The sequence below is a fragment of the Mangifera indica genome, chromosome 7 (genome assembly GCF_011075055.1).
Source record: "Mangifera indica cultivar Alphonso chromosome 7, CATAS_Mindica_2.1, whole genome shotgun sequence".
In the NCBI taxonomy this organism is placed as follows: Eukaryota; Viridiplantae; Streptophyta; class Magnoliopsida; order Sapindales; family Anacardiaceae; genus Mangifera; species Mangifera indica.
In genome coordinates this window covers 18,903,623-19,007,641 of record NC_058143.1, presented here as the reverse complement: position 1 = coordinate 19,007,641, position 104,019 = coordinate 18,903,623, and the positions used below count along the sequence as shown (strand labels likewise).

The 104,019-nt window shown below is 33.6% G+C and overlaps 14 protein-coding genes and 1 pseudogene across 20 annotated transcripts; 10 read left to right on the top strand and 5 right to left on the bottom strand.

Annotated features, from left to right (window-relative positions):
• The first annotated feature begins 1,439 nt into the window (after positions 1-1,439).
• LOC123221703 (monothiol glutaredoxin-S10) lies at positions 1,440-2,037 on the top strand. Its single transcript, XM_044644602.1, has one exon. It carries the CDS (start codon positions 1,501-1,503, stop codon positions 1,807-1,809), a length of 309 nt encoding a protein of 102 aa, XP_044500537.1. The 5' UTR covers positions 1,440-1,500; the 3' UTR covers positions 1,810-2,037.
• Positions 2,038-8,543: 6,506 nt separating this feature from the next.
• On the top strand, positions 8,544-14,583 carry LOC123219944 (serine/threonine-protein kinase PBL27). Of its 2 annotated transcripts, none has more exons than XM_044641917.1 (5): positions 8,544-8,959; positions 9,800-9,996; positions 10,220-10,409; positions 12,872-13,263; positions 13,403-14,583. In XM_044641917.1, exons 1-5 carry the CDS (start codon positions 8,839-8,841, stop codon positions 14,030-14,032), a joined length of 1,530 nt encoding a protein of 509 aa, XP_044497852.1. In that variant the 5' UTR covers positions 8,544-8,838; the 3' UTR covers positions 14,033-14,583. The 2 variants fall into 2 exon arrangements, with proteins under 2 accessions (XP_044497852.1, XP_044497851.1); XM_044641916.1 differs by having other exon boundaries at positions 8,544-8,977.
• A 303-nt stretch (positions 14,584-14,886) lies between these two features.
• Positions 14,887-22,581, bottom strand: LOC123219943 (ISWI chromatin-remodeling complex ATPase CHR11). 2 transcript variants are annotated; one of them, XM_044641914.1, is made up of 25 exons: positions 22,292-22,581; positions 21,591-21,725; positions 21,395-21,501; positions 20,848-20,954; positions 20,325-20,422; positions 19,975-20,154; positions 19,667-19,888; positions 19,300-19,434; positions 18,935-19,217; positions 18,778-18,851; positions 18,380-18,600; positions 18,213-18,300; positions 18,042-18,135; positions 17,754-17,942; positions 17,645-17,676; positions 17,421-17,497; positions 17,240-17,329; positions 17,088-17,157; positions 16,936-16,990; positions 16,789-16,847; positions 16,543-16,708; positions 15,801-15,979; positions 15,487-15,702; positions 15,254-15,358; positions 14,887-15,172 (listed from the first exon to the last, which is right to left on the bottom strand). In XM_044641914.1, the coding sequence occupies exons 1-25, from the start codon at positions 22,487-22,489 to the stop codon at positions 15,155-15,157; spliced, it is 3,198 nt and encodes a 1,065-aa protein (XP_044497849.1). In that variant the 5' UTR covers positions 22,490-22,581; the 3' UTR covers positions 14,887-15,154. The 2 variants fall into 2 exon arrangements, with proteins under 2 accessions (XP_044497849.1, XP_044497850.1); XM_044641915.1 differs by lacking the exons at positions 21,395-21,501; positions 21,591-21,725; positions 22,292-22,581 and having other exon boundaries at positions 20,270-20,422.
• A 1,658-nt stretch (positions 22,582-24,239) lies between these two features.
• On the top strand, positions 24,240-27,975 carry LOC123221943 (lipase-like). Its single transcript, XM_044644933.1, has 11 exons — positions 24,240-24,464; positions 24,559-24,628; positions 25,061-25,140; positions 25,795-25,860; positions 25,950-25,997; positions 26,112-26,179; positions 26,407-26,479; positions 26,618-26,779; positions 26,996-27,190; positions 27,355-27,443; positions 27,521-27,975. The coding sequence occupies exons 2-11, from the start codon at positions 24,562-24,564 to the stop codon at positions 27,702-27,704; spliced, it is 1,032 nt and encodes a 343-aa protein (XP_044500868.1). The 5' UTR covers positions 24,240-24,464; positions 24,559-24,561; the 3' UTR covers positions 27,705-27,975.
• A 475-nt stretch (positions 27,976-28,450) lies between these two features.
• LOC123221944 lies at positions 28,451-29,632 on the bottom strand. 2 transcript variants are annotated; one of them, XM_044644936.1, is made up of 3 exons: positions 28,897-29,632; positions 28,725-28,792; positions 28,451-28,650 (listed from the first exon to the last, which is right to left on the bottom strand). In XM_044644936.1, the coding sequence occupies exons 1-3, from the start codon at positions 29,507-29,509 to the stop codon at positions 28,606-28,608; spliced, it is 726 nt and encodes a 241-aa protein (XP_044500871.1). In that variant the 5' UTR covers positions 29,510-29,632; the 3' UTR covers positions 28,451-28,605. The 2 variants fall into 2 exon arrangements, with proteins under 2 accessions (XP_044500871.1, XP_044500870.1); XM_044644935.1 differs by having other exon boundaries at positions 28,725-28,795; positions 28,897-29,630.
• A 1,930-nt stretch (positions 29,633-31,562) lies between these two features.
• Positions 31,563-33,881, top strand: LOC123221738 (actin-depolymerizing factor). The gene is made up of 3 exons (XM_044644639.1): positions 31,563-31,748; positions 32,275-32,540; positions 33,395-33,881. The coding sequence occupies exons 1-3, from the start codon at positions 31,734-31,736 to the stop codon at positions 33,543-33,545; spliced, it is 432 nt and encodes a 143-aa protein (XP_044500574.1). The 5' UTR covers positions 31,563-31,733; the 3' UTR covers positions 33,546-33,881.
• A 2,116-nt stretch (positions 33,882-35,997) lies between these two features.
• LOC123220743 (cryptochrome-1) lies at positions 35,998-43,620 on the top strand. 2 transcript variants are annotated; one of them, XM_044643312.1, is made up of 6 exons: positions 35,998-36,218; positions 37,015-37,346; positions 38,021-38,242; positions 38,906-39,612; positions 39,924-40,605; positions 43,311-43,620. In XM_044643312.1, the coding sequence occupies exons 1-6, from the start codon at positions 36,166-36,168 to the stop codon at positions 43,319-43,321; spliced, it is 2,007 nt and encodes a 668-aa protein (XP_044499247.1). In that variant the 5' UTR covers positions 35,998-36,165; the 3' UTR covers positions 43,322-43,620. The 2 variants fall into 2 exon arrangements, with proteins under 2 accessions (XP_044499247.1, XP_044499248.1); XM_044643313.1 differs by having other exon boundaries at positions 36,001-36,222.
• Positions 43,621-50,769: 7,149 nt separating this feature from the next.
• On the top strand, positions 50,770-52,012 carry LOC123220586 (phosphoenolpyruvate carboxylase kinase 1-like). The gene is made up of 2 exons (XM_044642849.1): positions 50,770-51,721; positions 51,795-52,012. The coding sequence occupies exons 1-2, from the start codon at positions 50,932-50,934 to the stop codon at positions 51,839-51,841; spliced, it is 837 nt and encodes a 278-aa protein (XP_044498784.1). The 5' UTR covers positions 50,770-50,931; the 3' UTR covers positions 51,842-52,012.
• A 2,995-nt stretch (positions 52,013-55,007) lies between these two features.
• On the top strand, positions 55,008-56,319 carry LOC123221552 (annotated as a pseudogene).
• Positions 56,320-57,472: 1,153 nt separating this feature from the next.
• On the bottom strand, positions 57,473-61,119 carry LOC123220584 (probable inorganic phosphate transporter 1-7). Of its 2 annotated transcripts, none has more exons than XM_044642845.1 (2): positions 60,773-61,119; positions 57,473-59,280 (listed from the first exon to the last, which is right to left on the bottom strand). In XM_044642845.1, the coding sequence occupies exon 2, from the start codon at positions 59,215-59,217 to the stop codon at positions 57,637-57,639; it is 1,581 nt and encodes a 526-aa protein (XP_044498780.1). In that variant the 5' UTR covers positions 59,218-59,280; positions 60,773-61,119; the 3' UTR covers positions 57,473-57,636. The 2 variants fall into 2 exon arrangements, with proteins under 2 accessions (XP_044498780.1, XP_044498782.1); XM_044642847.1 differs by lacking the exon at positions 60,773-61,119 and adding an exon at positions 59,390-59,563.
• Positions 61,120-66,324: 5,205 nt separating this feature from the next.
• LOC123220585 (serine/threonine-protein phosphatase PP1-like) lies at positions 66,325-69,786 on the bottom strand. The gene is made up of 5 exons (XM_044642848.1): positions 69,528-69,786; positions 69,146-69,339; positions 67,239-67,798; positions 66,933-67,151; positions 66,325-66,573 (listed from the first exon to the last, which is right to left on the bottom strand). Exons 2-5 carry the CDS (start codon positions 69,318-69,320, stop codon positions 66,568-66,570), a joined length of 960 nt encoding a protein of 319 aa, XP_044498783.1. The 5' UTR covers positions 69,321-69,339; positions 69,528-69,786; the 3' UTR covers positions 66,325-66,567.
• A 2,001-nt stretch (positions 69,787-71,787) lies between these two features.
• LOC123220776 (early nodulin-75-like) lies at positions 71,788-87,642 on the top strand. 2 transcript variants are annotated; one of them, XM_044643369.1, is made up of 2 exons: positions 71,788-72,268; positions 86,313-87,642. In XM_044643369.1, exons 1-2 carry the CDS (start codon positions 71,812-71,814, stop codon positions 87,377-87,379), a joined length of 1,524 nt encoding a protein of 507 aa, XP_044499304.1. In that variant the 5' UTR covers positions 71,788-71,811; the 3' UTR covers positions 87,380-87,642. The 2 variants fall into 2 exon arrangements, with proteins under 2 accessions (XP_044499304.1, XP_044499303.1); XM_044643368.1 differs by lacking the exon at positions 71,788-72,268 and adding an exon at positions 76,749-77,236 and having other exon boundaries at positions 86,307-87,642.
• LOC123220777 (proline-rich 33 kDa extensin-related protein-like) lies at positions 81,501-81,973 on the top strand. Its single transcript, XM_044643370.1, has one exon. The coding sequence runs from the start codon at positions 81,528-81,530 to the stop codon at positions 81,900-81,902; it is 375 nt and encodes a 124-aa protein (XP_044499305.1). The 5' UTR covers positions 81,501-81,527; the 3' UTR covers positions 81,903-81,973.
• A 7,252-nt stretch (positions 87,643-94,894) lies between the features above and the next one.
• On the top strand, positions 94,895-96,073 carry LOC123219956 (repetitive proline-rich cell wall protein 2-like). Its single transcript, XM_044641931.1, has one exon. It carries the CDS (start codon positions 94,928-94,930, stop codon positions 95,840-95,842), a length of 915 nt encoding a protein of 304 aa, XP_044497866.1. The 5' UTR covers positions 94,895-94,927; the 3' UTR covers positions 95,843-96,073.
• A 6,290-nt stretch (positions 96,074-102,363) lies between these two features.
• On the bottom strand, positions 102,364-103,403 carry LOC123220448 (ethylene-responsive transcription factor 1B-like). The gene has a single exon (XM_044642667.1). It carries the CDS (start codon positions 103,307-103,309, stop codon positions 102,656-102,658), a length of 654 nt encoding a protein of 217 aa, XP_044498602.1. The 5' UTR covers positions 103,310-103,403; the 3' UTR covers positions 102,364-102,655.
• Between the last annotated feature and the right edge of the window lie 616 nt (positions 103,404-104,019).

Below are 104,019 nucleotides of genomic sequence, written 5' to 3'. Positions count from 1 at the left end.
ACTGAATATAGCACATACCCACCACTACGTATCAGATTTGCATGCACGCAGTGTGGATTATCAGAGGCGAATCCCCCTCTCTATATAAATTATATCACACACACACACACATATATCATTTTAATCTTGTTCAATGTTCTTGAAAGTTTTGAATTTTGTGGCATAGATTTTATGATGGATGTAATCTATACGGATATATGGCATACATAGAATTCATTCATGCACATAAAAAATGTTTAACATGAGCACACAATTTTGAAAGAGAAATAGGCAAGAAGATAAGGGGGAAAGTTTACGTGTTCCGAGGACGGATCCTGGCTTCACATATTAAGATTTAGAGTTGATGAGGAACTGGTCCTGTACAAATTGCAGGCTAGCTGAAGCTGATCTCTCTCTCTCTTTTATATTCTCTTTCTCATTTAAAGATAGCTAGAAAACGAAAGGCTGAGGAACACATATTATACTCCGTAGCTTTAATATTGCTTTTCTAGATATATACAAAACACAAGGAATACGTCCAACCCAAATTCTCCAAATTAAAGGAGGAAAAAAAAATTCTCTCTAATTTGTTGGCCTTAAGATAATCATCACTCATCAATGGAGCAATATATACATCTGAATAAAGATAATTATTACTTGATGCCTGCTAGAGTCTATGCTTGATTATAGACACTATGCAATATACGTTATTCGCACAAAATCGATGGAAGGATAGATGTTTCTGCAACTTGAACAATCTGTGAATTGTGTGTAGAATGTAAATTAATTGCAAATTGTTCGCCATTTTGCTGCCACACAAGAAATTGAGACTCAGCCCAGTTCTATGGCTCTTTCATGAACTTACAGTTATCATTCTTCAATACTACTGTGAATCTTACAATCATAACAAAGACGATAATTAACAGTTAAGAGTTTCATATTGTACAAGTTTGTCATTAAATTGGACTTTTGTCAATCTGTAAATATTATTCTTGAAGACTCAAAGCCCATATACGTATCACCTCCTGAGGAACAAGTGATGCAATTTTCCCTGTGTGTCTGGATCTACCGAGTAGTTGACATTCTTCAACCACATTAGCTTAGGAATTTATTTACATATATAATTTGAAAACAGCTTAAGCTATTTTGTCAAGAAAGAAATCACAAACGTTGTTTTCTTGGTAAATCCACTTTCCGACCTTGGCGATATTTGGCTTATCCATATATAGTTTTTCAGATTCTGGGAACAACTTGGTGTGATTTTTGAAGAAAACCACACATGTCAACATCAGACTAAGGGTGTTTTCATGGGAATCAATCCAAATATCTAAAGGAACCTTCACCTTTCCACCACCTTTTAATAAACAATTAACCTAATCTGTCATATCCTAGCCCACGTCATGATGTTGCATCCCATTCCTGTATATATATAACTTCTTCAATGCTCAATTTGCATCAACGGACCAAATCACACAGGGCCTTTTAGCGGGTACCTTTTTTTACTAGCTTGATATTGTTGCAATGGATTGCATTGCAAAATTGGCATCACAGAAGGCAGTGGTGATATTCAGCAAGAGCTCTTGCTGCATGTGCCATGCAATCAAGAGACTGTTTTACGATCAAGGGGTAAGCCCTGCGATTTATGAACTTGATGAGGACAGTCGAGGGAAGGAAATGGAGTGGGCTCTCATGAGGTTAGGGTGCAACCCTTCAGTCCCAGCTGTGTTCATTGGGGGAAAATTTGTAGGCTCCGCTAACACAGTCATGACCCTTCAGCTTAATGGCTCCTTGAAGAAACAGCTCAAAGATGCCGGTGCTTTGTGGCTTTAGTGACAATATTAATTAACTCAGCTACAGCCATAAAATACAGTTAGGTTTTGAATAAGGTTAACCTATTTAGTTGTATTAAATTTCCCATTTGCTCTTTTCTTTTTCCTCTCCCTCTCTTCTTTAAATTTTGTCTCAATGACACCCGGCTGCTTCTAGGTTACAATTGATGTAAACCTTCCTGAAGTGTATCTGTATTAAACTTTTGTATAATAATATTGATGAGGACTATATCTTTCTTTCTTCTGCTATAATTCAGATTTCCATACCTAAATTCAATCAACAGCATGAGTTCTTTGTACACACACACGCACACATGTAGAGACACATAAATGCAAATTCTACTGACAGATAATGTTAATGCATATGGAGCTTATGATTTGTGTCTTCATGAAATAATTCAGTTCCCTTAACCTCTGGAATAAACGTTGAAATGCCCCTGATGGCGTGGCCTACGCTATATATTCTCTTTGTTAGGGTCACAGCCACTCAAAAATAAATAAAATAAGCAAAATTTGGCTAGTGTTGTTCCATCATTCGCCATCTTTCGATGCTTTAAAGGGTTTTTCCTCCAAACAAACAGTTCTTTAATTCATAAAATTTGAATAAATAATTCATGAGTCTCTCTATATATTCTTGTAAAGTTGTAACATCACACACACACACATATAAAATTTCCTTCCTTGCCTCATATGGAATCTAGCTAGATGCTCTAGCTCCTCATTTTTCAACTTGGAATATGTATTTAAATCAAGACAAAGTTCTTGGTCGTGCTTGCATTTATTTTACTTTGCTGCCTGCATACGATTCCTCCATACAAAGAAATGAAGGGCGCTATATATGTATGATTATTTCACATTTTGTGGCTGGCTTATGATAAGAGGATTACATTTAGAGAAATCATCATCCAAAAACTTCACTAAACTAGTAATGAATATCAACTCTAATTAAAGAAAATACGAAAAAGCTAGCAGTGATGGCTATGTTTAAGATCGAATTGATTGGTTTTGATAAATCCACACGGAACAACTTGAAGGAAACCCACGTGGGGTATCACATTTCCATCTCTCTTTAATGGTGATGTAGAGAAGAAGATGGTGAAAACCTGGAAAATGAAGGCCACCGATGCTTAAGAATTCCACCTTTGGTTTACCAGTCCACAAAAGCGACATTAATAAGAAATCCTATCCATCATATCGTTAGGCCAACCATCAGATTCCCTTACGAGAGACATAGACACAGTAGCGACATTAAGCTTTCCAAAAGTTCAAAATACATGCTTGATATATATATATATACACACACACACACACACAAGCACAGAAATACATTGTACGTATAATCACTGTACATAGGACGGCAGAGTTAAAAATATTCCCTTCTTGGCACTGTTCATCACAGAGTTTGGATGAAAACCTAGTTAGTAAATACATATATTATTTGCGTATTAAATATGTTCTAAACAATTTTTAAATCAAAAACATATTAAACTAATATTTTTGCCTTTCACGTATTAAACGAGAATTATATACCGTATTTTTTTATTTTTGACTAAACTTAAAGTATAAAATTGTTCATTTTATTTTTAGTTATTTGCAAAAGTGTCACTTTCATTTAAAAAAACCCAACATTATTTTTTTTTTAATTCTCAACCCTAATTTTACGTTTTTCTCCTCTGTAGTTTATACAAAAATTTACTCTAATCTGAAATCTAAAATTCAAACTAATTAGTTCGTTTGTTTTTTCCAATTGATTGGTACGTTATTTATTGTATAAAGAATTTTGATTATATATTATATTGTATTACATTTAATAGTTAATTAAATACTTTACATTTGAATTATTATATTGATTTTTAATAAATGATTCATGAAAATTACTAACATATTATTGACGATGTGTCGTATTAAACCCGTATAAACGCATTTTATACTTTTTTTGTATGGGAATTTAAAGGACTTTTTTATAAATGTATTTTTTATCATTCATCATATTATATCCATATAATTTGTATATCATTTTTTTTTTATTCATATATTTATTAACTAGGTTTCTAAGTTGGATTGTGCCATTGAGCATGCCCTATTCAATTAAGGGCAACAGAGGCACGAAATTGACCCAGAAAAAGCTCAATCAATAACTACCCTTTAAAAGGGCTTAATAACGGTATTTTGTATGAAATCACAGTGGCATTTCATTTAATTATTAGATGCCCAGCAAAGAAAAAAAAAAGTGACATTATACTCTTAACTTTCAGTGGCACAATATTGTATATATTATTATTCCATTTCATAAAAAGCTAAGTAGATAGATAAGTTAATATTCACCTTGTCTAATTTGTGATGGAATTTATTCCACTTTATCCTTACACAGAAAAAGTTATATTTCATGCTTCCACGATCTGAGATGCATGAATTTTCTCTCGATCGATCTAGTACATTGCATTGTAGTGGCAAAGGAATTCACGTATGCCCTAGCCATTGAAGCTAGAACATAAACATGTGGAATTGTCATTTCTCTCTTTCTCTCTTTTTTCTTTTTTTAATTAATGAATGATAATCTAGCTAAAATCTAAGGGGAAAAGTTTAGAGGGTAATTTGAGTGATAAAGTTGGATATCCAAATAAAAAAATATAATTATCAGATTGATTATTAAATATGATATTTTACCTATTTAGTAAAACTGATTTAATCCCACTAAAATAATTCAATAAAGGGTTCTGATTAAAAAAAAAAAAATCCTTACGAGAGAAAATAATTATATATAGAATAAATTTTAGATGATGAGGTGGAAAAAAGGTATTTAATGAAGTAAGCTTTATATTATATCTAATCAAACAAGGAATTCAACTTAGCTTTAGCTTTATATCATGTCTATCAATCACTAAATTCAACCTATAAATAACGAAAAGAGAGGATATTATTGTAGCAAATGCTCAACTAAATGGTGGACCTTATTTCTTAGACTGTTTCTGGCAAATCACACCCTACATTTCTTCATTTCTTCAAAATCAGACAGACACTAATATTTTCTCACCTGTTTTCTTTAAGCTAAATGACACTTTCATACGTTTGAACCTTAAAAACTACTTCCCTGCCTTTTGTCAAGTTTTCTGAGTAAAATTTATTAATTTTTATGATAAACATATTGAAAAAATGAAAATAATTGTACTGAAATCAGTGTGATTCAATTAAAATTCTACTAGAAGTAATGCGATTCATCTTTAATTATAATTGTAATCGACATGATTATAGGTCTAGGACTGGATAAAGTTAGAGTTGAAGTTTTGATTTTTTTTTTTTTCCAGTTGAAACATGGATCAACTAATACTTTTTTAAATTTTATAAAGGAAAATGTAATTTGGTTATATTGCAGGGATGTAAGTGGTGTTATACCTATCACTTTTTTATATTTCGAAAATTATTAAAATGCTTTCAATCTTTGATTTGAATTTTTACAATAGAGTGGAAAACAGCCTTTGGATCATACCTCAATCATTAACAATTAATTTTTTTTTTTATGTGCTTTCTTTGAAATACCAATTTTGCCTTCCTGGATTGCATTTAATTCCATACCAATGCTTTCTTTGACTGTGGTACGTTTTTTTGTTTTTTCAGGTTGTGAGCCTTGGCTTGGGCCAACCAAAATAGCAATCTCGGCCCATGAATCATGTTCTAGTCTGGCCTCTGTCATTCTCTAAACCGTAACCACCAGCCAGCGATGGGCTGATGGGCGAGCCCTTTATCTAGCCGAATCTTTCTAATTTGTCATTGCACCAATCACACAATACTAAATGATCCATTAGATCACGCAAACCACGTGTCGGTTATCCACAACAGATAAGTTAACCTTAATGATCATTGGCTAATTTTCCATCGGACGGCCTGAACGTGATTAGCAACATGAGAAAGTTCTGGATTAGAATGAAATCATCATCAGTTGGTCAACAATCATTGACCACAGTAAATTCTCCACGTGTCATACAAGAATAGGACAGACGGCGGTCAATGAGCCGTCCACTTTGACCACGTTATTGACCATATTCTAAGGGCACCTCCTACCTATTCTAATTTTTATCCATAAATCTCGGAGTCACAATTTAAAATCTTATAATCACGAAGAATTTGAGGACAAGTGTATGGCTCTTGAGACGCAAGCACATCGAAAGTGATTGACAGAGAAACATCGTATAAGGCTAGGCTCGCTGTAATTTTAGCTGTCATAACTAAAACGTATCCAAAAAGTTCTTCTAGATTTCAGATTTAGACGATTGACTCGCTGGCTGCTGACTCAACTCACTGTAATATGACCGTACTGCACGTCTCCACTATGATCCCATGAAAATCTTAACTTATATTTTGCATTAATAATAAACATTGAATATTTTACAGGTTAATTTATCTTTCTTTTGGCTCAGCATGAATCACGTGAATACATACATACATACATACATATACACTTTTCTATTCATCTGAAAGGCTTGCATGCTTGCATGTTGTTAATTTATTAGAACATTGATATAAATATTTCTTCTTCTGTTTCTTCACTGGGAACATCAGGAACTGACAAACTGACAATAATACTACAGCTATGTTGCTGATGGTCCATGTATTATTTTCCCCTTGTTCTCGAATGATCAGTTGAATGTTCCCATTTCTTAGAAAATGTGGGTTCCTGGTGTAATTGTCTGGTGGCTTTAGGCTGCCAAACAATGGAGGCTAGCTAATTACCAAGTCATCAAATGATTTATAAATAATATATATATATATGTATTGGAAGCTAGCTTGAAATGATTCATTTTCCATCAAGAAGATAATTATGTGCCATTATTATAAGTCAAACCGTTTTAAAGTACCATAAATTAATGATAAATCTATGCGCAACAACCAATTAAATTTCGAAAATGGTGTTTAAGAGGATGAGATTTGTACTTGAGACTTTGCAATCAAGCCTCTGAAACAAAGGGCTGAGCTGATAATTAAATTCTAATTAATTGGAAAGGTTGAAAATTTCGATTGAAGAAAGCTGTCCTTAATAGTGAAAGTGAACCCTAGCTCAAGAGAAGAAGACCTCATTTGAACCTAATCAGTCCTGCGCATTTGACTATTAAGGCGTCCCCGCTGTTTGATTTTGAAAAAACAAAGACACCGAAATATTGTCCCATTGGAATTAACATTGTCAATGTGAACATTTATGATTCATATGGGTAACACAATCAGCCAATGACTAACCCTACTTAGCGGAGTCTGGCTGTCTTTTCAAGGACAGAGTTTGACCGCCAAACTGGTAAAATCCGGAGAGTCTAGCGTAGCAATTCACTGCCACACCTCTATTACAAGATATGCATGTCTGAAGACTACACTTAAATCCATTCATGAGAATAGAGAGTCAATTGGGTTCTCTACTTTTATGCTTGAGATTTTATGTTACTTGAACGCTTTACGTATGATGAATCGTGTCGTAAAAGGGATATAACAAATTATTTACTTAAATCTTACCCCTTTTTTCTTCGTAATAATCATTTATGTTATGTCTTAACTCTTAAGTAAAAGTGCAAAGTGGATAAATTCTAGTAATAATCTTATTCTCAAAATTACTTTTTGGTATACACATTGACAACTACATAGTACAAAGGTAGATTTGAATGTAAACCAATTCGACCCTAAACAATTCTTGGTTTGAATTCGTGATTTATTGGTAACGATGTTGTTTTATTATATATTGAAAAAACAATATCTTTTTTGACAATTATTTCATATTATTCGAATTGACATATAAGTTAAACTCAAACCGATTTAAATCATTTATTTATCTTATGAGTTGGATTGAATCAAACTTTTTTTAATTCGAATATGACTTGATATTATAAATAAGCCAACCCTCCAAGCTTGAGCTTCACTCAAATTCGATTTGAACAATTTAAAACCAAATTGAATTAACTTTCAAATTTAAGTCAAACTCGTTTTGATTCAAAACTTATACATCTTTTCCTACACATAAAGTTTTTCTTTTTTTTACTTTTTAATAATACTATACGTGAATTAATGAATAAGTATATATCTACATCATTAGTATCTATCAATATATATGTGTTAGTAAATGAAGTATTATTCAAAATTTTAGAATCATAATCAGAAAAATAAATAAAGTAATGCTACATAGTTTTATTAAATAAAGAATAGCAAGGTGACAATTTGGTACCGTTCTTTGTTTTAAATTAAAGTTTACAGTGAAGAAACAGTAATAGTACATAACTTTGAAAGATGTTGGTTGGATTGGATCAAAAATCGTGATGTCACGCTTTTTGAAGTTCTACATGATCATTGTCTCATCCGACGGTCGGCATTGCATCATGCAGATAACACAGCAACAACAACAGTAGGGAATCATGTCGCTTCCTTTTTTTTTTTTAAATTTGTTAGAATTAAAGCATGTGTTAAAGAATGTCCATCACAAAGTGTGGAAGCACATCCCTTGGGTGGGACCCACGATCCGACCGCGATGATATTATTATTGCGATAGTGAATTATTAAAATTTACAGGGTTAAAATAGTAAAAATATAATACACAATAAAAAATGGCTACAAGTATTTATTCCATATGATAATAGAAACAAATCATTTAAAGATCATTATTGACGATTTACCTTTTAACCCTTTAATTTTAATTATGGTTTTTTTTGCAATTAAATTAATAATTTATTCGTTTTTTCCCCCTTTTTCTTTTCTTTACCTCCTCTGCTTGCACACCACACCACACCACACCACACAACACCACCACATATTTTTTTCGATTTGTTGATCTGCTTTATTGGTCTCGATCTTTGTCTTTAATGGACACTCGAGATCATAGAAAGATTAGAACTTTGGGGAGAGAGTGATCTGATGGGAAATTTTTGAGATGGGTTTTTAGTTTTTAGTTTTTTTACATAGAGAGGAGATTGAGAAGTGTGAGTTATAGTTGAGAGAGATTTTTGTAGTTATCAAAGTTTTAAACTTTGTTAAAGTTTTGATTGATTTGTTTGGATTTGATATGGGTGGGTGTTTTCCATGTTTTGGATCATCCGATAGCAAGGAAGCTGCTACTGGCCGAGTGAAGGAGCTAAACAAGAAGGATTCAACTAAAGACAGCTCAATTGCTCAGTCTCACCATGGTAATAGAGTTAGTTCAGGTTAATTTTTTGTTACTTTATAGTTTGTTATGGTTGTTTACTGTTTATGGATTTTTATTTTTTGGATTGCTACTGGGCATCTTGAATTTTGTGGTTATCTTGTTTGTTTGAAGTGTTTGGGTCATATTTTGATGGTAGAACTTGTTTTTACTGTGATCTGATGCATATCTTGTGTAGGCTGAATTTAGGGTGTTTAAGATTTTAGTAGTTTGGATTTCAGATAACTTGCTAGTGTGGACTTTATGATCGGTGATATTGTATAGTTTCAAGATAATAGAGTGGTGCTGAGAATTTATTTTGGAGATCTGGTCTTAGTTTTTGGAGTTCAAATTATCTAGTTTTCAAATGATTATCTTATCTTTTCATCTCTAATTGTTCAAGATTAGTGCACAATGAATGCTTTTAAGTGTATATAAAGTTGAAATTTTTAACCTTAAAGCAGTTACTTTGTACACACAAAAGGTGCCAAACATTTCCACTGAGAATGTTTGTTATTTTTTATCAAAAAAGATGTAAAATGCAGTATTTAGTGTTATGCTATGCTTTTAAATTGTTATTTTCACTGAAACTCTGATATTCTTGTCAAATTCATATAAAGAGAGACCGGCTTATTTTATTCTCATATTAGGTAATATGGGATGGTCAGATATGTCACATCATTTTCTGGGTTTTGTATGAAGTATTCCTTGTTATGTGATTAATGTTTATGGATATTTATAACTTCAAATTAATATTGTGCCTTTTGTTAACCAGTCTTATATATTTTATGCGCTTAGCTAAAATTTGGCATGTAATTCTTTCTTACTTCACTTCTTTATGTAGACAAATCAAAATCTCGAAGTGGTTCTGATCCTAAGAAGGAACCAGTAGTCCCTAAGGAACCAACTGCAAATATTGCTGCTCAAACATTTACATTTAGAGAGCTTGCTGCTGCCACTAAGAACTTTAGACCTGAATGTCTATTGGGTGAAGGCGGTTTTGGGCGCGTTTACAAGGGCCGCTTGGAAAGCACAGGACAGGTGACCTTGGATTGGATTTCCTTAATATATAATGTTTGACATGATCTAGTTACCTTGTTGTCATATGAATTTTTTTTTTTCTAGATATACAATGTCCTTGATTATGTTTTCACGTTTTAAATATTTTCCTATCTACTGTGGGTTCTTTTGTCATAAGTGTCCAATTGTAAATGCCATCTTGTCTTTGATAAATTTTAGTTTCATTGAATGACTATTTTCGCAGGTAGTTGCAGTCAAACAGCTTGACCGGAATGGCCTTCAAGGAAATAGAGAATTTCTGGTGGAAGTTCTCATGCTTAGCCTCTTACACCACCCAAACCTTGTCAATTTGATTGGTTATTGTGCTGATGGAGATCAACGCCTCCTTGTTTATGAATTCATGCCCTTGGGATCATTGGAAGATCATTTACACGGTTAGTTATACACATTACAGTAAGAAACATATTGTAGCCGGTGCCTTTATGCTGCCACTTTATATCACAGGCAATTTAATTTCTTGGCATGGAAATATGAACAGTTAACAGCATGTCTGGGGTGGCTAATTAAGTCCTTTAATGATACATTCCCCAATTGGATATGTTGATTTAACAATCTTCACAGATGCTTATAATATCAACATTATCCATTTGTGAGAAAATGAGTTTATCAGTAGCATATTTAAAGTGTCTATAAGTACAGGTGGAAACATTTTTTTTCTAGATGTCTTGTGGTACACTTTCATCTACCATTTACAAATACTGGATTTGTAGAGCTCTAGTCCTGTTAATTGATTCTGAGCAACAAAATCAAAATCACTTGAGATCCCTTTTTTGCTTTAATTACTATAGAAACTAGAAACCATCGAAATGAGCAACCTTGATAACAGTCTTTGAACCATGGTTTTGCAGTTAGCATGTGATGTTATACGTTAATATTTAAATTGATTTAACTCACTAAATTAAGTTTCTTTGGACTCCTCTCATGATTTTAGTGAACACATGGATGACAGAGTTGACACTTTAGGTGAACCAAATGATTGTATCTTTCTGTATGCTGTCTTAGAGAGAGAAGATAGAGAATAAGGAGTGAAAGTTGCAATCTCTTTTTCTTCTCCTGTTCTTTTCCCATATGGGTTTCCAGTTTTATACCTTTACCATTTTCCTTATATATATGTGCGTGTCTTTATCTTTCTCTCTCTCCTGACTCCCAAAACTTCTCTTTTAATCTATCAATATTTTGCTCTTTTTTCTTCAATCATCCATCCTTATACTTTTGTCTCGTTGTCATGATATTCGTGTGTTATTGCTCCTATTATTGTTTTAAGGAATTTTAATATTTGGTTCAAAACTCATGTTGTGTGTTTGAGATAATGCAAATGAGAGCTGAATTCTTCCAGGCAGAGGGTCGAAGATGTGAACCTATGATTTAATGTTGAAGGGAAAAAATTGAGGTCCACTTTTTCCAGCAAGAGAGGAATAATACAATCAAACTGACCTTCTCATTACTCATAATTTTAGAACACCATCAGATGTGTGATTCACTGTCAATGAGTCAAGCTTTATGTTTGTTCAAGTGAATTTGGTCATATTTGATTTTACCTTTTTAAATTACTAAAATTCTTTTAAAATAATTGTTTGAGATTTTGGTCTTTATAACTAACCACATAAGAATGGCTTGTTTTAGGGTAACTGTTTTTTATCTCCTAGTCTTGTAATGAAGGGCTTCTATATGGTTATGGTATAGATAGAGAATCTATTAAAATTTGAGAATATTTAAATACTCTTTGCTCTTGCTCTAGGTTCACTTTCCCTTAATTCCTCCAAGTTTGGCTTGGAGTCAAATCTTGCTGAACGGGCTTGACAAAACTTGTCATGTCTTCTTAGTTTTTATGTCCATTTCTTTCTCATTTGCTCAACTTCCTGAACTTATCATTCTAATCCATTGATATGCCCTCAAACTTTGTCCTAATAACTTCTATTTGTCCCCGGAGATGTGAGCTAGCCTGCTAGTAATTTCTCATAAACAAACATATATTTTGGCTTAGAAGGCAAGTGAACTTGTAATCAATATAAGAAGATACACAAAATGCCGAGTCAACTGTGTACATAAACAAGGACAAGGTCTCCCTTAATGCTGAATCTCATTGTGACTAATATATTTGCCTGGAGAAGTCTACTTGACCTAATTGAGGGTTACTGGTTCTTTTATTCTTTCTTTATCCCAAAGAGGCTGCTCGTCTTCACTGCAAATTTGTAAAAGAATATCTAAGGTTGTAAGAGGGATGTTCTGAACAGAAAATGCACAACTACTCATATGATTCATTAAAGGTTATTATGGTTCATTGTGTTGCAGAGGTCAGCTACTTAAATTTGTATACATCTTAGTAAATCTGGAAATGGTGCAACTGAATGACAAGGATAATCTTCCAATAGCCCTTGTGTTCTTCATCATCATTGAATAAGCATTTAAATGAATTTTGATGTGTTCTGAAACCCTGTACTTATTATGAGAATGGAAATAAAAAATACACATGACCATAAGACCAAGCTTGTTTCTGGATATGGGAGACTGATTTGGAAGAGCTCTATCACAATCTACTTGATAGAAAGCAATTTGGTTGCAACTACTCATGTCTTCTGTATTAAAGTAGTCTCATTTACGAGTCTTTTCAAGTTAAATTGATTGTTCAATTGATATTTCTTTACAAATTCTAACTTCCTAAGTTCTCTTATATATGTTTTGGTACTATCTAATTTTACTTCATTTTAGCAGTACGTTCTTGAATGACTAACATTTAACCTCGATCTCAATTGATTGCTAGTGCAGATCCAAAATTTGGATTACACTTTTGAATTTTTGCTAACCATCTGATTTCTTATTCATAATCTGTTTTCAGATCTACCACCAGATAAAGAGCCGTTGGACTGGAATACACGGATGAAGATTGCGGCTGGTGCAGCTAAGGGGTTGGAATACCTACATGATAAAGCAAACCCTCCTGTTATATATAGGGACTTAAAATCATCAAATATTCTCCTTGATGAGGGCTATCACCCTAAGTTATCTGATTTTGGGCTTGCAAAATTGGGCCCCGTTGGTGACAAAACCCATGTATCCACTCGAGTGATGGGTACATATGGTTATTGTGCACCAGAATATGCTATGACAGGCCAACTCACTTTAAAGTCTGATGTGTACAGTTTTGGAGTTGTGTTTCTTGAGTTAATCACAGGGCGCAAGGCTATTGATAATACACGAGCTCATGGGGAGAATAATCTTGTTGCCTGGGTAAGTATTGTCTTCATTCTTACTTTGATTTTAGTTTAGGAGATGTCTTTCAATATCATGGTTTTATTTCTTTGATGTGTCAACATAATCAAGGTTTCATTTTTTATTCCTTCTTTATTTGCGGGGTATGGACTTGTAGGCACGACCACTCTTCAAGGACCGCAGGAAGTTTCCCAAGATGGCTGACCCTTTACTGCAAGGTCACTATCCAATGCGAGGACTGTACCAAGCTCTTGCAGTTGCAGCCATGTGTTTGCAGGAGCAAGCTGCTACAAGACCTCTTATTGGTGATGTTGTGACTGCACTTACATATTTAGCCTCCCAAACCTATGATCCAAATGCAGCCAGCAATCTGAGTAACAGAGTCGGTCCATCAACTCCTAGAAATAGGGATGACCGAAGGAGCATGGGAGATGGGCTGGATAGCCCTGATGAGCATGGACGTGTTGAGAAGCATGGTTCACCTTCCACCCATAAAAACTCTCCTGATTATAGGAGAAGGAACCACGTTAGGGAATTGAGTAACGGTGTAGACTTGGGAAGAAATGAGACCGGTGGTGGATCTGGGAGAAGATGGGGTGTGGATGAATTAGAGCAACAGGAATCTCAGAGAGATAGCCCTGTAAATACTGGGAGAGCAAGGGAAACTCCAAGAAACCGTGATTTAGATAGAGAGCGTGCTGTGGCAGAGGCAAAAGTATGGGGTGAGAATTGGAGGGAGAAAAAGCGGGCAAACACAGTGGGTAGCTTTGATGGTACAATTGAGTAAGCACAGCAGGATCGCCAATTCAAGTCACTTGGTCTTCTAGGGATGAAATGGAATGTTGTCTCTAATGGTTAATACAAAGAAAGAGAAGAAAACTTGCAGATATACCATCATTTACCGACTTGGTTTCCAGTTCCACCCAGGGAATAAGAGAATTCATGCATGTATCCAACGTTGATTGTTGTTGCTTTTCCTATGTCACTCTAGTAGTTTTGAATGTGAAACTGGATGGTTCAATTACGCTGTTGAAGGAAGGAGACAATTAAAAGAGGGAATTGGGAAATGGGTTACTGTGATTTCATGGAGAATTACGGAGAACCCTGGTGCTGCAGGATGATGTATGCTGCCTGTTAGTCTATGTATTTAGAGCTTTTTTTTCTCAAGTTGATGTTACAGGAGATGTGGGAATTTTCGCCGCATGTATTATTGTCTGTAAGTGGGAAAACTTAGTGGGTTTGGTGTGTATGTCTCAGTTGTTACAACTTGCCCTCATAGTGTATGGATTTCTGAGTCAGTCATATGCCCTCGGCTTATACAGAAAAGATTTCACGTTATATATTTGTATCTACATACTCTCTTTCTTCAAGTAATTACGCCCTTCTAACAGGTGCAAACATGCAAAATCATTAGAGATTTACGGGCAAACGACTCAGATCAATGGAAAACAATACAATTGGAGCTGTGTATGACGGACTCAACAATGGAGACATTTTACACTTTCAATCATACATGTGAGAAAGGTACAAGTTTATCAATCATATTTTACACTTACAAGATGAATTGCCAAATTTTAACCACGTAAAACAAAATGCTCCATAGTAATTTTCTACAAGTCAGATAGATCTAAATCAAGAAAATTTAACCATAATACGCTTTGGATGCCATTACTTAATAATTTTTAATCAATGACATGAAATTAAGTGTTTTTGCTTACAAGGTAATCCCACAACGCATATACTATTTATACAACTATCCATCTATAACATAATCTAATACTAACCCCGAGATTATGAAATTCTGTTGAACCCTAATGCCACTTATCAAAAATTAAGGGTTATACCAGAATACATCATACTGCAATATATGTAAGGTTGACCAAAAAAGCAGTGTTATATCAATCAAATATCACTTCCTCCTCTTCCCCTGCAAAAATTATCATAACAACTTTCAGTATGTAGCAACTTTACATTCATAGTATTTTATAGAAGGTAAGTCAGAACATACCGAGCTCAGGTAGTCATCCGTTGATAACTGCTTCCGCTTCTTTAGGGAACTTGGGCTCTCATTTGGCTGCTGCCTTCCCACAGCTCGCTTTGATGGGGTCATGTTCTAAAATATTAAATGTGAACATTGTAAGAATCACTAAATGAGGTATTGTCTTTAGTTCTTTCAATTTCGAAGGAACGTCGAACGGCAAAAAATTAAACAAGGCATGAAAGACAGATGATGGACAGAACCTTGGCAAGTTTCTTCTCTTTCCGGGCCTGTCTCTCCCTCTCATCATATTCTTGGTTTTCCTTCTCCACCAACCGAATGAGGGTATCACATCTCCTGGCAAGTTCTTGAGTGGTACGAGATTTCACAAACCAGTCAAATCGAAACAATGGTGATGTCCGAAATGCCGCCTTGAGCTCATCCCAGTTTCCATATCCAAGCTTGTGAACCATGCATATCTGTGTTTTAAATAGACAAAAATGTCACTGAAAGATATGGCCCACTCAACATTGTTAAGAATCACTATCAAAACACCAACAATTAACAGATAGCATACCATGAAACGGTCACATTCTTCATTGTATAACTTTCCTTTGTTCTGACCATATTGAATCTTTAATTCTAGCCATGGATTTTTATAGCGATCTAATTTCTTCCCAATGGCTTTCATGATCTCATCTTTCCGAGAAATTCTAGCCTCTCCCCTTTCAATGTTCTTTATGATCCTATCATAATCTGCAACATTATCACAAAACAACAGAGAACTAAGTTATTCTGACAAAACTGCTATATGGCTCTAATGAAGAACTGATATCATCCAGCCTAAACAAGATAAGGGTTACAATCACATTCCATCAGAAATAGGTTCTTATGTGAAACAGAGAAGGAACTCGAACAAGGGAACACAGAAGTCCATAGCAAGCCAAAACCAGCATTATTAAAATTAAAAAAAATGAATTTTTTATGATAGTCAGAATTCCCAAATGAAAAATTGAAACAAGTTATCTGATTTATTAAATGAGAACCAGGTTAAAGTGAAAGTTTAAGGGTTCAGTACCAATAATGCCTTCCTGGTGCAGGGACACAGATCTAATCACCAGGAAGGACTCTAAGGTCTGAACATCTTCAATTCAATTTCTTAGAGGACTCTAGACGAGTTCAAGTAAAATTGGTCAGACTTAACATCTAAGCCTCATCAATAAAATATTGACACAGATGACCAAGTTAGGAGTTCAACCATCAATCTCAATCATGTGATCTCAAGTTTACATTAAAAAAATCATGTGGGATGTCCTCACCATTTAGCTCCTTGTATCGTTCTTTAAAGACTTTAGCATATCTTTCAACTTCTTCCTCAGTTTTGCCTTCCATTTCTAATGCTATACTTTTTATGTCATTTCGTCCATACTTCTCACATGCCCTAATGAAAGTATTGAAATCTCTTCTACTCCAGGAAGAAAATCCCTACACGAACCAGCAGACAAGTTCAATCAAGTAAAAAGGACAAAAATAAACGCATAATCAAAAACATAAATTCTACTCACTTCTTCTAATAATCGTTCCTTTTCTTCCAATTCTTCTGCAGTCAGTGGATCTCCCCCTTCTAAAAACAAAGCTCAGTCAGTAGTAGGTCTACAGAGAAGAAAATAATTAAGCAAATTGTTCAAAGTGACAAAATAAAGAGCACATACCCTCAGGCTCATCTACATCAATTGTGTCTTTCAACTGATTCTTCTGATGTGTTTGCTGAAATTGAAGAAATAAAAGTATTCACAAAGATCAACCGAATTGAATAGAAGCACAAAGTACCATAGATATCTTGACTAGCTCAAATACTGCTTACCATGAGGTAGCGTACTTCTTTTTCATACAAGTCACTCAACCTCTGAGTGTTGAAAAATTGAAAATCATGCCTGGAAACAGTAGGTGAAGATATCAATTAAATACATGCAGCTTTTGGACACAGTTAATACATTTGAAAAAAATATCACTTACAATTGGGGCATCCGAGGAATTCGTGGCTCTTTTGGTTTTGCAGGTCCACCTTGGCGCATTGTTTGTTTAAAGTACTCAGATTCAGAGTAACTGTTCAATGGAGAGGAGAAAAAAATCGTAATATCAAAATTAATTATTGAAAAAAATATATTAAACTCTAGTACAAAAATGATATAATTACTTGCGCTTCCGCTCTCTTTTTGGAGGTTCAATCCAGTTTTCACTAACAATTTTCTTGAAATCAAACTTGTTCTCATCCTTCAGAAAAAAAAAAAAAAAAGGAAGTAATGAACCCATAATAGAGAATAAATCACCCAAAAGTACCTAAAGCAACACTAATACCAGTAGAAACCAACGATGGTTCCAGAGCAAACTATAAACTGAAGTATGGCATAGAAACTTTACCTTCTCATCATCAAAATCATACAATTCAGCAGCTGTAACAAAACAAGTTCAAGAATTAAACAAGTAACAAAAACATAAAGGGGGAAATCTTTGGCAACAAGTTACATACTGTCATCCATTTTAAATTTGATTGCATCTTCTGTAAATTTTTTCATCTTTGCATCCAATTCAGCTGTCGCCTCTTCTCCCTTAGCAATAATTCTGTCAATATCCTCATCTGTAATTGTGCTATCCTTAGAGCTGAAGACCATTTCAGCACCAAATCTCACCATCTGAAGCAGCTCATCTTTATTGACAGCTATAGATCCCAAAAATAAAAAATGGAAGGCATAAGAGTCTGCACTGATGCATAAGTCATCATCTCATGAAGAATTTGTAATACAGCCTGATAATTTACTTTTCTGCTCAGCTAATCTTCCTTGTTGAATCACCAGAGCATCAAGTGCAAGCTTCTTATATGCTCTCTCAATCACTTTTTCCTCGATGGTATACTGTTCATATGCAACCCAAATGAGAGATCATACTTCTAGCCTAGTTTCTAGCATAACACATAAAAACAAATTCAAACCTCTGTGCAAAATCGGAACACTTGAACTTCTTTCTTCTGGCCAATCCTATGGGCACGATCCTGTGCTTGCAGATCCACTTGAGGGTTCCTGCAATTATCCACTAGCATCCTTACACCAAAACCAACAAACAACCCACACAACCACCAACAAATTGAAAGAGACTCACCAGTCACTATCATAAAGGATGACAACATCGGCAGTGGCAAGATTAATACCAAGGCCTCCAGCTCTAGTTGACAACAAGAAAACAAATTTCTCACTTCCTGGCTTATTGAACGCCTCAATAGAAGCATCTCGATCTTCTCCACCAGTATTGCCATCAATCCGACAATAAAGGTACCCACAAAACATTAAATAGTCTTCAAGAATGTCCAGCAGCCTTGTCATCTGAATTGTAAAATCAAACAACCAAAAAAATAAAAACTGGGAAGTTTATATTAAACCACATTGCACATAATACAAATGAGCACGTACAAAGACAAATAACTGACAGATTTTAAAATAATCAGACTTGTACAGAAATTAATCTCACTTGCATACAATTCATATTTCAATAGAACTGACCTGAGAAAATATTAAGACCCTAGAATCACGCTCTTTTAGCTTTGGAAGCAACTTGTCCAAAAGAACCATTTTACCTGAAAATAAAAATTAATTAAAGACAGATTAGACCTAACTCATCAAATAACAAACTCATTACAAGACAGTTGGTTAAGGTTACCAGCATTTGTTATAAGATGCTCCCCTGTAGTATAAGGAGGGCCAGGTTCAGCCCCTTGGAACAGATATGGATGATTACAGCATTTACGCAGCTGCATTGCTATGTTCAGAAGACGTTTACGTTCTCCACCTGCATTCACAACTTCAAGATCTTTCTGTAGCAATGCTCTGTAGTAATGTTTTTGCATCTGGGACATGCCCACTTTCAGTATTGTTTCCTTTTTTGGAGGCAGACCTTTCTCAACATCTGACTTCAATCTTCGCAAAAGAAATGGCCGTAGCACCTTAAAAAATAAATAACCACCAGAAGCTAAATTATCAAAATATAATGCATTTACAATCAATGATAATAAGGCAGGCAAGTACCTTGTGAAGTTGTTGGACAACTTCCTGCTGGTCATTGTCACCAGAAATTTGGAACCACTCATCAAAAGTTTCAGCCGAACTAAAGATCTCAGGAAGCAAGAAATTAAGAAGGGACCATAGTTCATGAAGATTGTTCTGCATACCATTAAGCATAGCAAGAAAATTTGATTCACATTAAAATGTCAAGCCATTCAAAATTAAAGTATTAAAAGAACTTCAATTAACTTTTGAAGAAAAAATGAATTTGAATATATCACAGGAAAAGAATGATTCCTCCCTAAATCAAATCTGTGCATAGGTAGTACAGGGAAACTAGACAAATAACCTATCAATGTTTTAAAAGAAAAAAAAAAAACATCATCAGTACCTGAAGCGGAGTACCCGTGATAAGAAGACGGTAATTGGTATTATATAGTCTCATTGTCTTTGAAAGGAGAGAATTTTCATTCTTGATTCGATGGGCTTCATCAATGATTATATAGCGCCAGCTGAAGCGACGTAAGGCAGACTTTTCTTTGATGGCCATTTCAAAACTCGTGACACACACATCAAACTTCCCAGCAACAAGTAACTCCTCACGTATATGTCTCTGCATTACATAAAATACAAATTGTAATAAAATAACTAAAAGACAGCATAAAGGCATTCTACCAAAGCATAAAATGAGAGATTTACCCTTTCATCTGGATTTCCAAGAAACTTAACAGCACGTAAAACTGGGCAGAAACGACGAATTTCATTCATCCAGTTACCAAGGGTAGATTTTGGAGCAACTACCAAATGAGGACCAGTAATTCCTCTAAACTCATGAAGGTAGCCCAACAAAGATATGGTTTGCAAAGTTTTGCCCAGACCCTGGAATACAACCAAAAAAAAAATCAGTAACAACCCATCATCACTTGATGATATGGAAATAATTTATATCATGACAAAACAATGTCACAGACCAAGCTCAAAGTAGTGAACTCAACTCATACAATAAGTTAACAAGGATCAATGTAAGAAGCTCCAATTTTCCTGCATACCATTTCATCTGCAAGGATCCCATTTATACCATTCTCATACAACCTAATGAGCCAGTTTAACCCAGCAAGTTGGTAATCCCTCATCTTCCCTTGAATACCTGTAGAATGGGAATACAAATGAAAAAGAACCAACACTCTAAATTCAGTTGCACTGTAACTATGAAAATAACAACCTAACCAGAATAGGTACACTAAACAGAAGCATCTGTGCATGATTGCCCCCCACCCAAAAAAAAAAAAAAAATCCATTTCTCTATAATCCAATGACATTCAGTTGAATTAACAACAGAAGCCCATAAGCACACAATATCATGTTTCCAACAATATCAGCAAAAAAATAAACCATACTAAGCTAGCAATTTCAGATATATTAATAAAAGGCAACTAAAACGACAAACAAAAATGAAAAGGTATTCAATGATAAAAATAAATGAAGAGATAAATTTATAAGATATAATCTCTTAAAGTCGTATCAAACTCACTCACAAACACGCATTAAAAGAAAAATAGAGAGAGCACTTACAAGAAGGTTGCGTTACCAGTCGTGTGGTTCCTGATAAACCATCTTCTTCTTCCTTCAAGTATTCTTCATCTTCTTCCTCTTCAGTCATTTTAGATGCATGGCGACCCCTAAATTCATAAGGAAAAAAATGGCATTGTCACACATAGATGATATTTGAATACATAACACAGTCAAGTAAAACACCATTCATTTAAGGGAGCTCAATTCAATATGAAGAACACCTATACATCATAATTAGAGAAGCCATATGAACGATAAATTGTGCCTCAGAAAAAAAGAAAAAAAAACATTCACCTTCAAAATTAGAGTCTAAATCTCTTAGATTTTATGCACACTCACTAATCTTAACGAAAACCATTTAAGAATTTGTCAATGTTTAACTTATCATTCAGAAATATTCCAAAAAAATCTTTTAATTATTACAGTCTGCAGGTAAACTGCAGAAAGAGAAATCCTGAACACATGTACAATAAAACAAATATGTTATTAGCAAATCAAGATAGAGAAGAGAAAACAGTAGAACTCTTTAATCATGCACAAGGTATACCTTCCTTTCACTTTCTTTTGAGATGCAGATTGGGAACCTTTGGCAAAATGGGCAAACAACTCCGTTTGCTGTAAAAGATACTTCAATATGCCCTTCCCTCTATTGTTCTGCCATCAATACAAACATTATGATCAATATTTTCAACACCCCACAAGAATGTAGAATAGGAATCTTAATGCATAAAACATTAACACACCATATCAGCATCTATAGCAGCATTTTGTGCATCCAATATTTCCTGAATCTTTTGTTTCTTTAAGTTCTGCATTTCTTTTAGTCTTGCCCTCTCTCGCTTGCTGACTTCTGCACCAGTCCCACCATTTTCATCTTGCTGATAAAAATAAACCAGGAATTAGACATAAATTGCAAGAAAAAGATAAATAAACTGTGCTCATTCAGATGGAACCAGGTTTCTCCAAACACAGCACAAACGTGATGCAATTGACTTTGATACTTGCTTTAAGTAGCTGATTGTAGGTTAGTAGGTTAAAACAGATACTCCGAACCCAAAACTTGGACAATTCAAAATAGAAAGAATTATTAAAAAAAAAAAAGATGTAATTTTCCTAGCTCGCCACAGTAGAATACAAAAAAACTGTTACTAACTCGGTGAATAAATTGATCAGGATAGCATTACTTTAAAATGCAATTGTATACCATGCATTACAGAGCACTCATTGAACAACTGCTCTACGTAATAAATTAAAGCATCAAAGAATACGCTATATTCTTTTATCTGAGTCAAATTGAGCTAACCTCTGTCATTGCAACATTAAGTTAAAGAAATCACATACAAAGCCCTGAATTTTATGTGAACATAAAAATTAGATCTGCCACCAAAAAAAAAGGAACACCGAAATCTTCAAAAAATAACAAAGTTCAAAACCGTAAAATCACCTCTTCACCGTCTTCAGCCTCAGCAACAGCTTCGTCATCGGACACCGGGGAGTTGTCTTCGTCGGAGCCAGCAGAGCGTGCCACGGCTTCGAGCTCCTCCTCATCGTCTTCGTTGATCTGATCAGTGATTTGCTCGTCCTCCGACGAACTAGAGCCGTTCGACATGGCTTCATCGGACGATTCTCGTGGCCTCGCCATTTCTTTCTTTTACTCAGATCGAGGGTTTCTTTCCTAAGAGAGACAGCAATAGAAAGAAAAGAACCGACCCAAATTAACTTATGAGTATCCAAGTAAAAAGGGCGAGAATTGAATGTGTCTAGGACTCAAGGAGCATTTATGGCCGTTCGATTTAAGAGAGTGAGATGCGCGTTTTTTAGTGGGCTTGGGTGCAAAATGGGGAATTTCCCGCCATTCATAGTGGAAAAATTATTTCCCGCCATAAGAGTTCTATCGTGGTCTAGTGGGTTAGCCCACCGGCTTGGGGCTGGGTGCGTGTGCTCGGACCACATTGTGCGGGTTTGGAAACTATGGGTTAATTGGGTAGGTTTTTAATTCCTTGTTTGTTTATTTGTTGTAATTACAACATAAATTATTTCAACGTCACATTAAAATTCTACAAAGGTTTATTTAAGTACGATATGAATCTGAAAAAGATAATTCAAACTAACAACAAGATTATTAAAAAATTTGTTAAAAAAATCAAAAAAATTATAAAGAAAATAAAAAAATTAATTGTTAAAAAAATCATTTAATAAAATAAATATGTTGATGACTCTTAACAAAGTAATTAATTCACAATAATTACAAATTATCCATCTTTTAACCCAACGTTTTAAGCAAATGTAAACTTTTATTTTATTAATAAATTCATAATAAATCGATTATTTCATTTTTAAGATACATCTACATATTTTCTGTTATGATTAAGAGGCAAATTCGTTATTTTAATAGTAAAATTAAAATAATTCAAATTTTATTTTATTTTCTCCTTTAATTTAGAAAACTAACATTTTTTTTAATTATATTTTAAAAAATTCAATTTTCTCTTATAAAATCTAGTCACTTTATCTAGTGACGACTAACTAACAACAGAGGAGTCTTTTTCCAGAGGTCATCCCTTAAATGACGATTGATGTTTAAATATGATGACTATCGTTCAAATTTGGACTATGCTCTGTCATTCAAATTTGAACAATACTCATTGTTTAACCTCTAATCATGTCAGTTGTTGGTGGCTGAAGGGAGGAGGTTTAGAGTGAAGAAAAAATTAGGGATTTGGGAGGAGAATTATTTTTCAAAGTTCATGTATGGGGGTTAAAGTTAATTTTTAAAATTTGAGAAAAAAAAGAAAAATTATATATATATTTGTTATTATCAAGTACTGATTTTAATGTTGTATTTAACAAAAAAATATAATAAAAAATTAAAAATAGATAAATTTTTAATTTATTATAAACATATTTTTAAGGTCGAATTAAAATTTGGATACGGGATAGTCTTTTGTCCGAATCTAAATGATAAGGAGAGTTTTGTTTGTCTCAGTGGACCTCTGCCCAAAGGCACAAAATCCAAACCTTCGAGCCCAGTGAATTGGGCTCTGTTGGTAGGTTTCGTTATTTGAAGGCAAAAGTCCCGTGCAGAGCACATGCATGCGAAACGAGGCAACAGCCTGCAAGTCAAAATTGAAGTAAAAGAAGCAGAATTAGAAGATGACACGAATATACCATAAAAATTAACGCTCCTAAACCATCCTACCCGAATTCAGAGAAACCACCGCAAGCCGCACGGGCCAGCACAGGTTTCCCCTTCAGTATAATTACTTTAATACCCAGATGCATAACTCAATAAACTCGAATAACTCTCATCAAATGCAGGTATAAATCGGTCATTATGACAAACAAACAAACATAAAAATAAAATAAATTAAATTAAATTAAAGGACGGAAAAGTACGTTATCGTCTATTTTCTTCTACCAGTGATTTCTTCTTTCTTAAATAATTTTTTATTCCTCTCATCTTCATTTTTCATTCCGATTAAATTCCATACCTAATCTTGAGATATCAAATTTAACGGTTGCGATCACTTCGGGCTTTACGGTGACCAGAAACGGAGAAACTGAGCAATCCGATTGGATTTTGAGTTTCCAATTTGACGGCAAGTGAGGTCAACCAGGTCTGAATTGTCGTTATTGTCAATATTTGTTTTATTTTGATTTTGATATATCGTTTTTATATTTTATCAATCGATTATTTGGTTATAATTGCAGAGAATGGGACAGAAGACATGGTTGATATTGCTGGTGTTTTCGTGTCTATTTAGCATCTCCTGTGGTAGAGGTAATTGTTGAACTTGTGTGTTTAATTAATGGTTTTTAGATTTTATTTTTTTCAAGTATTATTGAGTTTCTAAGCTAAAATACAGTTAATAACTGTAATTATATGTGTTTGATGGGTAATGGAAATTATGGCCTTCTAAAAGATGATTATTTCCTAGTTCTATTCATGATTAATAGATGTTTTACCAACAGTATAGATAATATATGCAAGGTTTTAAGTAGTGTATGTGCAACTGGTGGGTATTTTATGGCTTTCAATGGTTAGGGTACTGAATATCATTTCAAGTGCGTGAGAGAACAAAGTAGGAATTTATATTATAGGAATGTTGTCTTTGCCAAAGTTTTTCTATCCTTGCTGAGTTTTTCGAGGGGAAAGGGGGCAGCGTGCTGTGTAGTTGAAGATTCTGATTTTATCTGGTGGAATTTGTTGCAGAACTTAAGGTTAAGCACAAGAATAATCTACCTATTTACAATCATACTCTTGCCACAATTTTAGTGGAATATGCTTCTGCAGTAAGTTCTCTTTGTCCCTACAATCCATTTAGTGGGATTTATACTTAAGGTTTCGTGTTATGGTGTCTCTTCTCCTATATTTTTCCATCTAATACATTATGTTGTGTTTTTCTTACTTTCTTCCTGTTTTCTTTGCTTAGTTTAGAAAGAATCTAGTTCCATTGGACATCGACCTAATGAAGGGGGTGGTCCGATCCAACTGGCAGTTGAACTGGTCAACTGTTTAAAAAATAATATTCAAAACAATTTTATATTATTAAATATATAATCTGAAATTCTGAATTATTTTAACATAATAATGAACTTAGTTTAATGATATATATGCTCAAAATTGTTAGATGAGATCTTGAGTTCAAATCCCAATAATAATTCTTTTTTGCTGACTAGGTCAAACTTAAGTTTTTATTTGAAACCATTTGGTTTAGTCTAGTCTAACTCCAAAAAAGGTTTTTGAACGAATCGTAACCATTTTTCCTATCAGGTGACAGTTGAACCGGTTGGACTGACCGGTCCGATCCGGTGGTATAAATATACTTAACATTGTTTGCTTGATTTGTGTCATAAAGTGTGATGCTAAGATTTTGTCAGTACACAAAGAGAGATATGTTCAAATATCTTATAACATTGGTGACCAAAACAATATTTGGTTTTCAGGTTTACATGTCAGATTTGACACAACTGTTTACTTGGACGTGCCCAAGATGTGATGGCCTGACCAAGGTACTTGGAATGGTTCAATATTTTTCACTTACTATCGTTTGGTCTGCACTTGCAGTGATGTAACCCAATCCTCTTTTGATTGCATACAGGGATTTGAAATAATAGAACTCATTGTTGATGTCCAGCACTGCTTGCAGGTGACTTTTTCTGTGTATATAACTTTAAATTATGGCGTGGATCTCTTAGGGTAGTCTTCTCTCAGTTTCTATGTGTAGTTTGTATTTTTGACATTCATAATCATTGATTTATAGGGTTTTGTTGGGGTGGCAAAGGATCTTGATGCTATTGTCATTGCTTTTAGAGGAACTCAAGAACACAGGTATAGATTTTCTGTTGACTGTTGTTTATCTTGAACAGCATACAAATGATGGATAGCGCACAAGTTCAATGAACGAATGCTGGTGGGCTCTGTAATACGGCTGCATTGTTCACATTGCTAGAAATATGAATGATTGTACAATTGAAAGAAAATATGTTTGGTGAAATGTGAATTTTAATTCTTAAGTTGTTTCTTGTTTAATGGATTGAGTGCCTTCATATTGGCAGCATACAAAATTGGGTTGAAGACCTATTTTGGAAACAGCTTGATTTGAATTACCCTGGCATGCCTGATGCAATGGTGTGTAATCAGAAAATTGTTTCTTTTAATTTCTGTATATCTTTATTCAGTTCTTACTAAATAATTCATGTGATCAATTATTGCTGCTTGAATTGAGATAATAATACGAATATTTGCTAATTGCTCTCATTTTCTCAGGTGCACCATGGATTTTATAGTGCTTACCACAACACAACCATTCGACCGGGGGTTCTGAGTGCCATTAAAAGAGCAAATGAGATGTATGGAGACCTTGAAGTCATAGTGACAGGGCATTCTATGGGAGGGGCTATGGCTGCATTTTGTGGACTTGATCTTGCAGTAATTATTCATAAGCCTATTTTGATACAACTTTCTCTGTGTGTGCCATATAGTGAATTTGCTAGGTTTTATTTCGACAACCATAATTGTTTTTATGGAGGACTCATAATTGCTTAACAAGGTTGAATTAAGTGGCATTTGTAATTATGCTTGGACGCTTGCCTGCTTGCCTGTTTAATTTTCCAAGTTACCGAAGGAATATTTGTTTACTTGCAGGTAAATCATGAAGTTCAGGATGTTCAGGTTATGACATTTGGACAACCTCGTATTGGCAATGCAGCTTTTGCATCCTGCTATAGCCAACTTGTCCCAAACACAATTCGCATCACAAATGAACATGATATGGTCCCTCATCTGCCTCCGTACTATTATTATTTCCCGCAGAAGACATATCACCATTTCCCTAGAGAGGTACTTTTTTGTACTCATTAAAATATTCTATAGCACTTGGATAAGATGTCTGTTTGTTGGTTTCATTTTTGGGTTTGATCATCATCAATTAGCACGTTATATGTTGCAGAATATCTTATTTTTTTATATATTTCAAGCATCATAAACATTATTCTTGTTTACAGGTATGGCTATATAACATTGGAATGGGAAGCTTGGTTTATGAAGTTGAGAAGATTTGTGATGGTTCAGGTGAAGACCCAACCTGCAGCAGGTAAATCTATTTACTGTTTTTGATCTTTGAAACCAATTAGAATTTCATGGTTTATGACATTTTATTTCTGAATTCAGGTCAGTGACTGGGAATAGCATATCCGATCATTTGGCTTATTTTGGTGTTCACATGGGGTGTGACACGTGGAGATCATGTGGAATTGTGATGGATCCACAAGTAGTAGAATACAGGAAAACTGATTTCGAAGGGAATTTTATCTTGTCTAGGAATCCTGCGATACCTACTGTGGGCAACATGTGATTTCAGTAGTGTAACAGCTGAGAAAGCAGCCATGAAAGTTCAGTCAAGCAAGATGTCTTTCCTTCAGCCCTTTGAAAAAGTGTTTGTTGATTCAACTAGTGCAGCTGGGTTGAGTTGGGAAGTAGTCTCTGTATATAGCTATTGAATTGTGTTCTGTGTCATCCCTGTTAATATGATTCACCAGCACGTTTCTAGTCATCTCATTCTTCTTAGCAGACCTTGTTCAACATTTTCATATTGAATTTGTTCAATTCCATAGCGGACTTTGATTTTAGTTTTAGTTTAGAATCATTAAAATTTGAAACTTTCTCTTTGGTCATACTGGTAGATACAGCATCCGTGAAGGCCATTAGTGACTTATAGACAGACATTGCAGTCCACAGGTAGAGAAGAATACTTGCATAGGATATATCTATCGTCATTTTAAAAATGAACTCTTTGGTGTATATCTCATCACCAACACATGTAATCAAAACGTTTTAGCCAATGGAGTTTGATAAGATACAGAAACTTCATATTTTTGGTTCTCTGTAACTTGTACAATTTTGTTACGTATGCTTAAAATTCAAGTCCCGGCGGCAAGATGATGCTTAGTTAAATTATGAGAGAGCTTTTTTTTATTGGTTATTGATCGAGGTAGAAAGGGCTTACGCAACTCTAGAAGCATAAACAAGAATGAGTTTCCTTCATAAGACTGACTTAGAATTTCTCAGATTCCATATGCCGAAGATCAAAGAAGTCAAGTGGGAACATTGTAAATTTTTTAGATTCCATAATGTAATCTCAGAAAACGGTAAAAAGGGTTTAAAGCACCATACAACAACATCAATACATAAACCAGCAACTTGTAAAACTTCACAAACAAAGATGAATGGCGAATTCCCAGATTGTTCCTTAAAGATCAGACAGTTTTCAGATCATTGGTTGTTAAGGCCGCCGATTCTTCCTGCACACACAAACAAATAATAAACAAGTGCACTTCTAAGTTTTAACTAGCTAAGCTAGAAAACTCAAAAACACCTTTTCAGTAGGAGCTGAAACTCCTGCTTCCTTGGATGTGCTTTCTACTTTGACAACTGCTTCTTCTACTACTACACAAATATTTGCACATGATTAAACATTTTATAAGCTAAACCCACTTGTGCATATAAATATTCAGTAAGGTTCAACTGTTTCTATATGGGAAACATACCATTTTTGGTTTCTTCTGTGGTTTCTACTTCATTGTTAACATTCTCATTGTCATTGAACAAATTCTCCTTGACTGCAGTTTCAAGGCGAGGAGAGTCATAATCAGACTTTTGATCAGAAACAATTCCTTCAACAACTTCCTCTTCTTTTCTTGAAGAAAAGAAATGATTCGGTGATTCTTTAGATATCAGTCTTTCTTCTGGTGCGTGCTTTTCTTCGCCTGATGCCTTGTTTTCAGCTATATCCCTTACCTCAGTCTGAGGATTGTCTCCATTGACATTCTGATTCGTCTCTTGCTGTTGCACCAATGAAGAGTTTGTAATATCCTTATTTTTGGCTCCATTTTCCAGGACGGTTCCAATGTCCTTGGCTTGATCACCAACATTCGATTTCTTCCTGGCGACTGTGTTCCCAGTTGCTACATCATGTTTTGATTTTCCACAACCCATTTTCTGTCTGTCAAGACTGTGAAGGTGAATTCTGGCTGGTATGTATTTGTGTTGTTGGGATTTTGTGTGTTGCAGCCATGGTTTATATGTGTAGTTTTGTTGAGAAAAAACAGTTTTTTCTGTTGGGTTTTGAAGGCTGGAAAGGAGGTCAATATGAGAAAACATAACAGAATGGAATTTTTGGCCATGTCAAGAAACAGATTAACAAGGTCCTGTGCTGGCAATTATTTGCAGTAGTTGTATTGGTCTAATATCAGGACCTCCATTTAAGCATAGAATCTGGCACGATGCATATTACTAATAAGACACAATAAATAGCAAATATAATATACAATAATACTATATATACAAATTTTATGCATAAATTATCCAATCATATAATGACACATCATTATTTGTCTACAAAATCATGCACAAGATAAATGTTGGTTGAGTATAAAATAAATATTAATCAATTTTAGGTAAGACTTAATTTGGAAAAACCTACCAGAATGTTAAACTTGGTTTGTCAAGATTACTGACAGCTTGCTTTCAATATGATTTGCATTTCATATATTTTCGTTGAAGTTTTAATTTATGTATTATTAAGTCTCACGTTTAATAAAACCACACCTATAAATTTTTTTTTCTAATTTATTCATGTAAATTAAGAAGTTTTTTTTTTCATGCATAATATTTCATCACATAATAATATATAGTTTTTACGAATGTTAACACTAAATCAAAATTACCTTGTATGTTATTTTGATTAAATTTGAATATAATTTTATATTTAATTTAACGTCATTATTAATACAAATTAGTATACATTTTGAGAAATTGTCTTGAAGAGTAAATTACTACATTCTCTCATCTCAGGTTTAACCCAAAATTACTTTTCCACCCCTTAACAACATAAACAATATTTTCTCAACTAAAATCAAACTCTCTTGCCAGAATGTTAATTAACTATTAAATGAACACTCAACATGCATTCAAAGAAATCAATTCGGTCTTGAAAACAAAGAGACACAAGAAAAAAAAATCGACTTTGATACTTTATAAAAACATAAATAATTGTATTTCTTATATCCAAATCTTTATCAATAAAATGATGTTACTCTTCAGAGTCAAAGAAGGGAGGAAAATGGAGAAACTGTTGGCCGTTATTGTTGCCGTCACGGGAGTAGGGCTAGATTCGAGCCGAGCTGAGCTCGGCCCGGTTTTTTAATGGCTGGCTTAAGTTCGGCTCGAGCTCGATTCAAGCCGCATTCGGCTCAACTCAAGTTCGGCTCGTAACAGCTCGGTTCGGCTCGTTTTTCATATCAAAATGGCACCATTTTGTGTATATATAGAGATCAAAACGACGTCGTTTTGTATAAAAAATTTTTTAAAAAAATATACCGAATCAATTCGAGCCAGTTCGGGCTCGATTCGAGCTCGATTGAGCCGAACAGAGCCCGACTCGTTTCGGGCTCGAATCGAGCCGAACTAAATTCGGGTTCGAACTGACTCGGTTCGAATCTAACCCTACACAGGAGGAAAGGGAAAACTTAAAGATTTAGAACGAAAAAATTACTTTTTAAAATTAAAATTGAAATAAAATGTAAATTAAAAAAAAGACAAAATTAAATTTTTTAATATTATTAATAAAATAATAATTTTATTTTAATTTTAAATAATTTTTTAATAATAATAAACCTATAAATAAATATTTAAATATTTAAAATCCCTTAAACATATATTTATTTTTATATTAAAATTTAGATGAAAGGCAGTCCTTGCACCTTAAAATAATATATATTTATATATTATGATTACTTATAAACGTTATATAATAATTTTATTTCTCGTATGATTAATCTTTTAACTCTAATATATGCAAAACATTAGAGATAATTGAAGTGTTAAGACAAACCGACTTTCATCATTCCCATTGCATAGGTGACAGCCCATTCCATATTACGGGTGAAACAATTCGGCCAACAGTACACGTGGAAGGCCAATGACTGATCTTATCATGATCCAGACTCCAGAGGAATCAACGGTCATGAATTCCAACAATGGGCATAAAAAACTCTAAACTCTGATGTAAGATTAGCATCCCTTTCAACCACCAGATTAAATGACGGTCACTGTCAAAGAAAAATGGGCAAAGCGCTTCACGTCACGTCACGTCACCGCACTGCCTCTTTGCCTTTCCCCTCAAACCAACGAATCTTTTCTTTTCCTTCAAACTAGAGAGAGAACATATATCTTTTATTTTTTTAACAGCGAATTTTTATTTATAAATTATAATTTTCTTATTTTGGTTATCTTCTCTCCGTAAGTCTTTCTGATTTCTTTCCTATTGCTCGTTCTCTAAACTTGGTTTCCTTCTTTGCCGTTTGTTTGATTTTTCACCGAGGCCATGTCTTTCAGAGGAGTAAGATTTCTCGTTCTCTACCAGTCTGTAATTTACTCCTTCATAGTCTAATTTTCTTGTAATGTGGATTTTGCTTACTATTTTTACATAGGGTTGTTTTCTCTGATGTGTAGTGAACTATAGTTTTAGTTTGTTTGCTATTTTTTTGTGTATTCTTTTCTGGGTAGTTGTAAAGTGCCGTTCTTGGAGAGATCTTAGTGTTTATTGACCTAAAAGTGGTTTTTTAAGCATTGTAAGACGGGAAATGTGCTTGCATGATTAATTTTATTACGTCTTTTTCCTGAAATAGCGGAAGTAGTGTTTTCTGAGCAAGCAGTTTGTAATTGGGTTTATTTTTGTCGGCAAATTTAAGTGTTTATTATTTGAGAAGATGTTGTTGTTGGAGTATAATTTGAAGTTGATATTAGTTACTTTCTGGTTTAGAACCATACATATTGATGCTAAGGCCTATGGTTTTTTGTATATGAATATTTATTCATCTTGGTGGGGCTAAGTAGCAAACATCTAATTTGGGCGTTGTTTGTAGACAAATGCTTCTTCCGGCATGGGGGTGGCTGAACATAGCAAAATCACATATATGGAATTGCAGAGGAAGAAGGTATACCGCTATCTGATCTTTAAGATTGATGAGAAGAAAAATGAGGTTGTCGTAGAGAAGACCGGAGGCCCAGCTGAGGGCTATGAAGATTTTACTGCGTCGTTGCCTGAGAATGATTGTCGATATGCAGTTTATGACTTCGATTTTGTGACCTCTGAAAACTGCCAAAAGAGCAAGATCTTTTTCATAGCATGGTGTGTTCGTTTTTTCTGTATGCCTGATCTTATATTTGCCTAGCTTTAGTCACTTGTTTGTATTCTTATTGTTTTTTCCCTCTTTCAAAGCAAACAATTTTTCTTACTTACAACAGACCTAACTCAATCCTTCCCCACACATTAACACTATGAGGGGGATTTGATCCCAAGGCATCTTCAAGGTACAACCAATTTTGGTTTGCATCCTCTTTTGGCGATCCTTTTTTGTTGTTGGTCCCTGGAGTTGGATTATGTTCATTAATCAAATAGATTATAAGGGGGCTGATTGATAGGGATTAGAGGGACAAGAAGGGAGAGAATTATATAACTTAGAGGATATGTTTGAGAGAATTAGGGTGAGAAAGTACTCAGTTATTTATAATAAACTGTTTTTATCAACAATGAATTGGACCTCTATTTATGCGGCCAACTCTAGACTATAAATGGTATTTTCTAGGATATTAATTCTAAGATAAAGAAAATCAAATCAAATATCCCCATCTGAAAGAAGGATCATCTAGGTAAGAAAATCTTTTCTCTTCACCACTCCAAAGACCAAATGCTAGATAAGAAATGAATAATAAAGTCTCTAATGAAGGAAATAAATCCTAGGCCTCTGATTCTACATCTGATTGGTCAACTTGTTATTTTGCAGTTGTTGCGGTTGTTGGCTAGAAAAGAGTTGCCTTTGAAGTAGTAAACATTGGATCTTCTTGATAAAATTTGAGTTAACTCTTGTATTCATGAGTGGGTTATAAGAAAGTGTCATGTTGATTTTTTCTGGGGCATCTTCTGTTACTAGTCATCTCTGCAATTATTTGCTTAATTTCTTTTAATTTGATGTTTCCTTTCAGGTCTCCTTCTGTTTCTCGAATTCGATCCAAGATGCTTTATGCAACATCTAAGGACAGGTTCAGGAGGGCTCTGGAGGGCATCCACTATGAAATCCAGGCAACTGACCCAACTGAGATGGATCTTGAGGTGCTCAGAGAGCGTGCACACTGATTTACTCAAGGCAAATGGCTTTTCATCTTTAAGAGACTCCATTGGGCTTCTTTACATTATAAAGGCGCAATCTTTCCTGCTTCAATTTGTTACCGGATTTGCATTATCGTTTGATGCATAATACATATAGTTAGCTAAATAATCAGCACCTGAGAAGGCTGATCAGGAGCTTATGGATGACACATCTGGGTGTGTAGGACTAGGGCTCTTTATTGCCATGATGCTTCTCGGGTGAAGTTTGATATGATTATGGGAAAATCAGCTGTTTGATTCTTGTTAATGAAATGATTATTATATTATAATGAGTCTCTATCTTCATCAAAGTTTCCAGTTAAACCTTGTTCTGGTATTTTTCCACATGCTCTCCAGAAACGATCCACAATGTCGTTTTTGCCACGTACGATTGAGTTCTTGTCTATCAAGTTTTATATTATAAATTGGCCAAAGTACTATTTTCCACGCAAGGATGCTGATTTTTAAAGTTTTTTTTTTTATTAATTTTAAAATTTATAATTACTTGTTTTATGAGTGATTAAAATAAATTAAATTTATTAATTATAATATTTTTTCTTGTAAATCTTAAAATTAATAATTCTTATTTAATTTAAATTTGGAAAATAGTTTTTATTTTGTCTTTATCAACAGTGATATTGAAGAGAATCGTTGAAAGAAGGTTGTGTCAGAAAGAAAGAGACTTGTTTGGAGGTTGTTGGAGAAGAGGAGATATGGTTAGAAAATTGAATTTGAATAATTAAAAATTTTAATAAGAAAAATGTTGTTTTTAAACATTTAAAAAAATAATAATTTTTAGGATTAAAAAAATAAAAATTAAATTAAATTTATTTTTAATATTATAAATAAAATAATGATTTTATTTTTATAATTATTATTTCTAATTATTTATATATAAATAAATAAATAATTTTAAAATTATAGAAAAAAATTTAAGAAAATAACCAACCATTTTGTGGGAAATAGTCTTTTCGCCGTATAAATTGGACTCATTCGACTTGAATGGATTTGATGGACAAGTAAATCGTTCTAATGTCTATCTTCTGGGCCTTGAAGATATCAATTCTTAAACCGATAAGCAAGATGTGTTAGGTTCCTGTGTCATAAATGACATGTCCTGAGTCCTGCAGAATGTGATATGATGTAGTCCAGTTATTTTAAGTTGTCTTGTGGTGTTACATCATTTGCCAGAACGATCCATGTGGCTTATGGGCGCTGTCAATGCCCAACCAACCACCTGTTGCTCTGGTCCAAAAGGTGTTAAATTTTCGCCTCTCGTTTTTTAACCTGGTTACTGAACTGGGGCTAGTAGCAAATTTCTTCTACATCTGAGGCCAAAAAAGGGAAATTATAGGATTGATACTGCCAGCCGAGTCACATTAATTAAGACTGGTTCAGAATTTGTACTTGCAATGATCGTGGTTCTTAATGGTTAAGATAAAGCAATTTTTGTAATGTTCTATATTGCTAAAAATGACATATAATACAATAAAGGGCAAATGATTTTTTCCCACCAAAGTATTGTAAAAATCTGAAGTAATACCCTAACATTTTTTTAAAACTTAAATATTTATCTATTTGTTAGTTCTATTGATTATAAATATGAATAAAATTTTTATTTAGATAAAAAAATTATTGTTTTCGTTTAGTTTTAAAAATTAGTCATTTTTTAATTCAAACTTTGAAATATTGTATTTATATATCAAAAATTTCATTTCATCTTTTCGATAATAGTTCTTTCCAGTGTTCTTCTTTGGCGATATCTCTTCTCTCTTTATGGTGGTTTTCCTATACAAAAACCATAAAAAAATCTAACTGAAATGACAAGATTTTCTCACACAAATTTAGGCAAAAATTACACAGATTCATATGACAATTTATTTAGATCAGTATGTGAAAATTCAGCTATTTTGGTCAAATTCCTCGTCAGGAAATCACCATAAAGGGAGGAGAGATACTGTTGAACAAGAATACCAATAGATGAAATAAAAGTTTTAAGGTATAAATATAATATCTTAAAGTTTGAGGGGTTAACTATTTAGTCAAAGTTTGAGATGTAAATTGATGTTTCAAAGTTTGAAAGCATAAATGATTAACTTTTAAAATAAGAGATTAAAAAGAAATCAAATTTTTGTTTAATCAGTAAAAATTAATAAATAAATAAATTTTTAAAAATTACCAGTATCACTCAAATTTCACTATAGCTTGGGTGGGAATAAGTCTTTTGTTGGCCAACAATAAAAAAAAGGAAGGCAAATCTTTCTTTCCTTTAAGGGAAAAAGAATCAGCGGAAGGAAAACTCAAACAAAGTATTAAATAAATAAGAGTCACAAGTCTCATGCAAACGTGATAGAGAGAGATCTTATCTGCTTATTTTTTACATTGGATCGGGATTCAGAAAGCAGACAAGATATGTCTTCCCCACCACTATCAATCATGCCTTTGGCCACGTGATTTCGATACATTAGAGGATTAGAGATCAACTCAACTCACCCACTTTCATTGAAATACAATCCCACTTAACAGTTTTTTCAAAGGAATTTTACTATACGGACACACACTTTACTGTTACTGTTGATCATCTAAATAAATTTACACCATCAATCATATGCACCAAACTTGTGTACTACTTTTATGTGGGCTTGCTGTGTTTATAGCTAAGTAGGTAAGATGGCTCCATATAGCTAGTCAATATTATAACTGTTAAAGCTTTCACTTTGATTTTCTGATTTGTTTTAGATTTAGATTTGTATTTATTTAATAATCTAGTTGTACTTGTTTGTGGATAACATTCTTTAATGGGAATTATTAAGTAATTGTTGTGGTGTATTTCAGATGCATGTTCTTTGTTCACATGAAGTCTGATCTTGTAGTCGTATATAGAATTTTCAGTTGAAAACTGCATAAGTGGTGTTTGGGGTTTTAAGAAGTTGTTTTTATAGTTGGGGTTGCTTCTTCTTGTAGAAGTTTTTGATTCTGTGGTTGCTAGTAGTTAATTTCAATATCAGGGTCTACGAGTTGGAGGTATTTCGGATTGGTCAGACATGTAGGGAAGGTTTGATTGGATTTAGATTTAGGTTTGATATCTTTGATACAAAGCGTAGCATCAAAGTGGAGGGACAGCTTCATAGGCTGTTTATTTAAGACCTTGTTGGCTACAAATAATTTTGACTGCCAAAGCTTTCTGGGGGATTTTCAGTTTTGTAGGTTTGGCCTTTTTTGTGTTGATTGGATGAATTTCTGGCAATACAATTATGTATCTTTTGATCTTTTAGGAAAATCTCAGGTTTCAAAATTGTTCTTTTGGTTACTTTGTGCTCTTGAATTGAACAACATAAAGTTGTTGGGTTGAAGATGTATTAATGATTTTTCCTTGTTGATATTCTCACATCTGGACTGAAGGAAAGACGTGTTGAACTTACTGAGTGTTACAAGATCTAGTACTTAATTTTTTCAGGGGAAGATCTGAGTTACTCAACATGGATGGCAATAAGACCATAGTATGGTTTAGAAGGGACCTTAGGATTGAGGACAATCCTGCTTTAGCAGCTGCTGCTAGGGGTGGTAGTGTCTTTCCTGTCTATATATGGTGCCCTAAAGAAGAAGAACAATTCTACCCTGGTCGAGTATCAAGGTGGTGGTTAAAGGAGTCTCTTGCCCACTTGGGGCAATCCCTAAAGTCTCTTGGGGCTGAACTTGTGTTGATCAAAACCCAGAGTACTCTTGCTGCTCTTATGGAGTGCATCAATGCAGTAAAGGCAACAAAAGTCGTATTTAACCATCTTTACGGTATGCTCTGGGCAGTTAAACCAAATATATAGTTATCATATCTCTTATTTTTTTTATGTAATATCCTGTTCTGTTTTTTTATATTTCTACTAATTTTAGTCAAATTGAAGCTAATGACTTTTGTTGAATTGAAAATCCCTAAATAGTTGTTAGTAAGAAGATTATGAACTGTTGTAATAATACTTGAAGGTTCTGGGGGATAATTTGCTATTGAAATTCTCTTTCATTCTCTACGAAGGAAAGGATCATTTGTTTTGATACTTATAGTCATGATTTTATAGTTTGTATGGTTGTGGCAATGTTGAGTAAAAAATGAAAATAAAAGATATGTCTTCCACCATTCTGCTTTGAGTTAAATCAGGTTCAGATATGTGTTTCTGTGGTTGTAGCCTTCGTGATGCCTCCATCTATGAAGCAAAAGCAGATAGAAATGTCCCAAGATTCTCAAAATTTATGCTACGGAATATATCATCTCTGCAGAGCAACCCTTCTATCAAGTCAGAGTTCAGATCTGTATTGGATCTTGGAGGAATGGCCTATTCCTTAGTGGATTATACGTTTGGGTTGATATTTTCTGGAGTTTGTTCCTTTGAAATCTAGTTGGATATTTTTTGAATTGTTGATATTTTTGTCCTTTCTTCTCATTTAGTCTTTTTTCTTTATTTTTATCCCAGATCCTGTTTCGCTTGTTCGTGACCACAGCATTAAAGAAAAACTGGTGGAGCTTGGCATTTCAGTTCAGAGCTATAATGGTGATTTGTTGTATGAACCTTGGGAAATATATGATGAAAGAGGGGATGCTTTTACAACTTTTGATCCCTATTGGGACAAATGTTTGCACATGCAAATGGAACCTGTTTCAGTTCTTCCTCCATGGCGTTTAATGCAAGTGGCAGGTAAATTTAGATAGATGGTAAGGTATATTAATCCAGTTCTTAGTAACAAAATCCACTGTTTATTTGGGGCTACTTTATCTTCATGCTAAATGAAAAGGACAGATTTTATTTCGTTGGTGCAACATATTTGGTGGTACCGCTATGGTCCTGGTTTAACAAGTTATATGTATGGGTTTATTTGTGTGTTTGCTTAGTTTAGTTTGTATAATAAGTGGCCACAATGTTGTCCTTGTCTTTGGCTCCGAGCCTCAAAATTCAATCTGGCCCTGGAAATCGTATGGTTAAGTACAAACCATATAATGAAGAAACATGCAAGATATGTTTCTTGCTTGAATATAGTTATATAATGAAGAAGTGCATGCTTGAATATATAATGGGAACATATATGAACAAGCAGAATGAATAATGGAGAAGTTTTCAGCTTGTTCTATGACTTGATAAAAACAAATTAGCAACATCATGGTCCTGGTCTTCATCTGAGGTAACTTGCCCCACTACACTGTAAATTTAACACAAGCAAAATGAAGGACATGCATCCATGTTTGCACAAATATGTTCATGCCTGTGCAGAACATGGAGAATGAAATGGCTATAATTGTGTGCATGTGAAAATTATATATTTGGACAGGAAGAATTTATAGTTTTTTTTTTTGTTTATTCCAGGAAAGGTTGAAAATTGTTCTATCGAGGAGTTAGGTCTTGAAAATGAATCTGAAAAATCAAGTAATGCCTTATTAGGACGAGGATGGTCTCCCGGTTGGAGCAATGCTGACAAAGTTCTGACTGAGTTTGTTGAACAACACCTCCTTCACTATTCAAAGAACAGACAAAAGCTTGGAGGGAATGCCACTTCACTTTTGTCTCCATATCTCCATTTTGGAGAGCTAAGTGTGAGGAAAGTTTTCCAGTGTGTGCGAATGAAGCAGCTACTATGGGCAAAAGAAGAGAACTTAGAAGGGAAAGACAGTGTGGTTCTTTTTCTTCGGGCCATGGGGCTTAGGGAATACTCCCGTTACATTTGTTTTAACTTTCCATTCAGTCATGAGAGATCATTGTTGGGCAATTTAAAATATTTTCCTTGGCATGCTGATCTGGGCAATTTTAAGGTTTGGAGACAGGGTCGGACTGGTTACCCATTGGTGGATGCTGGAATGAGGGAGCTTTGGGCAACAGGTTGGATACACAACCGAATTAGAGTGATTGTTTCAAGTTTTGCTGTGAAGTTTCTGCTTCTCCCATGGAGATGGGGAATGAAATATTTCTGGGACACACTTTTGGATGCGGATTTGGAAAGTGATATTCTTGGCTGGCAGTATATTTCTGGCAGCTTACCAGATGGCCATGAACTTGAACGATTAGATAGCCCAGAGGTATGTCAGATTTGATCATTTACTGATGATTATGCAATTGAATTAGTAGTTATGTGATGCAATTCTCTGAGTTTTGAACAATAGTGTCAAAAATCTAAGTGTAGTATTCTAATCCATATGTAAATGAGGTACATGTCTCTATTGTCATCACTATTGATCTCAGTGGCTAGTTTTTTCTACATATATAATCTGAACATGTGTTACGACACTATGCGTATTGATATTGCTGATCCAATCTAAATTAAATGTTGAAATAGTCTTGCACATGTAGATGCCTTGTACCTCATTAATTTGAATTTTTTGGGAGTCAGATTCAAGGGTCTAAATTTGACCCAGAAGGTGAATACGTGAGACAATGGCTGCCTGAGCTGGCTAGAATGCCGACCGAGTGGATCCATCATCCTTGGGATGCACCTGTTGCTGTTCTTAAAGCTGCTGGGGTTGAGCTGGGATTAAACTATCCGAAACCGATAATAGACTTAGACTTAGCTAGAGAACGTTTAACGCAAGCAATATTCAAAATGTGGGAAATGGAAGCTGCTTCCAGGGCCACAAACTCAAGTGAGCCAAATGAAGTTGTTATAGATAATTCTGATAGTGTTCAAGCTTCAGCCATTCCAGAGGTTGGCATAATAAGGGAAAGGACTCCTTGTCCTTCAATTTCATCTAATGATCAGAAGGTGCCCTCTTTTCAAATTGGCAAGAGTAATCCAACTTGTAGGAAGAGACCAAAAGATGTGGAAGAAGAAAGGCCGCACATAAATGTTTTGCATGATCACAACAACAATGCTGGGAATGCAAGAACGGATGAAGATTTGTGCTCCACAGCTGAATCTTCAGCAGCTAAGAAGCAGAGCACAAGCAACATTTCATTTTCTGTTCCTCAGCCTTGTTCTTCATCAAAAGTCAAGCCTTCACAGGAGTATGACTACTCGGAGTTCAAGCGACCATGGCTAGCACAAATTGACATGGAACAGAGTTCAGGCAAGGGAGGTAAGTAATCAAGTTACTTTGCCATTTTAAATACTGCGTTTCCCAGAATTTGCATTTTCTTTATTTTACATGGGAAACTGCAAAATTTGAGTCAATTGGTCATCTAGGCATCCTAATACATGACATTAAGACTAACTAGAGAGCCCAGAATCTTATCAAAGTTATAATTTTCGGCATATCAGATTAATATTGACTCAATTTATGCTTGCAAAATCTTTTGAAACCTGAACTATGTCAAAGGTGTACGGAAGTGCTGTCTTAATGTTTCCAAGTTTCAAAATGAGAATGAACTTTTTTTTTTTAAATCAGTAGAAAATTGGCTCAATTGCAGCTGGGTTTTGCCGAAACCTCATCCTACTAAAATATATTCTCGGCAAAATTTAGAACCTAGGCTTGATTACCTGTTAAAGCATTGTTGAATCAAGATAGCGTACATGAACATAATTAACAGTAAATATCCACTATTAACTGTAATTTACTAAAAGTTTCCTGTCAAAGCACAAGGTCATGTTGTCTTTTAGTTGGTCTTCATCCTGCAGTAGGCAATTGTAGGCACCAATTGAAATGTATTGATGTTTTCAACTAATTTTGTACTTGTTCTTGACTTGTTTGCTTTCTAGAACAATCTATAATTACTTGCAAAAGAAAAGTAAAAAATGTAAAACGAGGGGCTGACTTATGGGATAATTTAGGAATTTTTCTTTATAAGAGATTAAAGCGGTTTTCCCTGGAGATGAAAAATTCGCCCACCAGGTTTAATCAATTTGCAAATTCTTCAGCAGTTAGTTAAAAGAATGAAATTGGCTGATATTATGACAATACTAGGTAATATAGATATCATTATGGGAGAAGTTGATTGTTGAAATGCTAATTGCTAAAACAGGAGTGCAAGATATCAATTCTTTTTTTAGATTGGAATTCTTAAAAGAGGTCTATAGGATCGCATGGATGTTTGTTCCTATTTTCACTCTTGTATTGAGAATCACAATAGGTGTACTCTAATTATGTGGTTAGAAAGAGAGGCCAAAGTATTCTTACAAAGAGTGTTGTAATGTGTCCTTATAATGATAGAACAACTCTATAGAGATAGACAACAATACCTATTTCCACATGGCTAAAGCCCATAAACTCTTGCCATTTTCGTTATAAAAGATGACATCGTACTCTCTTCAAGTGGGACTTATAGATTGTAGAATGACTCACTAGCAGGATGATACGAATTTTATGAGAACCACACCTCAAAAGCTAACTATTGAGATGGGAGAGCTCAAGACCATATAAACCGCATACTAATTACCTATACTTTACAATGTGGGATCCAAATCTCATACCTTGCACTTGGGATTTTAACATACCACCACGCTCTGCAGCCCCGACGCCTACGCCAGCTGGCTGTGCGCTAGCTCCCTGCTAGTTTCGGGCGAACACTGCAATGTCGGTGTCACCACCCGCGCCGTACGATTGCAACTGGGAGACATGGTGATGACGTTGATACCAAATGATACGAATCTTAGGAGAACCATACCTCAAAAGCTAGCTATTGAGATGGGAGAACCCAAATCCATATAAACCCCACACTAGTTACTCATACTTTTCAATGTGGGATTTAAGTCCTATACCTTGCACTTGGGATTCTAACATAGGATTTGAGACTATGACCGTTTAGAGTTTCTAAAAGATCCTCATGAAGAGGCAAACACAAAGCATACTTATGCATCTGTTCCTTTTATTATTTTAATTTGTTGTAATTGTATTTGTATATCTCCATCTCTTAAACCACTAAGTTATCTGAAATTGTTGTAGTTTGTTGGTATGTGTCGAATTCCCTCCATATGATGGATGTAAAAATATAGTTTAGAAAATATAGTCTCTCTTCCATAACATGTAATTCTAAAACCCTCTCTCTTAAGGGGAAAACCTTTGTAGAATTATCTAATGCAAGACTCTTGAGAATTCATTTTTTTGACAAGAAGAATGTTTTGTGCTTGCTTCTTCATGAGGATCCTACACATCAAGAACTCTAAACAACCATGCTCCCAAATCCTAATAAAGAGTTATTATAAAGTTCATGAGAGCCCTCCTTGAAGAGAGCACAATTACACCTTCTATGATAAGAATGACTCGAGTTTAAAAGCTCTAGCTATTCCACAATTATAGGGACGTCTTACAACACCTTTCATAGGAATACCTTAGCCTATATAGGTTAGCCCCTTCATTTGGTATCCATCTATTAAGGTATAATTGTACAATTATGGTTGCAATAATAGTTATACTTTATATTCTTGAGGGCTACCCAAAAGTGGAAAAACACTCTCAAGTAACAGAAATGATGCAAAACCCTTTGTTATCTATTATCAAAATCCTGTTGAAGTTGTCAGAGGAGAAGTAAAACTATTATAACATATGTTTGAGAGTCTTTTTTTTTTTTTTTTTAAAGATTTGGGCAAAACCTCAAATTAAAGTTGTTATATCTTTCTTTGTTATCAGCATAAATATTTAAGGTCAAAGATAAATTGGTATCTAAATCTGCTATTGTGTGAATTGTCAATTCTGTTAATGCCAGATATATGATAAGGGATTTTGAGTTAATACTGATATCGCAGGCAGGTTAAGAAATTCATCAATGTTAACTAATAGTCATTCCTCATGAGATCTTCATGATTGGCTTATAATGCAGTTGTTTGTGTTTTGTGTTGAATCTGCAGGAGCTACGTGATATTAAGACGAGGTAACTATATTGTGATATTAAGACAAGATAACTATATTTTGATTACCGGAAAAGAACTCGGTCGTTTTCTGTGTAAATTTGGTGCAGTTTGATGACCAACTTCAAAGTATTTCCATCAGATGTTTGAACTTTGAAATCTAATTGGCTGATTCTGTGTACTAGATTTAAACACACAACAGGCTGCAAACATTTCGATGTAGATAATATGTATCTTCTTCTGTCTTTGAAAACTGAACTTAACCTTAGTCCAGATACTATTGAAGCTCCTTATCTATGCTTTGGAATAACCATCTCTTGAATTCAGCATTCAGAAATGTGTGTTAGAAAAATTATCGACTTTGTCATCAGAATCGTCTTATTCTTGAGTTGACAGCGGAGATTATTATTGTAATTATAGTTTAATTTGGGGGAAATTGAAAATTTTAGCACTATTTTATTCCGTGTATACAAAATTGTCACCTATCCTAAAGCTTTCACAAATATACCATAACAGTACTCACCTTCCCCAAAATACCTCTCTTCAATCTTTCATACATAAATTCTCTCTCCTCTTCTCCGTAACTTTTTTTTCTCTTCTTCTTCTTCTTTCAAAGTGATAAAAGAATCACTCTCACTTCTTCCTCATCTTCAAAAACAAAAGCAGGAAGAAAAAAACTAAATTTTTCAGATTAAGAATTTTTCAAAGTAAGGATTTAAAAAAAAAGAGCAACCCACGAAAACTCAAACACATCCACTGTATAAACCTTAGAGGAAATGACGATGGGAGAAGACTATGTAACAGTATTTAACTGGAAAAAGATAAAAAATTGAAATTTAAGGATTTAAGTGAAACAAAAAAAACTGGGCATTTAACTTAAAAAAAAAAAAAAAGGTTGGCGTGAAAGTTGTTGTGTAACGCCAACTCTTAATATATGTATATAATATTAAATAATATTATTATATTAATATAATATATTATATACTATAATATTATAATATTATAATATAATATATAATATATTATAATTTATATAATTATATTATAATATTATTATAATATTTTATATATATTATATATTATATATATAATATTATATATTATATAATTAAATTAATCCATCCTGTTTTGTATATAATTTCACAACTGTGGGGGCCTGAGCAAAATCCATGCCAAATTTGTTTGCAGTAGCATCGAATATTACAGAGGAATAATTGCAGAGAATACACAGTCTGGCAGGGTTGCATTGATCGAAAAATATATTCACGTGATACCATTTAATATATTATTACCTATTATTATTACTATTATCTTTATATAATTATAATTATATAATATATTAATATATTGTATATTATTTTTAATATTGATAATTATATAATATTAATATAATATTATAATATGTTATATTATATTACATTAATTTGAAGAATTCTTAATATTATAATATTATATAATAATATTATATTATATTTTAATTATAATATTGTGTTAAAAACTGGAAAAAAATTGATTGGCAGACCTATATAATCTTATTATGTAGATTTCAGATTTCAGAATAAGACTGATATTTAATTAAAAATTACTGAAAAAAAAAAAATTTTGAGGGTTAACATAACATTAACAAAAAGCAGACAAATGGTTGAGGCACACCGCCAACCCATAATATATTAAAAGTAGGTCACGCCAACCCTTCAATGTATATTAAATAATATTATATAATATATTTTATATATATTATATTATATATTATAATATAGATTATATTATATTATATATTATATAATATTAATATATAATTATATAATATAATTATAATATTATAATAAAAAATATCATATAAATAATTTATTATATATAATATATTATATATTAATATATAATATAATTAAAATTCTATAATATATTACATAATATATAATATATATAATATTATATATATATATATATATATATATATATATATATATATATATATATATATATATATATATATATATATATATATATATATATATATATATATATATATATATATGTATATAGCCTGGGTTGGCGGAATCGCCAACCATTATTATAAGATATAATACTGTAAAAATATATAGTATAATATATAATATTTTATAATATTTTATAAAATACAAAAAGTGCACGCCAACCCTTTTTAGGTATATTTAAAATATATTATAATATAATTTCCGTATATTATATTATAATTATATTATATATTAATATAAATTATAATTATATAATTATATTATAATACTATATAATTTAATATATTAAATAAACGAATAAGGGTTTTTGTCAACCCTGACAATAATATATACATATATTATATTATATGATATTATATATAATAATATAATATAATTATAATATTATATATTATAATATATAATAATATAATATAATTATAATATTATAATAAAAAATATCATATAAATAATTTATTATACATAATATAATTATAATTCTATTATATATTTTACATAATATATAATAATATAATAATATATATATATTAATATAATATATATGTATATAGCCTCGGTTGGCGGAATCGCCAACCCTTGGTGTCACCAAGGGTTGGCGATTCCGTCAATCATTATTATAATATATTATACTGTAAAAATATATAGTATAATATATAATATTTTATAAAATGCAAGAAGGGCACGCCAACCCTTTTTGCATTAAAATAAATGTTAAGGGTTGGCCCCACCAACCCATTTTTTGTTGTTTTTTTTTTTTGCACCCTTTTAATATTTCTTCTGAGTAATTTATATATAATAATATAATATATAATAATATATTAATATATATTAATACATATTATAATATATAATATTATATTATAATATATTAATATTAGATTATAATATTATAATATATTTAAATTCAAGGATTGGCGTTAAAATCCAACGGCTTTCACCATTTTAATTTGTTAAATTAATTTGAAATTTGATACAAATATAAATTAATATTATATTATATATAAAATATTATAATATTAATATTATAATATATATATATATATATAAATAATTTTGTTATCAAGGGTTGGCGACATCGCCAACCTTTGGTTTATATATTATATATTATGTATATATTATATTATAATATAATACTGTAACATTTTTATTGATATAGGTCTCATCTCTTTATAAAAGATCAAATGTAAGCATTGACATACGCATCCTTTTATGAAATAAAATAAAATATAGTATATATTATATAAAATGACAAATAATATATACATATATTATATTATATAATATTATATATTAAATATTATAATATAAAATATTATATATATTATCATAAAAGTATATATATAATATAATATATTATATATTATACTGTTGTGGTATAATATATATAATAATAATATTATTATATTATAAAATTATTATAATATAATATAATATTATTATATTGCATGCCAACTCTTTTCCTGCTTTAATATTGCTTTAATATTTATGGGTTGGCGTGCGCCAACCCTTTCCTTGCTTTTTAATATTTTATCGGTTGGCGTACGCCAACCCTTTGCCTATTTTTTAATGGGCAATTAATTAAAATAAGTAAAATTTTAAGTGTTTATACGTTTTTAGGTCACCCTAAAAAAGTTTTACTAAAATAAGTAAACCGTATTTTTTTTTTACCTTTTTTACCCTTATATTGAAAAACCAAGTAAAAATATTTTTTTTTTGAGAATGTGCGTTGGTTTACGGCGGTTACGATGGTAGCTAGAGATTTTATAGTGAAACCCTAAATATGTCGAATGTATATGAATGTTTTTGAATGTTTCGAACGCTTAAAATGATGTAGTTTCGATGTCTGGAAGTGTAGCTGTTGAAAGACAAAAGTGCAAAAAATGAACAGTGTCACGCAAAAAGTGAACAGTGTCGCGCAAACTGTGAACAGTGTCATGCAAACTGTGAACAGTGTCACGCAAACCGCGCAAATACTGTTCACATCGCGCAAACTGCTTGCAAAATCGCGCAAAGAATACTGTTTACAGACTATGATATCTACTTTTACGAGATGTAAACAGTGTTTGCGTGGTGTAAACAGTGTTTGCGCAGCACTGTAAATTTGCGCAGTTTGCGTGATACTGTAAATTTGCGCGCTTTTGTCTCTCAACGGTTACACTTCCAGACATCTATTAACATTGAAACAACATCATTTTAAGCGTTCGAAACATTCAAAAACATCCATATACATAATTCGACATATTTAGGGTTTCAGTGTAAAATCCCTACCACCATCGTAACCACCATAAACCGACGCACATTCTCAGAAAAAATATTTTTACTTGGTTTTTCAACATAAGGGTAAAAAGGGTAAAAAAAATACGGTTTACTTATTTTGGTAAAACTTTTTTAGGGTAGCCTAAAAACGTATAAACGCTTAAAATTTTGCTTATTTTAATTAATTACCCTTTTTTAAATATGGGTTGGCGTAACGCCAAGGGTTGGCGTTACGCCAACCTTCAAAAATAACAAAAAAACGTTTTTTTTTTTTCAGTTAAATGTTTAATTTTTTATTTTTCACTTAAATCTTTAAACGTCAAATTTTTATCTTTCTTCAGTTAAATACTACTACATCTTCTTCTCCGATCATCATTTTCTACAAGGTATATACAGTGGATATGTTTGAGTTTTTATAGGTTATTCTTTTTTTTTTTTAAATCTTTACTTTGAAAAATTCTTAATATGAAGAATTCAGTTTTTTTCTTCTTGTTTTTGTTTTTGAAGATGAGGAAAAAGTGAGAGTGATTCTTTTATCACTTTGGAAGAAGAGGAAGAAGAGAAAAAAAAATTACAGAACAGAAGAGAGAGAATTTATGCATGAAATATTGAAGAGGGGTATTTTGGAGAAGGTGAGTACTGTTGTGGTATATTTGTGAAAGCTTTAGGATAGGTGACAATTTTATATACACAGAATAAAATAGTGGTAAAAATTTCAATATCCTTTAATGGATTCATTAGGATGAAGTGTCGATTAAAACAATGCCGCCCAAAAAATTTGCCTCACTGATAGTGATTGACGAGAAGGTCCAGAGTGGATCACTTTGTTTCTTGCCCTTTTTTCAACGGATGAGAAACGTAACCCAAAGCTCCATTTAATCCTTGAAGTAAAATCTAAAAGTCATTCGCGCATGCAAAACTCCAACGGGCCCACCCAATTCCAGCTGTTGGACTGTCATTATAATATGAAACCAGAGCTTGGGGGAAGTGGTTGGTGAGTGGTCGGGGCTCCACCGCTGGGCGGTTTTATCGTCTTTGGTTGTTTTAATAATATTATGTGTATTTAATTATAAATATTTGATTATTTATAAAAATAATTTATTAATATAATTAAATAATTATTTGACTATATAATAAAATTTGATACAGATAATTTTATTATTATTTTATTTACTTTGGTACGTTAAATCATAATAATGATTTGACAGTAACGTAGCTGCCACAACCTTTTTCCTTCATTCGAGAGGCAATAAAAAATGCGAAAGCAATCTTTACATGGAAAAATTCTTAAAGATTTGCCAACCAAATCAAGCCTTTCGGTTTCCAAATATTCTTTCAAATTCGTCTTTTTAGTCTGGACGTCAATGGTGGCTTCCTGGATCGTCCCGCCCTAATATTCCGTATTACAAAGTCATTTTATTCGAGTGATTCAAGTGCACGGAAAAATAATGTCATTTTATTAACGGTGGATCGCATTGTCCCACCCAAAGTTTGGTGGAAAGATTTTTTCCTCCACCAAATGTATAAATTGCATTTTTTACCAAAATTTTATTCTAATAACGAAAATTTGATGATATAAAGACAAAAGTGTCATTTTGCTTTCATTGACCAGTAACTAGAATTGCTTAGGTTCGAATCACAACAAAATTGAAATTACGAAGATTAGGAAATGACTTTGCAAGTGTTGACCAAAAACATCCTATCGTTTTATTTTCTTAATTCTTCTAATCAACCTCCCACTGATCTCTCTAGTTCATCAACTCTATGCTACATCACTCTCTATTTTTTTATCGCCATTGCCTTCATCAATCTCTCAATTCAAGAAGAACTGCCACCATAAAATTTATGAAACTCAATCACCATTCTATCACACTACGAAGTACAACCACCAAACCTCATCAAGTTTAGCTCTAACCCACCCCAAATGTAGCATGTGACCACAACACAAAGTCAAATCACAACGACATGACCATATAGCCCAACTATATCATGTTAGGAATTCTATATAAGTTGGGAATTGAATTGGTTGTGGCTATACAAGTCTAAGGGAAAACCACACCCCTTAAGCTAGCTTTTAGTAGTAAAATGTGTTTAATACCACTTAAATGCCTAACATTTGGTATGTGAGCCCAAGTTTAAAGAAAAATCTATTTAACATCAACTTTTCTTATCTTTAAAGCCCTAGTTTAGCCTAACGATTGTAAGTATGAGTTTATTTGTTAAAAATCTCACATTGGATAAAAATTAAATTAAGTGTGAGAGAAAACTTTAATTTTTTTGGTAGTTTATGGGGAGAAAAAGATTCAATAGTACTTTGTGGAGGATTTAATAGATCAAAACAATATGAACACACCAGCAACCTTTTCTTCTCCATCAGCAGCCATCAACAACTTGTGTATTTTTTCTTTTTTTGGGTTTTTGTTAATTTTGAAAGAGAATGGTTGTTAATATGCAAGATTGTTGGGGTAAGATTTGGAATAGTTATGTGGACATGAGGTTGATTTGCTACATTTTTTGTTTTGAATTTGTGTGAGATTAGGTGGAGTGACTAAGAGAGTTTGGGGATCAATTGTGAGAATGAAGACATAAATCACCCTTTAAAATGGTTGTGAGAGAAGAAGGAAGTAAAATGAAAAGAAGGTAATAAAATAGAAAAGAGAACAAAGAAGGAATTAGAAGAAATAAAAAAAAGGTTAGAGATATGATACGAGGGTAATATTATAATTATAGCCTATGTAGCATTTCAAAACCCAATTTTTGTTAACAAAGTTTCAACTTTGGGTGAAAAAGTCGTATTTATATATTCAATGGGTGGGGGAAATCTATTGACAAAACTATGGGTGGACCCTGTGATTCAGTCTTTTATGGAATAATTTATACTTTGTAAGGTAGAAAAAGCACTGGAATATTCACGCGTGGAACGCAAGTAGAAGTTTCCGCCAAGGCAGAAAGCGTTTTCATCTACAGTGCCACATCTGTAATTTCCACATAAAACGTGGGCAACAATGTCCTAGAAAAGCCCTCCACGACACTATGACCACGTACACCACACCTGACCAACTGCCACGGAAGGCCTGCTTCTGTACGGAATACGCGTCACAATTTTCTTCTCTCATAAGACGCCTATCAACCGGCAATTACAAACTCGTAATTTAAAGTGTGGCGACTCTGTTTGCAATCCAACGGCTTATCACCTCACCCTATCTCTATCTCCAACCGTTGGATCAAACACATGGCTCATACTTATTGGCCACTTACCAAAATGGAATATTCCCTAGACATTCTTTAAACCATCTCGCTTAATAAAAATACCGAATCACATGGCTTACAAAATCAGAACAAAAGATACACACTAACCAATTTGACTCATGACCGAGGCGTTGAACGGAGACTACCAAGTTTGTGAAGAGATCGGCCGGGGACGATTCGGCACCGTTTTCAGGTGTACCTCACGGATCTCCGGCGAATCCTTCGCCGTTAAATCCATCGACAAGAGTTTAATCTCTGGCGACACGCTCGACTCCCAATGCCTCTTGTTAGAGCCCAAAATCCTCCAGTTCCTCACTCCGAATCATCACATCGTTCAAATCGTCGACGTTTTTGAAGACGATTATCACCTTAACATGGTTCTCGAGCTCTGCGATTCACAAGATCTGTATCACCACATAATCAACAAAGGCATTCTGTCTGAATCCGAGTCAAAATCTATCATCACTCAAATTCTCCAAGCCATTTCTCACATGCACAGGTTAGGGATTGTTCATCGCGATATAAAACCAGACAATATACTGTTCTCGTCCGGAAATGTTGTGAAAATTTCAGATTTCGGATCGGCAGATTTTTATAACAAAGAGAGTGGGGAGCTGATGAGGGGAGTGGTAGGGACACCGTACTACGTGGCTCCGGAGGTGTTGGCGGGAATGGATTATAACGAGAAAGTGGATATATGGAGCGCCGGTGTCGTTTTGTACGTAATGTTGGCGGGATTTCCGCCGTTTTACGGGGAGACGGTAACGGAAACTTTCGAGGCTGTATTGAGAGCGAATCTCCGGTTTCCGAATCGGGTGTTTCAGAACGTTTCTCCCATGGCGAAGGATTTGCTGAGGAAAATGCTCTGCAAGGACGCTTCTAGAAGATTCTCCGCCGAACAAGTTCTCCGTAAGTATACACGAATTGCGTATTGTTTTATATAATCAAATCTCTGACTGATAAAACGGTAACTGTGCTGCAGAACATCCATGGATAATAACTGGAGGAGGAGTGAGCGATTTAACTTGAAGAGAAGACATGAGAGAATGTTAAAAGTATAGATTTTAGTACTGTACATGTTTTTGTAGATAGAGCTTTTAAGCCAAAGTTGTGTTTTCCTTTGGGAGTGCTTTGTTGATGCTTTGTATCATATGGATCTTCGGCTATAGAAATGAATAAGTACTGTTTAATGGTGTAAAATTTTTGGATCCATGTGGGTTTTTGATCGGAAAAAGTAATCTCTGGAATCACAAGACATGTTTATGATGTCAAATTTTGGGATTCGTGGATATTTTGATCGGGATTAATAGCTTCTCCAATCTTATCTCAATTTACAGTGGGAATTTCAATTATTTGTCCAGAGAGTGGAGCATACAAGCAAGTCACTAAATAATTTTAATAGTGGTGCGTTTGGTTTTAGTGGGTGATGACAATGTTTTGAAACTCTACTTGGGACTTGACCGTTTAAGTAAAGGAGTTGGTTTCATTCTCAAACAGAATTTTAGCCTGATGGCTTATTGAGATAGAATCGAAATAAATCTCAACAAATATAATTTTTTATGTTAGATCTTAACGTGAGGGATTGATTATTTGACCAAATTAATTTGATAATTGAACTATAATATAATAAAATTCACTCAATTTTATATATTTAATTATTTTAATAATCTATTTTTTATATTGGATTATTCGATAATTTATTGTTTAATATGTATGTTATATAACAATAATCTTAACTGTCAAATTTGATTAATTCTATTACTTGCTAATATGATAAATAAAAATATAATTTAATTAATTAATTTTATGAGTTGATACTTCATATATATTATTAATATAAATGATATTTTATAATATAAAAAGCTAATTTGTTAATTTAACTAAATGTTATATTTTTAAATAAACAGACCAGTGTTATTGAACTAAAGACGTTATCGAATTGAAGAGGCTAGACTGTTGCTGCATATGTGGCACTGAAATGAACTGGGCATGGGCGTGACCAAGGAGGCAGAAGGAGTGAGGAGAGTGACAATCTGTTTTTTAACAGAACTTTCAAATGAATTTAAGGCTTTTGCCCAATCCTTCCATCAAACATTACAATTTTGGGCCCACTAGACAGTTGATCTGTCAAAGGACTTATCAAATAAAGAAGACCTATAAATATTTGTTGGCTTATTAGAAGGTGTAGGCTGGTTGTTGAAAACAGAGTACACAATTTCAGAAAAAAAGGACAGCCGCTGATGTTTGACTGAGAAACGTGGCATTGCCGGAAGACTTTAAGGCACACAGGCAATCGTGTGGCTATAAATCACTCTTCATCCTCTGTTGGACTTTTGCAGTAGCATCAAACCATTTGTCATTTATTTGTTGACTTATCCCCACCCCACCCAGAGTATCCTCTAATCTCAATTTTTACCCCTCAATCATGAAAATCTCAAACACATATTCATAGGGAGTTAAGTCTATTAGTTTCAAGAATAAAATCATTATTGTATCTATAATATTAAAAATAAATTTAAAATTTAATTTTCCCCTTAAAAATTCTAAAAACAAAAATTAAATCAAGTTTTAAAAAATGACATTCCCCTTACAAGATTTAGTTTTCAATCCCGGTGTCAAATCCAACATCATCATCGATGATGAAAATATCTCAATGCATCATCATGCTCTGACGATCTTTCTCCCCTCTTCTACTTAAATCTGATATGGAAAAATAAAGATAAAAATCTTGTCTTCATCTGGGAAGATGGTTGTCTTCCCAGAAGAAGACGTCTGAGAAAACGATCGTTTTCCTAAAAGAAGAAGTCTGAAAAGATGAAGAACTTCATCTCTCGATAAAGCTCTTCGTCTTTCTATACTAGATTTACATCAGTCGAAGTTTCAGAAAAGCGAAGAGAGACCGTTGGAGTATGGTGATACGTTGAAGAATTTTTGTTGCCAGCGATGACATCGGATTTGACATTGAAGATTGAAAATCAAACTTTGGGGAATATCATTTTTTAAAACTTGGCCTATAGGAAAAATTGTTAGTTTTTAGGGTTTAAGGGGGGGGAGGGGGGGGGGAGGAGAGATAAAATTTTAAAGGTTTAGGATTCATTAATTTTCATCACCCATAAGTGAGTAAATGAAATTTTCAAAGTAAAAACTTAAGATTAGAGGATACTTTGGATAGAAAACAGTACTTTGCCCTTATTTGATTGAAGAGATGAATCTATTCGAGTAAATTCTTTTTCGTTACATATATATCTACATCTTCATATCGCAGATACGAATCTACCATACCAAGTATCTCTTTCACCTATCAGTAACTTACAATTACCAGAACATGAGCTTGAAGATTGAAGAGCAGAGCAGGTGTGGAAACTGATTTCTTTCAGAAAGTGTTAGTGGGTGAGAGGCCGGTGTGGCGGTGTCAAAATCCATTCCACAGTGAAGGCAGGAGCAGTTAGGCTTATATGCTTCTCAATTTCAATGGATTCCATAATCCTCTTAATATTCTGGAAAAGCCATTCGCTTCTACGAGGAAAACAAGAAAACACTCGAAGGCCCAGGCCCTAAAAAGGGTTTTTTCAATTGTCTATTAAATTTGTTAAAAATTGTTAATTTTTTTATTAAATTATTAAAATGAAAAAAATAAAAAAAACCCTTCAAATTAAATAACACTTTCCCCTCAAAATATTATTAAATATCTTAATATCACTAATTTATATTAATCTTAATTAAAAATCATAAAAAAATTTAAAATTAACTGTTATTAACAACATTTGGTTCTGGTCTTCTTTCAAGACATTATCTCTGCACAAAGATTTTGGTTCTGTAACAGTCCTCATCATCTATAGAAAGTGTGGTTTTCCTGGATTTTCTCTGAGAAGTTATTCTAGAATTAATTACAGATTGAACCAGATTTGACAGTTTCGATATTCCAGTGATTCTTTCTTCATTTTAAGCGGATATTTATTTATATACTTGATTAGACGTACATGACGTTTTGGAAGTGGAAAACAAAAGATGAGTTTGTTTATTCTACCTGCACGGATTCTTCTAGGATGTGATTGCACTGAGGTAGTCCTCCCCAGAGATGGAACCCATGTGAAAAAAAATGGAAGTCTCTAAAGGGCTTCTTCTTTGCAAGAGTATTGTGCTAGTGTTTCCTTCAGCTGATTGTGAAGAAGTAAAGACGAAGAAGTGAGAAGAGGAGCCCATGGCACTTAATGCAAGTCACCTATGGGGCATTTGCACGAGGTTCAAGCCACACCTCTTTATGGTTATTGCTCATATTGGCCACACTCTTCTGTGTTTCATCACAGAAGCCTCTTTCAATCATGGCATGAATCCTCATGTCTATGTAACTTATAGGCATATCGTTGCAGACATTTTCATGTCCCCTTTAGCCTTTTTCCTTGAAAGGTACCATTAGATGGCTGACAGTGGCTCTTTTTGTCACTCCAAGGGTATGGCCTGGTAAAAACTATGAATCTGAGTAACCTTACAATAAAATAAGTAATATGGTTATAATTTCAGGGTGGGTTTAACTTTTGTAATTGCAATTGTTCTGAGGTTGGCCTTCATTGCTATCTTTAAACAAAATGAAGCTAAAATTTTACAAAGAAATCTGACCATCATTCCTCTGCAGGTTAGAGACACTTGCTCTTCGAAATTCTAGAGGTATTGCAAAACTTGTAGGAACCACGGCTTCCTTGGCTGGTGTAACGATCATGAAAGTATATAAGGGGCCTATCATAAGGAATCTATGGCATTCTCATCAAATCCATATTCAAGGAAACACTCATAGCCATGAGCACTGGTACTGTTGAAGGGTTCCATTCTGACTATTGCAACCCGCATAACTTGGGTCTCTTTGGCACATTATGCAGGTTCATTTCCAGCTCAATCAAAACTCAAATTTTCTATTCCAAATCAAATAGTTAAAAAAAAAGTTCACTCACAAAACTGTGTCATATGTAGGCATTCACATTGAAGAGACATCCTGCTCAACTATCACTAACAACATGCATATGCTTTCTTGGGACAGCACAATCAGCTTTCTTCACTATCTATCATACTCCAACACAAACCGGCTGCTTGGAGAATTGGATTCAATATCGACTTCTGGTCTACCATTTATGGCGTATGTGATAGTATTTCGATAGCCTTATAATATATTAACTGAGCCTGGGTTTTCTTATAACTAAATGATGGTTGATATACATGGCAGGCATTGGTGGGGTTTTGTTTTCGGTGAAAAGCTTTACACTGGCAGGTAATTTTATTTTGCAGACTTATTTTTGTAGCTTTCAATCTTCATTAAAGATTTTGCATTAAAAGATTACCTCTGTGACTTGTGACTCCTGCTCAGAATAATTGGGGCAGCAATAGTTATCATTGGTTTGTATTTGCTACTCTGGGGCAAAAGAGGTGATAAAAAGGCTTCCACAAACAGAGAGGAAAACCCTGAACTACAGAATACCACTTCAGCTGAAAGGGAGATACCACATGATGAATCATAAAAAGAAAAGTCATTCCTCTGACTTGCAACAAAGCAAAGGGATAACCATGATGTCCTATTGAAGGAGATGAACAGATGCAGGGAGCATTGAAATAATAGCTTCATTAGTTTTGGCCTTGGGCAATTTCAATACACACTTCCATTGCTTTGTTAGTTGTAAGCTTTGTTGCTCTAGGTAACAGAGAGATTGTAAAGTTATACATGAATGAGAAAGAATTGCTACTTCAGAAGTACATAGAAGAATGAAATGGAATTTTAATTTATAAATGTGCCATTTCTTTGAAGAATGCATGCTTGCTTCTACAATTTCAGAAAAGAAAATACAGCTAGTTAATAAGTCATTACAAACAATTCAGATAAAAACAAAGTTACAGTAGCAAAGAATTGCAAGACAAGTGACATGAATCATACATGTGAATGTGGTATCCATCCCCAGTAAACAAAAATAGAAGCTGGGTGGCAAAGTGAATCAACTAACCCTTAAACTTTTAATCCCTTCTTTGTAACTTTTCGTTAGTTTCTTTTGAGCACCTGGGCCTTAGTTCTTAATTGGTCTAATTGAATCCCTATTTGCATCATCAAGTATAGTCGGTTTATCAGTTTTTGCAAGTCTACCAGGTTCCAAAATACTGGTCAAATCAAGAAATCTTCACAAACTCATTGACCAAATTAAGTAATATAAATAGTGAACGGCACAAGATCTTATATTTGATAAGTGTAATGAATAAGAAAATATAACTAGAGAACAATTTAAGTTTCTTGTCATATTTTGGCCGCAAGACAAAACTTGCCTTATGTAACCATTACAAAAGAAGTCTAAAAAACTAAATTTAAAACAATATTAAATAAAACATTACATTTTTCAAATAATGTAATTCAGTTAAAAGACTTTTGATTCTTCCAGAATATTGAACTTTGACTAATTGAAACTCTTTGGCTGATGCAATTTGGTTTAAAGTCCCTACAAATAGATGCTCACTTCAAACAATAAGAACAATGTTTTCTTAAGCTTTGAAAATAGAAACTTAAGTCAGATATTAGTTGTTTCATCTTGTTTCGAATTCAATGGTCCATTTTAATTGTAGTATTAATAGCCCCATGCTAATTATTTTACATCATTATAAAAGCAGAACTGTGAATCTGAAAGAAAATGATTAAACCAAAGAAAATCATCATAATTACATGTTTATTGTGTTTAATTTCTTAGACTTAACAGGAAGCTAAAATGAAACCATTGAATCTTCACACAGTTTGACAAATCAAGTAAACTTAAGAAAAATCATTAGACAGAAACAGTGCTGGTAGAAGCAGCTGCCTGTTATGTCTCTTCAGAGTCATCTTCATTTTCTCCACTCAACTCCTCAAGCGATTTGCCCTTTGCCTCTGGGACGAACCAAGTGCATTGCATCCCAACAAAGTTAACAGCAGCGAGCATATATAGTGAATTCTTGATACCAATACCCGGTTTGTAACCAGCGTCTGTCTTGGCCGGGTCAGTGCTTTGGGCAGCGTACAAGAAGCCAAATGCTCCCACAATGGCACCTGCTTTACCACAAGCTGCTGATATGCCATGGCAAGTTGACCTTAGCCTTGCGGGGAAAATCTCTGCCGGCACCACAAATGTCGTGGCGTTTGGTCCAAAATTTGAGAAGAAAAATGTCAGTGCGTACATAACAACGAAGCCGATTCTGTGAGCCTTCTGGGTCCAGTGATCATAAGGTATAGCAAGTGCTAACATGAAAACTGTCATGAAGAAGAAGCCCATCATTTGGATTGCAAACCTTCCGATATGATCAATGAGAAACACTGTGAACCAATAACCAGGAACTGTGCTGCATAGAGCTATAAGTGTTTGTGCCCTTGCAATCTTGAAAACCTCCTCAATAGCATTCATTGTTTGTGCCGCAGGAAGCCATCCAATTGCACTGAAGATATCCTTCTGGAAAAGATTATTACTGTAAAACGCAATATCTAACAGGAACCAAGTTGAACAGGTTCCAAATAAGTGAAGTCCGTGGCGTTTCAAAAATTGCCTAGAAAACAAGCCAAAGGAATTGCTTTGATTTTCTATGGTTAGTTGTGCAACCTTTTCCTCTTCCACTTCAAGTTCTACATGCAAGACCTTTGACATATCGGCAGCTGCCTGTTTTGCGTTTTTGGCAACAAGAGCTGTGTAACGAGCAGTTTCAGGCATCTTCATCCGCCAGTAATAGGTAAGAGCCGCAGGAATGGCGCCAATCATCAACACAATGCGCCAAACATAGTCAGCTTGAGGCACGGTGGAGCCTAAGGGATTATCTGAGTATGGAGGAGCATTGAATCGGTTATTAAATGAAGCTGATATAATCAGAGCCACAATCCCACCAGCCAAAATCCCAAAACCTTGCATTGCGAAAACCGCTGCAATAAATGCTCCGCGAGTCCTTTTGTTAGCATATTCGGACATTATAGTGGCTGAAAGTGGATAGTCACCACCGACACCAAAACCAAGCCAAAATCTGAAGAAGCAAAGGGTTGTCATGACACCAGTTGGACTTTTTCCAAAGGAAAGCCCGGAGGCGACGGCGCTAACAACCATAAGAATCAAAGTTATACCGTAAACCTTTTTACGCCCCAGTTTGTCACCGAGCCAACCGAAGAAGAGCTGACCAGCTAAAGTGCCGCATAAAGCCACACCATTAACGGCAGCTGAAACATTTGGAGGCAATGTTCCTGGCTTTTCGGCGCCATCGACATGGTAGTAAATGCGACCCAACAACTTGGTGACCAAGGAGATGCAAAAGAGATCGTATGCATCTGTGAAGAATCCCATTCCAGCAATAACAATGGCAGTAAAATGGTACCATTGGGTCTTTGCCACATCTAGTGCATTGAGCACACCCAATTGTCCTCTAGCCATGGCTAAGCACTTAAACTTAAGGGTACTAGTCTTCCTCCTTCAATACCTTAGAAATTAATTTTCCTGCATTTATACATACAAGAGCAATATAATTAGTTAAATTCATACGTTTTTACGAGCCTTCAAATTACCTCATGTTAGCATAAAATCAGAATTTTGGAAAGGAATTTACTGCAGCTTGAATTTCGGAAAATCTTTTCTGGCACCAGTTATTGTGAAGCAAACTATTCATCAAGGTATTTGCAAGGCATGCATCTCCAATAAATGCTCATCTTAAAACAAAACCACATGACACATCTCTTATTCAATAAATAATATAAAATACCCATAAGTGGTTATTTTTTATATTATTTGCTCCATTAATTAAAAATGAATTATTTTTATCCTAAAAAATTAATAAATAAGAATATAATTATAATAAAATCAATATTATCTTTGTAATTTTTTTAATACCTAAAATAAATTTGATACTCAGATTATCACCTATAAAACATAGAAGATTGTCGAAATAAAATAATATAAATAATAAAATATATATTACTGAGGTAATATTTAATAACTGAGAACCAAACAACTTTTTATATATGTCATCATATGATTAAATATTATTTTATTTTTAATTTAAAATTAATCAATTATATGATGATATATATAAATGTATACATATTTGTGTATAAAAAATAAGTATATATAATTTTATTGCTTGAATAAATACTTCATTTTAATCCAATACCGCAAGAGAAAGATGGGCATCACCTACCCTAGTTCCTATTTGAATACAGAATATTATTTTTTTTCACAATTAATGACTGTTAATCTATTATAAAAAAGCTCCAATTGAATCAAATGAAAAAGAAGTATTTTGAAATATTTACTTAACATAAAATAATAACAGGTGGAGTATTAATTAGGGTTGCTACGACAAAATATTAGTCATTGCAGAAGATCATCATAAGAAAGCAGGCTTGGCCTGTTGGCCAGTTTAATTTAATTCCATTGAGTAAAAGGACAACACATATATGCATGCATAAAACTAGAAAAGAATGCTCATATGTAGTACGGACAAGAGGATAAAAACAAGACTTGGACTAATTCACGAGGCATGAAAAAGATACAAATTCAAAGTATGACTACGCAATTCAGTTAATTAATTTGCCAACTAAATTCTCAAGAAAACCAACCCAAAAGCTTCTGTTAGTGTAAAGAGATAGAATAGATAAAAGCGGAAGAGGCTGATATTAAGGATTCTATGCAGTATCTGTATATGAAAAAACAAAAACGAAGATCTCTGAAATGGCAAATTAAACTACCAATTGAAGAAAAGAAAAGAGGCTTTGTGTTTTTCAACTTCCAACTGATGAAGAGAGAGCCTCACCAATAGTATTAAACAGACAAAGGACTTTTAAGTATCAAAATGTGTCCGAAAATCCCAAAAAAAAAAAAAAAAAACAATAAAGGACAACTTTCCAAGCAAGGAACTTCTCATAGGTTCACAAAAAGAAGTCTAGCTATGATGTGCGAGTGTGTGAGACAGAAGACAGAGAGAGAAGCTAACCTGCTTTTTGAATATGCAGTGAAGGAAGAGACGAGAGAGCTGGAAATTTTTGGCTATGTTGGCTGGCTATTTAAGCAGCGAGAGCTTACTAAAGCCCAGAATCAACTCCGGCATCTAATGACAATTATGGCATATACCATAATTTATTATTTTTTTATCTGTGTCAACGCTTTCATTGCTTTCAAGCTTCCTTACACATTAATTCAACCCCTTCACAATTTTAATTGGCGCTTCATTTTCTAAGACGTTTCCTCCTCATATATTCCACAGGTTTCCTACAGTGAATTGATAATAGTCCTTCACAGTTGATATTAGGGCTTCATTCACAACTCAACTAGTCCAAATAGCCGCTGTCTCAGCCTTTTTTAACCTTGTACTATTTGACTGGTGTTTTTCCATCTCCGGGGTGTGCAAGTTAAAGTGATGGCTTAAAGTAATATATACGTCAGAATCATGTAAAATTCTTATGCATTTGTGATCCAATCATATGGTGAAACGTCGTGTAGTTCATGTGGAAAACACATAAAAAAACAGTACCTGATATTTCATATTTCAAGGCAAATTATGAATTGTCCATTATCAAGCAGACGTGATGAAGAAGGCAACTGGAATGCTGTAACTTCCATCTTTGAACAGCTATCCCCTTTTAACATCGTGCGTGGAATTTCTGATAATAAACATTATAACATAAGCTGACTTGACTGTATATATTGACCTTATCACATAGCCGCTATCTTAGCCAAAGAATGCACATAGAATCGTCAAACAATAGAGAAGGATGTAGTTTTGTTCCTTCACATTTTGATCTACACTCTTCCTTCTTGTTCTCTTATTAATAATAATTGTTATTTGGTGGAATTCCTTCAATTTACACGCAACTGTTCCATATTATTGAATTGAAGTTTCGGGTCAAAATGACATTTAAACGAACTTAAAGTAATAAAACAAAGTGCTCTGTTATTTTATAGTTCTTTTATAGCAAATATCTTATTATACCAAAAGTCTTTTTACCACTCAAGCTTCGGTGTTATTCCAAATTCCTGAAGTTTACCTACCCAAAATTTGGAAAATTGCAACCATGGCATTTTTTCCCACACAAAATTTGGAAAATTACATTTTCCAGTCAAAGTTAGAAAAACTAATAATGGCATTTTCCAGGTCAAAACTAAAAAATTGCATTTTCCAGGCCCAACCTAACAATTACAACACACCGCCGCCCCCCAAACCAAAAAAAAGTTTAATAAATTGCATTTCTCTGCTTAAGAGTTTGATTTTTTCCGATCACACTTTCCAGCTATCAATCGGTTTTAACTGTTGATTGGTCTTATATACGGTCTCTCTCCTTAGTGGTTTCTCAACTTGAAAACCACACAAAATCCAACAAAAATGACTAGATAACATCATATAAATCTATACAATATTACAAAGATTTATGCATCGATTAGACGATGCATGGATGATGACACACATATATGAGAATAACTTGATCATTATAAAATAATTTATGATTTACGAGAAAAAATTATCTGTGTTGGTGGTTCATCATATGGGCACAATTTTTTAAAGCAAAAATGGGTTGACTATTGGTGGTTCATTATAAAACTGGGTTGACCATTATTCTGTGAGAAATTTTTTTATATCAACTTGATAATCAATGAACAATTCTAGCCAATATTGGATTATTGTTTAAGCAAAAATAATTAAGTTTTGTTAATAAGTATTTGGTCGAATTCCTTCCATCTACACGCAAAAGTTTCATGTTCTTAAATTGAAGTTTCGGGTCAAAGCTACATTTAGATGAACTTCAATAAAAGTAAAGTAATAAAACAATGTACTATATAATTTTATAGTGGTTTAGTAGAAAATATCTTGATCACGTTATCAGAATTATTTCTGAAAAACTCAATGGGTTGACTATCATATAAGCACAAGCTTTTTAAGCCTTAACAAATTTTCATTCTGTTAACTTGCAGCCGCTTATTCCTTTTTTTGGATAACCAATGAACAAGTCTAGCCAATACTGGACTATTGTTTGAGCGAAACTAAGTATCAAATTGTCGAAACATTTGCAACGTCAATCCAAAATCCGTTTACTTTGACCTATTAATTGGCACGTTCACATTAAAGGAGGCATGTATATTGCTTAAAAAAAAGGAAAGAGACAAAAGAATATGAGGATAAGCAAGAGCAATATATTCATAGAGCTGTTATCTTAACCCATAAATATATATTTTATATGTCATTATGTAATTGGTTGATTTTGAATCAATAATAGAATAACATCCAATCATGTGAAGACACATGTAAATATATATACATTTAAATACTCAAAAGAGATAGGTACGGTATATTACTCTATCTTTACATGCTCCATTTGCCTGTCTTTTTCTGTGTGCGTTATAAGTTCCACATATTGCTCCTTCAGTTTTGCTTCATAAAAGATAAAACTGCCTCTCAAGTTGGATTATGCACGTCAATAACGCCCCACTTGCCAACAAGACAGCAAAGAGTTCGGAAAATGCCGGCAACAAACTTTGAAGTGGAATTATGTTCTGTTTTGATTAATCCATTTTTAATCTTCTCAAGAATTAAGTGGTTGAGTTGAGACCGAATGTTGTTGCTTGGTGGACATCCATGTGGCAATAGTATGACCTAACTTTTACACAATGATTGCAATTATTAAGTATACGTGGCTCATATTCGAAAATTCAAAACGACAAAAGAAGTGCAACGAGATTGTTTTAAGTGTTGTAGAAGGTCTATAACACTTGTTCTAGAAATTATGCTGGTGCCTGTTTCAAAAGCCTTGTGATCGTTCCGAAGAGGAACAAACGTGTTCCTAGTATGCTGACTTGCTAGAAGAAGAACAGGAAAGGGAACAAGCAGAAAGAGCATGCTGGAGGGTTGGAACAGACATTTCATACATGAAACGTTCGTAATCTGTCGATGGATATGAAAATGTACTTTAGTTGGGATATAATTGAAATTTTGGGTTAAAATTTCAATTCGATTCAAGGGTAAAATTATTATTTTATCAATAATATTAAAAAAATTATAATTTTATTTCTTTTCCCTCTCTATGTTTTAAAAACTAATAACTTTACTCTTGCTTAAATATTTTCAATTTTAAAAAGTGATTATTTTCTCCTTACACTTAGGTTTTTTTTCTTTTCCCCTCTCTTGCCATCACTCTGTCATTAGCAATTTACTCTTCCCACCTTCACTGTCAAAATCATTCGACTGACCACCTTGGAAGCTCTGTGACGAAAAGATGAAGTCTCTTCATCGATCTCTTCGTCTTCTCTTCCAAGATGAAAGCGAAGAGACTCTTTGACTTCGAAGAGATAGAGATGATTTGTCTCTGTCTCTTCCAAGATCTCTTCGTCGTCTCTTCATCAAACAGCCTCCCACGATAGTTATCTAAACAATTCTAACAATAAAAATAGGAAGAGGAAGCGCTAGTGATGAAGTGGTGCCCGAAGAGAGGACAAAAGAAAAACCTATGTGTGAGGGGTAAATAGTCATTTTTCAAAATTGAAAATGTTTAGATAGATATAAAATTATTGATTTTTAAAACTTGGACAAAGAAATAAGATAAAATTATAATTTTTCTAATGTCATTAGTAAAATGACAGTTTTACCTATAACTTTAACATAAAATTTTAATAAATTTTGAGTGATAGATGAGTATTTAAATTTTTAAAAATTAGAACATATAAGCTACTTGAATAGAAATAAGTTTTTTTGGCCTAAAATACAAGAGAAACACTAGTTCAAATCCCTACAACCTCAAATAGATTTTTTTTTTTTTTTCAGTTTAATAAAATTGAGGACGGCTTCGCGAACACGGGCAAACTGCGTAAATATTGGGTGTCTTGAAATTGATTATTGTTGTCACTGATTTTCTCTTGTATTATTAGTGTAAAACCTTCTTCTAGTCTTTTTCAAAATAATTTGTTTAAATAAGTATAAAGGTTGTTCACCAGATGATCACAAACATCTTCTGAATTGTAATTCAATATTTAAGTCATATACAAACACAAAAGAAAAAACAATTCCATCATTTTCATACAAATATATTACATACATAGTTAAAGGCTTTTGATATTTTTTATGGGAGAAAGTCTAGCCTTTCACACACCATTGTAATTAGAGGAATTTATTATGACAACATATGGCATGGAAGATTCAACTGTGAATGGACTTTGGAGATGGAGTTTGGATGAATCAGTCACGTCTTCTGCTTACTGTCTTCTACTCACCTGTAACTCTTCCAGGCTCCACCCTGACTGACATTCCAACACGGGTTGTGGAAACAGCAACGCGCTTTGATGATGGACCAAGCTACGTTCTGTATTTAAGAAAATGACCCATTTGGTTGTATGTAAACTGTCTTCCTATTTAACGCCAAAGAGAAAAGATAAATCTCCAAGACTTGAATTCAAGGGGTCAAAAACTCGTATGTAAGATGCAATTGGACGGCTGCTTCCAATAGAATCCTAATTACGATTTGAAATGGTCCGGAATTCGCTTTAGAATTTTAGAATATCACCAAGATAATGCAGAATTAGCCTTCCAGAATATATGAAAGTGGATTAGGTATTTGGCAATGCATGGTTTTGAGAGAATTTAAAGAGCCTTTTGAAGGTCATTGTTATGACTTTATTAGGTGCACTCTGGATTCTGATGCAAACTGGTGAATAATGTTAAGGAAAAGCCAAATGGGCAAGACATGCATAAGTTGGAAAGTAAACATAATTTGCAATATCAAAAGGTTCATGCGCATGCATTGAAGCTAGATAAATAGCTATCTTATTCATATGCATATGCATGCTCAAGATTATTATAAGTGGTCCATTTTAAAATGCCTGAAGTGAGGCATGCAATGCAAATGAAGATGAAAGGCACCCCACAAAAGCAGAAGTAAACAACTTTAATTGATGCTACTAGCTGGATTCCAACCCAGCTTCATCTGTGTCAAGGCTTCTGCAGAATGCTTCAAAGTTCAAATATTATCAAAAAATACTTTTTAAATCTTCGAGATTGTTGTTGTTGTTATTATTATTATTTTAATTTTCCTTTTAACAAAGTTTAGAGAAAGTTTTACAGGGAAACGAGCAACCGGTATCTGTGATGCCCAAGGAAATGCCCTGAAGGTGCATAACTTTAAGCCCAGAAGAAGTGTAATTATACCCTTATCCTTTACTTGGTTGTTCCTGATTACAGTACGGCCCAATTAACTTGAGAAATCTATCATGGTTCTCCTGTCTGAGCATTCATTTGTGTTTCCAATGCGATTTACCACTGAATCTGTCAAGTTGTTATGCACAAACAAGCTGTGCAAAAGGGCTTATCAACCACTGTCCGGTGCAAATTTTATAAATGAGATATATATTGAGAAACAAAACACACTCATGCCAGTTATGGAGGAGGAACAATGCATTCCACCGGGAATGTCAAGACAACCATCTGATTTTCATGCTGGGATTGAAGGATTATGAAACAAGGGCATCAGCAGAGAAGCTGAAGAGAGACTTCAGTTGAAACAAGAGTGAGAAACAACAGAGTAATATATGCATTGCATCAATAATGTACATGAAGAGAGTAGAACAAAATATTATAGCTTCCAAAATCCTGGTGGCAGAGTAACATTTTTGATTCTCCTTAGCTTGACTAAGTACAGCTGCCAATGCATATTCTTCCCATCACGGGAACAAACTCTTGGACTCCTTAGATGACTACTTTGTTAATATTCCATGATCTAACTTTCTGGCCTTCTTCAGATATCTCATCCGTCACCACTGAGAAAAATAGAAAGTTCAGAGAAAATTATGCAAGCTTTTAAACTAAAATTTTAAGAATTAGAAAATGTTGAGATACACAGGAAAATATTATCAGAAAACCAAAAGGAATAAGATAAGAGAGTGTCAATATGAATAAGACAATCACTTTCCGGTCTGGAGTACTCATTCTTAATTTGAAGAGCAAGCTTAAATTTAGACTAGGTGTAACTTTTTTTTCTTTTCTTTAATCTGTCAACAAAGATTCCTTAGGTGACTACTTTATTTACTTTAATCAACAATTGATATTTGAATATAAGTGGACGATGCTGAAAATTTGGGAGGGCACGGAGTGTTTAAATAACAAATTATAATATTACCTTCATTTTGATTGGAGGAGCAGACTTAACAGTGGTTGTGCTCCCAAAACTGAACTTTGGCTTCTTATCTGGGGGCTTTAATATTTGAAAAGAACACATTAGAGTTTCATCCACACTCATCATGGCACCAGCATTGTCAAACTCCCCACAGTAATTAGGCGCTGAAAATATGGTTACCATCTGCCTATCAGCAAAAAATTCATAACCATCTTCCACAACCTGCAATTTGTTGAAAAAATAACCAATGAGTGAAAACACACTACTCTTTCTTAGGGCACAATGATTCAGTTTGAAGGCATCCCAAACCTGGTGAGCGCGACAAATTAAATCAAGATCATGCTTCTGAAGAAACTCTTTCACCAAATCAGCACCAAAGGTATAGGAAACTCCTCTTTCATTTGGCCCCCAACCTTTAATGTCTTTACCAGGATCAGACCACAGGAGATCAGATAGCAAACCACTTTCTGGAACCTCAGTAGGTCGTGGTAAATTTCTTATCTCATCCAACTTATGCAAGTCAGGAGAAAGTCCACCATGCATACAGAGTATCTTTTCATCAATAAGAGCTGCCACAGGTAGGCAGTTGAAGCAATCTGTGAATACTTTCCAAAGTCTGACATTAAATCTGCGTTTACACTCATCATAAAATCCATAAATACGATTTATTGAAGCACATTCATGGTTGCCCCTCAGAAGGAAGAAGTTTTCTGGATATTTTATTTTATATGCAAGGAGAAGGCAAATTGTTTCTAGGCTTTGCTTTCCACGATCTACATAATCACCTAAGAATAAGTAATTGGAACGAGGAGGTAAACCACCATATTCAAAAAGCCTCAGAAGATCAGTGTACTGGCCATGGATATCCCCTGGGTGTCATTAAAAAGAATAAGTAACAAAAACATTCAGAATATAACCCAAGCAACTGAGGTGTTCTTTTTGTTTTCTCAGAAAGTGTCTTAGGAAGTATTCATATGTTCTACTTTCTATACTTACAGATAAAGCATTTCTAGATAAAAACTTAAAAACTTCCAATACAGTGCAATACATAATTCGATACATCTAAAATTGGTTTTAACTAGGCATCAATAAAACTGGAGTTGTGGAATTGTAGTGCGGGGGAATTAGTACATGATTATGAATATAAAAGTGCATTTCCAGAGAACAAATGCCAAATATAAATTTGCATGTGTAGCAAGTGGAAAAGAATATAAGAACTTTTACCACATTATCTTCAGTCTGACTAATACAGATCAGGAGAGCAAGGAAACATCAAGGATGATCTATGCTAGTGATTTGTGGCCAAAGGTGTGCTCTTAGGCTTAAACAGGATAGGAAAAAAATAAAACCTAAGAATTATATAAGGGAAGAAGAACTGAAGTTCACGGAGATAATACACTTAGGCATCGGTCTACTCAAAATTGAGAAAGAATAACTAGACTGATTTAAGTAATTTTAAGCTACTAAGGTCACTGATTATTAATTCAAGTTTAACAAAAATAAGAAGGAATAATTAGCCTGTCTAAAGAACAATTATCTGCCAAGACTTGGATTACAGAGCAGCTTAAGGTATAGGTTATTGCAGCACATAAAGAAAATATTTATGCAGCTAAGTACATTGAGTACACTTACATTACATGTACAAAAGGTAAATAGCTATGATACCTACTGAAATAGATGTTCCAAAGTCTTATTCAAATTGTCACAGGGTTCCTCAATAAAATCATAAATTGATGTAATGCATAAAGGAACAATCTAACAACAATAAGATCCGATCTATCCAAGAACAGAAGCAGCACTTTCCTAAGCAAAACTCAACTAGAGCCCGCGGTTCATTTAAAAAATAACCAACTGATTTCATAAACTACAAAGTGGGGCAATGTCTAACAACACAAACAATTACTAGCATGCTTGGTTTAACCAACAATCAAACTGGAAAAAAGGAACTAAATTCATCACCAAATATAGATTTCAAGCATACCATGAAACTGAAATTCATATGTCAAACTCAAAAGTGAATCACTGCCCAATTCAAAAACATCGAAATTTTTACATAAAAAACAGAAAATTTGCAATAATTTCAGAAATGATCAAATTCAGTCAAAGACCATACTACTCATCAAGGTCAAAAATTGACAACAACCCAACTCATAAGAGTCGAAATGAACCACAAAGATGATCAAATTAATTAAGTACGCGACGTTGTAGAAAGATACCACATATCTTGATGGGAGCTTCAAGCTCCAAAAGATTAGGCTGCCTCAGGAAAATACCCTTGGAGACAACACAGAGTTGCCTGATTTCATCCTCAGATAACTGCACTTGCTTCCCTGGCTTTGCTCTAACTTCAAGAAGCTTGTTAATTATACTATCAAGAACGGCCTTCTCCATATCTTAATTATCTTCTTTCCTTTCCAAATTAATTGTCAAGAATAAGGTAAAAGAAAGAGAGAACAAAACAAAGAAGAAGCAGAAAAAGGTAGACAGGCAAAGAAGAATAAAGAAGAAGAGTGCTTCATAAGAAGAAAAGAAAGGAAGAAGAGCTTTAAATCAAATGAAATTACAAGTCTTCTTCAAAAAAGAAATAATTTTGATTACTTTGTGAAGTTGCAAAGAAACAAAGACAGGGTGGTATCCGCTGGTTGAAATGAAAAGCAGAAGAAGAATATATTCGCTTAAGATGGAAAGCACAGGGAGCGTAGTTGTTTGTGGTAGTAATCTTGAGATGGGTTTGTGAATGTGCAAGCGTTGAGTGATAAAAGGTAGGAGAAAATGGACCCCTGAGCCTATCACACTTCTGACTCAGATTAGATAACGGCAAACACGATGACATTTACGCACACGCATGAATGAGAATGCGAACCAGAATCACCCTTTTTTTTACTTATTTTTTTTTGTGTGTTTTAAGTGCTTTGGGCGGCAAGCGACGCCATGTGTTTGATGCACGCACTTGCTTACTGCTCGTACCATCCCTGGTTTTGCACATGTTTAGATTCCTTTGGAATTTTTTCAGCTTAAATTTAAGTTTAAACCAAATAATCAAGCTTGTCCTTGTAAGCTATGCGAATTTATTTGAATATTTGAATTCAAACTTATTTAGATCAAATTTAATATAAAATTATTTCAAACCTATGGTGAGATTTTTTTGAACAAGGTGACAAATATAAAAAAAAAAAGTTAAATTACTTGGTATCAAAATTTTTAATAAATGCCGAACAGGGCTTCAATCAGAAATATGTGTTGTTTGGGCTGGGCTGATTTGGGTGTATATTGCTTAGTATTAAAAGTTACGTTGTTTCGTACATCTTTTCATTGAAAAGACAAGCCCACTGAGGCTGGCAGCTTGAATGGGTTTTTTTGGGCTGAATTGGTTTCCTTGAGTGGGATCATCGTTTGCATGATAACAGCGAGTAAAATATCAAAACCGGCCTAGGCATGGGATGGGATGGGAGGCAAGAATCGCTGTTCGGCCTTCTGCTCTTCAGAACAAACGTAGGAACAGAATACATAGATTCCAGATGGGGGATTAAAGTTAATAATTTGTTTTAACAAAATATTATAAATATTTGTAAGCAATCCACATACTTTGAATTTACAAATGAAATTTATATTTAGAATAAAAGTCAAAACAATATGTGAAATGTAGATTAATACTCTTTAAGATTCAAAGAAACAAGAATCATGTGCAATTTATAGTCCAATTCTGGTCCAGTAGGTACCGAAGAAAGGTCAGCGTCGAGGGTGAGAAACGGAGAAAAGCCCTCGTTAGTACCAGAATCAATTGGGAACTGAAAACATCTTTACAAGAAGACACGCCATATGGGAAATCCAGAATTTTTCTCTTCTTTTCTTTTCTTTTATATCACTAGTCAGTCATTATCAGAATTGTGGTAATTGTCTTGGGTGGTTCTACTTCTTCCTTTATTATTTATTTAAATTATGCACTGGTTAGTCCAGCCTGAAATTTTGAGTCGGTGAACAATACTTTTAAGTAATTGGTTGTTTAATTAATAATAATTTAATATCCATCTCATAACTGTTGGCGCTCTAATACTGCAATGTAATTAGTTTTTGTAAGTTCAATGGATATATAGGATATTATTTTATTTTTAATTAGAATTATTTAATTATAATAATTTATTATTATATATTTAAATTATTTATTGATATTTCTTGGAAGAAAATAAAACAAAGAAAGGAAACGAGTGAGATCCCATGCAAAAGCCGGTTGGTCAGGTCAGTATAATATCTTACCTGCCCCAGCTGCAGACTTAGCTAAATATTCAACATTGGCAACTATTAATTAACTCTTGTCTCTACTGATTCATTTATTGTTATTCTTCACTGGACAGTCCGTGGTTTCTGCAACTTTAATAATGTCGAAAAACAATTGGTAAATCGCCCAGAAACTATCTTAAGTAGAAGAGCCTAGCCAGCTGTTCATCACTTTTGGTATGAAATTTCCATCTCCTTGATTTTGTTTACTGGCTGGCTTTGCAGGGTAAATGTGTATGGATACATATATTATATAATATTATATATATATATATCCAACTTCGTTATTTGACAAACCAGTAATGGGATTAGATCAGTTAAGTTCATCTAATTTTTTAGAGTGATGGTTACTTGAGTTGAACATTATTCTCTGATTGTCAACATAGAGGGCTTGAATGGGCCCTTTTCACATTATGTTCGGCAATAGCAACCGGAAAAAGATATAAAAAAGAAATTAATCATTCGTGCATGTGAATGTGCAAGTGGACTATTTTAAGTAGCAGTGATATAAAAGACAAATGAAGCTTACATAAGTGATGACATCGGCTAGCTCCTTCGTTTCCTATAAAAGGATCCTCAATCTTCTTGGTTTTCCACAAACTCGGAAATGTCTTCCAAAAACTTATCAGTGTTGTTTCTTCTTGGAGTGGCTCTTTTCATCACTTCTTCACTTGCTGATTACCATCATGAGCCTCCCAAAAAAGAGCATAACCCACCAGAACACAAGCCCCCAAAACACAAACCACCTCATGGACACATGTTGGTAGAGGAGGTTGAAGACTCGCACAAGCCTGATTTCCCAGGACGTGGTGGAAAGGGAGAGAGACAACCACCCCACAAGCCTGATTTCCCAGGACACGGCGGCAAGGGTGAGAAGGAACCACCGAAACACAAACCACCCCATGGACACATGTTGGAGGAGGAAGTTGAGGACTCACACAAGCCTGATTTCCCAGGACATGGTGGCAAGGGGGAGCACCAACCGCCAAAACACAAGCCACCGCATGGACACATGTTGGAGGAGGAAGTTGAGGACTCACACAAGCCTGATTTCCCAGGACATGGTGGCAAGGGAGAGAAGCAACCACCCCACAAGCCTTACCCAGGACATGGTGGCAAGGGAGAGAAGCAACCACCGAAACACAAGCCACCACATGAACACATTTTGGTGGAAGAAGTTGAGGACTCACACAAGCCTAATTTCCCTGGACATGGCAAAGGAGAGGAGCAACCACCACACGGTGGCAAGGGAGAGAAGCCGCCACCTAAGGAGAAGCCCCCAACTCATGGGGAAGATCCTCATAAGCCACCCAGGAAGTTGAAGCCACCAACTCATGGGGAGAAGGAACCAAAGCCCTACAACAAGCCACCCCATAAGCCTCCACCAGCCAATTGATATATCAATAAAAGTTTAAATATATCTATAAATAAGAGACCATGCACCATGCAAGTCATGAGAATTTCTTGAGAGTAGTGTTCTGTTTTGTGTATCAGTTACTGCTTTAGAGAAGTTTTATTTGTTTTGCTTTGGCTATCGAAGTGCTTATTGTGACTTAACTCATTTTGAGTGGTCATATAGAGTGATTAATTCACCGTGATATATTTGAGATTTTCCTCTATTTACTGTTTGCATACTTTATATTTTTATTTATTTTTATCTTTCTTTTAACTTTTAAAAAATTAAGATTTCTTCTATCTCAAATAATATTCAATCTTATTTGATCAAACTCCATATAATGAAAATAAGTAATTAATAGAGTGTTAAAAAATATCACTGACAATTTACATAATTACATCTATTAACATTAATTTATAGATAAATTTTTATAAACTTATCTAAAATCTCTGTTAAAATTATTTTAAAAAAAATGAAATTTTTCATAAAAATGAAAAAAAAAGGATAATATCAATATGGTATATCACCTTTATATTGTATTAAAATACAATAATTAAAACTAAATATATATAATTTTATTAATATAAAAATATCTGATGAGAAAAAATTATCTAAGACTCAACATCGTTTCTTTCTCTTTGACATCGGTATCAATAACATAATTATATTAGAATTATAATATATAGAAAAAAAATTGTGGGATGCAGTTTCGCGGATTGAGTTGGGATGTTGGTAAAATTATTCTATATGATGTTAGAATTTTATTTTACACCAAAGTAATTATACATCTTAATTCAAATTTAAACCCATTTGAGGGTGAACTTTGTAACATATTCTCAAAATTTAAGCACAATTTTTTTATTTTTTTAATTTGATAGTGGTTGTTGGTCTATCCACACAAAGGGCCATCATCATTTCCATCTATTTATATATGCATGGGTCTTCAATAGGTTCATGCACTTAATTTACTACTGCACGTTTGATTGATATTTATTTTTTTAAAAGTTTAATATTAAAATATTTTCGAAATGGATTTAACCTTTACTCTTATACTCTGTAGATTCTTACTCTTAAGATTAAAAAAATAAAACAAGAATCACGTGTTATGTATAGTCCAATTTTGGTCCAACAGGCAATGGCGGACCTAGAACTTTCATTTAGTGGCCTTTCAACTTTGTTATGGTTCATCAATTAATTAGGGAAAACTTTTAAAAGCCACCAAATCTTAAGAAAATAATACAATAGTAAGAAATTGAAAGGAAAAATACAATAACACAATATATTTTTTACATAGAAAAGCCTTTTCAGGTGAAGAGGGCTAAAAAGAAAATCCACTTAAATCCAATATAATCAAAAGTATTTACAATAATTGTAATTTAAAAAAATATATTTAAAGTTGTATTACCAAAGAAACAGATAAACATTAGGTTGTGTAATTATAAATCCAACCGTAAAAATCAAAACTCAAATATTTAGATTAAAGATCAACACATTCTTTATTTATTGATTAAAATATCAAGTTAAAATGTTATGTCTGAAAATTTGAATGTCTGAATATCGATTATTTAAAGATGAAAACAAATTATAATGATATGCTTGAAAATCTTCAATATAACATAATTCTTCAATTTAATAAATTTTGAAAGCATTCGATGATATTTTTATTGTAAATTATGTAAAAACTTGGATAATTTAGTGCATCTAAAATCTTATTTTTTATTTTGAATATGATTACTTGGATCCTTTGTCAAAATCTCATGTCTTTTATATGAAAATATATATCCAAAATTTTATTTTTTTTAAATATAACTTGGGTAATAAAAAAAAATAACTTTAAAACACGGCTGTAAACAAATTACATAAATTTGACAATTAATATATACATACATGCATAACATTTAATTTAAAAAAATTAACAAAATATACATAAATTACTCACTAATTTAAGAATTTGTTGTAGAAATTTAATGATGATAATAATATTTGTGAAATAAAACAATAAAGCAACACGGGTCTACCACTTTCCATTTTGAAAATTGGTTTTAAGAAGCAATATTTTAAATTTGGAGTGGAGTAATGATTTAAGGGAACGAGGATTTGGGGAAATGTTTGGAGTATAAAATTATTTAAGAAAATTTCAGGGGCGGGTTCTGCGTCTTTTCATTTTTTGTTTGGCCAAAGGACTATTTCCCACATAAGGTGTGTTGTATTGTCAAGTTTCCCTCCTTTAACTTTGAAAATACCAAATATCCACCCATGAGCAGTTAAATTTAATGGAACCCTAACACCTTAAAATTTTATCTCTTTCCCCCCTAACCATTAAAAACTAACTATTTTCCCCTTATGCCAAGTTTTAAAAAATAACATTCCTCCTCTAGAGTTTAATTTTCAATCTTTGACGTCAAATCCGGCACCATCGCCGACGACAAAGCCTTCTCGACGCACCACCATGCTTCGACGACCTCTCTTCTCTCCTTTGAAAAGTCAATCAACCCAGATTTGATGTCGTTTTCGCCTAAAAAGTTAAATAGTTTCATCAGGAGACGAAGCTTTTCATCTTCCCAGACGAAGATGACGACCTCGTCTCCTTCTAGGAAGATGATCGTCTTCCTAGACAGAGATGAGGTTGTCGTCTTCGTCTGAGAAGATGAAGAGCTTCATCTCCCTATGAAGCTCTTCAACTTTTCAGGTGAAGACGACGCTAGATCTTGGCAGATTGAAGTTCCAGAGGAGAGAAGAGAGGCCGTCGGAGCATGGTGGTGCATCAGAGAGGCTTTGTCATTGGCGATGGAGCCAGATTTGGCGTCGGGGATTGAAAATTAAACCCTAAGGGGGGGAATACTATTTTTCAAAACTTGGCCTAGGGGAAAATAATTAGTTTTTAGGGGTTAGGGAGGTAAAAAAGATGATTAAATTTTAATTTATTTTGAATATTATAGATAAAATAATGATTTTACCCTTGATTTATTTTTTTAACCGTCTATGGGTAGGTAAATAGACTTTTCAAAGTTAATAGTTAGAAATGTGCAGTAAAAGTATACCTTGGGTGGAAAATTTTCGTTTGGCCCTTTTTTTTTTCAATTTTTCTGGCCCACCCTCCTAATACTACAGATCCGCCGATGAAGGGTCAGCATCGAAGGTGAAACGGAGAAAAGCCCTCGTTAGGGGTGGAATTAATAATGAAAAGCAAAAAGACACGCCATATTAGGAAATCCAAAATTTATTCTTTTCTTTTCTGTTTTTTATCAGTTGCCATTATTGGAATTTTGGTAATTGTCTTGGACTGTTGGTTAATTCTTCTTCTTCCTTTATTATATTATTATTTATTTTGCGCGGGGCTTAGTGCACAACACTTCTCTCTAATCCAAGTTCGACATTATTGAGCTTTGTTGTGTATCTTGCAAGTAATTACTTGTTTAATTAATAATAATTTAACATCAATCTAATAACTGTTGGCGCTCAACTAATGTAATATAAATAGTTTTTGTAAACTCAATAATTATTTGTTATTATTTCATGGAAGAAAAACAAAGAAAGGAAAGGAGACAGATCCCATGCAAAAGCCTCTTTGTTAGATCAGCAGTATAATATCTTACCAGACCCAGTTGCAGATTTAGCCAAGTATTCAAGATTGGCAACTATTAATTAACTATTCTCTCTACTGATTCATATCCATAACTAATCCAAAAGAAAATTTATTCTTCTTCTTCAGTGGAGAGTCCATGGTTTCTGCAACTTTTAATAATGTCAAAAGCATTTGGTAAATCGCACAGAAATATGAATCTTCCATCTCCTGATTTTCTTTACTGGATGACTTTGCATGGTTAATGTATATGTATATATTATTTTATATTATTTACCCAACTTTGCTATTTGACAAATCACTAATGGAAATTAATAAATTAAGTTATCTAACGTATTTAGTTTTCAATTATTAAATTAATTTATTGTTAGATTGATGGTACCTCGAGTAAAACATTGTTCTCCGACGTTTGCCGAATTGTAAAATTTGTCAACATAGAGGGCTTGAACGGAGCCTTTTCCCATTATGTGCATGTGCACCAAACTAGTTAAGTAGCAGTGATATAAAAGACAAATGAAGCTTACATAAGTGATGACATCGGCTAGCTCCTTGGTTTCCTATAAAAGGAGACTCCATCTTCTTAGTTTTCAGCAAACTCGAAAATGTCTTCCAAATACTTCTCAGTGTTGTTTCTTCTTGGAGTGGCTCTTTTCATCACTTCTTCACTTGCTGATTACCACCATGAGCCTCCCAAAAAAGAGCATAACCCACCAGAACACAAGCCCCCAAAACACAAACCACCTCATGGACACATGTTAGTAGAGGAGGTTGAGGACTCCCACAAGCCTGATTTCCCAGGACATGGTGGAAAGGGAGAGAAGCAACCACCTCACAAGCCTGATTTCCCAGGACACGGCGGCAAGGGTGAGAAGGAACCACCGAAGCACAAACCACCGCATGGACACATGTTGGAGGAGGAAGTTGATGACTCACACAAGCCTCATTTCCCAGGACATGGTGGCAAGGGGGAGCACCAACCGCCAAAACACAAGCCACCGCATGGACACATGTTGGAGGAGGAAGTTGAGGACTCACACAAGCCTGATTTCCCAGGGCATGGTGGCAAGGGAGAGAAGCAACCACCCCACAAGCCTTACCCAGGACATGGTGGCAAGGGAGAGAAGCAACCACCGAAACACAAGCCACCACATGAACACATTTTGGTGGAGGAAGTTGAGGACTCACATAAGCCTAATTTCCCTGGACATGGCAAAGGAGAAGAGCAACCACCACACGGTGGCAGGGGAGAGAAGCCACCACCTAAGGAGAAGCCCCCAACTCAAGGGGAAAATGAGAATCCACATAAGCCACCTAGGAAGCTGAAGCCGCCAACTCATGGGGAGAAGGAACCAAAGCCCTAGAATAAGCCACCTCATAAGCTTTCATCAGCCAACTAATATATCAATAGGAGTTTAATATATCTATAAATAAGAGACAATGCACCGTGCAAATCATATAATAATTTCTTGAGAGTAGTATTTTGTTCTGTGTATCAGTTACTACTTAAGAGGAGTTTTATTTGTTTTGCTTTGGTTAGTGAAGTGCTTATTATGTTTTGGCTTGTCTTATATGGTCATGTAGAGTGTTTAGTTCGTTGTGATATATTTGAGATTTTCTCTTGTTTACTTTTTGCATGTTTTATTTTATCTTTCTTCTAGCTTGAAGGTTAGGATTTTTTTCTCTCACAAACAATATTCAGTCTTATTTTATCGATCACCATATAATGAAAATAAATAAATAATGAATTAAAAAAATCATTGACAATTTATGTAATTACATCTATTAACATTAATTTGTGGATAGATTTTTACAAACTTAACTAAAATCTCTGTTGAAATTATAAGAAATACAGTTTTCAAAAATAAAATATATATTAAGATGCGATACTCAAAATTAGATAAATATAATTATATCGATATAGAAATATCAGATAAAAAAAGAAAGTCTACATAAGATTACATAATTAACAAATCTTTTGGCCGCATGCAAGTAGATGTTCATCTTGTATGGATCTTTGATTTTTAGTTTAGTTTCTTTCTTTACTTAACATTGGTCTATTCATAATATATACGCTACCATACAAAGAATAAACAAGAAAGAAAAAGTTTTAATTAAAGATAGATGTACAACTATATCCTTCATCATTTAAATTCAAATATTCTACTTTTTGGTACATCACGTAGAATGCGACTTCTCTAATGCCGTAGGGAAGAACTATCTAGATAATATTAATGAAAAAAATTTGGATAGATGAATATGATTAAAGCCTTTGACAATTTGAGCTCTCCTAAAATTTTAAAGATTCTTATAATTTACGTCATTCTTTTATTATTATATATATCTATATCTAAACTAGCTTCTATATATTTGATGAAATCTTGACAGGAAGCAGATGCCACTAACTGATAGTCCAATATCTCAACTAAATGGACCCAAAAACTCAACGTGTTCAAAACATTTTTCTAAGAAAGTTTATCCGGAAAGCCATTAATCTAGTACTTCAACAGAAAGATATTGCACAATGACATGGGTGATGACGAATACTAGGCCCCATCTTCAGTACCTTCACAAGCAGCTTGCACCTGTTAGGTCTTATAAAATATATATGTTGCTACTATTCATTACGCGGCTTTCTGTCCATTCGGATTTTGTTGACTAACATAAATTAACCTAAGGTTTCTTTTTGTCTTATATTATATAAGTCGGTGCTTCTAATTGATTTCATATTTAAGGTAATTGTTAGTGTTTTACTATATCTGTACTCAACTAATAAGCCTTGACTAATTACCTCTTTCGCCGGACCGGTTACAACATGTTATATATCTTTTACTTAGAAAAGTTGATGTGCAAGATTAATGCATATTGACCAAACAGGTACCTTGGCAACTTAAATACGATAAACCAACTTGAAAATGATAGACAATGTTAGGCTTGAAGTTGGACTATTGTATAAACAAAATAGGTTTGATCTAAACCAAATAAAATTTGAGTTCATATGAACTGGGATATAATATCTTTAATAGGATATCAAAATAGTGAACAATATTATTATAAGATAAAAAATATCATTATACGTATCTATATATGTAATTGATAAATCAACTTATTCAAATAGAGTTGTGGATTCAATTTGAACTTAAATTGGATGTATCCCTCTATGTAATTGGTCAATACATATAAATATGTTTTCCATGCAATAAGTCTTCTTTCCTAGAGTGAAATGGGGAAAATAGCTTGACATTTTGCATGTTTTTCAGCTCACAGGATAATAAAATTCTAATTGAAGTTGCGTGTAGATAGTCTATGGCTTTCCATGGTTCCGTTTGATTTAATGGATGGAAAGAAATTACCTGCAACTTCACACATGCTGGTGTGAACGATCGAAATTTGTTAAATTTTTTCTTCTTTTCCTGTTATGTGGAATCACAGGTCAAAATTGTGATCACAAACTTACCCAAAAAAAAATTGTGTTCACATGTCATGATACCATATACAAAATGGAGTACAGAGCGTGAAGAATATTGAAACAGTGCGGAGTGTTTTAAAATAATCAACGGCGCGTTTCATGAGTTACAGAAAACGACCTCGTTTTTCATAAACAAAGACTGTCTTTAGGTTCTTCTTCGACAAACAAGATCTTTTGGATTCGCTGAATATTGTTGAAGAAGATGAACAAATCTGATGGCGGTTAATTTTAGTTTTTGTGTAAAGATCAAACTGTTAAGGTTTTAGTTTACTGGGATTGCCAACTTCACAGGTTTTGTAGATTGTATAAAAATGATCTTGTATATATTTTCAGTTAGAAATATGAGAAACTGAAGTATATTATTCACAATAATTCTCTCAATTACTTGTTTCTCGATTTGTTTTGTTTCTTGTCAGGGAGCTAAAGAAGTAAAGTATATGATTGACTTGAACAGTTTGCCATGGCTATTAAGAAAGACTGGATGTCAATGGGCTGGGCTGGGCCAACCAGTAGATATTTGAAGGCCCAAGGTCGGACCCTATATTTAGGGTTGGGCTGGCCTTAAATGGGTTGGTATATTTAAACAATTTTTTTTAAATTTTCATTAAAATTTTTAAACACAATTTTTTTTTAATTATCAAAACCGAGAACGCTCTCCAAATATTTTATTTATAATCTCTCACTTGTGATAGAGAAATATCATGGTTATATGATAAAAAATATTATAAGTTTATAACATAGTACAAATAAATAAATTTACATACTGTATAAATTATAAACATAAATAATACACACACATGCGCACACACACACACATATATATATTATATCATTTATCTACTAATCTTCAATATCCAAATTTTAGAATTCTTCAAAGATATATTTTGTTACACGATTATGTATTTTGAAATCAACTTTGACCTAATCTTTCATACGCATTATCGCTTCGACCATGTTTGAGTGTAAATTGGATCACCTATCATTCAACATGCATCCATCTGCACTAAAAACAAATTCTAATACTACAGCTGACACTAGAGGTGTTGGTAGATCTTAGGTCATGACAACAAATATAGGAAAAATTTCTCTCTTATCTTTCCTGCATGCCAGAGTATCTAGTTTTTCAGTATTGTATCTTTGAACAATTTCTAGATAATGGTCAATATTGATATAATTATAAAATTGACAGTAATTTGTATTTTAATTGACAGACTGCTTATCTTTACTCAAAAAGGGCTATATGGGTGAATTTTGTTTTGTCTGAACTATTATAACTTACCTCTGGTACAAAGTTTTATCAAATCCTTTCATATTTTTGTTCATAAATATTTTATATATAAAGTGAAAATTTTTGAACATATTCAAGCTATTAATTGATAAATTTTCATTAATAACATCAAATAAAATTTATAATCCATTAGTTTTTACCCTAGGATCTAACGCAGTAGCAACAGAATAAAATAAAAGAATTTTACCCCAATATTTTAAATTTTTTTATTCTATTTACCTAAATATATTCTAGAAAGTATAATATTTTATATATATCCAAACTTCGTTATTTGACAAATCGGTAATGGGATTAAATTAGTTAAGTTCATCTAATTTTTTAGAGTGATGGTTACTTGAGTTGAACATTATTCTCTGATTGTCAACATAGAGGGCTTGAATAGGCCCTTTTCACATTATGTTCGGCAGTAGCAACCGGAAAAAGATATAAAAAAGAAATTAATCATTCGTGCATGTGAATGTGCAAGCGGACTATTTTAAGTAGCAGTGATATAAAAGACAAATGAAGCTTACATAAGTGATGACATCGACTAGCTCCTTGGTTTCCTATAAAAGGATCCTCAATCTTCTTGGTTTTCCTCAAACTCGGAAATGTCTTCCAAATACTTACTAGTGTTGTTTCTTCTTGGAGTGGCTCTTTTCATCACTTCTTCACTTGCTGATTACCACCATGAGCCTCCCAAAAAAGAGCATAACCCACCAGAACACAAGCCCCCAAAACACAAACCACCTCATGGACACATGTTGGTAGAGGAGGTTGAAGACTCGCACAAGCCTGATTTCCCAGGACATGGTGGAAAGGGAGAGAAGCAACCACCCCACAAGCTTGATTTCCCAGGACACGGCGGCACGGGTGAAAAGGAACCACCGAAACACAAACCACCTCATGGACACATGTTGGAGGAGGAAGTTGAGGACTCACACAAGCCTAATTTCCCAGGACATGGTGGCAAGGGGGACCACTAATCACCAAAACACAAGCCACCGCATGGACACATGTTGGAGGAGGAAGTTGAGGACTCACACAAGCCTGATTTCCCAAGACATGGTGGCAAGGGGGAGCACCAACCGCCAAAACACAAGCCACCGCATGGACACATGTTGGAGGGGGAAGTTGAGGACTCACACAAACCTGATTTCCTAGGACATGGTGGCAAAGGGGAGCACCAACCGCTAAAACACAAGCCACCGCATGGACACATGTTGGAGGAGGAAGTTGAGGACTCACACAAGCTTGATTTCCCAGGGCATGGTGGCAAGGGGGAGAAGCAACCACCGAAACACAAGCCACCACATGAACACATTTTGGTGGAGGAAGTTGAGGACTCACACAAGCCTAATTTCCCTAGACATGACAAAGGAGAGGAGCAACCACCACACGGTGGCAAGGGTGAGAAGCCGCCACCTAAGGAGAAGCCCCCAAGTCATGGGGAAGATCCTCATAAGCCACCCAAGAAGTTGAAGCCACCAACTCATGGGGAGAAGGAACCAAAGCCCTACAACAAGCCACCTCATAAGCCTCCACCAGTCAATTGATATATCAATAAAAGTTTAAATATATCTATAAATAAGAGACCATGCACCATGTAAGTCATGTAAGAATTTCTTGAGAGTAGTGTTCTGTTCTATGTATCAGTTACTACTTTAGGAGAGTTTTATTTGTTTTGCATTGGCCATTTGAAGTGCTTTTTGTGACTTAGCTCATTTTGAGTGGTCATATAGAGTGTTTAATTCGTCGTGATATATTTGAGATTTTCTTCTATTTACTGTTTGCATGCTTTATATTTTTATTTATTTTTATCTTTCTTTTAACTTTTAAAAATTAAGATTTCTTCTATCACAAATAATATTCAATCTTATTTTATCAAACTCCATATAATGGAAATAAGTAATTAATAGAGTGTTAAAAAATATCCTTGACAATTCACCTAATTACATCTACTAGCATTAATTTGTAGATTGATTTTTATAAACTTATCTAAAATCTCTTTTAAAATTATAAAAAAAAATGAAATCTTTCAAAAAACGAAAAAAAAAATAATGTCAATATGGTATGTCACATTTAATTTGTATTAAAATACAATAATTAAACTTAGATGTACATAATTTTATTAATATAAAAATATCATATGAGAAAAGATTGTCCAAGACTCAATTTTGTTACATCAATATCAATAGCATGGTTATATTTGAATTACAATATATAAAAAAAAATGGGGAATGCAACTTCGCGGATTGAGTTGGGATGGTGGTAAAATTATTCTATATGATGTTAGAATTTTATTTTACACCAAAGTAATTATACATCTTAATTCAAATTTAAACCCATTTGAGGGTGAACTTTGTAACATATTCTCAAAATTTAAGCACAATTTTTTTATTTTTTTTTAATTTGATAGTGGTTGTTGGTCTATCCGCACAAAGGGCCATCATCATTTCCATCTATTTATATATGCATGGATCTTCAATAGGTTCATGCACTTAATTTACTATTGCACATTTGATTAATATTTATTTTTTTTAAAATTTAATATTGAAATATTTTCGGAATGGATTACCTTTTACTCTTACACTTTGTAGATTCTTACTTTTAAGATACCAAAAAAAAAAAAAACAATAATCACGTGTTATGTATAGTCCAATTTTGGTCCAACAGGCAATGGCGGACCTAGAACTTTCATTTAGTGGCCTTTCAACTTTGTTATGGTTCATCAATTAATTAGGAAAAGCTTTTAAAAAGCCACCAAATCTTAAGAAAATAATACAATAGTAAGATATTGAAAGGAAAAATACAATAACACAATATATTTTTTACATAGAGAAGCCTTTTCAGGTGAAGAGAGCAAAAAAGAAAATCTACTTAAATCCAATATAATCAAAAATATTTATAATAATCGTAATTTAAAAAAAATATATTTAAAGTTGTATTATCAAAGAAACAGATAAACATTAGGTTGTATAATTGTAAATCCGACCGTAAAAGTCAAAACTCAAATATTTAGATTAAAGATCAACACATTCTTTATTTATTGATTAAAATATTAAGTTAAAATGTTATGTCTGAAAATTTGAATGTCTGAATATCGATTATTTAAAGATGAAAGCAAATTATAATGATATGCTTGAAAATCTTCAATATAACATAATTCTTCAATTTAATAAATTTTGAAAGCATTCGATGATATTTTTATCGTAAATTATGTAAAAACTTGGATAATTTAGTGCATCTAAAATCTTATTTTTTATTTTGAATATGATTACTTGGATCCTTTGTCAAAATCTCATATGTCTTTTATATGAAAATATATATCCAAAATTTTATTTTTTTTAAATATAACTTGGGTAATAAAAAAAAAATAACTTTAAAACACGGCTGTAAACAAATTACATAAATTTGACAATTAATATATACATACATGCATAACATTTAATTTTAAAAAATTAACAAAACATACATAAATTACTCACTAATTTAAGAATTCGTTGCACAAATTTAATGATGAAAACAATATTTGTGAAATAAAACAACAAAGCATCACGGGTCTACCACTTTCCATTTTGAAAATTGGTTTTAAGAAGCAATATTTTAAATTTGGAGAGGAGTAATGATTTAAGGGAACAGGGATTTTGGGAAATGTTTGGAGTATAAAATTAGAGCAATATTATGTGTACCTATTTTTGATATATAATTCATATATACAGTAATATGTCACTATGTAATTAGGTGATTTTAAAATATGTGTCATCATATGATAAAAAAATATTTAATCATATGATAATATCTTATCTGTGTATATAAATGAGGTACAAAAAATAGATATACATAGTTTTATTGATAAAATTATTTAAGAAAATTTCAGGGTTGGCTTTTACGTCTTTTCATATATTTTTTTTCAATTTTGCTGGCCCACCCTCCTAATCCTACAGATCCGCCGAAGAAGGGTCAGCATCGAAGGTGAGAAACGGAGAAAAGCCCTCGTTAGGGTGGAATTCATAATGAAAACATCTTTACAAAAAGACACGCCATATTAGGAAATCCAAAATTTATTCTTTTCTTTTCTTTTCCGTTTTTTATCAGTTGTCATTATTGGAATTTTGGTAATTGTCTTGGACTGTTGGTTAATTCTTCTTCTTCCTTTATTATATTATTATTTATTTTATGCGGGGCTTAGTGCACAACACTTCTTTCTAATTTCCAAGTTCGACATTATTGAGCTTTGTTGTGCATCTTGCAAGTAATTACTTGTTTAATCAATAATAATTTAACATCAATCTAATAACTGTTGGCGCTCAGATAATGTAATGTAAATAGTTTTTGTAAGCTCAATGAGTATAATATTTATTTGTTACTATTTCATGGAAGAAAAACAAAGAAAGGAAAGAAGACAGATCCCATGCAAATGCCTCTTTGTAAGATCAGTATAATATCTTACCAGACCCAGTTGCAGATTTAGCTAAGTATTCAAGATTGGCAACTATTAATTAACTATTCTCTCTACTGATTCATTTCCATAACTAATCCAAAAGAAAATTTATTCTTCTTCTTCAGTGGAGAGTCCATGGTTTCTGCAACTTTTAATAATGTCAAAAGCATTTGGTAAATCGCACAGAAATATGAATCTTCCATCTCCTGATTTTCTTTACTGGATGACTTTGCATGGTTAATTTATATGTATATATTATTTTATATTATTTACCCAACTTTGCTATTTGACAAATCACTAATGGAAATTAATAAATTAAGTTATCTAACTTATTTAGTTTCAATTATTAAATTAATTTATTGTTAGATTGATGGTACCTCGAGTAAAACATTGTTCTCCGACGTTTGCCGAATTGTAAAATTTGTCAACATAGAGGGCTTGAACGGAGCCTTTTCCCATTATGTGCATGTGCACCAAACTAGTTAAGTAGCAGTGATATAAAAGACAAATAAAGCTTACATAAGTGATGACATCGGCTAGCTCCTTGGTCTCCTATAAAAGGAGACTCGATCTTCTTAGTTTTCAGCAAACTCGAAAATGTCTTCCAAATACTTGTCAGTGTTGTTTCTTCTTGGAGTGGCTCTTTTCATCACTTCTTCACTTGCTGATTACCACCATGAGCCTCCCAAAAAAGAGCATAACCCACCAGAACACAAGCCCCCAAAACACAAACCACCTCATGGACACATGTTAGTAGAGGAGGTTGAGGACTCCCACAAGCCTGATTTCCCAGGACATGGTGGAAAGGGAGAGAAGCAACCACCTCACAAGCCTGATTTCCCAGGACACGGCGGCAAGGGTGAGAAGGAACCACCGAAGCACAAACCACCGCATGGACACATTTTAGAGGAGGAAGTTGATGACTCACACAAGCCTGATTTCCCAGGACATGGTGGCAAGGGGGAGCACCAACCACCAAAAGGCAAGCCACCGCATGGACACATGTTGGAGGAGGAAGTTGATGACTCACACAAGCCTGATTTCCCAGGACATGGTGGCAAGGGAGAGCACCAACCGCCAAAACACAAGCCACCGCACGGACACATGTTGGAGGAGGAAGTTGAGGACTCACACAAGCCTGATTTCCCAGGACATGGTGGCAAGGGAGAGCACCAACCGCCAAAACACAAGCCACCGCACGGACACATGTTGGAGGAGGAAGTTGAGGACTCACACAAGCCTCATTTCCCAGGACATGGTGGCAAGGGAGAGCACCAACCGCCAAAAGGCAAGCCACCGCACGGACACATGTTGGAGGAGGAAGTTGAGGACTCACACAAGCCTCATTTCCCAGGACATGGTGGCAAGGGAGAGCACCAACCGCCAAAAGGCAAGCCACCGCACGGACACATGTTGGAGGAGGAAGTTGAGGACTCACACAAGCCTCATTTCCCAGGACATGGTGGCAAGGGAGAGCACCAACCGCCAAAAGGCAAGCCACCGCACGGACACATGTTGGAGGAGGAAGTTGAGGACTCACACAAGCCTCATTTCCCAGGACATGGTGGCAAGGGAGAGCACCAACCGCCAAAAGGCAAGCCACCGCACGGACACATGTTGGAGGAGGAAGTTGAGGATTCACACAAGCCTCATTTCCCAGGACATGGTGGCAAGGGAGAGCACCAACCGCCAAAACCCAAGCCACCTCACGGACACATGTTGGAGGAGGAAGTTGAGGACTCACACAAGCCTAATTTCCCAGGACATGGTGGCAAGGGAGAGCACCAACCGCCAAAACACAAGCCACCGCACGGACACATGTTGGAGGAAGTTGAGGACTCACATAAGCCTAATTTCCCTGGACATGGCAAAGGAGAAGAGCAACCACCACACGGTGGCAGGGGAGAGAAGCCACCACCTAAGGAGAAGCCCCCAACTCATGGGGAACATGAGAATCCACATAAGCCACCTAGGAAGCTGAAGCCGCCAACTCATGGGGAGAAGGAACCAAAGCCCTAGAACAAGCCACCTCATAAGCCTTCATCAGCCAACTAATATATCAATAGGAGTTTAGTATATCTATAAATAAGAGACCATGCACCGTGCAAATCATATAATAATTTCTTGAGAGTAGTATTCTGTTCTATGTATCAGTTATTACTTAAGAGAAGTTTTATTTGTTTTGCTTTGGTCAATGAAGTGCTTATTGTGTTTTGGTTCGTCTTTATGGTCATGTAGAGTGTTCAGTTCATTGTGATATATTTGAGATTTTTTTCTGTTTACTGTTTGCATGTTTTATTTTATCTTTCTTCTAGCTTTGAAGGTTAAGATTTTTTCTATCACAAATAATATTCAATCTTATTTTATCGATCACCATATAATGAAAATAAATAAATAATGGATAAAAAAATTCATTGACAATTCATATAATTACATCTATTAACATTAATTTGCGGATAGATTTTTACAAACTTAACTAAAATCTCTGTTTAAATTATAGGAAATATATTTTTCAAAACTGAAATATATATTAAAATACAATAATTGAAATTAGATAAACATAATTTTATTGATACAAAAATATCAAATGAAAAAATAAGGTCTACGTAAGATTACATAATTAACGAATCTTTTCGCTGCATGCAAGGAGATGTTCATCTTGTATGGATCTTTGATTTTCGGTTTAGTTTCTTTCTTTACTTAACATGGATCTCTTCGTAATACATGTGCTACCATACAAAGAATAAACAAGAAAGGAAAAGTTCTAATTAAAGATAGATATACAACTATATCCCTCATTATTTAAATTCAAATATTCTACTTTCTGGTATATCACGTAGAATGCCACTTCTCTAATGTCATAAGAGAGAACTATCTAGATAATATTATTTAAAAAAAAAAATTGGATAGATGAATATGACTAAAGCCTTTGACATTTTGAGCTTTCCTAAAATTTTAAAGATTCGTACAATTTACGTAATTCTTTTATTATTATATATATCTATATCTAAATTAGCTTCTATATATTTGATGAAATCTTGACGGGAAGCAGATACCACTAACTGATAGTCCAATATCTCAACTAAATGGACCCAAAAAACTCAACGTGTTCAGAACATTTTTCTAAGAAAGTTTATCCGGAAAGCCATTAATCTAGTACTTCAACAGAAAGATATTGCACAATGACATGGGTGATGACGAATGCTAGGCCCCATCTTCAATACCTTCACAAGCAGCTTGCACCAGTCGGGTCTTATAAAATATATATGTTGCTACTATTCATTACGCGGCCTTCTGTCCATTCGGATTTTGTTGACTAACATAAATTAACCTAAGGTTTCTTTTTGTCTTATATTATATAAGTCGGTGCTCCTAATTGATTTCATATTTAAGGTAATTGTTACTGTTTTACTATATCTGTACTCAACTAATAAGTCTTGACTAATTACCTCTTTCGCCGGACCGATTACAACATGTTATATATCTTTTACTTAGAAAAGTTGATGTGCATGATTAATGCACATTGACCAAACAGGTACCTTGGCAACTTAAATACGATAAACCAACTTGAAAATGATAGACAATGTTAGGCTTGAAGTTGGACTATTGTATAAACAAAAATAGGTTTGATCTAAACCAAATGAAATTTGAGTTCATATGAACTGAGACATAATATCTTTAATGGGATATCAAAATAGTGAACAATATTATTATAAGATAAAGAATATCATTATACGTATCTATATATGTAATTGATAAATCAACTTATTTAAATAGAGTTGTGGATTCAATTTAAACTTAAATTGGATGCATCCCTCTATGTAATTGGTCAATACATATAAATATGTTTTCCATGCAATAAGTCTTCTTTCCTAGAGTGAAATGGGGAAAATAGCTTGACATTTTGCATGTTTTTCAGCTCACAGGATAATAAAATTCTAATTGAAGTTGCGTGTAGATAGTCTATGGCTTTCCCTGGTTCCGTTTGATTTAATGGATGGAAAGAAATTACCTGCAACTTCACACATGCTGGTGTGAACGATCGAAATTTGTTAAATTTTTTCTTCTTTTCCTGTTACGTGGAATCACAGGTCAAAATTGTGATCACAAACTTACCCAAAAAAAAATTGTGTTCACACGTCATGATACCATATACAAAATGGAATACAGAGCGTGAAGAATATTGAAACAGTGCGGAGTGTTTTAATATAATCAACGGCGCGTTTCATGAGTTACGGAAAACGACCTCGTTTTTCATAAACAAAGACTGTCTTTAGGTTCTTCTTCGACAAACAAGATCTTTTGGATTCGCTGAATATTGTTGAAGAAGATGAACAAATCTGATGGCGGTTAATTTTAGTTTTTGTGTAATGATCAAACTGTTAAGGTTTCAGTTTACTGGGATTGCCAACTTCACAGGTTTTGTAGATTGTATAAAAATGATCTTGTATATATTTTCAGTTAGAAATATGAGAAACTGAAGTATATTATTCACAATAATTCTCTCAATTACTTGTTTCTCGATTTGTTTTGTTTCTTGTCAGGGAGTAAAAGAAGTAAAGTATATGATTGACTTGAACAGTTTGCCATGGCTATTAAGAAAGACTGGATGCCAATGGGCTGGGCTGGGCCAACCAGTTGATATTTGAAGGCCCAAGGTCGGACCCTATATTTAGGGTTGGGCTGGCCTTAAATGGGTTGGTATATTTAAACAATTTTTTTTTAATTTTCATTAAAATTTTTAAACACAATTTTTTTTTAATTATCAAAACCGAGAACAATCACCAAATATTTTATTTACAATCTCTCACTTGTGGTGGAGGAATATCATGGTTATATGATAAAAAATATTATAAGTTTATAACATAGTACAAATAAATAAATTTACATACTGTATAAATTATAAACATAAATAATACACACACGCACGCACACACACACACACACACATATATATTATATCATTTATCTACTAATTTTCAATATTCAAATTTCTGAATTTTTCAAAGATATATTTTGTCACACGATTCTGTATTTTGAAATCAACTTTGGCCTAATCTTTCATATGCATTATCGCTTCGATCATGTTTGAGTATAAATTGGATCACCTATCATTCAACATGCATCCATCTGCACTAAAAATAGATTCTAATACTACAGTCAACACTAGAGGTGTTAGTAGATCTTAGGTCATGACAACAAATATAGGAAAAATTTCTCTCTTGTTTTTTCAGCATGTCACAGTATCTAGTTTTTCAGTATTATATCTTTGAACAATTTCTGGATAATGATTAATATTAATATAATTATAAAATTGACAGACTACTTATCTTTACTCAAAAGGGGCTATATGCATGAATTTTGTTTTGTCTGAACTATTAGAATTTACCTCTGATACAAAATTTTATCAAATCCTATTATATTTTTGTTCATAAATACTATATATATCAAGTAAAAATTTTTGAACATATTCAAGCTATTAATTGATAAATTTTCATTAATAACATCAAATAAAATTTGTAATCCATTAGTTTTTACCTTAGGATCTAACACAGTAACAACAAAATAAAATAAAAGAATTTCACCCTAATATTTTTAAAATTTTTGTTCTATTTACCTAAATATATTCTGAAAAGTATAATGAGACTCATGAGACCTATGTTCTTTAAAAATATCACTTATTTCTACCATATTATATATTATTAAATAAATTATTGGATAATATACACCTGAACAACGGTTTGTGGTTGTCTTCAATGGGTCTAACGTATTCATTAGAGTCATAGCTATTTTTCAATCTTGATTTGTAAAAAAAAAAAGGATTCGCTGAATCTTTTGGTTGAATATTGAAGTATCCTGTTATAAAAACTTCATACCCTTCGCATGCTTTCAATATGAGGTATGTTGAATTCCACCTAGTTTTGGTATTTACTTTAAATTTTTTTTTCTCAACCCTATTGATTTACATAATTAATTATATATTGATACCCGTGAAGGGGATGATGAAATATATGCAATGACATATCGAATTACTTATATATCTTTTTTGGTCGAGCTTAAGCCTTCTTGAACTATTAAATTAATAACATGAGATGCATACCTATTATGAAACAATTTTTCATTAAACGAACGAGATAAATGATTATATATATATTGAATAATTTTATCATTATTTTTGACATTATTAAAAGTAATTGAAAAAATAGAATTATTAATTTTTTAATCCTTAAAAATATTTGCTAATGTATGATAAATTATAAGACCATTATGCGGATATACTAAATTTTTAAATGTAATAATTTTTTTATATAACTGTCAATCAAAATTAATATAATGGATAGTTGTATAAAGATACTTTATATTTTGATTTGTAACAGTCCATAAATAAGAAATTATTGAAATAATATTATTAAAATTACTTAATTCTCCAATAACTTCTAATTTTATTAATTCATAATTTCTCAGGATGTCTAACCTAAGAGTTAACTTAAAAATTATTTTAAATATTGGTTGAACACTATTTTACATCATCTATTCTAAAATTTTATCTTCTACATAACTAAAAAGTTGATTAAAAGCAACTACATACCTGATCATATAATTTTGTATCTTCATTTGTTTATATGTGAAAGTTGACATTTCTTCCATGTGTCCAAAAACGTTGGAACCTCCTGTTAAACTAGTGTCGAGACCAACGAACTATGCCAGTTCAATTTGTTTTTGTCTTCTAAGCTCATATGAAATTTTTTTTACAATAATCAGTAACGTGTCGATGAAGATGTCACGTGTCATTTGTACTTGCACATGTCAAACAAGAACTACAATGTTTTCATACTACTCGACGAATTAATTTTTTTTTATTGTTTTCTCTATTCGATCGAAGTGCTCCAACACCATTGATGTTTGCTTTCTTTTTCTCTTTATCGAATAATGCAAACCTATACCTATACCATTTTCACCTGTTGGTGCTCTACTTATTCCATCTTGTGTATCATCAATAATATTATCAGTGCTAGCATAATAATATTCAAATAGATTGAATTTATTTGATATTAGATCTATTTGTAATATTTTATAATGATAAAATAAAAATAAAAATAAAATTATAAACACAAAAAATTATTATTTACGAATTCAAATAGTTTTTAAAAGATAATATTAAAATTTTTTTTTTAATAGTGATGGGTTAGATTAGGTCAACTCACGATTTAATATTAAAATTTATAGTTTGATTTGGAAAACTCATAAGTCAAATCTAATATGTTATAATGTCAAATCGGGTTTAAAATTTTTGTTTTGGGGTAAACCTCCATTTGATCCTTCTCAATTGACATGTCTAGATCTCTTAATAGCAAAAAAACTATCAACAATGCATTTGTTGAATCTATAATCACCATTCATATGCTTCATTAATATCACTAGATATTTCCAGTTATAATTCTCAGAGTTTCCATATCAGTAAATACGGACAAATTATATGGAAGCACATAAAGATTAAGTTTTCCACAATTAATTATGATTAAGTAAGAGCAATAATACTGTTGGATATATGCATGGGTGCATGTACATAGACCTAGTTTCTTGTTCATGATGATACAGAAAGCGTACATCGATTAAAGACCGAATATCGTAATTAGCTTCGAAAATATAATAAATAAAATGAAACTGACTTTCACCTATAAAAACAAGCTATTAAAAGCGAAACAATAAATGAATTCCCAGGAGACACTGATTACCGTATGCTCGAAGGCTCTCATTGAACTTACGTGGGACGCAACGCCACCACTAATATATATTTATTTCGGCAGAATGACTATTCCCCACCTAGTAAAAACTGGAAAATTTTCGCCATTTCAGTTTGAAAAGTTCATTTATTCGTTTGTTATTAACTTTGTTAGTAAAAACAATTAAATGAATAGATTGAAAAATCATTTTAAGTGAAAATTTACTTCTCCAACAACCCACGACGTATCTATAACGTCAGTCTTGAGTGGCAGTCAAACAGAGGTGTGAATACAAGATGCCAACTGGAATGTTTGGTCGGACAGAGGCCTACTTCCTTCCCACCAAATCCTTCCTCATGTGTCAAAAGGAATACCAGCAATCAATCAACAAACAGCACGACGACAATGCGGCTCTCACTGAGTTCCTCGCTTCTCCAATGGACTACAGTTATCAATTCGTCTCTATATTCTTTTGTTTCTTTAACATGTACCTCATGAATTGGTGGTGAAAATAAAGAGTCGAGATTGGGTGATGGCGATTTTGATGGTGGTGATGGAGGTTCAAGCTTTCAAGAGTGGGTCAGGGGGGCATGGAAGGAGTTATTGGAAGCTCCGGGTTGGGTGACAATGGCAATGAAGGGGATAGAAACAAGAAATGTTCAAGCGATGTTTTGGGAAAATGATTAATGGGTTTTTGGGCGTTTTAGGTTATTTTAACTTACAGGGAGAGAAATAAAATTTTCAAACTTTGAATATAAAAAATAATTCTTTAATCAAAGTTTGGGTGAAAAATAGTCATGCAAAATTTGTGCAGTCGATTGTGATTTATCACCCACTCGAAAGAGCTGGAGGGAGTAGATAGGCATATGATTTGTGACCTAAATTTGACGCCTTCACTTGAAAAACTAGTATTATAATTTAGAACCATATACAAGTAATTAATTTGTGACCACGTATCAATGAATTATGTCTTATGCAAAGTCTCTGAACGTTGATTGATATGCTCAGACCTCAGTGTTTAAATTGATAATGAAGAAAATGACCTGTCTTCTTTGAATTAATATAATTATCATCACCCGATTCATCACTATTGTCATCCATATTGCCGGTGCTTTCATTTTCATGCTTTAATTAAATGGCATCGCCGCATATTAATTCTCCTTTTTTAGAAAATATATCTAATTTAAAATGATCTTAAATATCAAATACATAATCCTTCACTTTATATCAAAGTATGAATAAATATAACAGATTGTTAATGTTGAACACAAAAGTTGGGAATATATATATATATTTTTTATTAATTGAAACCTAGTCTCAGGAAAAAGAAAGAAGAAGTGCATGGAAGAAAAGTTTTTCTAATTCTAACTTTATAGTACTTAGGACTTCTTGTGTCGGTGTGAATCTTGAAATGATAGTTTGAATAAATGTTAGAATAATATTTAATTAAATAAAATTGCATCCATAGTAATAAGTGATATATATTTCTTGTTAGACCGTGCATGAATCCTAAGAGTTATAAAATTTCACATGTTAAAGCCAGCATAAAGGTTACTGAATCGACCATGGCTGAACTAGTATAAAGACTATCTTCCAAACTAGATTTATGATACAGCTAGAAAGTGTCCCAAATGTCTACCATTCGGACCAAGTAGGACCCAAATCGTCCCTATCATATTAATTAGTGGCCCAATAATTGCAAACCTAGTTTGACTTGTATGCACAATACCTAATCTTAACAAAACCATCAAGCTATGCATTGCAAGTAAAGCACAGGAGACCAAACCTCTATATAAGCAACTCTTCTACTCTTGTTTTTGCCATCAAAACCAAAACAAACAAAATGTCTCTCACCTACTTGCTAGTGCTGCTCTTTGGAGCAGTGCTTCTCCCCACTCCTTCTCTCGCCGATTTTGGTTTCGAGTTTACCTTTGAGAAGCCACCCATTTACAAGCCTCCCATTAAGAAGCCACCCATTTACAAGCCCCCATTTGAGAAACCTCCTATTTACAAGCCCCCCATTGAGAAGCCACCCATTTACAAGCCCCCATTTGAGAAACCTCCTATTTACAAGCCCCCCATAGAGAAGCCACCCATTTACAAGCCCCCCATAGAGAAGCCTCCCATTTACAAGCCCCCCTTTGAGAAACCTCCTATTTACAAGCCCCCCATAGAGAAGCCTCCTATCTACAAGCCTCCTATTGAGAAGCCACCCATTTACAAGCCTCCCATTGAGAAGCCTCCTATCTACAAACCCCCGATTGAGAAGCCACCAATCTATAAGCCCCCCATCGAGAAGCCACCAATTTACAAGCCACCAGTCTACAAGCCCCCGATCGAGAAGCCACCAATCTACAAGCCCCCAATCGAGAAGCCACCAATCTACAAGCCTCCCTTTGAGAAGCCACCAATCCACAAGCCTCCCTTTGAGAAGCCACCAATCCACAAGCCTCCCTTTGAGAAGCCACCAATCCACAAGCCTCCCTTTGAGAAGCCACCAATCTACAAGCCTCCAATTTTCTATAAGCCTCCCTTCGAGAAGCCACCTATTTACAAACCTCCCATTGAGAAGCCACCAATTTACAAGCCCCCGAAGATTGAAAAGCCACCAGTTTACAAGCCTCCAAAGATTGAGAAGCCACCCTTTCACAAACATCCAAAGATTGAGAAGCCACCAATTCACCTACCTCCCAAGATTGAGAAGCCGTTCCCAAAACACAAACCCTACAAGCCCCCATCAACTTATCCACACAACTGATTAGTGCTATGAAAACAGATAGGCAACAACTAGGAATAAGAGCTCTTGCAGTTCCAGACTCATGTTATGCTTTCGTGTTGAATTATCAGTTGTGCCTTGCTTCTTCGCGTGTACTTAGATTATCTGCTGGTTAGCTATATATACTGAATTCTCCAATGTACATCGAATGTACGTAAAAGGCAGTGATCTAGCTTCATGCAATGCTACATATAATATATTTCCTCTTGATTATTTGCTTGTTCATGACTTCCTGTGTTTCTTCTGCCGCATGAACAAGTATTCTCAGACAAAAATATATATTACAAAATAGAAGGTAGCATAATGCATCTTTCTTTCAGTACTAATTAACTACAAGTACGTACGGAGTCCACATATTATAAGTTAAAGACATTAACTCCAGATTTGAGATTTGACTTATAGCAACTATATATTCAGGTAATGAAATATCAGGATTTGCCGGGAAACTCCGGTACCTGCAGGATAATACTTGGGTTAGTCGTACCAAATATAACCAATATAATTTAGATGGCGGTTGATCACTTAAAGTAAGCAAATAAATCGAGCTCATAAAGTTAGGTGGCAAGAATCAATTGGCATATTCTCATTTATAAAACTATAGATATTCAATTTTAATTATCTAATTAAACATTCAGATAATATATCATTTATTTTAAATTAAAAATAAAATAATATTAAATTATAAAAAAACACATCATATAAACATCCAATGAGACGGGTGTACAAAATAGTGCTATCCTTCTTTTCCAATGCAGTTGCATGCATGGATTTGATTCGGATAAGCTCTCACGATTCCTTTAACAAAAGCTGCGTCCATTTACACTTTAGTTGGTGGATAGTGGTTAGGCTGACGATGCTTTAATTTGTGTGAAAGATGACAATTTTAAAATATACTTATCCAGCTACTTTATTTTTCACTGATACAGGTGAAGCAACATCAATCAAAAGAACCCTGTGAACATGCATACGTGGTGTCCTATGGCGTTGTATGGGAAATTTGGAGCATTTGTCAACCAATTCAATTTCGAAAGATCATGAGTTAGATATAAAACTTTTACTGTTGAATATTTAACTCTTTTTTCCTTGTCTTTTTATAGAATCAGACATTTTTTTTTATAATTTTTATATTAAAGCTGGATTCAATGATCAAAGTTGGAGATATTTAAATCTAAGTGCAATTAATAACAATTATTTCTTGCATTGCACTTCAACTGCCCCTCCAATATCTAACAGCAACTTGTTTGAGCTGATTATTAGCCTAAATCACGATCCACGAATTCATCAGTAGTTCTTTGTTTTCAAACTTCACGGTCCCCGTGACAAAATCCTCATATAGATTTGATTTATCACTGCATCAAAAAAAAAAAATTTATGTTTTCATAGCCTCTTAATTTGTCTTGACTTGCTATGGTTACAATATGTTCATGTGCCTCTGGGTCCTTCAAATCTTGCTTGTATATCTGCAATTGTCAAAACTCCAACCAAAAGTTTGAATAAAATTCTCTATAAAATCTCCAGTCCTTATCACTGCCAAGACCTCCAGCAAATTATAACTTAAACTTGAGTCATTAATTCTGTATTATATAAAGGCTAGATAGATGCACTGTTTTTTTAGTTCATCTTTTATTTGATGGATTTGGCTAGAAGAATTGAAGTAGATTATCATACATGCATAGTTTCCGGAATAATTGTTAAAAGCTAAAAAGTCTCATATCAAATAAAAATAATATAAACGTGATAGATTAGACTTTAATATAAACTAATTGATTTTATATAATATGAGTTTCGATATCCATATTTATAGATTAATATATTTTTATATAGTATCATAATTCAAAATCAAATGGATGGATAAGTTATATGAATTTCAATCTTCAAACTTATATAATTAATATATTTCTACGATGACAAATCCTATTGCATTCTTTTGAGTAATTATCATACTAACATATTTTGGTATAATTACTTAAAGGAGATAAAGACTATAAAATGTTTAATTATGGCATACCATATTCTAATATGATGGGTTGAAGACCTAAAATCGTTGACTTCGAATTTCGTATACAACACTCAAGAAGAAGGTAAAGATCCGAGTAGTTTTTCCATGATTTTGTCTACACATTTCAGTGTGCCCAAAACAGCTGGTGAAATTTATTATAATAAAACTATTGGTATAATTTTATGATGAAATAATATATATATTATTATATAATTAAATATTATTTTATTTTTAATTTTTAATTATTGAATCATATAATGATATGTTATTTATACATAAAATTATGTATAAAAACTATATATATATATCACTACTCAATTTATTAATTAATACAGTAGCTGTTTTGAGCCTTGTAAATGAGTGGTTCTAAAAGTTCCTGATGATAAGTTCAGAAATTGAATCGAAGAAAAAGGGGAAATCATTAAGTGGATTGAATGAGCCGACTCCTGCCCTCGTCCTGGGATCATTAATAAGTTGAAAAAGAAGGGTGTCGGCAGAAAAATATTGGACACAGGAAAATAGAAAAAAAGAAAGATAAAAAGCAACGGCATTATTTAAAATGAGTGTTTTCTCCCATTTCCTGAAATTATTGCAGGATTCGTGTGGATTAATTATGTGATGTTGAGATATATTATAATTAAAGAGTTAGTCAATGCTTTTAGCAGAAGTGCAAGTGTTCAGCAAAGGCATTAAACTTCATGTACAAAAGACATTGGCCGGTGTTAATCAAAGCGTTGTTTATGTTTTCATTGCAACAGAACCCTTTTGTAAGGAAAAGAATTCCACTCATTTGCACTCAAATAAACCTCAGGCAATTGCAGAACACCTTATGTAAAGGTCGAAGCACTGGCTTTCTTAACGTGTCAGCATTTCTACAAACTTAGTATGCATCTTCAAGACTCATAATCCTTTATCAAAACCTCTCTAGGAAAAACCCTTTTGCAATCCCTTCGCAAATCAAGATGGTCCTCTAATAAGGACGGGCCTGTTGAGGTAGGCCCAGCCCCACCCTCACAATATAGAAGAATGTAAGTTGGGCTGAACCAATGATCCTTTGCCCAATTTGAAATCCATTATGTAACCACTGAAATGGGCAGGAGATTCCTAAAAATCAGGTGGGCTCATTCATGCAACAAACTCTAGCCCATGGGCTTGCTTTTATTATGAATATTTGCAGAAGCAATCCTGGGCTTGGCTCATCTAACCAGACAAAATTTAGATGAAACTACCATAAATACATGAAATTTCTAATCTATTTCCAGAGAAGGATTTAACCTTCTTTTCTTTTATCCTTATTATATCAAAAGTCACAGCTCAAAATCTAAGTTGAATTTTTCAACCATAATTCTCAACCCAAAATCTAAATTGGATTTTTCAACCATATAATTTTATCACAAAAGCAACTATACAGTAAAAAAAACCTTTGAAAGTAAACTGGTTAGTCTACCTAATTTGTGTAACAACAATTTCAGCCACCCTTAATCATACAATTCTCCACCTAAAAGTCTAAGAGTTCAAATTTATTACATTTTGAGAGGAATTTCTTGTTTGTTTGGTAAAAGACATTAGCAAATTGTAATTAGATACTTATTTTCTTGGGAAATTCAATGGAAACTTCCTTTGATAATATACTATTGCCAGAGAAAATTAATTGACACATAAAATGGAACAATTTTTTATATGGGTAACCCACAAAAGAAAAAATTGTTAAATAAAATATTATTTTATTCATAATATTATATATATAATTTTTATACAAATAAGAATATATTATTATATGATTAGGTATTATTTTATTTTTAATTTTTAATTATTTAATCATATAATAATACATAATTATTTATATACTAATCATATTTTATTATCTCATTTTCCTTAAATTTGATTACAAAGAAAGAGATTTAAAAAAAAAAAAATTGATGACTTGTTCAAAAGGGTCTATTTCAAGATAGATTCCATCTGAACATTCCCAAATTCAATCACATCAAAATCAAATCTTCCCTTAGCTTTGCTGCCTCCCCAAGTTAGCTGTTTTAGCTGTATATTCAAGTGTTAGTTTTTCTTCTTGAAGAATACAACTTACAGCTGAACAGGACAAAAGCAGCAAAATACATGAAGATCTTGAGGGGAATCAAATGAGCATCTTTTGAGCATCTTCCTTCTGAAAAGGTGACCAAATTCACTTAATTAATGAGCACTTTTAATTAAGTTGGATTATAAAACTACTTAGTACCTTGGAATTGACTGCCCTTTTCAAAATAATCACGTGGCAATTGATCTTTTGTATTTTGTAGCGAGCAATGTTGACTGAAATAGCACCTGCAAAGGAACATTCTAAAGCCTTTAAGAAAATTACAAGGGAAAATGTTCTAATACTTGATTAATTAAGATAAGAGAAAGCCAGACATGTGGATAACCTAGTCATAATCGTTATTATATTCATTTAATTAAGTCGTAATTAGCAGATATCAGTCTTTATCTTAGGACATGGGGAAAATTTCTTATCAAAATAGAAATCAATTGTGCCATCAAATTAATATATTATTTGCTTACGGTCCGCTGATTCCGGTCATCTTACTTTTATTTCTTTTCCACGGGGTGATTCTTCTTCAGTAAACACAAATGAAATGCTGACAACTCCGGCTAGGAATCTCATAACACCTTCTCAACTAAGGGAAAATAATCATGTCGTTCCTAATGTTTGGCATAAATACCTCTCTAGTCTTAGAGAATTGTGTAGATGTGTTTTGGTCCTGGCTAGTGCGTTTCAGTCTCTATCATACTGTCATTAGCAAAGTGTAGGCACCAAAATATTATTCATGGGTAGGGATGACAATTCCACCTTCCAAATTAGATCCTCAGCCCATCTAAATTAAATCCTCCGCCATTCTCTTCCTGAACAGAGGAAAAGTTTCTCGATAAAAATAGAGATAAAGACAGAGATATGAAAAACTAAAATTATTGTAATCGGAGATATGATGTGAACAAGGATAAATATATTCCTAATTCATCCGCTCTTCATGTCATTGCCCATTCTCTTACATATTTTATAAACTCTTAAATATTAAATTATTTTTTAAAATTTTGAATTATTACAAATATAACTTGACACTTAATCAATATTTTTTTATTACAATTTTTCTAGTAGGGATGAGAAGGGGAAGGGGAAGGGGAAGAGAAGAAATTTCTTTTCTGAAGGAAGGGGATAGAGATTCCTTGTTATCCTCGTATCAGGGATGAGACAAAGATGAGGAAACACGTTCTCTATCGAGAAGGAGATGAGGATTAAGATATTCATTCCCTACATACTAAGCCCACTGCTATATTCTTATTCATAAAGATCAAAATGTTACTGAAAAAAGGCCAAAGGACTATGTCCCATCTAAGGTTTGGTGAAAAGACAAAAACACACCCGCAAAAATTCAAAAACCCAAACACCTATCTGTCCTTAAACTTTCATTAAAATTGTAGTTAAATATAAAAGTAAAACCGTTATTATAACAATAATATTATATATATATATATATCTCATTTTCCCCTAGATTTTAAAAATTGACATTTCATCATAGACCTCAACTTTGAAAAGTAACCCCCCCTCCCCAAAATCTTTAGGTTTTATCTCTCCCATGATGGGCACTATCTTCATCCTCCCTTATCCCTCTGTTATCGCCGACAACTATGATGACATACAAAGAAGCTCCAACCGATGACGAATTTGACACCGTTATGTTTCCATTGCCTTTTGGTCTTCTCCTAGCTCATGGTTCGAGACATGGTTTTCGATTCCAACTTACAAAGTTGAATCAATGGCCTCGTTGATTCATTTGGACAAAGACTTGTCTTCTTTAGCCAAGATGAGGTAGGAAGAGGGGAGAAAGATGACCAAACAATGCAGGTTCATTGGAAAATCGAAATCTTATGGGGAAAAATAAATTTTTCAAAATTTAATTTTAGGTGAAAATTGTTAGTTTTCTGAATAAGGGGAGAAATTGAAAATGGGATCAATTTTGTTTATTTTAATATTATTGATAAAATGACGATTTTTCTCTTAACCCCAATAGAAAATTTTTTGGTGTGTGACAATGGGGTAAAACATAGGTGCGTATTTGGGTTTTTAATTCCCATGGGTATGTATTTGTCTTTTCACCAAACTTTGGGTGGCAAATAGTCGGTTGGCCCTCAAAAAATTTACAAGACTGAAGTGTTGTTTAGTCTAAATCTCAGGATGAAACTGTCATCTTCACCGTTTCCTTAGAAATTTGCCATCAATGGTGCTCATACAATGCATGCATAAAGAAGTTGCGTACATATGTATATCTCTTGCACATGGCATGTATCTTTTTCATAAACACAATGAAACCGATCCATTTCTGTAGAGATAATTAAGTCATAAAATGTTTGTAGTAAATCACTAAACTTTGTGTATCAATCTTCCTTTGTAAATTATATTTCTTACTTTTTTTTCACTTTTATATATTAAAAATATATGACATGAAAGAATATATAGAAAAGAAGACGGAATTGAGCCACCACACTTAATATTTTCAGCTTGAAGCAAATAACGTAACTATAGATACAGAATTAGCGAATGGCCTTCAAAAAAGCGAAGGTTTTTGGATTCAAAATTACAAAATCTCAAGATACTATCCTTCTTAGTTTCTGCATATCCTAGTGCTATATATAAAACATAACTGAAAAAACCCCAAAAGAAGAAACACATAATGAAAGAAAAGATTAAAAAAACGAGATTGTTTCAGGCCTCTGAAACATGAGTCTCTGTTTTGGTTTTTTAATCTTCACCAAGGCCTAGGAGTGTTTTGATCAGATGAACTCAACAGTTCTTCCAAATAATCAGGTCCTAAATCTTCAAACACCACCACATTTTCTATCCTCACTTCTCTCTCTTTCTTCTTCTTGTTTATCATTTTCTTCCTCATGGAGTGTTTTCTCTTAAGTGCCACCACCGGTGAACACCCTTCCTCCATGCTACACTTCATCTCTCTCAGAGATTCCTTAACCCTTTCCACCGGGAAATTGAGTATAGCCGATGAACCCCTCATTGAAAAAGCAGCTTGATCGTAAGCCAAAGCCGCTGCTTCTGCACTATCAAATGTCCCTAACCAAACCCTTATCCCATGTCTAGTTGAATCCCTTATTTCTGCCGCGAACTTCCCCCATGGCCTCCTCCTAACTCCTCTATACGATTTTTCTTTACTCCGATTCTCTTCGCTTCCCCAAGTCACCTCTTCATCCTTAACTCTGTTGATAGATGTAGCTTCTTGTGTGGCCTCGGCTATTATTCCGTACAGAAGCATTTCTTCAGAGTCGTTTTCATTGAAAGGAAGAGAGTTGTTGTTGAATGAAAAGCTTTGAGGTAAAGATTCAAGAGACCCAAAAGAGGACTCCGGAGATGAGATTGAATTTGGGGAGTGAAAGAAGAGTGAATCCATCGGAATTTGAACAGAAATTTTTCTGGGTTTTGGAACTCCTCTGTTTTCTTCAATAGCACATGTTTTCCAGTGTGGAAAATTAGGCGTGGAAGCCTTTTTATACCCTGAGAAATAATAAATAGAGGCTAAAATATGAAAAAAAATATATATAGAAATTACCAAATTAGTGAGGAATCAATGGGTTAAATGAACACGTGGGTCAACCGAAGCATGGCGGCCAGGTCAGCAGTGAAGTTCAGGTTGACGTCAGTCTGTGATTTCAGTTTTGTCGTGTTGGAGTTGCCTTGGACATTGATTTTTCTCCCCGTGGCCGTTAAATATTAGGATTACCTGAACAAGAAAATTTTTCCATTTTTCTTAAGATTATGCTATCAGCTTTGAATTCTAAGCAAGCCACTTAGAAAGGTCAATCAAGCATCATTTTCCATATGAAAGTAAGGGCATTACTGAAGTTTCCGAGATGGTTCATAAAAAATTGGAGGCAATTCATCACCAATCTGGCCGATTATCTCGGCCTTGGAAATTGTTGCTCCTTTCAAATTTCGCCAGCACAAGAGGGTTTTTTTTTTCCTTTTGAAAGGGACAATTTTTCATTTAAATTTTAATTAAACAACATATATATATATATATATATATATATACACACACACACACACACGCCACAGATAAAATTTTTTTTATTAAGATATACAAATAAATTTTTTATTAAA

Bases quoted from the DNA above. Each gene is read 5' to 3' on its own strand.
- LOC123221703 (XM_044644602.1), top strand. From the start codon at position 1,501: ATGGATTGCATTGCAAAATTGGCATCACAGAAGGCAGTGGTGATATTC.
- LOC123219944 (XM_044641916.1), top strand. From the start codon at position 8,839: ATGGGTGGGTGTTTTCCATGTTTTGGATCATCCGATAGCAAGGAAGCT. The intron at 9,997-10,219 runs GTGACCTTGGAT...CTATTTTCGCAG, and splicing joins GCTTGGAAAGCACAGGACAG to GTAGTTGCAGTCAAACAGCT. The intron at 10,410-12,871 runs GTTAGTTATACA...ATCTGTTTTCAG, and splicing joins ATTGGAAGATCATTTACACG to ATCTACCACCAGATAAAGAG.
- LOC123219943 (XM_044641914.1), bottom strand. From the start codon at position 22,489: ATGGCGAGGCCACGAGAATCGTCCGATGAAGCCATGTCGAACGGCTCT. The intron at 21,502-21,590 runs GTGTGTTAATGT...TATTGATGGCAG, and splicing joins CTGCTATAGATGCTGATATG to AACAATAGAGGGAAGGGCAT. The intron at 19,889-19,974 runs GTAAATCTCTCA...TATGTAATGCAG, and splicing joins TTGGAAATCCAGATGAAAGG to AGACATATACGTGAGGAGTT.
- LOC123221943 (XM_044644933.1), top strand. From the start codon at position 24,562: ATGGGACAGAAGACATGGTTGATATTGCTGGTGTTTTCGTGTCTATTT. The intron at 25,998-26,111 runs GTGACTTTTTCT...ATTGATTTATAG, and splicing joins ATGTCCAGCACTGCTTGCAG to GGTTTTGTTGGGGTGGCAAA. The intron at 26,180-26,406 runs GTATAGATTTTC...TCATATTGGCAG, and splicing joins AGAGGAACTCAAGAACACAG to CATACAAAATTGGGTTGAAG.
- LOC123221944 (XM_044644935.1), bottom strand. From the start codon at position 29,509: ATGTTTTCTCATATTGACCTCCTTTCCAGCCTTCAAAACCCAACAGAA. The intron at 28,796-28,896 runs GTATGTTTCCCA...ATATTTGTGTAG, and splicing joins CACAGAAGAAACCAAAAATG to TAGTAGAAGAAGCAGTTGTC. The intron at 28,651-28,724 runs GTGTTTTTGAGT...TTGTGTGTGCAG, and splicing joins TTTCAGCTCCTACTGAAAAG to GAAGAATCGGCGGCCTTAAC.
- LOC123221738 (XM_044644639.1), top strand. The intron at 32,541-33,394 runs GTGTGTTCGTTT...GTTTCCTTTCAG, and splicing joins AAGATCTTTTTCATAGCATG to GTCTCCTTCTGTTTCTCGAA.
- LOC123220743 (XM_044643312.1), top strand. From the start codon at position 36,166: ATGCACCAAACTTGTGTACTACTTTTATGTGGGCTTGCTGTGTTTATA. The intron at 38,243-38,905 runs GTAAATTTAGAT...TGTTTATTCCAG, and splicing joins GCGTTTAATGCAAGTGGCAG to GAAAGGTTGAAAATTGTTCT. The intron at 39,613-39,923 runs GTATGTCAGATT...TTTGGGAGTCAG, and splicing joins AACGATTAGATAGCCCAGAG to ATTCAAGGGTCTAAATTTGA.
- LOC123220586 (XM_044642849.1), top strand. From the start codon at position 50,932: ATGACCGAGGCGTTGAACGGAGACTACCAAGTTTGTGAAGAGATCGGC. The intron at 51,722-51,794 runs GTAAGTATACAC...ACTGTGCTGCAG, and splicing joins CTCCGCCGAACAAGTTCTCC to AACATCCATGGATAATAACT.
- LOC123220584 (XM_044642845.1), bottom strand. From the start codon at position 59,217: ATGGCTAGAGGACAATTGGGTGTGCTCAATGCACTAGATGTGGCAAAG.
- LOC123220585 (XM_044642848.1), bottom strand. From the start codon at position 69,320: ATGGAGAAGGCCGTTCTTGATAGTATAATTAACAAGCTTCTTGAAGTT. The intron at 67,799-69,145 runs GTATCTTTCTAC...AATGACACCCAG, and splicing joins AGCTCCCATCAAGATATGTG to GGGATATCCATGGCCAGTAC. The intron at 67,152-67,238 runs GTTTGGGATGCC...AACAAATTGCAG, and splicing joins TAATTTGTCGCGCTCACCAG to GTTGTGGAAGATGGTTATGA.
- LOC123220776 (XM_044643369.1), top strand. From the start codon at position 71,812: ATGTCTTCCAAAAACTTATCAGTGTTGTTTCTTCTTGGAGTGGCTCTT. The intron at 72,269-86,312 runs GTGGCAAGGGAG...TCCCAGGACATG, and splicing joins GCCTGATTTCCCAGGACATG to GTGGCAAGGGGGAGCACCAA.
- LOC123220777 (XM_044643370.1), top strand. From the start codon at position 81,528: ATGTCTTCCAAATACTTACTAGTGTTGTTTCTTCTTGGAGTGGCTCTT.
- LOC123219956 (XM_044641931.1), top strand. From the start codon at position 94,928: ATGTCTCTCACCTACTTGCTAGTGCTGCTCTTTGGAGCAGTGCTTCTC.
- LOC123220448 (XM_044642667.1), bottom strand. From the start codon at position 103,309: ATGGATTCACTCTTCTTTCACTCCCCAAATTCAATCTCATCTCCGGAG.